The 144179-nt window shown below is 40.8% G+C and overlaps 2 protein-coding genes across 5 annotated transcripts in view; one reads left to right on the top strand and one right to left on the bottom strand.

Annotated features, from left to right (window-relative positions):
• The window catches only part of LOC146652434 (zinc finger BED domain-containing protein 5-like), a 3048-nt gene extending 535 nt beyond the window's left edge, over positions 1-2513 (bottom strand). The window contains exon 1 of the mRNA XM_085382702.1: positions 1668-2513. Within this exon, the coding sequence (XP_085238828.1) occupies positions 1668-2513 (846 nt within the window). The remainder of the gene's footprint in view (positions 1-1667) is intronic.
• Positions 2514-29933: 27420 nt separating this feature from the next.
• gphnb (gephyrin b) lies at positions 29934-142090 on the top strand. 4 transcript variants are annotated; one of them, XM_085382194.1, is made up of 25 exons: positions 29934-30062; positions 66049-66127; positions 77468-77525; positions 77670-77762; positions 84536-84630; positions 85233-85299; positions 97717-97989; positions 99258-99392; positions 116698-116739; positions 118579-118653; positions 122916-122972; positions 126025-126067; positions 126980-127117; positions 130528-130620; positions 133450-133505; positions 134042-134161; positions 135588-135646; positions 135963-136116; positions 137707-137828; positions 138006-138093; positions 138289-138362; positions 138497-138561; positions 138691-138794; positions 140189-140285; positions 140782-142090. In XM_085382194.1, the coding sequence occupies exons 1-25, from the start codon at positions 29999-30001 to the stop codon at positions 140913-140915; spliced, it is 2385 nt and encodes a 794-aa protein (XP_085238320.1). In that variant the 5' UTR covers positions 29934-29998; the 3' UTR covers positions 140916-142090. The 4 variants fall into 4 exon arrangements, with proteins under 4 accessions (XP_085238320.1, XP_085238319.1, XP_085238321.1 ...); XM_085382193.1 differs by having other exon boundaries at positions 138497-138564; XM_085382195.1 differs by lacking the exon at positions 116698-116739 and having other exon boundaries at positions 138497-138564.
• Positions 142091-144179: the final 2089 nt, after the last annotated feature.

Here is a 144179-nt window from a genome sequence, read left to right as displayed (position 1 = left end):
ATATGAAATGCCTATTTACCCCTTTTGATGAAATATTCACGCATGTCACTGTGTTTGAATGTCAGCTTATAGGTAACCTATTTTCTGCTTTCTCCTTGATCAACACTCATCAATAATTCACTCATGGCCCATTAGTTTTGCAAGAAATGCCAGAGAGCAACTTGTCAGGAATTAATTTCTTGTGTGTGCGTGCTGAAACATATGGCATAAGAGCAGCTCTCATTGAGAACATTAGAGGGGTTTCAGGGCTGAATAGTTGCACACTGCACAGTAAAGCAAACAGCTTGCAGTTAACCTTGAGATAATATTTACATCAATTCCAATTCACTGTCATATCAGACTGTCACGAGGGCTCCCTGCCCCCCACCCCCACCCCTCCCGCATATATTTCTTAGCAGATCTCCGTCAGGAACTGTTACGGTGTAGTACCATTCAGTGGTCCATTTCCCCTGAGAGCTGACAATGTGTTTTATGAAATAAGTTGAGAGATGGATACTAAAGTGAGGACCTCTGTCACAAAAGCACACAGTGTTGTCATCAACAAGGCTGTTCTTTTTCCAGCCCATTGCCTTAGCTGTAATTTGCACTCTCTAGCATTCTCCCCTCCTTCTGCCACCATTATTTCAGAGAATGTTTTAGAAATCACAGCCAGTTTCCCAGTCAGCGTTTACACATTTGTCATTGTGTGTCAGCAGGGCCTGGGGATTTTGCAGCATCAGTTGGCAAAAAGCAATTGTGAGCTTCAAGCTCTGGCGTAGAGGCTGACACACCTGGAATGAAAAGGCCTTGTGGGGAAAGGCGGTTCTGATGTTATTAGCCTGCGTCCTTCACTGTAGAGTCCAGTTATTTTACATGTTCCTCCTGTGAGCATGTCTCTTTTGGCTGCTTCTAGGCCATCTGAAGGCCAGAAACTCGCCTCTTTCTCCACGGTTCTCTGTCCTTTTATGTGTCTTACTGTATGTTATAACACACTTGTAACACGCCAGATTGCAGTAATTATTTCTGATTTGGCGGCTAAAACGAATGTATTTAGTGCACAGTTTTATATGATTATTAGTACCACTGGCCAAGGACCCAGTCAGGGAAAACCCAGCATCAGGTAATCAATATGTGATATTACACGAAGCCAAAAAGCTCAGGTTTCAGTCTGCTCTAAAACATAGACTGTATATCAGTGCTTCCCAAACATTTTCCAGCCACGTACCCCTTGAAACATGTCACCCTCAGCCGCATACCCCCTACTACGAACGATTCTTAATTAGTGTCTATAAATACATTGCAATATCGCATGCATAAAAATAAATACTGCACAGTCGATTATTTCTCACCACCAAATGAATTTATTGATATTTTTTAGTAATGACAGAGTTTTAATAACAAACTTTACTACTTAATACTAGCAGTGTATCAAAAGATTTATTAGAATTCACTTTTTTGTCGAGAGCATAAAGGCCATGAACTTTCATTAAACAGAACTTTATTTAATGTGATGGATGTGCTTGAGCAGAGGCACACAGCTCTTCAATGTTTGGCTCAATTTGGGAAAGGCTGAGTCTTAAATCGTTTTCCACACAAAGTCTTGCTCTGTATTTTGTTTTCATGTTTGTTAAAGCAGAAAATCCCCTTTCGCATAAGTATGTGGTGGCGAAAGGCATCAGAGTCTTGACAGCGCGTTTAGCCAGCGCGGGCTGTTCAGTGCGCAGCCCTATCCAGAAATCCGCCAGGTTCTTTTGAGCGTGTTCAACTTTTAGAGATCCATCTGTGGCGATTTCAATTAGGCTCTCCTGGTCAGACGGTGATAACGAAGTAGGCACGGCGGTGAACGGGTGACGTATCCAATCATTTGAGCCGCCCGTCTCTGGGAAGTATCGGCGTAACTGCACCTCCAGCTCCTCAAGGTGCACGTTACATTCGCGCTTTACACTTTTAGATAGTGTGAGATCATTAGAGCACAGAAAATCATGCAGCACAGGAAAGACTTCAGTGTTGTTTGTATCCAAGCAGTTCTTCCAAAGGTTTAACTTCTTTATCATGGCCTCAACTTTATCTTGAACATTGAATATAGTTGCAGAAACGCCTTGTAATCTGAGATTGAGCTCGTTCAGACGAGAAAATATATCACACAGATAAGCCAGGCACGTAAGGTACTCTTCATCATGCAAATGTTCAGACAGCTCAAAGGGATGGTTATTGAAGAAAACTTTAAGTTCATCCCTCAACTCACAGAAACGGGTCAGCACTTTCCCTCTAGATAGCCAGCGAATCTCTGTGTGGAGTAATAATGTCTCATGCTCGCTGCCCATCTCATTGCACAACGCAGCAAATAAGCGGGAGTTCAGCGGCCTGGCTTTCACAAAGTTAACCATTTTTACACTCGTGTCCAAAACATGTTTCAAACGGACAGGTATTCCCTTTGCAGCAAGAGCCTCTCGGTGGATGCTGCAGTGTACCCAGGAGGCATCTGGCACGACTGCTTGCACACGCGAAACCACACCTCCGTGTCTCCCAGTCATGGCCCGTGCGCATCAGTACAGATGCCAACACATCTGTCCCACACGAGTCCATGTGTGTTCATGAATGTGTCCAGCTTTTGAAAAATATCTGCGGCAGTTGTCCTTTGTTCCAGTGGTTTACAGAACAGCATGTCCTCCTTGATGGTTCCTTCATGAATGTAGCGCACATATACGAGAAGATGCGCCAGGCCAGCCACATCCGTGGACTCATCTAGCTGTATTGCATAAAATTCACTGTGGTGCATGCGCAGAAGTAGCTGCTGTAAAACATTTTCTGACATTGCATTGATGCGCCGTGAGACAGTATTGTTTGATGATGGAATGGACTGTATCGTCTTTTTTGCCTTTTCCCCCAACATTGTCCCTACCATATCTAAAGCAGCAGGGAGAATGAGGTCCTCCACAATAGTGTGGGGTTTGTTGTTTTTAGCCACTCTGTAACTGACCATGTAAGATGCTTGTAGTCTGTTTTTATTCATAAGATCTGGCACCTGAATGCAGGTTTTACTTGTTGAAAGTGATTTTAGCTGTCGCTCAAAATATTCCCTTGGTTTATTTTTCAAATGGGGATGATTTGTCTCTAAATGTCTGCGCAAAAGTGAAGGTTTCATTGAGTTCTGAGACAATACTTTTGCACAAATAACACACTGTGGCCGGGAAAATCCACCAATATTTATACACGTAAACCCCAGCGAAATATAATTGTCATCATATTTGCGCTTCTTTGATGAGGTTGTGTTACAGTCCGAGCTGTCATGCTTTCTCCCACTTTGACGCTCCGCATCAGACACTTCATCACTTTCCACATGGCTGGCTCCAGCTATGCTAGCCACTTGGCTAGTAACCACAGATACATCCCTGCTAGCATCCAAATCTGACGAACACATTGTTGTTGAACAATCACCTGTGCGGTCACTGGAAAATGCATCTTCAGACATGAGCTTATTGGTTGTTGTGGCCGGTGTCTCTGTGGTAGGGTCTTTTTTTCTTGTTAACCACTTGTCCATTTTCGCGCTGCACTGAATGCTTGGAGGCAACTTCAACTGTTAGGTGTCAGTCATTTGGGTCATTTGGGCAAATCACGCCCATGTATTTTGTCAGAGCTATTTTTTTGCTGAACACCAGAGGGTGGTATATAGTCATGTATTTAACAGTCAAATAAAACTTCATTAGCGCAAATTTCGGCTTTTAAAATTTTTGATCCCCACTCCAACCCCAACCCACGCGTACCACCTACAGCCACTTGCGTACCCCCGAGGGTACGCGTACGGTAGTTTGGGAACTACTGCTGTATATAAAAGATAGACATGGTTGCATTGATGTTACTCATTTGTTAGTGAAGTCGGTTGGCAAACAAGGGTTTGACTTGATTGAGAAACTGAGGAACACTGCATTCTCTGTCAGTTATAAGATAGCATCTCAAAGTCTCTCCCTTTATTTTCCTTTTTGACTCTAATGGGTTTCATGCTTCACGAAACAATCGTGCTTCACTTAATAAAACTTAAAACTAGCAATAAACTTTATCTGGAAAATGTGGAGTTACAAACTGAGGTAAATGAGTAGCAGGGAAATATATAGAAGCAAGAGTATAGTATATAACAGAAATTGTGACAAATCAGCCTTTCTTTCTTTTTGGTCAAAGTTGTTGAGAAAGAGCCTTAACTGAGTAAAATGACCTTGTTGCATTTAACTGGCAGCTAGGATAAGAGCTGGAGGGAATGCAGGGTTAAAGAAATTCCACATTGGCTTTACTTTTCAGACCCCATCTAGGTTCAAAATCCATCATTTTAAACTGTTTTTCCTCCTGCTCTCTGGTCTGGTTGACGTCAGCGAGAGGGGATTTCCATTGTGCTTTTTCTAACTTGGAAAAACTTAGCAGTACGCCTCTGCAAGTGTTGGAAGTTGCTTTTTTGATTGTGAGGGAAAGTTCAATTTCTTTGGATGTCCAAAAGGAGAAAACAAGACAGCCGTGGATGCAGTTTATTTTTTCGTACCAGTAGCAGCCAAAGACCAACATGTTTGTTTGTTCACGCCACTTAACTTGAGCTCAGTATGAATTTGGAGTTTTGGCTAGAGGAGCTGTTCCATTTATAAAAGGCAGTATTACGTATCTAAGCCGCAAGCTGTAAGCAACATGTGGCTAAAATATTATGCTTCTATTGATATTCGAACCAAAGGCCATAATCACAGTGTTAAATATAGTTAAGCTGCTCTTTATAATTCCACTAGCTTTTGCAAGCTGTTGGTGTTATAAGCAATGGTGCAGGAAGATACAGTACAGTTAAACTCTAAAATCTATTAACATTTTATTCGACAGTCACTTTTATATTTCCTGGCAGATTCCCAGTCCAACTGGCATTTCAGCTCATTTTCCTCACATACACCTTTTAACGGGAATACGTTTAGACACTGTTTTAATAAATTGACTTTGAAGACTAAAAGACTAAACACAGACAACCTGCTGTAATATTTGTTGCTTTCTTCATGTCTGTGATGTCTACTCTCATATTCTTGTTTGAATTAGGGCTTCACTGTACATCAGTTGATTTTCTTGCCATTTCCAATCAAGTATAAGAAATGGTTTTTGTTTCTTTGTTTTTATTTATTCGCAGGTTTGCAGTTTGTTTTTAGGTCTTTCAGATTGCAAGAGGAAAATGCTCAGTTATAGACTGTATATAAAAGGTGGAGGCAGATGGAGATTTCTGGACTCGTCACTTTGAAGCTTCAGCATGATCTTTTTGGCCCCATCACCATGTAGGCTTGAGTGTGCATTCTAGCCACTATCTGTGCTTTTCATATTATATTTTTTGTCCTTAATGTTTTGTTTTGGGGGGGTTTTAACACTTTTCCCATTCCTAGTGAACTCCACTGTCACTTGCCTGCAATCGGACTGCCCAGGAGCATATTTGCATTGGTTAAAAACCCCTTTCTGTAGGCTGTTCATAGGAAAATAACTCCATAAACGGAGATGGACGCAGTCCTAAAAATTAAGCAATAGACTGCACTGGTACACAGATATCTGCGATTTAGTTCTAAGTAACGGACTAATAAATTACTAGAATATCATTCACTGGATAATCACACAGGACTATACTATTCATGAGATAATGCAATTAAAAGCGCTCCAAAAGGAAGCGAAGGGGGAAATTAGCTATAAAGGCTAAAACCAGTTTGGTACCAAGCTACCAAGGTTTCATGGCTGGTACTGTGCATTTTTACATGAAATTCAATGTGAATTTACTCGCTTTTTAAGCCAGCTTAAAGCGCCTATTAAAGGAACAGCAGTTTTAGACACTTATATGTTGGCTCCATTTTTCACCCTAGAAGTTCCTGAAAAAAGGGAATGAACAGCCAATCAAAAAAATGTAAGAATAATTTTGAACTGTGAATCATGCAAGAAACTCTAATAGAGCCCAGTAATAACGATGTGGAAAATACTCATTGTGATGCAAAATAATCACTTTTAGAGTGTACCTGAGTCTTGAAACATAGCATTTTGTGTGCAGAATTTATTCTTTTGTTGAAGATTAAGAATAATAGTGCAAGTCTTGCTTTTCAAATTTCTCCTCCAACTTAATCAGCTACATAGTGACCTCATGTAAACTACAGCAGAGCTTTATATCACCCGAAAAACACACGTGTGGGACTGCACAGCTTAAATTAATCAAAGTGTAAAGGCTAATTTAATAATACATTTATGTACAAATGATGAATAATGCAATCAAGTATGAAACAGTCCAGTGGAGCAGTGTAAAATCACACATAGTGAGGACTCAAACACAAAGTGCAAATTTACTTTCCACCACTCGTAATAGGTTGATGTGACATTAACCCTAACCACCAGTGTCTTACTTTAACTGACCTTAACCTCAGTCCACAGCTATTAGTAATCTGTTCTTTCAAATAGAAACTCAATGAGCTTACTCCAACAGTAATCTGCTCATTTCGAGATTTTCCATCTTCTGTCAGAAAGTCGTGTCAGCCTTCCTGCCCTCGTTCAATATTTCCATGTATTTTGGCGCATTTCAAGTAAAAACACGAGACATGATCAATTTTGTCAGAAAGGAAGAAAATGAATGAATCTTATCCACAGCTGCAGCTGAAGCCGAATATAAGGGGAAGAAATCTGCTGCACCCTGGCAAGGCTGTACCAGTGTGAATACAGTATTTTTGAGAAAGCAATCAGAGCTGGGGTTTGGTTACATGAGTAGCATATACCTTGGAATAAGTTGAGGGATTTTTTTTTAAGTCTGTACGAACTTTAATTCATTAGTTAAGGAAGCATCTAAGAAGCACACTGTGAAGAAATGCAAATCACCAACTTGTGCATGCTTCTTCTTCTTCATGCAGCTTCTCGTCGGTGTTTGCCAGTAACTTCTGCCTTCCTCGAGTTGATCCTGGCCTTCCGGCTCTTTTCGCCATTCTCGTGTGACTTTCAAGAGATCATTCAGCGTCTGAAAACGCTCAAGGAGAGCAATGGGACATAAGAGGGACACGAGAACATGCAGGGCTTCACAGAGAGCTGTTCAGATGGGTGAGTACAATTGTCATGAAACTCCTGTCCTTGACCTCATGAGGTTTTCCATCGAGGTCAAGGGATGTAAAAGTGAAGAAGCAGGAGGAAATATATATAGGAGCAGCAGTATGGGATGTAACAGAGATTGTGACCGAAGACTCTTTCTTTCCTTCAATTCACTCAGTTAAGGAAATGACTTCATCGCATTTTCCTGGCAGCTAGGATAAGAACTGGGTGAATTTTTAAAATCTTTTTAGAAAGATGCTTCAATAATTCACGTAAACTGAACCATACTCAAAATCAGAAATGATGCTAACAAGTTATTTAATTCAATCACACTAATGACTCACGCTGATAAATATGAGCGACCAGGTGCCCCAGCAATAATGTGATATTTTGTTTCAGCTTTTGTGTCTGATATCTTCCAACATCTATAATGAAGTAATATTTTCACTGGGCTATCCACAGTTTTATTGCCTGCATGACACAACATACGGTAGTAAGAAAGCATGGGCCCAAGTACAAAAGATATGCTTTATGCTGTCCATCTTTGAAACACTGTAGTTTCACCCCAGCAAACCCAACATCTGTCACTGTGTGGTATAATTGCATTACCTTTACCTGTCCCATAGTCATCTCCACTGGTGTGTCACTGAAAGATTGCGCCCAGCTTCGTCCATGCCTCTCAGTCCTCAGATGCTCTCGGATGGTGTGAGGCCTGTCCACTCACTGATGTTGTCCTCTCCCCTCTCTTTTTCTATCTTTCCCTCTTTCTGCCTCCTTGCATTCTCCTTACTTATATACATGTATCTTTTTTTCCATGACTGCAGAAAAAAAGATCTTTGCATGGTCTGATCATTGTGTTTCTCTGACATGAACTTTGCATTAGTGATGTGGTCCTTGTAAAAAAAATACAGAGGATGTGGTGGAAACGTTTCATCTCTAATGCCTTTAGCTTTTTCTCTTGAACAGATGTTTCCGTAGCTTAGAGGAAGTGCATTTGACTGAGCTGACTGTGATGCTCTTGTCATTGGAAATATGTTTCAGTTTTGAAAACACTGATGTTGTCTTACTGAAAACTTCTGGCCTTGATCCCTTGTCTGAGTCTGTATTTACTGGTTGCTCTCTTACTTGTGTGCTGCGTCTGGGGCAGCTTACTCCTGGCGGAGTCCATCCTTCTCCAGGCTTAACAGCTGGTATCCTCACCCTTGGAAATGAATACATAGTTGTTGAGGTGACCCGGCAGCCCTTTCAGCCTAGCCCTTGCCTTCGTTAGGAGTTTCTTCGCTCAGTGCTGCGGTGTTAACGGCACCTTATCATGTTTTTTCAGCCAACCAGCTGAAGAGGTATACCTGGGTGTCCCACTTGCAGCCAGTATATGACAGATTTAAGCAGATTTAAGCAAAGTGGGAAAGTGTAAAATAGGTGCAGCAAATCACTGACACATGCAAATATACAGAAAATACAGTATATAAGGAAAAAACAGAGTTTGTACAAGCTTAAAAATTAACAACTGATATGACCAACTTTATTCTTCAACACAGCCTGAACTCTCTTAGACAAGCTTTCTTGTAATTTCTTTCACTACTCTTCAGGAATAGCTACCCCGGCTTCTTGAAGGTCATTAAAAGCTCTTCTTTGGACAACGACTGGCTTTTGTTACATTCTTTGTCAAGATGACCCCACACTATGACCCCATAACGTTGAGGTCCGGGCTCTGGGGAGGCCAGTCCATGCCTGCTACTGTTCCGTTTGTGTGTTTATCTATCCAGTTATGCTTTAACTACACTGCCAATGTCTTTGTGATCACTGTCATGCTAAAAAATGAAGGTGGTGCCAGTTTTGTACCATTGTTGTACCGCTCAAAAAAAAATTAAATTATTTTATACCCCTAAAACTGTTATCATTTGGTATTTTTCACAGATTTCTTTTCTTTATTTTTTTAATGGGAACAAATGATGTGTTTGGGTGACAGACAGCTAGTAACAAGGCATCTAAAGGTACAATTTAAAACTGGTTCTTTGCTCATTTGTCTGCTATATGTAGACACAACACTGCTGTCCACTGCTTTAGGTGCCATTTTATCCTTGAATGATTTATAGGTCAGTGTTGATTGGCTTAATTAACAAAAAAGCATTCTTCTAAAAGTATTCAGGTACAAGAATTGGACTGAAAATGAGAGAAAAAGCTCTCAATGTCCAAAGAAAACCTGTAACAGCACAGACACCTATTGTTCCAGATCACTTGTAAAAAATCTGAAAGTCTCCTCCGAAGCAAAATATAATGAAATGGGCGGTGGTTCAAGACTTTTGCACAGCATCCTACATTGCCCAGTGTAAATTGAGACATACATGTACCCCAACAATTGTAACAATTTTAAGTATCACAATGACAACTTTTATCAAAATCACCTTAATAAAAAGAATATTTATTTCACCACTAATTGGCACGTCACATCTACTGTCACTCTATTAATAACATTTCAAATAATTTGTATTTTACACTTAGTGCGCTACAGCCCTTTATGTAGTTTGATATCTGACAGATGAAAGAGTGCTTACTGGAGGTGGAGGCTTGATAATGGGGTGCCAAAACAACAGCATGACCCCAATTGTCAGCAACAAGACAAAACAGCTCATTTTTGACATTCGGGAGAGAAGTGAGAGCCACACTCCCATCAGTGAGACTGGAGCAGCCATTAAGGCGGTGAACAGCTTATACAGCTCCTACAGGGTGGGATTTCACAGCAGCCTGCTGTCTTGCTATTTTTCAAACAATACAGCTGTCAAGCGGACTGGATGAAGACTCAGTAGATTACAGAGCAATCTGTTCCACCTTGCTATCGCATGCAGGTCTAATTCATTACTGCCACTGGTAAAAAACAAACAAAAAAAAAACAAAAAACAGAGTAATCTGATCAAAAATAGAACTGATTATTTGTAGGATCAGTTGGAGCATGTTTAGTGGAGAAAATGGTATTTTGATTGTGCGCGTTGGGACGCGAACGTAATCGTAGGCATCTTGAGACAATAGTTCCCGATAACACTAATGAAGCTGCAGCTCGAAACCTAAAATAAATTGCCTTCTCCGCTCGTGTCTGAGGCTGGGAAACCCAAACATGAGAGAAAACAACCACATTTTATCAGCGAGTTTGTGCATGAGTGATTAGTTTTCCAACGGTAAGATTAGGCATGACTGTTGGTCCGTGATTCTTCCCATTTTGACATAAACTTTTCAAAGAGCAGAACACTGAGGCAGACCACAGACATGCCACAGCTTTAGAGTTAATTAGTGGCATGCATCTTACGTCCGTGGAGGACATTTACTCCGCCTACTTGTGGCTAAGGCGACACATTAATTGGGTCAATAAAAGACTTTGTGGTGGCAGGGTGCCACAACAAACACTTTCATGTCGATCAGTTGCCAAATAGTAGGGGGGGGGAAAGAGCCCATTTTCACAACTGGCACAGCACATGCACCTCTGCTGAACCCAGACTGAAACCGTTATCTCCCTCACTTTAGACTTTATCAGCAGTCACTGGCATAAGCTCCAAGTCCACTTTACAGGCTGGTGGCAAGATAAATGACTATTTCGACTACAAAAAAAGGCTTGTTTAATTCAACACCAGAGAAATAAACATGAAACTGAAGCGGTTATTAGTCACTTCACACGCATCCATAGACATATAGACACGTGCCTGCTCAATACATATTAATGTGCTCCACCCTCGACACGATCAGCGGCCAGAGGCATTAATATTCCCTCAGATTTCCATGCACACAGGCATTAAAATACTGTCATTAACATCATTACCGCCATGGAAATATATCAACAAGTCATGTTGAGTTAGTGTTAATGTGCCCACTGACGGGGCACGTGCTCCCCTCCGCCCGGCTGAAATGCCAGCATGCTGTTTTCTGCTCAGTCTGGCAGGAGGCCTGATCTGGCTGCCCACTCACGACCCTCAAACACTTGCTGTTGTCGTGGAAATGGATCTGCTTTACTGGTGCGCTAAGTTCTTCTTCTCTCTCTCTCTTTTCAAATTGGATTAATTGGAGTAATAGGAGGTTGTCTTACCCTTGCCGCCATGCTTTTTATCTCTCACTAATTGCTCTTTCCTTCACTGCCTCCTTCTGTCTCGCTACCTTCACATATTGTTTGTGTTTGGTGTGTCTTCCCTTTTCCTTTCTCACCACCGTCAACCTATTATACAAGCAACCGTCAAAGTCTTTGTTTATCCTCCCATGAATTTCTTTTATTCAAAAAAATTAATAAATTAATCAATAAAACATCCGCCGAGCCATTGTTTAAATCTGAATGACTGCTCATTTTGTGGTTGAATCCACATTTTTACATGCTGCTGTTCAACCTTTCTTGTTTTCATTTACCGAGTGCTACTCTCGTTCCCACTTTGTGCACACTAAGCTTTCACAGTGATGCATGACATGGTTCGCAGTAACACACACAGAACTGACAGAGAGCGCCGATTTTATCTTCACATAATCGAGAGTGCACACAAACAACTCAGACTTGTGCATGAGTCAAAACAATGCACGCCCAATGCTGTACGTTGGTCCACAGGATGAGAAGAAACTTGTTGCCATGGTGAACGCATGGATGTGTGACTCAGTGTTTGACAGTGGCATTTTCCTTCCACTAGTTTGTATGCACAGAGAACCAGCTGCTGACCTTATTGTGGTTATTGTGTGATTATAAGCTATTTGCATGAGCATTTATCACCTGGTGTCAGGAGTTTCTACTAAAATGATAAACGCAGCTGCCTAAATATCGTTTACTTTACCCGCAGATGTTTTTGCAAACTATATGTAACATCTTTCATGACAACAGAAGGTGCGCTTTCCAGCAGGTGTATCAAACATAGGGCCTTCAGGCCAGCCCGCTAAAACGTTCAAATGGGCACACTGAATAGCTTTGCAAAGTGTGACAGTTGCACAGGAGGGCCTCGTTTCTTTTTACTTTTCACTGCATTTTGCATCAGAATGCTTTGTGGTGCAAGAGATGAAGAGCGGATCATGTCATGACTGTGGTTGTCCAAACTATTTGATCAGAGTCAGAGGTCTGAATCATCTCTAGTTGTACAGCAATCTTTCTTGGCTTTCCATTTCACTACAAAGAAAGGTTGTGAAGCCAAGGGGCTGACTCTTTGAATTATTAAAGCAGTGTTTCATTGTAATGAAAGTTGACTGAATATTGAAAAACTAATACTGAGGCATGCCTCTGTTGTCTTCTTTTGCTTGAGACACCGCTTTGTAAATTCATGGTTCATTATTCAATTCAGTTTTAATTATATAGCACCAAAGCACAACAGTAGTCGCCTCAAGAAGCTTTACATTGTGAGGTGAAGGTCCAACAATAATACAGAAAAACACTAACAATCAGACGGCCCTGGCAAACCTAGCAAGCACCTGGCAAAAGTGGGAAAGAAAAACTCCCTTTTAACAGGAAGAAACTTACAGCAGAACCAGGCCAAAGGAAGGGCAGCCATATACCGCGACCTGTTGGGGATTAGGGGAGGCAGATAACTAATGATTAAATTATTTGTACAGCTATATATTGATCTGAAAGTATCTATTTTGACTATATCTGCACTTCTTTGACATTTACATATAAATATTTATATATAGGTTCTTATGCAGTGTTTTTCGTTCCGGTCCAACCCAGTTGAGATCAAACAGCTTTACAGAATCGAGTCACAACCTAAATTTAATAGCTAGGAAAGCATTTGTACTGTAGCTGTGACTCTAACATGCAAACATCTAGTGTATTTATGTCCAAGGACTCATCTAACAAAAGTCAGCAACTGCCAGGGATACTGTAAAGGCCAATAACTACTTTGACACACAAACCCATGTAAGATTACAAAGGTTGTTTTTATGCTTTAGCCTTTTTGTGTGTGTTACATGTAATGACTTAATTGGAGAGGTTAGAGGAGCTGATGTGCAGATTTTGTCACCTTTTGTTACCTCTCTGTTTCACTCTTTATGCTAAACTAAATAATTGGTTTCTGGCAACAGCTTCATTTTAACTGTCAGATTTGGCAGAAGTATCAACTTTTTCTCTTTCAACTAAGGCTGTTTCCACAAAATGTCAAACTCTGGCTTTAAATGTGAAGATATTCTGCTTTTCTGTGCCTCGTATCTTGGTCAGTTAAATATTGTTGAGTTGTAAAATATCATGCTGGGTCCTTGAGCGAGGTATTCTTTACAATTTTGTGACATTTTTATAGACCAAATAGTTAAGCAGTTCATTAAGAACATGAACTGCACATTAACCAGCAGTGAATTTGTAATCATTTTCTGCCCAGCTCACTTTATTCCTGCATTTCAGTGCGTGCATTAAGAAAATAAGAAAAATAGTAATATAACATTAATAGGGGAGATGGCCAATCCTTTCGCGCTTTTCTTAGTTCTAGCACAAGCCGTATAACCTTGATGTGACTTTTATGAGCACGGGTTCTATCATTAACCACACTGCTGCCATAATCAGGTTAAGGAGGAACTTCACTCTGCGTGTAGCCACTGGCAACAGTGGACAAAGTCCACACAGGAAGAGTTAAATGTTTGCATGTGCAGTATAACCTGCTGAGAGAGACAGGAGCCTAATGATCTAAAACCCGAGAATGATAAAACTCAAATTAGGTGTCACCACCACTCTCCCATTACTGCTTGGCCCTGTGTGCACTCTGTCTCTGGTTTATGTGGCTTCTGATGGGAGGCAGAAGAGAGGGAGGGTTTATGGCTTTAAAGCCCAAATAGGGCACTCTTTGCTTCTTTAACTCACACACACACACACACGCTTTCATTCTCACTCATGCCACAGAGTGTGGAACAAATTTATGTCCTGAGTATCTGACACTTTCTGATGGTTAAAAATGAGTTATACTTAATGACTTATAAGATTCTTGCCGGTCGGAGGCTCCATAAATTCTGTACTAGGCCGTGTCATACTGGCCACCCGAGCTTGCTCTTGCTTATTAATAGCAATTTACCCACCTTGTGTTTGATGCACTGCGGCTCTGGCTGGCCAGTCCACTGCAGGCCGCTCCCCTCCGTACTCCAGTCAAGGTTTAATCTCCCCCCTCTCGGGCATCTGCGGGCAGGTTTGAGGGCTACGCTGACACCTGCTGGCCACATACGGTACTTCTACAGCGAGTCGCCCTCGATCCCCATTAACCCGTGCAATGATCCTCACACTGGAGTGATGATAAAAATGTAACACAGCTAAAGCCGCACACCATGGTGGCTGTATTCATATGGTGATTTGACCATTAGCCTATGACTTTGAACAAATGGCAGCCCATTATTAAGTTGTGATGGGGGATGGCTAAGCCTTTAAGAGTGGCTTAAAATCTCCCTTAAGACATTAAATCACGTCCTACTTTCTCGCATTTTTCGAAAGAAAAAAAAACACCGTTGCCTTTAATGAATTATGAGACTGAGGCAGTCCACTGAGTAGTGTCCTACTCTGGTTATAATATATCTTGCTCACTCTCTTTTCAGCGGGCTGGGCATTCACTCACTCTAAATATGGAAAGTTTTATCAGGACTGAGTTCTTCTCTCTGTTCATGAGCAGAATAACTTACCCTTCTCTCCTCCTCTAGAACCCCTCTTTACTCAGCGCCTGCGCCAGTAGGCATATTGAAATTGATAGTTGGGAAGCAGCAATATCCGTGTGTGTGTGTGTGTGTGTGTGTGTGTGTGTGTGTGTGTGTGTGTGTGTGTGTGTGTGTGTGTGTGTGTGTGTGTGTGTGTGTGTGTGTGTGTGTGTGTGTTATATCTATTTGATTCCCTAACAGGTAATGTAAGTACCCAGGTAGTTCAGAGCTATTTCCCCCCTGGGACCTCTTCATCACAAATGTCTTTTGCGCTACCTCATCATCTCCCCGAGCACTGATTTTCTGTCTCTCCCTCGCTCTCTCTATCAACACACACTCCCTCCCACCAGGTAAATTAAGATTATTGGTTCTGAGGCGAAATAGTAATGTCTGCGTGTCATCGCGGGTGTTTTTAATAATATCAGCAGGATTATATTGACAGAGAGGATTATATTATTTTACATGGAAGATTAGAAATCCTCAGAGGGGATGTGGTATTGTAAATTGCTATTAACACTTAACGCCATCCCATCTTCCATTTAATTCACGTCTTCTTCCCAGCGTGCATTAGCATACTGTAATGGCTGGTGGTTTGCAGAAAATCCACCATCATCACTTTTTCAGTGGATACCGCTTGATAAACACACCGTCGTGGTTTTGATAGGATCAGAATCCACATGTTGACAATCAGGTGTGAACATCTGGCTTCTGTCTGGGGACAACAACCTCATGACACTCTTTTTCTGCGGCATAACCATTTTAATAGTGATTCTCAAAAAGAGCAAAATCCGTCTCTGTGTTGGTAAGACTGCTCTGCTGAAGTGATATAAACCCACAGGCAGATTTGCTTTAAAGAATATTAAAAGAGGTTCAACGCCAGATTAAATGACTTTCCAAGAAAGACACTTTTTTATCGCCCAGAGAACCTTCGCTGCTTTTGTTCCGACTCAGCTTTTTAGGTTTATGGAGACATAACGAGGTTCTGACAGACAATTCAGCTCATGTAATTGTTACTGTAAGGAAGTTGTCTAGTCGCTTGTCCTCTGCCAACTAAAAGGGTAAGGCTACGTGTGATCAGAATGCAAGTCAAGGCCTAGGCTGGTCTTTTTATGAAATATTAACACAAGGTGGTGCTCTTGTTCTCTGGAAAAGCCATTCCCAGCCCGATGCATGGCAAAAGGAGTCACTCCAGTTGAGGATTCAGCTATTTGACTAAGCACTTAGTAGCTAAATAAGAAATTAAGGTATATTTGTGGAAAATAAACATCACTTATTGGTCTAATTTCCATTCCTGCAACAATATTCTGCTTTTGCATATGCTGATCATGGTGTTCATGTCTAAGTTGTGATAAAATAGCTGATTTTATTTCAAATTTAAAGTTTCTATATCAATATTAGACGTTTTTTGTCATGTCCGCGAAGAAGCTGACCAAAAATTAAATGACTGCCACAAGCAAAAGGGGAATTACGGAATGCCGTGATTATGTTAGATAAACAATACAGTGCCAATAAAGCATGAGGTGAAATAAAGTGTTTGCTTTCTCTTCCATTAAGTGGGCAGGGCTCAGTTTTAGGACACAGTGCGCGATCTGTCTCAGCCGGCACAGCCCTCGTTAAATCGTTTAGAAAATTGAACAGGGCCGTTTTAATGTGATTAAGGCGCAAATTGAGCGCACTACCCACCTCCTCCTCATAGCTCCTCTGCCTCTGGACAATGCAAATGTCAGGCGTGTGTAGTAGGAGCACAGAAGGAGAGGAGATGTGGGTGGCGTGCAGAGCTGCCCCTGTGTCCTTAAAGACAAAGTAAAATTGAAATTTGCAGACGACAGGGCCGGGCATGTGTGGCTCAGCAAGGCTGTGCTGGCACACAGAGAACGTGAGGAATGGACATGTTGTTAAGTGCATGTGAGAGTTTGTTTGTTTGTTTGTTTGTTTGTTTGTTTGTTTGTTTGTTTGTTTGTTTGTTTGTTTTGTTGGGGGAGGGTGAAAAAACTAAAAGCGAAAGAATCTCATAGCCGTGACTAAAAAGACATCCCACCTCTCCCCTTGCTTCCCTCTTCCTTTTCTGTAGCACTCTGTGGTCTCCTGGCCGTTCCCAAGTCATTTCAATCTAAATGCAAATTTCATCAACCTCCCACTAAAAAGACTGATATTAGTATCAAAGCCAGTGCGTTATGCCTGTGTCGTGTGGACGTGTCACTCTCCATAGCATCTCCAGAGCGTAAACCTGACAATCTCCCTCTACTGCTGAGAGTGGATCTGTGCATTCTTTCTCTCTTTTCCTCACTGTTTATGCTCCCCTTCCCACTCAACAGCACACTCTCTGGCTATCATCTCGCCTTCCTGCCCAGTTTGATCACTCAGTTTTCCCTTAAATTCGTCCTCCCACATCCCCTTATGTTTGGCCTTGTCTAACCTTTCTTTGAGAAGCCCTTCAAATAGAACCTCATTAGTCTTCCATATGTTGTGTTTTGCCTCCCCGAGCCCTCTTGCCCCTACTCTGCACTAAGCAGCTCACTGGGACTCTGCACATGCTCTCAGCAGCTCTCTCCCCTCTCTCATTCTTTGAGAATATCCAGCCTCAGTTTTCTTCCTCTCTCTATTGTTTCTGTATTTGCAGTCAGGTGAGGCGAGGTGTGGCTGTAGGGATGGAGGGATGGATGAAGAGGTCTGTGGAGGGAGGGAGAGGATGGGTACACAGAGAGCAAGGGGTGTGGGGAGGCTGAGAGAGGAGGCAGAGCGCCCTGGGGAGGCTGCGCTCCAGGGATTGTTAACATGCAGGTTGCATATTTCTGAATTGCAGAGCAGCCTTATCTTGCCGAGCTGGGTCAGTGAAGCACTTCCCTCTCTCACTGAGTGCGCCGCATGCATATATGTGTGTGTGTGTGACTGTGTGTGCGCCCATGAATGCATGTCTGCATTTTGGAATGTGTGATTGCATGTGCACGTGCTTCGCTCATGTGCAAATTTGTATGCAGCTGTGCTGGAAACAGCAGCAAATGCGAAGCCCTGATGTGAAGGGATGCTCTGCTTCTCCCTCTCCCTCTCTCCCTTTCTCGCACTGCAGCAAGAAACACTCATCAAACTGCAACACGCATCTCACAGAAACCCTCAGATAAAGCAGTAGCAGCAGCAATATAGCCTGGGTTTCCTGTTAACACACAGACATGACACAGCGACAGCCAACAGCTTAACACTCTGCTCCCCAACTGGCTCTGCTCTCAGGTGGGCCACTGAGGTCTGCCAGATAAAAGCTTGCACTGCAGGGTATTAGGCGTTCTAGCCAGGGGGGTAGCTTTCTGTGTCGCTGCCGGCCCCCATTTAATACCTGTCTGACTGCCGGCCTGGTGTAAGTCAAGGATTTTGGCCTATGTGTCCTTGGGAGGTCAGGATCCGCTCAGGGCCATTTTGCATGCTGGGTCGACATCTTCAACATGTACGGGACTCCAAATGAGCCGTTCTGCTTAACATATTTGTCACGATCCCCTCCGTTTGTCACAGTGTAGCAGCAACTCTATTGTCACAGATATTGCTGTCGCCATTATCCAAGTAACACAGTGTCATTCAGAGGTCAGAGTTAACGCCGCAGGTTGTGTGTGAGAAGAGGATCATGTAACTGTAATGGTGGAGATGCCGTGACTACTACTGAATGTTCAATTAGTTCTGTCGCTCTTTTAAATGTGTTTTTAGTCCAAAATTGACAGACAGTGGGTAGCGAGAAGCCTGCACACAGTAAAGCCTTTTCAACCTTCAACACATCTATGCATTATAGACCAGTTTGTTTCCTAAAACCAGAGAGTCTTTATGAACCACCTCATATTATGCTCACCAGTGAACATGATGTGTTTACCCACTGAGGTCATGGTCCAATTAGAATTTATATCATTTTGTTTAATAAAAAAAAATATATCTAAAACTTCCACAGACTGGCTGTTGATTCATTCCTTTGACAGCATGAGGGCCAGCATGAGGGGCCCCTAAATGTCCATGTATATCCACGTAAATGCCTTCTATCCAGCTCCTTCCAATTCTTCCCGCAAAATACACTGTCCCCTTAGATTAATAATTCTGAGAATGATTTTCTGTGTTGTGTTGGGCATGACCAGCTCAATAGCTTTGTTTGATGCAGAAAATTTTGCCTAACATATATTTGAGGATGAAGACGACTGTATTTGACCATCTTTTCATGTAATTGTCTTGTTTGGAAGGCTATGAATAGGAGTTTCGTCATGTGGTTCATAATCAGAATCATTAAATTCAGAACTGATTTCAAGATGGTCTTCATCTCCTTATGCTTCCTCATCCTCTATGATCAAAGTGGAGTTCTAAAATGTATGTGTTTTTATTAGTATCTATAAAGATTTTTTTTTTTATCTTTCTTTATTTTTCGAGAGAGTGAGAACTGTGATCAAAATAATCTCCACCATTAGGATCATCTCTGTTTCTCTTCTCTATCACTGCTAGATGCCAGTAGTGCGACTCATTTAAACTATCGTAGTTGGTTGTCTGTTTGGTCCCACGGTATTTGAAAAATTCATATCTGCATGACATTAAAACTACCCATTACTGTTAAATGCAAGTATGCTTAGAGTATGCTGTAGAGTTTTTTATCGCATGGGAAGGCTAGACCAGATCAGCAGCAATGCCGCAACCCACCCCTGGGTCTCACACGGTGACTAAGTGGATGTGCATGTTATAGATTCAGGTTAAAATATGCTGCTTATAATAACCACACTTTGGATCTTAGCAACCAGCTTTGCTCTTGTTTTGGATGTGGCTCAAGGTTAAATAGAGCATGTACTTGTTGAGGATATACAGCATAGCATGTCTGTGCTAAAATACATGTGTGCCCTGGGTCCTTGAGAAGCAGTCTACCAGAGGCAAAGCTCACTGGTTTTTCCTCAGCTGGCCTCATTGTTGATCTCTGGCCCCTGCAAACGCATTAAAGCAATATTTGCCACATCCAGGCCAGTGTATTTTCTGAGAGGAGTCCTTTTCAGCCGCTGATATGGCTTAGCTTAAATCCCCTGGCCTTGTGACGACACACCAACGCAAATGGGCCAGACAGAGGAGGGTTCAGGATTTAGAAAGCCAAAGATGAGGAGGCTTCTAATTATGCTTCCTCTTCCCTGTCTCCTCAAATCATAAACAGCTCAGTCGTTAAATCACAAGCTTGAAATGATTTGGACTTCAGAGAAAAAAAAATCACATACTCGTTCAAATTCTAGATTATATTTATGGTTTCGTGTTGTTTGCGAAAACGGACCTTTTTGGGATTAAATATTGAAAAAGGTAGCATTTCCTCAATGTTGTGTGAAATGTTTGATGCTCTGTATTTCACCATTATACCCAGATTTGTAAAGATTTTACTTGTGAGCTGACAAATGTGAGACGTGTTTTTAATTGCTGTGTCACAAACAAGTGGACTATAGGCACAATCTTCAAAATGTTAGTGTTTGTGACCACGCTTTTACTCCTAAACTGATTTCCAGGCCTCAGTCTGAGTTTTAACCCTAAATATAGGATCAATAATAATAATAATGATAATAATAAGTTATTTTCTGCCCATTCAAATATATTGCGCCTTATACTCCTGTCATTATTCTCATACCTACATCTATTTTACTAACACAAATTCTCCACCTTCCTCTCTTCATTGTTTCCTTAAAAAAATTTTTTTTTGCATGCCTTCCCTTTCTGCATCATCTTCTGCATGGCTGCCTCATTTTTTTGACTGGCTTGGATGTGAGTCAGGGTTCCTGCGGTGAAATGGGAGACCATGCAGAGGTCACCGTGGGTGAGCGCCAAGACTCTACATGCAAGCCAGACAGGACGAGAGAAGCTGTGTGAAGAGAGTGTGCTGAATCCATTTTGGTGGTCATCTTTGAGGAGGAGGATGAAAGGTGGGGAGGGGGTACCTGGACCAGTGAAAGGGCTAACTGCTATGTTGCTTTGGTACCTAACAGATTGGCTGCTTAGCTTGTTGATTGACAAGCTAGCTGGCAGAACAAGGAGAGTCTGGGCTCACAGCTTTGCAGTACTGCCAGCAGGCATGGATGAGGCTCTGAGGTCCACCAAAGGCCGAGATGAGTAATAAGTCATGTAACTCTGGCTGCCATGAATTCTTCCTTCCCTGAAGCATCTTGACTTGGAAAAGAGGGAGAGGGAGGGGGATGTTTGGAGGAAAGAGGCAAAAGATGATGAGAGGTGTGGGGCAAGAGGAAGATTAGGGAATATCTACATTATGGGGAAAGGTATTTACATCCGTTTGGGGTGACATATGCTTCCATCTTTGTCCCCCACATGTGCATAAATGTGGACACACATACAGGAGTCTTTACATTCATGTGTGATGCTTGAGCTTGAGGAGAGAGCGCTGTGCAGGAAGTTGTCCAATCCGGTCCAGCTATGCCGCTGATCCCAGGCCGTTGACTCTGTTCCCAGGCCTTGTCAGGTCCAGCTTCTCTCCCTCTTTGGCCTCCTCTGAGTTTCTAAACCACCCCGAACCACAACACCCACGTTTAACTCTGTCACGGAGTTGACAACTTGGCCCCAACAGCTCGCTAACCACATTACCTGAACTCACCACAGTCATTATCCTGCACCGGGCCCACTGAAGCTTGAAAGTCATTCCAGGTTCTCTGCTAGCAGAGGTTAATAGGTGTGTATGGACGTGAGATTACATCCCAAAGGCTGCATGGCATCTGGCAAATCCCAGAAATCAATTCTTTCCAGGGAACAGCTTGGAAGAACGGTTACCAGAGGGTATTTTTTTCCTCTCTTTTCTTTATTATTCAGTTCACGTTTCCCAACTTGCACATCAGATTTAATGATAAAAGAACATTGCTGTGCATCTCAAGACATAAAAGCATCAACAGCACACCTATGAACTTAACCCTAAATGCCCTTAAAATGGCTCTTAACTTTTTATTTCAGATTTGATTATGGGTTAATGTTTCTCAGGCTGACATTAAAATGGTGCTGGTGAAACGGTTCACTTTGAAACACCTATGAAGCAAGTCAAAGACAAAACTTCAACAGATAGGCATTTCTACTGAGTAGTCATGTCATGAATCTTTGCTAAGTAAAAAATATTATAATCACTAGAAGGCCATTGATTTGTCAGAGTGGACAAAAAACAGACATTTCTACATGTGCATATAAAAGAATCCCCCACTCACCCTGCAGGTGGTCTTTGTCCTTCAAGCTTGGGTTCTCTCCTGAAAGCCTGGGATCTTGAGAGTCCTGCGCAGTATATCAGCTGTTCCTAGGACTGGAATCTTCTGGACAGAGATCTCAGACAGACCCATTCTCCCAATGTGGGAGTCTCCGCCCGAGCGTTTCATTTGTCCTTCATCCATCAGGGTCGCGGGAAGGCTTGAGCCTATCCCAGCTATCACAGGGTGAGAAGCGGGGTACACCCTGGACCACTTGCCCTCTGTCATGGGGCTACCACAGAGAAACAGACAACCATTCACTCTCACATTTTCAAAAGTCAACAACACTCTGCTGGCTTGATAATTGCAATTTCAAACCTCTTCTGGCATTAACATTAGAATAAAAATTGCGCGCTGGGAGTTTCATAGCATGGGTTTCCATGGCTGAGAACCTCCTCTAGGTGTAATGTGTAGGTGGCCGAATACTTTCATCCACATAGCTGGCATGGATCCAGCATTATTGAATTTTTTCCCCTGTCCCTTTCAAGGTTGTGTCCTTTTTAACACTAATTTTAGATACCCCACTGCAAGTCCTGTCCTGAACACCCTAATTTTGTATCTGCAATTTTATATGGACCTTAAATTTGCAAAGAGAGGAAACAGGAACCTCTCTGTCAAACTGACCTTACTGACATCACGATAATTGGAATTGGACCTTCTCTAGACCCAGAGACCAAAAAGACATTTTCAGTGGAGCGCCATTAGAATCATGCTCCTTGGGGTGATTTTGATACTCACAAGGGCATATACCATAAATTAGTCCCTGTCATGCACTGCCACCCAACTTACTAAATACACAGGCCATAACATTGTCTACATTTTGTGATTAGATGAGGACTTTTCAGAGCAAACTGAAAATACTACGCTGGCTGAAGGCCGTGTAATACTGCCCAAGGTGACCTATAAAGAGAGATCTGACAAATATAAATCAGGCGGTCAATGGTTTTAGTTATTGTGGTTAGAATCATGGAGGTTTCTGATCTACCACCTATAGGTGTGATTAACTGTCAGGGCAATGCATTAATTGAAATATACATGTGACAAATTAACATTAAACTTTAAATCAGACAGTTCTGCATGGTCCTAAATATGATTCAGTGACTGTGGCATAAAATAAAATAATATCCATAAAGGCAAAATCTATTTGAACTTCCTTCTATTAGTCAATTAAACATAAAGAAAATGAAAATTGTTGCCCTAATGCACAACCCAAATGAAACTGAGTGGTTGTGTATCGTCTGAGGTTCTGCTTTACATAAAGTCCTATATACTCTAGTGATGGGTCGTTCGCGAACGAAATGGCTCTTAGAGCCGGCTCTTTGACGTGAACGACGCGAGCCGGCTCCTTATCGCGAGCCGTCACGTGGAGTTTTTTTTTTTTTTCTTTCTCTCAGCCTCTCTCTCGCACTTTTTTTCCGCTTCACTCTGCACGCGAGCCTTGTGCTTTACGCTGGGCAGAGGGGGGAGGGGCGGTAGTTACACTCAGTAGCACAGGAACAGAGCCAGAGAGAGAGAAAGAGAGGCAGGGACAACAACATTAGAAAGGTATAGTAATCATCCACAACTATTTTCGGTTGCAGATGATAAAGGATTGAGAAAGTTTATTCATGCAGGCCCATATGACAGAGAATATGCATGTTCTTTTAGTTTTCATATTATAATTTATATTTAATTGTGTTGTGGTTTGCAGTGTTTTGTGTTCTTTTCACTTTAAATTTGTGAAAGGAAAAAGCTGAAAATTTAAATAGTTAAAACTTGAAATGTGAATAGTTGATTTTTGTATTATATGATTTATTTATTACATTTTATGTGGAGTGAATAAATAAAAGTATATTTACGGTGGCCCCTAGAGACAAAGCACATACAAACTTCAAATCACGTACGAACTCTGAAGCATGTACAAACTCCAAAACACGTAAAAACTCCAAAACACGTAAAAACTCCAAAACACGTACAAACTCCGAAGCACGTAAAAACTCAGAAGCATATAAAAGCTCAGAAGCACATAAAAACTCAAAACACGTACAAAAGACAACAGAAGTGCTCCAGGATGCTGGGCACAGTGTTGAGCCTTTGTTATCTTGTGGCTACACAAGCCAGCAAGTACCAACGACCGGATTTGGTGTGTGGTAATAACAGGTAAATGAACTTTTTTTTTAATTATTTGAATATATATATGAGTGCCTGTGTATAAATACACAAACAATACACACATGCTTTCAATTGTGATCTAGTAGCTCTGCTTTGGAAGTTCAGTTCATGCTAGAAATGTGTTTTGGAGTTTATACGTGTTTTGTCTCTAGGGGCCACCGCATATATTTATATATAAACATATATAAATAAAACCACTTGTTTTTACGTTAGTAATTCCTTTTGTGCATAATTTTATATTATTGTTAATAATAAATTAATTAAAGCAACAAAACAACCTGAAGAGCCGGTTCGGAGCCGAAAGAGCCGGCTCTTTTTAGTGAGCCGAACCGAAAGAGCCGGATCTCTAAAAAGAGCCGGAAATCCCATCACTAATATACTCCCAATTTGCTTGAGACTGCTAGTAACTGTCAAACCAAATGTGTCCAGGATGTGATTTGGAAAGCCAGGTTTTTGGCCACAAAGAGTATGGTTGCTTACACAAACATTACATCACACTCCAAAAAATGAAATTGGGTGATTGTTACATGTACAAGATTCAAACTTGTAATTTGAACTAAATAATTTCATATTTCTATGGTGAACATAATTAAATCATGTAGCATCTGCATGAAATTCAGCAACTTCATTTGTTGTTGAGATGACATGATGCAATCTAGTAAGAGTGGTTAGTTGCCTGGACTCACGAACTTCACAAGATCACATTAGATGTCAAACTGCAGGAAAATCGCTGAAGTTTTAAGAGGCAAGCAGCTACACCCACACCACGTGTATGCTATTGCTATTTATTGTGGTTTAGCCCAGCGGTCCCAACTTCCTCGGACCGGTACCGGTCCGTGATTCGTTTGGTACCGGGCCGCGAGAGTTGAGGCTCAGGTGTGAAATGTATGGTTTTCAGGGTTTTTATCGGTTTTCAGCGTTATTTTGTTATCGTTTTTGTCGTTAACTCGGTTTTCCTGGGTCTTTTCGTGTGTTATGAATAAATCTTCTTTTTTTCGGTACCGGTACTAGTTTTATTTTGTTGTATTTATCCACGACACCTTAAAGGCCGGTCTGTGAAAATATTGTCGGGCATAAACCGGTCCGTGGCGCAAAAAAGGTTGGGGACCGCTGGTTTAGCCTGTCAAGGACAAAAACGTACAGAAAATTCTGGATCAAGCCTTGTAATCATAGCTTTCCTAGTTTTGTTAAGCCTGGATTGACAGCTTTGTGGTGTGATGGGTTGTGCTGTTGCCTCACAGCAAGAAGGGCCTGGGTTCAAATCCACAATCTGGTTGGTTTGCTGTGTGTAATTAGAGTTAGTTTAAATGATGATTCTAAATTACCCATGAATGTAAGTGCAAATGGTTGTTTGTCTCTATGAAATCATCAACCTGCATGGTCATTAAGCAAGACTAGCAGTAACTGCCTTGATTAACAAAGTAGTTGTTCAAACAATAAGATTTCATTGCTTTTTCCTGAAGTTTTTAACTTGTGTCGAATCAATTAAAAGAAATTTTACTCTGCATACTTAAATAAATCACTTCAAGGCAATGTAAGTATATTACGTTGATCCAACGTAATGTGATTACATCAAACCACCAAATGCCAAATGTGTTGGTTTGACATGGTCAAAAATGGGTTATTGTACTTGGTTAAATCACGTGGAAATAGGTGCCATGATTAACTTGTGTTTATCCAACAACTGATTTTGTTTGAGTGCAGGCGTGTCACTACGAATAGAGATGGATGGGTGTATTACCTTCCTTTCCACACGGTGTAGCTGAGACAAAATGAAGGCCGGGTTAGCCAGAGATACTTCACAGAATAACACATTTTATGGTTGTATTTAAGTGGCTTCAGTTAAATCTGAAAATGGATTCTGCATACAAAACGGGATTTCTAGATACATGGTATTTTATTTATTTATTAACTCCGTCATGTAGCAGAGGTCCTTCCTTAAACTTCCAAAAGTCCAAGCTGACTGATTATCACACGGTGAACCCATTAACAAGCGTTTTGGGTTTTGTTTGGGGTTTTTTTTTTATTAGTATTCTGCTTTAAGGGCAGAAAATCTCTACGCTTAACTCCTTTGCATTAGGAGCCAATTATACAGCTGAAAAAAAATGACCCAGGGTAGTTTGGTGTCCAAGGTTGTTTGTGCTGACATTCTGCTTTTCAAATGCCAGTCTGTTAATTATGCAAATGGACCACAGGGCCTCTGTTCAACATATACATAGGCCCCCTTCATGTGTTCACAGTACCATATATCGTGTGAGTTATTAGAGTCAGCCGTCTCTTTTCCTAGATACAATAAAAACTGAAATATGAACAAGGCTCCTTCGGCTGCAGCGAGCCTCCCTTTCCAGTGTCCCTCTCAGACTTTCAGGCCCTCACTCTCCTCCCCTGTCCTCTTTTTCCTTGTGGTGCAGTTCTTTGCACAGCGATGCTATGCGACACCGGCCAGCTTTAGAGGAGGCGAGTCCACATTGCATTAATTCTGTGCAGAGCGAAATCCAGTATCAGATGTAATGGGTTTGAATCCAAAGCCCTGGAGCAATGTTCTGTGCTGCTGTAATGGTGGTGGGAGTAGGCAGAGATCCTGCACTCATCAGAATGGTGCCTAACACACACACAAACACACACTCACTCTCTCTTTCTCTCCCAATCTATCTCTCTCATTCTCATGTTTTCTCTCTTGTTCTTCCCATTTTCCAATCCTCCCTTAATTTCTCTCCCTTCACTGGAGCAGACCAGAGGTGTACACCACCCTGCCTCTTACTCGTCCCAACCTCCTTGCCATGTTGTTGCCTAATTACTGTCTCTAAACAAGGGTTTTGTCCCCAGCAGTCCTCAATTAAATGTCTGCTGCTCATTCGCAGATGGATAATTGTTTTGGGGGTTTTTTTTCCCTTCCTCGCTCTCTTCCCCTTTTTCAGCTCAGGCCACATTTAGTCAGGTATTCTGCAGAAGGCATCAGGGAATAATGCTAAAAAAGCCCGAAGGTAAGTTTCCCTTTTCTTGTTTACTTTTTTCCACCTCTTATTTTAATTAAGGAACAGCATCCCACCGTGAGCAGGGGAACATTTCCAAGACGACATATGATTGGTGCAGGGAGTTAGAGTCAAACTGCCTGCTCCAAAAAATGCAAGTGACATAAATCCATTAAGTCTTTCTTAAAAGAAAAAAAAAGAAGAAAGACTGAACTTTGACTAATCAAACACACATTTGGTTTTAACTGAAATATTTGACCTATATTAAATGATGAGGTACATCGCCATAAAGTGGTGTTTAACTTTGTGGAACCCTGTAAAACTTGCAGCTGCACGCTTTATCATGCATGTAACAACTTCAGCCTGCTGTTTTCTTTTTAGGAATGGGGGCAGGCTTGGGATCATTGGAGTGGAAGTAAAGCTTTACGGCTCTTTGGTGACAACATCCTGCATGTTTTATGGCATTGGAAGTATCTGTTACTTTTTCCAGCCATTTCACCAGTCCAGAGACTTTGGGGAAATTATGAAATCAAAATAACAAAGGGCATTTATGCAGAAATATGTCCTTGTTTGTCTCTGAGGTTGAGTAGGTTATCCTCTTTATGCTGTGTTTGCATTTACAACAGCTAAATTTGCTTTCTGTAGTTTTGTGGGAGATTCCCCTGCCAGAGTCCCCAGCAGCCTAAAGACAGAGTTTAAGTGCCTCTAATGCTGTAAAACACAAACACCCAGAACAGGCGGCTGTCCTCTGGCTGCACCCCTTTCTCTTCTTTCTATCTTGGGAAAACAAGGGGATTCCCTGCGCTCACCACAAAGATGAGGATGCATATGTTTACGGCTCTCTCTGTCTACCGAGGCTCTGCTTTTTATTGTGATGGATGGTGAGGCAAAAGGGGAGAGCGATGGCCCTTGCCTCTCCGTCACCTAGCCATGAACAGCGAGCAGCTCGACCGACAGTGAGGTAATTACACCATCATTATAACACGCACTTGTGCACAAGCATACTTATTTGCACACTACATAAACACAGTCCTCTACACACCAGATGGGGTCCCCAATGTCTTCAGCCTGATGACTCCCTCCCTCCCCTCCTCTGTACATCTCTCCTCTACTATCTTTTTTTCTCAGTTTCCCTCTCTATGCCAACTAGGGAATTCCAGCCTTCCAGGAAAGCTTGCCAGCTCTGGACCACAGAGTGTGTCTGCGAATATTTGTGTATGTGTGTGTGAGAGAGCAAGAGAAAGAGAGAGGCACCGTCTGTTTGCATTGTATGTGCACATATGCGCAGTTCATCTGGGCATGCTAATCCTCACTATTAACAATTGGTAAGTATTTAACACTGGTGTCTCATTGACAAGCTGACAGATGTGTAAGCTTTTGTGATGCTGTGCTGGAGGGAAGAATACCGGACATCTGTATTATCGCACTTTACCTCATAATATAAAGCACCTAGAGGCAACTACTGTTGTGATGTGGCGCTATATAAATAAAATTTCATTGAATTGAATCGAATTGAACATGTTTTTCAGCGTTTCTAAAAGAAAGTCAAAAAAAGCATTGACTCTTTCTTTTTTCCCCTCCCTTTTTTCTCTGTGTGTTGGTGTACTACGTTGTTTTGTCTGTGAATCTTGGGTGTGGCCTTCTCCAGACCCTCGCTTCATTCAGGTTCTCATCACCCTTCTGTAAATCGTACCACCTCTTTGATGTATTCATTTCAAAGAAGACTATTTCCAGTGCTTTGCATTTTGGGGTAAATAGTTTTGAATTTGTCTGTCAGTAATAATAAAATGATTGCACCCATTTTATTTGTATATTGTATATGTAAGGTTTTTGACTGTGTGCATTGTTTTTTTTTTGTTTTCTTGTTTTTTAAAGAAAAAGTACATGAAGATGCGTGGTATGTATTCCATGGCCTTAATAAATGTGAATTTAAAGAGAGAAAAAACAGGACCGGGAGCATTTAGCTCGGACAGGTTATGTAACTGGTATCCAACTGAGGTATGCAGTGCAAGGCAACAGTGCACAACAGGACATCAAACTTCCAGGGAAGATCAGGAAGGCGTTCAATAAGCCCTTGAATGTCTTGTTTCATGTCCTTGTCAGAGCACCCCTGATGCTTCGCTGTGTAACAGATGAGTAAGAAAAGAGTGGAAACTGTGCCATGCACTTGGTTGGGTCATTGGACAAGAATATGGCAACACTGATAAAAAACCTAGAGGAGCTGTCTCATTTCTTCCTCCTTTAGTGTGCTCATATACCTGTGCTGATGAATTATGATAGATTCCCCCCCCCCCCCCCCCCCCCCCAATGAGAATAATACACCATGGAAGCATGAGGCCAGTCCATAAATAGCAGCGGTGCTTTTTTGCCCGGGGATGTAGTTGCATTTTTACAGGTCAGACTGTGATCTCCTCTTAAGCCTTTGCATTGAGACACAGCCGCAACATCTCTAGAGTGTTGACCTTGCTGTTTGAGGGCCCCCCTTTAATCTAATAAAGCAGGTGGCATCTTAAAAAGGAAGAGCTGGACGGAGGAAGGGGCTTAATTGGGTTTTCAGATCGTAGAAAGGATGCTGTTATTAATCACGTTTTAGGGTCCATGAAGCCTTCCTAACTCCGAAGGATGCATGACATATAAACTGAGTGACGTCTGCAGACGTAACTACTGTTAATCAGTCTCCCTAAAAGCCTTCTCAGAAAATAATGGTCTCCATAAGAAATAATCTAGGATCCACACTACAACCGTGGCTGGCGGCCAGCAGAGTGATGTGTGCGGTTTAAACGGCCCCCGCATCCTGCCCGCTTATCTGTAGGTGTCCCGATGATCGCTCGGCGTTCTACTCCTCTCGTCTATTTATTTATTTATTTATTTATTTTGCTGTATCCCAGCCCTCCTCCAGAGCTTTCTCCTCCTCCTCTTCCTCCTCCTCCCCTCCCTCTCCCGACTAAGTTCGATGCGATCGGCTCTGGGCCCTGCCGTGAGTTCTCGGTGCGGGCGACAGCGCTGCTGAACATGGCGTCAGACGGGATGATTTTAACGAACCACGACCACCAAATCCGGGTCGGAGTCTTGACAGGTAAACGCAGAAATGTCCACCGCCCGTTTCATCTTTCGCTCATGTTTCTGTGAATTCATTTCCGCCGGCTGCCGGCCCGGTTCTTCATACGTGTCGGCTGGCTTTGCTTGGCGGCGGCGGCGGCTCTGAGTCTCTCGCTGATTTTTTTTTTCAGCCTCTTGAAGGCGACGCTGATTTAAAGCCGGGTCTTGGGGTTTTTTCCCCCCTCTCTCCTCTCTTACCGGTATGCATGACAACCAGTGCTAATGTGGTAAATGTGGGCTCTGCATTGGCGTGTGTAGATTTCTTGTCGAGCCGTTTTCCCTGCTGCTGCTGATGCTGAAGAAGAAGAAGCGCTCAGTTTGTGCATTGAATAATTCATGCCCCTATCTGCTTGTCAAAGCTGAGAATTACAGCTGACCGTGTGTTGTGTCGATACTGAAGATGCTCAGCCTCTATGTTGCATTACGGACACCCAACTGACCACAGCATTTTTTTAAGTGCTGCTCACGACAGTTGCTGAAGGTGGATGTGGTGGTGATGATGATGAGCGCATCTTTGGCCTATTTAGAGCAGTGGCTGATGTGAGAAATTCAGTGAAATGAGTGTTAGACGGCTCACTGGGGGTTATTTTGTGAATGACATTGCCGACCGAGAAGTTTGGGCTGTATGATAACAGCTCTGGCTCGGTTTGGTAGGGCTGAACACACCGGTGAATCCCGACATTCCTCTGAACGCAGAGCGATGACGGCGCGTCTCTCGCTTACCAACACTGGAAACGTTCTGCGTTTAGATGCGATGTGAGGCTATGAGACGGCGGATGGTGTTGGATCTGGTCGCCGCCGGCCTTCATTTTACCCATATCTGTCACGCGCGCGTGTGTGTGTGTTAGACTGCTGCTTTGTCATGTTTCAAATCGGTAAAGCATAAGGCGAGGCGAAAATCAGCAGTTGTGGTCATGATCGGAAAGTAAATGAAACAGATTTGCTTTTTTTAGTGATATGGAGCGAGGGAGGGAGGGATGGAGACGATATCGGTGCTGGTAGTGGGAGCATGATAAAGGCTGTGCAAAGGAATACCCCCCCTCCACCCCCCTCCAACCTTCCCCCCTCACCCCCTCCCTTTCCCTCTCTCTTCCTCTCCGTGTCCATGAGGCTGGATCGATCAATATTTCATGAAAAGCCGTGATCTCTCTCACACACATATGGTATTCCTCCGTATGGAAATCCAGTACGGAGGAGGTAGTAGGCGGTTTGCAGCGATGGAGGAATGACTGTGTAGACCCTCTGCTGAAATCTGCCAGGGAAACCCCCTCCATCACCAACAACAACACCACCACCACAACCACTCGTCTCCATCTCCATCCCTCCTCCTCCTCTCCCTCCTCTCCTAGCGCTGGAGGAAAGAGGCAACGCGCTGTCCGTGGTGCTGAAATCCAAGCGTCACTCACAAATCAGTGCGGTACTGACCCTACCACAGTAAATACTGCATGAGGTAGATACAGCCGGGAATGTAGCGGAGGATAAACGCATCCCAAGCCACTTTGATTTCTCTTCTTATCTACATCATCGTTTTTGGGCTGTATGATGGGGAGTTCCAAAGAGAAATAGTCATCGGCTGATGAGGATTTGGCATTAAAATTGGAAGTAAGCTTTTCTTGTGGATTCTGATTATGTTGGTGGCTGTTAGGTGGCTTATGTTCATCACCAACTGGAGGTCAAAGGATACTCATCCCTTTTTCATTTTTTTTAAACTGACATTAAGGCCCACGCCACATTAGAGTCTGTTAATTTCTGTGTGTGTCATCAGTCACTTAAATCCCCAACTGTATCCCCAGCAAACTGACAGATTGCCAGTTTGATCTTGCTGTGCAGTGTTGACAATTCCCGCATACATATGCCGATGTTGAGACGCACAGAGACACAACCGACAGCTTATTTGTCTTTTTGATGTATTTGTGTGTGCATATGGAAAAGGAAGGCTCGCACTGTCAGGTGAAACAAAGCATCAATGGCGTGAGGGGAAAATCCTGCAGGAAATGGTGCACAATGGCATTAAGTTCCCATGTTGTACCTGACCCCTGGTCTTTTAAGACTCTAATCATGCTAGGATTACTACAATAACCTCTGCGTGTTTTGTTTTGGGTGGGTTTTTTTTCTCCTTTTGGGGAATTTACTGAGAGATGATGTATTTTGACAGCAAAAAAAAAAAAACTCCCCTGCTGTGATGCCAGAAAGAAGCAAAGCATTCAGGTTGACTGAATCTCTCTTACAACTCAGAACCTTGTTGCTAAGCCTCAGTCTTCTACATCGACAGTGTTCATTCCGAGTCTGCTATGGTATGGGCCGTGTGTGTGAGCAGAATGCTAATGGAGTCTGGAGCGTTGCTCAATCTCCTTTTCTGCCAGGGTCAAAGGTCACCCGTCCACTCCTGCATTCAGTCACCAGGGAGCAGATGAGACCTTGGCTCATCCTCCTCCATCACTTAGCCCCACATCTCTTTAGACAGGTGACAGAGCCCAGGGGACATCTCTGTTTAGACCCTGGACACAGTGCAGGAGAGGTGAGCTGGCATCTCCAAGTGTGTGTGTGTGTGTGTATTAGAGAGAAAGAGAGAGAGGGGGGGGGGAGGTAATGTATGTATTTTGTTGAACGTTTGAAGAAGAGGTGGGGTTTATTTGTGAGGAGAGGGAGATAGAAAACTGGATAATTGGGGTGAACATGCTGTCACTTGTCAAAGATATCACATTGAAAATATGAGCTTTGTTAGGAGTGGATGAAAGCTTCTCACGCTGAGCTCAACCTTTGTGTGTGCTTGTTTTATTTTTTTGCGTCTACCTGTATGTAAGTGCTTGTGTGGTTGTGTATTTTTATGCATGATTGCTCAGTGGCTACTTTCGAACTGTCTGTGTTTCTTCCACTTTACCGTGAATTTTAATTGTCCTATGCCTCCCACCCTGGGCCTGCCTCAGGGTCTGAGCACTCATCTACGCACTCACTTCCTGTGAGTGTGTTCTTGTTTGTTGCATATGCATTTGCGTGCTCCATTCAAACACTCACATGTCATATATTTCTTGCTAAATTAGTGGTCTGACTTGGCATGATGTATATTATGCATTTACAAAATGTACTTTGTATAAAAATATGGCAAAAATTTTGACTATTCTATGACATCTTGCCTTCTGAGGTCCAGGTTCGCTCCAGTTTTTGTCTGAATTGTGTGTGTATGTGTGTGTCCTTTGCATGCACAGTATGTGCATTTGCATGTGACTCCGCTTTGCTCTTCATCTTTGTGTAGTAATACCAAGCTCTGGCTGGGAAACACAGCTTCCAAATCCCCCCAGCCCCAAATATAGCCTCTGTATGCATACCTCCCATGATCACGCACACTGAGAGAGTGTGTAAGAGAGAGACTGAGTGAGAAAGAGAGAGAGAGAGCAGCAAAAGGCATTCAGTGGCTTTTAATCTGTGCAAAGCTGGCACGTATGTGTGGGACCATACAGTATTATTACACGGCAGCGCCCCGTGCAAACGCCACGGATGCTCTTGGATGTGTGGCTTGATTCGCAGCCCACTGAAAACTCCATTGATGGTGGATGTTGTGTGTGGGTTAACGCTAGCCTTTCCTCAAAGAGACTTGGACACAACCTAACCACCAAGCTTCCGACGAAGAGCCGAGGCAGGAAAGCTCCACTGTGCGACAGTCAGCACATGTTTTTCCCTCTCCGATCTCCTTGTACCTCTTTCTCTGTCTTGTCTCTACCTCCCCACCCCACACATATATTTTTTTCTCTTTTTCTATCTTCCTTGGTTTTAAGAACTCAGAGAGGCTCAGGGACATGTGGGCATCTCTCCAAACTTACATGTCTATCAGAAAGACATGAACTGACAGCAGGCAAGCTTCCCAAAACAACCACATTTAGATCACGCTCTCCATTCCTCTCTTAAGTAGAACTAATTCTGTGAATCTCATCAGAATGAATGAATGAAGCATTCATTTGGAAAGGATGGTGGTCTTTTTTTTTTTAATCATATGAAGTCTGCATTTTATTGCTGAGTTAAAGACCCAACATGCTGTCCTAAAAATGAGACAGAACAACAGAAAAAAGAAGTAGGAGAGTAAAGTAATTATTTTTTGAACATATATGTATTTCCCCTGCTTATTGAACAGTGCCCCAAAAATTTCAACCACAAAAATTTTGCATTAGTTCCCTTCAGCCTTAATGTATTTTGCTCGTGTGCAAGTGTGCAGGCTCACGGGATTGCGGAGATGTAAGTGTACCTTCTTGTGTGTGTACTTGTCTGGCTGCAGATGGGATAATAACTATTTAATCAGCTTTTCCACGTAATTTAATCTCTGGAGTTTATCCCAAACTCACCTTAACAACTTAGGTGCTAAAGAGGCTCTCAAGAGTAACAGGAGTCAAGTCAGCAAGAGGTGGAGCAGCTTGCCAGCGTACCTTGACCAAAATGCTATCGGGTGTCACCAAACAACACGGGTGTGTGCCAAATAATGGAGCAATTTCCTCTTAGTGTCTATTTATGACTCAACAAAGCAAAGTGCAGTTTTTGGCATTGTGGCCATTCCCATCTTGGGCTTTTTTTTTAGAGCCAACAGTGACGGCATTTAGACAATATGGTCATTATTATTGCTGCATTAATTGGCAAGCTACAGGGAGGTTGGCAAACTGCATCCATAAATTGTAGGATTGAATCACACAGATACCTGATAATTAGTGTTAAATAACATATAAATAAAAATGTTGGCAAACCAAAACAAGGAACACATGTTCTGCATGGTCTGTTTTTACAATTAACTGCAAGCCCTGTAATTCATCTTTCATTAAGTGCAGCAGCAGCACTCCCAGTATGGCCTAGAGGTCCAGTTCCATGTCTGAATTAGGGGAGGTGAAGGGCAGCAATGCTAAGTTACTAATGAAATAGTAGAAATGAACTAAAGACAACAACACCGCAAACATGGTTGAGAGGTTCAGCTCAGTCATTCGGCAAACAGATATCGGCTACAGCTGCAATCAGAAGCTGTTTCTTATTTACGGCCTAATGAAATTAACATTAAATAAGGGAGAATTTATCAATAGATACCAAATCCATTTTTATACCAGGCTGTAAACTATTCATGTAGGCATATTTTATGCTCTAAAGCCATTTTAATATTGGAATCTATGGGGATTGACTTGGTTTTGGAGCCAAGTGGCGATTCCAGGAACTGCAATGTTTTTGGCACATACGTGTTGGTTTTATTTTTCATCCCCCAGGGGCTGTTGCTTTGTTGCAAACAAGCAAATGGACATTTTTTTTGCTGGTGGGAAGCCATTGTGGGATTACCTTATGGCTTCAAGCATTAAACAAACAAGAGCCAGGAGACTGATCAGTGTTGTCTGCAAATGTTAAATGAAATAGGATCTTAAAGAAAGGTTTTGGCTTCTTGTAGAGTGTGCATGTTCTCCTCTAGCCTGTGGATTTTCAGCAGGTGCTCAGGCTTCCTCCCACAGTCTGATGAGATGAAGGTTAGGTTAACCTAATCGGCCCGTAGGTGTAAAGGTGTGTGATCTGTGTTTGACTGGCAACCTATCCACAATGGACACCGATTGTCACTAAGGAAAGATGTAAAATGACAGTGCGTGGCGGTACTGGATGGATAAGTGATATGGGATATGTAGTTTAGCCTATTTTTATATGAAAAAAATGTGATATAAGACAGATTTAATTCGAAATTTGCATCCTTTTCAGTTAAACTCTTTGCTTTTTAATAACAGCACTATGTACTGAAAGAAGCAAATAACTGTTTACACACTTTTCTGGTTGTCTGTACAGTTAACAGCAGTACAATCTTTCAATCTGGAAGATGTTCTCAAACTCATTGTAGCTGTTGTAGTGTCGTGTTTTCTTCATTTGGCCAGTTATCCATAGGCAATGGCAAAAAATGCACAACTACACTACAAAGCAAGCTCAAAAAAGTCATTGCTAACTCCCTCGTGGCCACCAGCCTGTCATTGATCCCATTAGCATCACAAGATTATTATCATTCCTTCCCATTTTCCACTTCGCTGACGCTTAGACAGGCAAACGTAATATCCTGACAAAGCTGACATCATGACAGGATAACAAAAACACAAAATAAATGTTAACAGTCGGTTCTCTGGTGCTATAAAGATACGTGGTTTGAATGGGAATCAGTGAGCCCCAGGCGTGTGTCTACCCACTAGCATGATTTTATTCCTCCTTTTTCCTGTTTTGACCCTACTCTTTGTGTCTGCGTACGGTTGAATCATCTATGAGCTGTTACTGGAGTGATCCCTTGCAATGATATGTGGGCATCTGTTCAACAATATGCTAGTCTGAGAGGGATACACTTGGAACAGAAGCGCTAAATCGGGAGAAAAAAAAATGAGCATATACTTGTTCCTGCTGCTTATTTCTCATCTGATTCCAGTATTTTTAGATCATCTCTGAGCCAAATCTGAGGGATTTCTTTGTATTTATTTAGACTTTGGTGGTTGTTGCCTGCATCATCACTGATGCGTAGGCTTCCAGCAGGCTGTCAAACTGGAAATGTTCATCATGTTACAATCCCATAGGCATGGAAGGCAAAGTGGTGCCGTTGTTAAAACGCAGGCATGCACCTTAATGGTTCCTCTTTGGACTCTACATCTATCTGAGCCCTTTATTTGCATGTGGTCAGACAAGGATTTGTCTTTTGTATGGGTGCAGCTCATACTGTAGCAGTAGGTAATACACAGACTGACCCTTTTCTCACTCGTTCTCTCTCCCTCTCTCTCTCTCTCTCTCTCTCTCACTCGCTCGCTCTCTGCATCAAATACACATACACACACAGCTGTCACAGCGGACAGCAGTAAGGCAGGCAGACCACATGACCAGAATAGACAATACGGGATCAGGGACACGAACACAGAATGAGAATTAAGTCTTCACTGCAAAGGAATTATTTTCAGCATCTAGTAGTGGGGATTGCAGGGTGTGCTGGGCCGGGAGGGGGGTGACTCCCCTCTACTCTCCTGTCCTCTCCTCTCCATTGCACACACCCCTCACTCTCTCTGGCTTTCTCTCTTTCTCTGTCTCTGCTTTCATAGCCCATGGAAATGATTCTCCCTTACTCTAAATAGTCTTCAGTTGGAATTGCGAGTTAGAACAAGAGGCAGACTGTATTGGCGGGGTCTCCTCCGCTTATGTAGGCTCTTGTCAACTCTCCAGAGAAGAGCTCCGTCGGAGCTGCCTGGAAAGCCATTCCCAGACTAAACGCGTAGGTGTAGGAGAGTTGGTTGGTTCCCACTCCCTCTAGGCATAAAGCAGTGCTACAGTCTGTCATTCATTTGACGCGATAAGCAGTTTAGACAAGAAAAGGACATTTGTGCTTGGTATTTTTAGAATGAAGGATTTGGAATTGTTAGCTTTGTGATAGTCTGGCTACCTGTACATGGTGTACCTCTCCTCTTGCGCAGTGTGGGTTGGCATAGGTATTATCCCACCACCTGTGACCCTAGGCAGTTAAGAACATAGATGAATGGAGCTTTTTAGTCGAAGCACTTAACTTGAAATGATTGATGATAAACAGGAAAGACTATCCTGACTGACAGGATATCTCTATGGCATCTGTGTGATGTTTTCTTGCCAACACATGCATGTCACTCTCCTGTTCCACCACATCCCAAAGGTGCTCTGCCGACTGTGGGAGCCATTTGAGTGCATAGAACTCATAGAGATTTTTTGAGCTTTGTGACATGATGTATTATCCTGCTGGAAGGAGACATCACGAAGATGGTGATCACAGTGTTTGCATAAAGGGACGTGATCAGAAACAACAGCATTATGCCACCACCACCAGTTTGAATTGTTGTGACAAGGTTGAATGGCGCCATGCTTTCATGTTCTTTATACCAAATTCTGACTCTAACATCTGAATATGACTACAGAGATCGAGACAAGGCAACATTTCTCCAGTCTTCTGTTGTCCAGTTTTGTGAATCATAGCCTCATGATTTAGGTCCTTGTTCTTAGCTGACCAACCCAGTGTGGTCTGCTGCTGCTGTAGCCCATCTGCTTCAAAGTTCAGTGTGTTGCACATTCAGAAATACTCATCTTCATCTCTTGGTTCCAGCAAGTGTTTATTTGAGCTGCTTTGCCTTCCTACCAACTTGAAGCCATTCTCCTCTGACTCGACGATCAACCCTGAGAGCTGTCGCTCACTAGATATTTTCTCCTTTACAGAAGGTGTTTGGTAAACCTCGAAGAGTGTTGTGTGGGAAAATCCCAACAGATCAGCTATTTCTGATGATGCCACATTCAAAGTCACTTAAATCACCCTTCTACTCCGGTCTGATGTTCAGTTTGAACTTCAGCAGGTTGTCTTGACCATGTCTACATGCCTAAATCAATGAGCTGCTTCCACCTGATTGGCTGATTAGCTATTTCCATAAAAGAACAGGTGAACAGGTGTACCTGATAAAATTTATTATAATTAGTTCTTAGCTACAAATTTCTAAAAAGGCATCATAAGGTCATGAGCTATTACCAGCTCTCTTGACTGAAATTATTATGTTATTATTATCAATATGATAGACATTTGCATACAGTTGCTTTAGTAAGTATTCGCATTTCGTTTAAACCAATTAAAAACAATTCAAACTTTTTGCACCAGTGACAAAAAATAAACTGAAAACTCTGTTTTACAAAAGTATTCAGACTCATTGTCATGACACTTGAGAGTCAGGTGCATATTGCCTATGATTGCCCTTGAGATGACTCTAGACCTTGATTGGAGCTCAGCTGTGGCAAACGTAATTAATTAAATGTAATTTTTAAAGGCACGCCCCTTTCTATAAGGTGCCACAATTATACTGTACATCAGGACAAAAACAAGCCATGAAGTCAAAGGAACTCTCTGAGTGTCTATGAAATATGTAGCAAATTCAAAATTCAAATTCAAATTCAAATTTTATTTGTCACGTACACAGTCATACACAGTACGATATGTAGTGAAATGCTTGGACAACTGCTCGTGACCTAAAGAAAACAAAAAAGGAAAAGGCTATGAATAAGATAGGAAATAAATATGAAAAATTAAAAAGGGTAAATTTAACTAGGAAGGAATAGAATATAAATTAAGGTTAAAAATGAAATAACTGTACAACACAAATTAGAATGAAGGGTAAATTTAACTGGGAAGAATAAGATAAAGATAAATATATAAATTAAAGTTGAAAATAAAATAACTGTACAACAAAATACACAATACACAATATAGAACTATATAAGAATGTATGAAGAAATCTAAATCTAAATAAATATATACACAATAACAGCAGCTGTACAAGTATTAACCGGAAATGAAGAATATAGTGACCAGTGTTGTGCAAAACCAAAGTCCAGAAAGTCCAGTGTGTGTGTAAGAACTGTATGTGTGGGTCAGTACTGTGTGGTGGTGTGATTGAGAGACCGTATCGCCTGCGGGAAGAAGCTCCTCCTCAGTCTCTCTGTGTTGGTCTTCAGGGAGCGGAATCGCTTTCCTGACCTCAACAGAGAGAACAGTCTGTTGTTGGGATGGCTGAGGTCCTTCACGATCTTCCTGGCCTTGGTCCAGCACCGCCTGCTGTAGATTGAGTGCAGGTCAGGGAGCTCGGAGCGGATGGTGCGCTCAGCTGACCGCACAACCCTCTGTAGAGCTCGTCTGTCCTGCATGGTGCTGTTCCCGAACCAGGTTAAGATGTTTCCCGCCAGGATGCTCTCTATGGTGCACGAGTAAAAGTTCCTGAGCACCTTGGAGGGCAGTTGGAAGTCTCTCAAGCGTCTGAGGTGGTAGAGACGCTGTCGGGCCTTTTTCACCACGGTGTTGATGTGACAGGACCATGACAGGTCCTGCGTGATGTGAACTCCGAGGTATTTGAAGCTGTCCACTCTCTCCACTGGGCACTCGTTGATGACGGGGGTCTGGTAGTTCCTCTCCTGCTTAGTGCTGAAGTCCACTATCAGCTCCTTTGTCTTACTGACGTTTAGAAGGAGGTTGTTCCTCTGGCACCAGTTCTCCAGATTCCTAATCTCCTTCAGGTAGGCCGTCTCGTTGTTATCAGAGATCAGGCCCACCACGACGGTGTCGTCAGCAAACTTGATGATGGTGGTGGAGCTGGTAGTGGCCACACAGTCATATGTGTACAAAGAGTACAGCAGGGGGCTCAGAACACACCCCTGGGGGGCTCCAGTGCTGAGAGTGGTGGAGGCTGAGACATGTCCGCCCATCCTTACTGCCTGTGGTCTGCCAGTTAGGAAGTTGGAGATCCACAGACACATAGATGAGCTGAGTCCCAGATGCTCCAGCTTGGTGGTGAGTGTGGAGGGAATTATGGTGTTAAGCAGTGAGCAAAAGTCTAAAATCCACTTCGAAACGTCTGAGTGCTCACTCAGTGGCCTCAATAGGAAGAAGTTTGGGACCACTGGGACTGCAGCTGTCCAGCTAAACTGAGTAACTGAGCACAACCGAGACTGAACTCCTTTGCTCAGGCCGGTGTCTTTTCTCTGGGAGGTCACCACAAAGCTCATGGCCACTGAGTTCCAGGATTGATGTCCTCTGCAGAGGTAAGAGAAGCACCTGGCCTAAAATCCAACCATCTCAGGAGCACTCCATCAATTTTATGAAGGAGTATTTAGAGGAAAGCCACTCTTGACAGGCATTCCTCATCTCCTGTTTAGTGCAGACTTTTCCAGAAAAATGTGGTGGCACCATCATGCTATGTTGTTGCTTCTCATGGTCAAAGGCAGGGAAATCATAAATGAGAATGGAGGAATCGAGCCCAGTGTTTTTGCTATTGAACTTTTGAAGAAGTTATTTACCATTTGTTTTACTTCAGTGCAGTGTAAGAGTCACTACTGCATTTATGTAATTTAAGATCTATTGGTTTTTGTTCTCAGTACAAAAATTTGTGTATATTTAAATATTTTTCACCTATTTCACCTGAAATGGCTTGGATCAAAGTACAGAGTAAGTACTGCAATTACTCTACTTTTTCTGTCTTCTTTTCCAAGAGAAGTTTTGCACTTTGACAACAATGTAATTTGACCTTTGGAGCAAGAGAACAAATAAGGTTAATTGTTGTAAAAAACAAAACAAAAAAAACAACAACAACAGTAAAATAAATAACCCATTTACCATCAGGAGATATATCCCATGCCCTTTAAAATGATCAGAAGCAAAGTTATTGTTAAATAATTGTTTATTATATGTATTATATGTTTATATGTTTCCAAGAACGCTAAACTTTTGAGATGAAGGACACTTCTGGGCTGTCTACAGACAGCAAGGGGTGCCCCCCTCCTTTGCTCAGGTCCGTCTTCTGCGATGACCTGTGCGAGGAGAGAAGCTGCTGAGTGATGGAGATAGAGATGGAGATAAAAGATAGAGTGGTGGTTTTAACTGATGAGTTACTCTTAATGCTGGATCCTCTGTCTTGGCTTGAGCTGTTAATTAGGGCTGGAGGAAGCAAAAGATAAACGATGATGGAAAAAGAACGAAGGGGAAAAGCATCAGTGGCCTCCATGTGCTGAGATGCCACCATGCGACTTTATCATTCCTGATCTAACAGGCGTCTGAAACATATGCTTCCACCATGTTTTACTCTGAGGACAAGGTCAGATCGCCTGTATCTAAGATTTGTTGCAGACTGACTGGGTGCTGATGAGACAGGGAGCTCCTTGTTGAGAGCAGGGGCTAGGGTAACAATGCTAATAGTCTATAGGTAGGGCCTCATTTTCTTGAAACAAATGCTTTGGTTTCTGGATTGTCTCACCTGGTGTCTGCTTCAATGCAATACAACATTTCAGTTGGCCCAAAAGATCCATAAATATTCTCCAAAAGTTGATTCTGTTCATCTGGACGTAAATATTCTGTTTCTTTAATTTAAATAGCAGCTCAACTCCTTTTCCTAATGCGATCTAGTAGTTCTTCAGCCAGAGAGCGTCCTCCCCCACTGACACTAAACATACTGTAGCTAGAACCTGGATATAATTTAGATGTGTTGTACAGATTTGAAATATGTCTGACATAATCATGATGAAATCAGATTTGTCCCTCAAAATGCCGGCTGCTGGACACATCAATTATGCTGAGATCCTCACAGTAAACACCTTGCTTATATTTGGTGTCTGTTACTGTCTGAGCTGCCCACTACCTGCTTGATATACACTGCTGGTGTTTTCTGGTTGGATGCACACACAAATCACTATGTCTGTTATAATACTTGAATCTATTGTTACCATATTGGTTTAATTTTCTGATTTTCTGGGGCTCAATGCATGTTAATTTTGGTGATAAGACCGGAGGATAATTTCCTGGATTTTTTTTATTGATCGTAGTTAACGTCAGCAGAAACTGTATTATTATCAGCCTTTTTTATGTCATGTCATGGCAGACAAATTCATTCAAAGGCACACTACAACCAAGATCAGAGACAATATATAAATGGCACCAATTAAATAGTGTTGATTTTGGCTTGGAGAGTGCAGATTTTTAGTGCAGAAGCAGTGTTAGAATTTGGGGCATGGAAAGGTATAAGTTAGGACTGCACAATTAATTGAATTTTAATCTTGATGAAAATTTTGGCTTTGCACAGATAAGTGAATATGACTGACGTATACAGAAAATGCACGCGCCAACCGTAAAATGCCAAGCAAAAGTGTTCCCTAGTCTGGATGAGTAAGACTACATTAAGCGTAAGCTATACAACAGATAACAGACTGTGGAAACAAAAATTAAATGTCTAGCAAAGCAGAGTGCAAAGACTTGTCGCTAGAAGCTGATCATCATCCACTTTTTGGAAATACTTTTGATTTAAGACAATTGATGTTAACCAAGAGCAAATCATGGGCCGAGTGCTGTAGAGTTATGTGTACACTGCAACTCCTTGAACTCTAGTATAATGAATATATGAAGACCCAGGAAAGCATTTTGTCCAAGTCAGACATCCATGAAAGCGAGCCTGCACAGTATGTTTGCGTATCTGTCAATCTCATAAAGATGCACAGGAATTACTGAAATGTGATCACATTCCGTTTGGCCAAAGATATGTGTCTACTTAACACAGCAAGTAATGAAGGCTTCAGGAAAACGAAGACATGTTATCTCCTCTCGCAATTATTTTCCCAAATTGGCAATACCTGCAGTGTAAGCAAAACAGGGGAAGTGTAGACGAATCTCATAGCTGCTGCATAAGTTTTAGCCACTTCCGTTGTGCAGCAACAATATAAGGAGTGAAAGACTTCTAGGAGATACTCTTAGGTAGTTCCCCTTTTCATGCAAACATTTCATTTCTAAAATTTTCCAATATACTTATCAGCTAAATAACTTTAATGGCAAAATGCAAGACATGCTGCATGAGCCATGTAACAAAATGCCCCCACCCCCACCCCCGGACCACCATCAGTGACAGGAGTAATGCGCTGAGAGGGGGGCTTCTGAGATCTTCTATGTAGTGCAGCAGCTATTAAATTTGCTTCCCTGCAAGAAGAGACGGGGAACTTCATTTATGTCAACATCACTCAGGTTTCCAGTATTTCGAGATTTTGTTATTGTTTGCCAAACAGAGCAGGAGAGTGGGGTGCAGTTTGAAGAGGGATGAGGAATGAAACACAGGAGGCAAAACAGAGTAAGTCAAAGCAAAGTTATGACAAGTGAAAAAATAATTTTTCAAAACGGTAATATTTTTCTCCCAAAAGGTGTGCACGATTGAAAACCACAAGCCCTTTAATGTTCATTCAGACATGCAAATAAAAGAGGTTAGAAAGCATCAGTCAGCAGCACACAACATCAGCCATTCATAAGAACAAAAACACGAGTCAAGAAGGAGGAAAAGGACCTCTGGGAAGTGCTGTGGTGCTGTGTGACTTCTGGCTGTCACCCTTGGCAATGGCCCTTCCACTGCTTCTTGACTTTCTGCCAGCTTATCCATTGGCTCGTCACTTCTTCAGACCTCTTCCCTCCCACCATTATCCGTCCTTCCCGAGGCCACAAGACCAGCCATGTCGAGGTGAGACGTGCTGATTGATGTGTGTGACACATGCTTCTGGGAACCTCCGTCATCTGAATTGCTTCTATTTTAGAAACAACAAATGCAAAGGTGCCACACTGGGGGGGTTGTTGTTATTGTTTTGTTTCTTTTTCTTCTTTTGAAAATGTATTCTCACTAACCATCATGTTTGGTGGTCCCCATTATGAAGGTTTTCCCCTGCAGTGTTTGGTGTCGCTATGGAGACAATGCTGCAATTGCATTCATAATTGACAGCGATAATTTAAGTCACTGTCTTGCTTGCACATGTATGTTTGCGTCAGTTTCACAAATCGATTCTGAATCAGTGATGACTGACATTGAGTTTGAAGAAAGTCTGAGGATTTCAGAGATAAATATAACACATTCACCCTACGTTTTCTACTCTTATAACACATTTTATCCCAGACCGTTCCCCCTTTTTCTCACCTACTATATTTGTCCCTGTCTCCTCACCTCTCTTTCTATGTCCACCTTTATCATTTTTTTCCCTTTGCTGTCTGTCTACATTCGGCTCACTCCATCTTCCCCGGCAAAGCAGTATGAGGGGAGCATGTGCCTGTGAATAATGGAGGAGGCCAGCTTCCCCTAACAAGGTGTGTTTGATGGCCGGCCTCGTCCCAGTGTGTGTGTGGTCAAGGTGTTCTCCTATTCTCCTCCTCCATTATTCAGTGTCATGCCTTTTCCGTTTCTACCACAAAATCCTTTCAGATCATGGCACCTAGGAATCAAATGTTAAGAGACACCCACACGCCCGCATACTCACACACATCATAGCCATAAAATTTCAACACATGAACACAAAAGTCAATTTGATTGACAAGGCTTGACGGCTTTGTTGCCCTTTTGCATCATTTATGGTCTTGCAACAGGCATGACTGGTGATTTTTCAGTTTTGGCACGTGACACTGGACATTTAAAGATGTGAGTCAGGGAGTGTCTCACTCAGTTTCTTCAGTTTTGTTACATTAGCCCTCTTATTTTTACTTGTTTTGTCTTTTCTTACATTGGCAGCAGATTTCGAGAGATAAATAATTATCAATACTTGTGGCTTACCTTGAAATTCTGCCTAATGCAATAGAAAAACAGACATTCACTAATTCCAGTGTGGTGCTGCACTGTTGCTACTGAGATTTGCATAAGCACATCTACATGTTGTAGCAGTCTTCAGCCATTTGGGGACATTTAAAAAAAAACACAAGCTTCTTTTGTTTAAGTTTAATCTATATGTACTTTAGCTGCAGAGAGGATAAATGAAACCAAAACATAGGGGGTCAAAAACTGCAGCTTCTCTAGTGACCCTTTGGGTTCATGGAAATGTGTTTAATGTGCAAGGTAAATGAGACTGGAGGCCAGGAAATGCCTTCTAGAGTAACTATCTGGCAAGACAAACATGATTTTGAGAATTATATGTGCAAATGCAATAATTTTGTATGCATATCACAGTAGAGAATTACATGCCATCTAGCCCTTATAGTTCTTTAAGACATGGTGATAGTTTATTTAAAGGATTTGTGTAACCTTGTTTCACAGATAAATATAACTGAGTGGCATCTGCATTCAAATGGAAATGTATGCAGTGTTTTTAAATAATATGGCTCGAAACAACCATGTGTAATGTGTAGTATGGGACCTAGAACAGAGCCTTGGGGGACTCCATGACTAACCAGTCAGTCTAAAAGTCAAGCTAGTAAACTAGTAAGTCACTAGTGTAACTTAATTTCTGTGCTGTAAATCCTGGCTGGATTTCTTGTTATTATTAAACTATTCCTCTGCTAAGGATCACATATTTGATTTTCAACAATTTTTTTGAGAAGGTTGGAAATGGTTCTGTAATTGACTAAAACACCTGAATCAAGTATAGATTTTCTGAGACCCATGTCCACATATAATTTGCTAAACATGCAGTGGTGTAGTGGGTTGCCTGACAGCAAGAAGGTTCAAATCAACTCGCTGGATGGGGCCTTTCTGTTTGAAATTAATATGTTCTCCATGTGCCTGTGTAAGTTACCTTCAGGGACCTTGGCTTCCTCCCATGTAAAATGCATGCAAAGATGCATTTTGGGTTAACTGGTAATTCTAAGTCCTTAGAACTGAATCGTTGTGTATCTTGCTATCTAGCCTTGTATCAGAGTAGCAGCCTGTCCGGGCTGTACCCTGTCTCTTGCTCTGTGACAGCTGTGATTGGCTCGAGCCCCACCATAAACTGATCCATGAACTGGATAAGAGGAAGAAAATGGATGGATGATAGCATTTTCTGTCATAGCTGACAGCTATCCCAGCTAATTTCAATTCTTCTTAGCACAAATTAGCAGGCGTATGTGTCTGTGCAGTGCACCCATACGCTCATATTATACTATATAGCTGATAACTTGGCACTCCACCTTCTGGTATTGTCAATTGTCACCTGTGGCTTCAAAACAACAACATGGAGGTACCGCAAATGCACCATTCATAACAATTATACCACTAACAGCAAGTGAAGCAGCACTTATTGGATCCTGCTCCTCAAGTATGAAGATTTAATGCTGTTCTTTGTCATATATCAAAGTTAACTGAATATTTTTTTACAGTTAGTTGTGAAGAGATTACCTTAGTCTTTTTGTCAAAGTGGTGTACTTTATGATTATTTGCAAAATAGTAAATTTTTAAATTAATTATAACGTATGACCTTTACGAAGAGGTTTGTTAACAGCCTGGAAAAAAGGTCATCCTGTGGATATAAACTGAGGATATTGTTGTTTGTGGCCAGTGCCTGTGGGCAACCAAAGGCTCCAAAAGGACTAATAATACTAGGAATGTAATAAGGTAATTAAGGAGCATTGAAAAAAATCAGTAGCTGCAAATCCAGGGGGTAGAAAGATGAATGGGTGATTACCATCTACTGTCATTTATTTACATATCATCACATACATATGGATATCTTCATCAGCAATAGTGGGATTGATTGATTTGATAGGCTCCACCCCCCACACACAAAAAGCTGGATGGATGGATGAATGGATTTTATTTAAACACAGAATTATACACACAATCACACCAGTCCCAAAAACTCTCTGATCCTTAAGGATCTTCCCTCTTCAGTTGCCCCCACAGTGACATGTAGATGTATGTGTCTCAGTGGGATAAGTGATGAGATGTGTAAAATATGGCAAGTGGAGCACTCTATTAGGACGCTTCCCCCTTTGCCTCCAGGCTTCCCTTCTGCTCCACCATACAGAGAGGCTGGTAGAGTGAGTCGTCACAGGGGGTATGGTGATGTGGTGGTAGATCTAAGTTTGCATTGAGAGGTTTGGGTTTTAAAGAGCCAAGCCTGAGCCAAATACCCACTACTAAAGAAGAAGAGGAACAGGAACTCCTCCCTGCATCAACCTCAATTAGTCTGGAGAAGAAGTATCCAGCTGTAGTGTGTGTGTGTGTGTGTGTGTGTGTGTGTGTGTGTGTGTGTGCGTACATACATGTGTGAGCTCTGACAGTGGGAAGCTGCAATGTAATTGCTGACACTGTCCAGAGGATTGAATGTAATGAAGGTAGCTGCTTACAGGCTTCTTCATTAGTACAGCTGGGCCCGGGGCACTCCTCTTTCTGTGTGTGTGTGTGTGTGTGTGTGTGTGTGTGTGTGTGTGTGTGTGTGTGTGTGTGTGTGTGGGCATGTAAAACTCTGCATCCTGGGAAATAAGGGGAGTCAAATCATTTGCACACATTCATACTGATACACCCATGTATTACCACCCACTCACACATTAACAAACACATCAACAAGCACTGGCAACGTGTGGAATGTGTTCATCGTAACTTTCATCCACAGGACTTTATTTCCACTGTGAGTTTGCAACTTTAGGTACATTTTCTCAACAATGACGCCATTTCTGAATATATCACTTTTTGCATATCCTGTGAAAGATCTTTAATTCTTTGCAGCAATGCTGCACTGCATTTTTGAGCGCTTATACTGGATGTAGTCAGATTTAATGCACTGATAGATGTAGGCCTGCAACTAATGACCCTTATCCATACTCAGCTGATAATGTCTACATTTAATCAATGCACTGTTTGGTCTTTAAAAGATCACATAACAGCAAAAATCCCATAACAGTTTTCAGTTTGTTTTATTCAACCAACAGTCCATAGCCCAGAGATATTCATTTTTATGTAAATAAGTCACAGAATGAAAGCCACAATTTAGAATTGAGAAGCTAGAGCCAGCAAAAGCTTAGCAAATTTAGTTGCTGATTAATTTCCCTTCAATTGAATTGCTTATTCGACTAATCGTTTACGCACTTGAGGGATTTGCAAAACACTTTGCTTGTTCCTCTTCAGGCCTATGTGGATGTGGAAAGTGTAATTTGGGCTTGTTGAGGTGCTTCAAGTGTTTGGCATGTCCAACCACAAGGAGACTCTGGGAAACACTGGATGCCTTTGCTTACAGTGCTACTCCACAACCCTGAACTGAATAATACTTAGAAGGTTGATGCATGGATCTGTCAGTGGATGGGTGCATTAGAACAGCATCAGTTTCTGATTCATGCTTCTTTTCACTTTCTTTCAACACCTACCAGCTAAATAATGCAGGTGTCATTGTTTACTTTTAGGAAGTAGTAGCCACAAGTTTCCACACCTAAGAAGCCCATATTGTTTAAAGCTGCAGAGTGCAGTGCTCAGTACTCTTGGTTGCTGCAGAGTTTTACTTTGCTCTGTTCCACCGATTTCACGATGATTGTTGGCACAATGTCCTAAAGCCGCAGCTGTGCTGATCAGGCTTTTGTTTTGCCTTTTTAGAAGCGAGGCTGGCATGAAATGGGATTTGTGGACAGAGAGCGGAGACTGGTCATGGGGAGGGCAGCTGGTAGACCAGGCGATGATGAAGCTGCCATCTTTGCTACATGGGGACCCTGTGGAGATGCAGTTTAGATTAACTTTCCACTTAGTGAACAATGTGTCACTTACAATATGGACGACTCTTTTGCCCCAGAAATCGTCTTGACAGCTGCACCTCTTGGGACTTGTTTGTCCCAATCAGGATTGGAGTTGTGGTTGTGCATTTGTCCTGCCCATCAAATGATTCCCCTCTCAGCATGAATGTGACCATTTGCTCTGATCAGAAATGAGACACTGATTCTCAGTGGCTTTCTGTCAGTATAACCTTGACCTGTAACCCTTATTGCAGTACCATAACCGTTGGTCTGTTCCTCCCTCTGCCTTTGAGCTTCTCTACCTTCCTTCATATGAGTGAGACATATCGCAGAGGAGCAGGGAGAGCATTAAGCTTCCTCCTCTATGAAGACCAATCGATACCTGATCTGATTAGGCCTCAGCACATATGTACCACTACAAACCCTGAACGCCAACAGATTAAGAGCCCCATTGCTTATCTTAGCCAATAGCTATACATTTCAGAAGCTAACCGCTCTCCACCCTTCGATCTTTACTCATTTTAATTGACGTTTAATAAGTGAGGTGAGTGGGGTTTTTTTTTTTCCATGTTGTTGTTCCATGTTCAAACTGGGATGCGTAAATCTGTGGTTGTACTGCTGCAGCCTCGCATGAGCATCTTGGAAGGATAAAGGAGGAGGTGGGGGTGGAAGAAAGTGGAGGAGAGAGAAAGAGAGAGAGAAGGGAATTGGAGGCAGAGGGGTGGGGTGGGGGGTGGGGGGCTTCTAAAGGAGATATCAAAAATGTACAGCTATACCGATGCCAGTGTAAGCACTTCTATTGAAATCAATAGAGCTGCTCTCAAACTCATTTTGGCTTCTAACAAGAGAATGGTACCTGGCCGATTAATGGAGCAGTCATAGATATAACACACACAGCTCGGTATTTGTTTGCATTTTGTAATCCTCAAAATGACAATATCCATTATCTTTTAAATATGTTGTTTTCTGAATTCCGTAAATCAGCCAGCGAGTTGGTTCACAGAAATTGCACACACACACACAACAGAAAAATACTTTTGATCTAATTTTCCTATATTTAAAATTTTTTGGTAGCACACAAGGACTTTTGTGCTGATAGCCAGTTTAAATTTGAAATCGGCACATAATTTTGTTAATTCTGAGCAAAATCTGGATAATAAATGTTATTTTCACAATAGCCTCCCATCTGAGATGTGACTATTCCTTTAGATATGCTCCTGCACATCAAATGCAGGCGAAGTCTCTTAAATTAAACTGTTATGCATATCACATCAGTATTAATTTTGGGGTCTCCAGTACTTGGGCAAAGTAGGAACTGTCAAATAAATTTAGTCAACAGGTCATGCTGTTTATTGCTATCCCAAGTGGTAGCCACAAAGTGGTATTACGGATTATTAGGAAATAAAAAGGTAAGAGTTTTTCAGCACTGAGCTTATTTATAAATTAAGCTACATCTGTAAACTGTATATAAAAGATGAATATAACAACCGTAATAAAGCAATAGATCTTTCAGCCCAATTCTATTTTTTCTGCATAATCCATCATATAAAATGTAATCAAAAGAAAAAGCCTCTTTTTGAAACTAGTTTTATTAGTTTTAATCTTTTAACTTTACGCACGAAGCAAACATTAAATTATATGCAACATTCTCTGACTGGAAGAAATTTGTTTAACATTTAAACCTATTTTCTGCACATTCCAGCACATAAAATAAAATAGTTTTTTGTGTTTACACTCACTCTTTCAAATAAATGCACGTAAACCACAGCAGAAAATAAATAAAATCAAAGACTCAGCGGTCCTGTTGCTCTATTTTCACCTGTATAGCAGGAGTGGCATAGGCGGAGGTTTGCCCTGGTGCAGGTGTATCGTAGTGGTCAGTGGAAGGATCTGGGAGTTTGACATTCCCGTGGCGGCGTACTGTCGGTGCTTGCTCTGCTCGGAAGTTTAGGGGTTTTTTCGCTGTAAAAAGAAGTTTTCTTCCCACGCAGTGAACAGCGGACGCTAATGTTTTTGTCACTTTTTACGGAAACAAACTCAAAGTAAGGTCAGTACTTCCACGCTTTAAACGCTGCACGGTCATACTCTCTGCCGCACTCGTTATATTATCCATTGTTGATCTGCACGCAGCTGTTGCAACGAACGTGGCACTCGCTTACGTCACTGTCATGAGTCACTCGCAAACAGTGTTGGGTAAGTTACTTTAAAATAGTAACTTAGTTACATTACTAGTTACTTCTCTCAAAAGTAACTCAGTTACTTCAAGTTACTCGTTACTTTCAAAGTAACTAGTTACTAGGGAAAGTAACTTTGGTTTTACTCAGAATTCTCTTGTTAATGTGTTTCTTCCATAACTTTGCCAGTCTTCTAGCTTGCTTACTTGCCACAGTGCACTGTGCCACCTACCAATAGAAAGGAAAAAATAATGTGCACATTTCCACGAGAGAAAGCCCACGCCTGATTCTATCCTAGCCATTCTATCCTCGCTTTTTACATCCAACACAAAAACTGCAGTCGTGGTGCTTTCGATTGTACTCAGAACTCGGAAATTCTGCCTTCTGAATAGGAAGATGTAGGTAACACCAGACTGCAGATGAGCTGCATACAGGGCTGGACTGGGACAGAAAATTGGCCCGGGCATTTTGACTAGAGACCGGCCCACCATTATAGGAAAAATCATAAAGCCTTTGAATGAAAATAAACACTGTTGTGACAGTGATGTACACTGTTCTGATGGTATATATGTATCAATCTATCAATCGTTTGTTGTAAGATTCAGATAATTATTTTTTAAAAGCTAGACATTTTAAATGAGAATAAGACAGAAAAGTATTTCTTTGTGCCCCCCTTTCCCTGTTAATGCCCTACCTGGCCCCCCTGGCAACACTTTGCTAGATCCGCACCTGCACAGTTACCAGCTGTCAGCTACATAGAAAGGGATCCTGGTGTTATTTGTCTCTCAGAAACAGTTCATAACTTCCCTTCAACTCATTCATGTCACCTAAAAGGTAAACCTGTTTCTCCATCACAGCTCTTATGATTCAGTAAGGACATCTCCTGGTTTCATCTTCATGTTTCCCTCTCACCAGATAACCAAACCATATCATGACCAGCAGCTTTTTTGCAGCTGTGGCTCCAGCAAACATCAGCTGATACTAGAAATTAATATTAAATAAATTCTAACAACAGCTGATCAAGCTTAAACGTGCTGCTGTTGTTTAACGCGACCTCCGCTGGTTTCCTCTTTCTGGCGCAAAGTGAGCGATAAACAAACAAGAGAGAAAAGCCGATCAGCTGATCATTGATCAGTTTTCATGATTGAAGTAGAAACGGGAGAGGGAGGGGGGAGAATGAGAGAAGAAGAGGCAGCTGTGCAGCAAAGACACAGAATAACTCCAGCTTTGTGCCTTTTTCATTGTAGCTGAATTACGGCACAAACTGTTCCTTTTCACCTCAATAAGAAACGCGTAATATTTCCTCTGAATACCAGACGGGACGGTTGGCAACTCTAATAACTTATGAACAAAATAAAGTTCAACATCATTAACTTCATAGCACCCACCCAGCTGTATAGAAACTCCGTCATGCTAGCTAGCACGCAGTACAGAAAAAGTCAGAATAACAAAAATAAACTCCACCTAAACTTGGTTCATATCTGACCCAGAGAGACTGCAGGTCATAACTTCTTACCTGAAGTTCAGTTCACACTTGGACCGGCGGCCGCTTCGGGTCTCTTTTCCTTCTGCGTCCCTTTTCCTTCATCCACCTGCTGGCCTCCACCACTTGCTAATGTTACTGAATCTGTGGAAGCTCCGCGATAGCCACCACACGAAGTAACGAGTAACGACCCTATCTAAATCCCAGTAACGAGTAACGCGTTCCTGATTTTGGCATAATAACTAGTTACCGTGCTCGTTACCACAATAATAACGTAGTTACTGTAACGCGTTACTTAATAACGCGTTAGTCCCAACACTGCTCGCAAAGAATCACGGTTTTAGTAACGCAGTAACGCAGCGTGCTTACGGGAAAGTAACAGTAATCTAATTACCTTTTTTGCAATAGTAATCCCTTTTTTCTCATTACTTGAAAAAGTAATCGGATTACAGTAACACGTTACTTGTAATGCGTTACTGTAATACTTGTAACGCATTGCTGCCCATCTCTGCAGAGGATGCAATGCTGCCTGGTTGTGTAAGTAAGCTTGGTTAGTAAACACCTTCCAGTGTATGAGTGATGCACACCAACACACACATCTGCCTGTTAGTGTAGTAACTAACAAACTAATAAAGAACTAATAGTGTCATTCACCAAGACTGTAGCGCAGCCTTTTTTTCGACAGCCTGTATTGCACAGCAAGTCATATTATTTGTTCTGTTTGGCAGCTTTTGGAGCAATGGCGCAAGCTATGTCCGCTTTACAGTATCCAAATGGATGCGTTATGAAAAACAAAAAATCACCCACGGTGTAGATGACATGAAGGGAAAACTCATCCATAGAAAACAAAACCATGTGTGTACCAAGCTGTAAGCTTTTTAATGCCGTTAAGCTGGAAATTGTAAAAAAAATAAAATAAAAATTGGAGCCAGCCTTTCTTACTTGCGAACATTAAAAACTAAATCTAATCATTTTTCAGGAGGAAGTTAAAAAAATTTGGAATCAGAACCTCAAAAACATTCTTCTGCAGTGAGAGACTGAGAAAATTACATTTAGTGGATGTGGGCGTGTGTCATACTAGGTAGACAAAAACCCAAATTACCCACATTGTGAAATAGCGTTGGTGGCAAAATAGAATTCACTGTATACATACTTTATTTTTTAATTTCTTGTCAGCTACTATAGATAGTGTGTTTCCCTGCTTGAACCCCTGTGACTTGTGTACATCCAATGTGAAAATTACTGATTTCTTTTTTGCCCTCACCTATACTTCAAATGGCATATAGTAATAGTAATAGTAGTAATAGTAATAGGGCTATAGTAAAATAGGCCTATAGTAAAATGAATGTGTGAATGCTTGCTCTCGTGCATTCTACATACTAGCACTCGTGTTTATAAAATGCCCAGTGAACATTTAGCTTGTGTGTATGTGTGCATAAACAGCTGTTGGAAATGCCACAGAGAGCTGGCTTGCCGTGGGCTCTCTGCCATCGAAATGTCATGCTACATGGGGGAAAAGCTGTGATACCTCATCCCCCAACAGCCACACTCTCGCCCAACCTTCTTACTACATGCACACACGTGCACGCACTCCTGACTGGCTATATTGTAATGCAACGCCGAGCCACAGACACATTCATCACGCCTGTTGTCATTAGAAACAAGCCTCATTATACTCAGAGCCTGTGGTTTATGATTAATATTTGCAAGGGGTGTGGCAGATTGTCAAGCCCCTCCAATCCATTGATTTCATTGAACAAGAAAAACATAGATTGGGGAAGAAGATGGAGGCTGCTGAGGGGTAAGAGTGTGTGTGTGTGTGTGTGTGTGTGTGTGTGTGTGTGTGTGTGTGTGTGTGTGTGTGTGTGTGTGTGTGTGTGTGTGTGTGTGTGTGTGTGTGTGTGTGTGTGTGTGTGTGTGTGGGTGGGTGGGTGGGTGGGTGGGTGGAGGGTGAGCTGCAGGGGCATTCCAGCCATGGTGTGGGAAATAAGATGAAGGACAACGAAAGAGAAAGAAGGGTGACATAATCAAGGCCCCCGTACTCCTTGCTGCTGTAAATTGTCTCTGGAACTTTTCTACGCAGCTTCATTAGTGAGTGTCTTTTCAATATTTATGGCTATGTTAATAAAACATTAGTACCTGAGGCCTTTGTGGAGAGCTGCAGGTGGCTGCAGGTTTTTAGTAATATTTGGATCATAAAGAGAAGTTCAGGTAAGTGTGATGCAGAGTGACTGCAAGGAGCTCACCTGTGGTGGGACTAACATTTGGATGACTGTGGCAACTCTGATGGTGGGTAGTTTGCAATTCACTGCCTCACACCACCTGCTTTGACTGCTGGTACTTTTGTCATTCGATATTGTTTGTAGGTAGTGTTGTAGAGTAACCATAAACTGCATTAACGTGGACGCTGTTTTGGACGGGTTTTGTATCAAGCATTGAAGTGTTGAGTTGGGCATTTGGAGATGAATGCACACAAGCAAAGTATGAATATGGATAAGAAGCAGGGAACATTGTAAATGACAATGTTGCCACACTCTAATGCATACTTTCCTTTTTAATCACCTGTTTTTCTCTAAATGGGACCAAAATGTGCATAATGAACATCACAATGCATTAAAGAAGACTTCAAGCTAGCAATTGACACCATAAACTCATTAAGATGTTTATTCTGGTATTAAATAAAGTAAGAAGCTCAGTCATTTTCACATAGGCTTCTTTAAAGAAACTGCTGGAAAGAATCTAGGTTTCCTTTTGCAGTGCACTCTCAAAGGTTTCACTGTAAAACTAGATGTGGAAAAAAATTATAGTTTACTAAAATACAAATGAAAACTTTTCACAAACAGTAAAAGTAACTGAAATGATTTTGTTACTTTAAAAAAGTAACTAAAATCAAATCAAAAGGAGAGAGGAAATATCCTTAGTTTTAGTATTTATTAGTATGGTAACTTTTTATTAGAAAACTTGCCTGATGAGCCTTTGAAGGCGGTAATTTTTAAGACTGGATGAGAGTCAATTTTATTTCAACAAGTTCTGTGTTTTATTGTAATACCAGTGCTGATTTTCCTAAATCTTCCTAAATCTTGCCTCTGACATTTGCCCTCTAACACTGAAACTACTAAAAACGCATTGATAAAGGTAGGAGCCAGATTTACTAAGGTTTTTATGGCGTTAAACAAACTGCTGTCAGTATCTACAAAGACACTGAGAAGATTGTGTGTACGAAGCCGGGAGGTTGCGTTTTTGCAACTGAGCCTCTTGGATTAAAAAAAAAGGTATAGATTATATAGCCACCTAATTCAAAATTTGTTTAGTGAATTCAGAGGTGACCTCGAACCTTCACCCAAAGGGAGTCAGCTTACACCAGCAACAACAAAATTCTTCCAACTCTTTCATTTTTGGTGTTGGTCCTTTTCAGAATACTGTGGCTTCTGTAGCAGGAATTTCATGAGGTTCAAAGCTAAATGCCTGAAAAACAGAGAGACCAGAGCGAGGACGATGTTGTCTTTGGACCCTATCCTGAATATACTCAGGCCCCGGTTTGATATCAGGCACAGGAAGTCTTAAAAAGCGGTCTATTTTTTCATTTTGATGTTTTAGATGGTTTGATAGTTTGAAGGTGCTTTTTGTTTTTGGTCCGTTTAATAAACTAAACACATTTTTCCCTTAATAAAGTTTTATTACACTTAAACAGTGAAATATTAATTCAACTTGTAAACTTAAACTGAACCACAGACAGTGCAAACAGTTTTCACTCTGATTTCGTAGCTATGATCGAATATGGCTGTTTTTAGTCGTAGATCTACACAAATTCAGCTGCATGCACTGACAGCACGTGAGGGATAGATCACAGATGGGCAAACATCTGTAATCTATGATTGTTTATCCTTTTAATTAACATTGATAGATAGCATAGATAAATTGTGCTGGTACTGTCCACCAGTTGCAAAGTATAGAAATAAACGTTTGTCAATCAAACATTTCTGGTTCATTTTATCCCTTCAAGTGTTGTAAGTTGTCTTAATACATGAATGCTGCATAACGCTGTGTCAAAATATTGTTGCAGTTTACAGTTCTACATTGGAACCTGTCAATTAATGAAGCTTGTTTCCATTATAATGACTCTGTCAGGCAGACTGCCACATAGGCCTACTTTTAACGTGTACGTGTGACCTATATTTAAATGCTTTTCTGATTACAGTGAACAAGTCTGTCCTGTTAGTAATTACCCACAGCTGGCAGATTGGGCATGACATATGCATAAAACAGCAAAACCTTTGTAGATCACCGCAAAACTAACCCATTTGGGGTTTGCCCTCACAAGCCTTGTTTTGCCCTGTTTAGTAAATCTGGCTTTAAAAGCAGAGCTTGGTCCATTTGAATATTTAATATCCTAACAAATCTCTGAAATCTCAGCTATATAAAGTATTTTTACAATGGCACCAGCCTCTAGAGGCAGAGGCTCAAGTAAACAGTTAAACGTGAAGTAAAGGAATGAAACAAAATCAACCTGGCAATGACACGGCAAGTGCTAACACACATAATCAAGTATACTAAAACAATGCTAACACAACCTTGCAAAGCCAGAAGCATTTATGGCGAAACTAAAAGCTGAAATGTAAAAATAGAAAAAGAACTACAGAGGTGGAATATCATATGCCGCAGAAGAGAATGGGAAAAGAGAGAGCAATAAGATATCTGCTGCGCCTAGATATGAACCTAACAGCTAGATGTGAAGACCTGCAGAATAGACTGAGAGGCAATAATTTGAGAATATATTGTGTGCCTTAGGGGAGTGAGGAAAAAGATGTTAAGGAGTTTGCAAAGGAGCTGATACAATTCACAAATAGAGAGCTCACCGTTCACTAACAACCAAACTAAAAAACCCACCAGCAATCCTTAATTGTAATATGTGTGAACTACTTGGTCATACAAGCATGGACCTGAAAACTTGTCGAAGTAAATGTTCTTTGTAGACCATAACTACTCACTTTTTTAAAAAAGTCTCTGACCTTAAATGAGACGCCTGCGGTTCTTTAATATTGTTCTGGGTTCTTTTGTGACCTCCTGGATGAGTAGTCGTTGTCTTCTTCTTCGGGTAATTTTGGTCAGCCGTTCACTCCTGGGACGGTTCGCCACTGTTCCAAATTTTCTCCATTTGTGCATAATGGCTCTCACCGGGGCAGCACGGTGGTTAGCACTGTTGCCGCACAGGAAGAAGGTCCTGAGTTCAATTCCACCATCAGGCCGGGGTCTTTCTGTGTGGAGTTTGCATGTTCTCCCCGTGTTTGCGTGGGTTCCCTCCGGGTACTCCGGCTTCCTCCCACCGTCCAAAGACATGCAGCTTGTGGGGATAGGTTAATTGGATAATCCAAATTGCCACTAGGTGTGAATGTGCGAGTGAATGTGAGTGCGAATGGTTGTCTGTCCCTGTGTGTTAGCCCTGCGACAGACTGGCGACCTGTCCAGGGTGTACCCCGCCTCTCGCCCTATGACAGCTGGGATAGGCTCCAGCGCCCCCCGCGACCCTGAAAAGGATAAGCGGAAGCGAATGGATGGATGGATGGATGGATGGCTCTCACCGTGGTTCATTTAAGTCCCAAAGCCTTAGAAATGTCTTTGTAACCCTTTCCAGACACTTGGAAATCAGGAAGGGGGAAAACAATTTTTCACACCACTGTACATGCTGTTCACACATATAACACTAAACAAAGAACCCACCCAACAGTTATTACCTCATACCCAAGCTATCAATAAACAATTCCTGAGCACAGGAAAAATGGAGCCAATGCAGTAGTTTTCTTTTCCTTGATCAGGCAGATGCCAGGTTTTTTTTAAGGACTCCTCCAAACCTTTTTGACAATTTGATAAGGAAAAATTTGAAAAAACATTTAAGTGTTGATGTTGAGTCTCGTGATCAAATGTCATTCTGTCATGTTCAAAGAACAATTATATACTGACCCTGACTCTTGGCTTTCAAGTTACGAATATTCCCCACAGTCTTTGCCTATTTAGGCAGAAGAACGGAATAAATTGTGAGGCTAAAGAGAGACTGAAACTATAGATAGTCAGGCGTATCTGGGAGCACTCGGGGTTCTCTTCCCCCATTTTCCTTCTTCTTTTCTTGTACCTTTATATGTTCTATTCATCTCCATGTGTTTTATTTATTCCTCTGCATCTCTCTTCTCACACACTCCCATTACCAGTCTTTTCCCCGTCTTCCCATTTTACCGTACAACTCCCTTTCCTCTCCTTCTTCCTTTTTCTGTCCTCCCTCTTTGTTTTCAGAGTACTCCCACTGCTGCTCCCATCTGTCTTCTTTTCTGTGTTCACCTTCTTTTTTATCCAGTGTGAATTGCTCTGTTAATCCTCTCAGGGTTGGGCTCCAATTTACCCTCCCTCAACTTCACATGTCCATCCTACCACCTCTCCTCCTCCTCCTTTTTTTTTTTTTTTTTACTCAGGCTGGGATGGAGCTGCCTCATCTCCAGGGAGGCAGGCAGGGGGAGAGTTGCATGAGCCGGGCTGGGAATGGTCCCTCCCTGCATGCCTGGGACACAGCTGTGAAGAACAGAACTGTCTTCCTCTCTCCGTCCTTCTTTCTCTGCACATCTGGTGCGTAGGGGGGACTGGGCCATGCTGTGTTGTGTTGTTTTGTCCTTGGCGCGACACGGCTGCCGGATTTTGGCCGGGCCACTTTGTAGTAGGTTTGGATTTGAGATGCAAATCGGCCCATTGCTATGCCCACACGGATGAGCCAGGCTCCTTTGGTTATAGTAAGCAGTGGTTATTAAGCCAATGGATTAATTATTAGCCACAGTGCTAGCGTGGGCCCAGTGCCTTTTTGAGTTGTTTCCCTCTGTAGTTTTCTTCAGCGGCTGGCTCAGTAGTAGCAGGTGGAGTGTCGCACTAGTTGCATTATGTAACTCCACCCCAATTTAGATCTGACTTCAAATAAATGAAAATCAAGCTGCTGGTTGGCTCCTTTCCCCATGGATATAAATAGCATTTTCAAATCTTATCTAGAAACAGTGTTGTAGAGGGGAGAGGCTTTGAAATGCAGCCCGACGATTAGGATCCCATTGTTCCGCTCCACACCCCCTCCATTTTCCTGACTGCTTACAGTAAGCCTGAGGTTCTGTGTGCATGTGACTATATGCGTACTCTTGCACATGTGTATGCCTTGATCTTTAGCACGTGTGATTGAGATAGCAGGTAATGGCAAGATAGCATGTGCATCTGCATGGTGTCGTGGATTTGGGAGTTTGAGTAATTGGTGTGTGTGCGTGTGTGTGTTGCTGCTGGGTGTGTCTTTGATGATGGATGCTGTGCTTCTGCTGCTTACCCCACTGCTCCTCACAGAATTAACAAGGTTGCTAAGATACAGTGGGCTTATATTAGATTAGGTTATCTGCCGTTATTGCTGTTACTATATTTTACCCAGCACCGTGAAGCTTTTATTAATTTGGAAATTTACCCTGCCATGGAATGAAGATGCTGGTATTTGTGCACCATTGCTCCTCTCCTCTCCTGGCTAAGAAAGGGGTTGTAGTACTGAAAGCCCCCTAGTCAGATGTCTACCCCACCCTGTTACAATCTGGAGGCGGATCCAAACCTCTATTCATCATTAAGCCCATTTAATCCAAGGCCTGGGGCCCAGTGTTTCCATTTGATGGAGAACAAGCCAGTAAAATAGATGACAAGAGGTAGTGATATCACTTTGGTAGAGGCTTATTGGTGTGCAGAGGTGTTGTCCCTCCCACCGGTAGATGTCAGCCCAATCCAGTGTTTGACCCCCCAGAGTAGCTTCTCCGGGGCTGGAGGGCCACTTGCACTGCTGTTAGCAGATAAAGAAGAAAAAACAATAGAGGTGCCAAGTGGGCTGCTGAGAAAATGAGACGATACCCTACTATCCCAGCGCTAGTGAAATTGCAGATTTTTTTCACATGTACAGATGTAATGAGCAACTTATAGCCAGCTGGATTTCTGTGTCCTTCTTTCAAAGCAGCAGGGTATATAGTCTTACTCATGGCGGAAGTGTCACAATGGGACTGGAAGCAAACTTTATCCATTCTGCTCTGCACTGATTTGTAATCTAGCTAAGCCCCGTTGCTGATCCATATAAGAGCCTCCAAGGTTGTGCGTGTCAGTGTATAGGTGTGTTCTTACACCTTGAAAGTAGAGTGCAACATTTAATAGGCATCTAAACACATCTATACACCGGCACACTGTGTGTGTAAGCTATGTGATGGGTGTGGAAGGACCTGTTATAAGAGAAAACCCCATTAGTGTGGAATCCCAGGGAGATGATGAGAGTTGACTGTTTTATGTCCTGGAAATGATTAAGTGGAACAGGCTAGCGGTTTATGAAGCAGCAGTCTCTGCTAGCGGCTAACAGACTGACAGCACACAGACAGCTAGCTAGTCAAGCAACTTACTCTTTTACAGACGCTTCCTGCCTAGTTGCATGCTAGCATTACCTATATCACAGAGACACCTAACCTGGTCTGTTTGCTGACTTCATTGTCCGTTTCACCATCACTAATAGCATAGTTTTATTTTTGAGGCTGCAGCTGAGTCCGAGTTATAAACCAAAATAAACTAATTCTAAGTCGGTTATGGACTGATACTTATATAGTGCTATTTAACACATAAAGCACTTTTTTACTACTCATTCCCCTTCTTAACTTTCATCTATGCTTTGTTAGTGCTTAGTAACATTCAGTCAGGGATCAGTCCATCGACCTTCTGATTGGAAGGTGATCCACTCGATCACCTGAGCTACAGCCTCTTATCACTTCAGGTTTATACTAATCAAAGAATAGACTATAACTAATTAATGCAGTGCAATATTTGGAGATCCTACTCACAACTTGAAAACAACAATTCAGATGTTTTGTCTGTTGTTTTGCATGTTTGCTTATGCATAAGTCTTTTGCATCATCTTGTGACATCATCAAGAATGGCAAATGGCGGGCAGGCGGAGTGGACACCTAATTTTATGAATGCGATAACTCGAGAAGGAGGCAGCGTAGGAGGTTCAAACTAATACCACATCTCTGACGAGTTCGAAACTCAGTGACCTCAAGGTCAGAGGTCAAGTTTTCTGAAAATCTCGTGAACGCAATAACTGGAGATAACTTAGATTGTCTGGAATAACTTCACTGATGTGACAAATCTAGTCATGTTTTGTTTTGTGTGTGTGTGGGACTTGCTCAAATGGAAGATCGGGATTTGCAGTTTTGATGTGATTTTATTTTCAGTTATATTAATGTGCGCACAGATGTTTACCATAATCATCACCACTACATACAGCAGATGGCAATGAAAAGACACCTTTTACTGAGGCATAACTTATTATTAACATAAACAAAAATGAGCATTTTTTTGTAAATGACATTGTTTTTGTCACTCCTTAACAAATAAGCAATGTGTATTATTTCGACCCCGCAGTCTTAGTCCAGCTGAAAGTTTCTAACCCTCTGAAATATAAGAACAAGAACAGTCAGCAAGGTTTCTTGCAGGATCCTTAACATAGTTCTGTCATGTAACCTCTAGAAGGGAAGCCTCTTGGAAATGAGATGTACTTTCTAAAAAACTAAAAAGTTTCCATTTGCTCTTGTAGTCCATGTTGTAGTCTTAGTACTAAAGACTGGTCACGGTAGGGAAGACATTAGTTGCAAGAAAGCAAACAGTCAATAGGAAGAGCAAAAGAAGAAAAAAGACTTGTGAATGACATCTCAAAACCACTAGCTATTATTTAATTCTTTAACTTTTTATTTGCTTTTTTTTTTTTTAAATGGACTTTAAAGTATCAGCCCAGATGTTCGATGGCCAAACACACCTCAGTCAGCCAATGATTGCTTCTGGTTTTCTAGATTGATGTGTAGGCAAGATATCTATACTGTACCGGGCATTCTTCCACAGGTTTTATTGGCATTGTCTCCATTATTCCAAGGTCAAAGATACATAGCATCAAACTTTTGTCCTATGATGACATTTCTTTCCACTTCCTGATCAGTTCTCTTTTCTTTGTACTCTTGATGTGCTCTCCTGTGCTTTCCCGTGCACTAGCAGTTTACCCTTTAAGAATGTGCAGGAGCCCGTGTTTGCGTTAGGGTGTGATCTAGATCTCATGCGTGGTGCTGCCCTGCGTAATGCTTCTGAAGCACAGGCCTCCTGTTCCCCTCCCACTACTTTAGCCTGGGGACATCCGAGCTTGTGCACTCACACACATTCACAGGCAAATATAAGATGATAAGAGTCAATACCGACAGACACCCCAGAAAAAAAGAGATTAAATAGAAAATTGATCAGGATAACGGAGATACCTGTATGGATAAATGCAATACTTTTAGGGACGTTAAATCAGTACTCAAAATACTTGTTTTTCACTATTTATTTTTTAATCATTGAAACAATGCAATAGCAATGCACTATAACATTGGTTCAACTTTGTAAATAGTTACTTAGTGGTTCTCCTTTCTTAATATAATATGACTCAGACAAATAGACAGTGACATAAATGTAGAAAAACAATGTAAAAAACTGAACATTTATCCCTAGACTCAATATAAATAACATTGAAAAGAAGAGGACAGTTCAAGGGAAATGTTCGGTTGCACTTGTTATCATTGATGTCCAATATAAAAACTAAATGCATTTGCTCAGAACTGAAACTTTTCTCAAAAGATATGAGCCTGACCACAAAATAGCAGTCAAATAGAAGTCTGTCTGGGGTTTAGCCGTCTGTCTCCTGCTGGATGTCCAGTCATGTAGAAGCATTGACCTTTAGGTTGCAGTATGTACAGTATGCAGCATGGGGTATAGCACCCTCTGGGGTGGGACAGAGGTCACTGCATTGCGTCTTTACTGTCACCGGGAACAGAGTTGCACTTTCTCAGCTGCTCACTGATCAGGTATCATCGTCGTGCTTGTAGAGTTGGAAGTAAAACTCTGCATGTGCTTGCTCTGATGATTAAATCCCTGGTGGCTACTACACCGCATCAGGTGTGAGTAGAATGCAGGCGGGCAGTGAAGGCTTGAGCTGCAGATTCACCTGGAGAAAGGTGCATGGGTGGAGCTACACGGATGGGAGATAGCGATGTCATAAATTCTCACGCCCCTTTTTCCCCTTGCCTTCTCTCTCTCTCTTCCCCATCTACCCTCCCTCTTCCCCCTTCTCTTCCCCTGTCTTCAGCTCTTGCACAGGATCACATTAATATTCCTTTGAAGCCTGTTTCAACTGCAGCCAGATCTCCCTGTCCCTCTCTCACCCGCACTCCTTTCCCCTCCTCATTTTGTTCCCCTTTCTCTCCCTCCTGCTTTCTTTTTGTTTTCCGAGCTATTGTTTTCTAGGAGGGATCACTTTCCCACCATTTCTAACCGGTGCAGAAGGGAGGGGCAGTTTTATTACCCTCAGTCAGGAGTTCCCCTTGTTGCACAAATGCATGCACGCGCACATGGACGCACGCACATACACACTAAGGGGTGGTGGATGCCGATGCCTTTGACAGACCGTGTTGATTGGTTCAGAATGGTTGCTGCCTCTTGTAGGAGAGTGGAACGGCTATTTTTAGATCAAGGGGTAGCTGGGAGAGAAAGACTGAGGAGGGCTCTGTGTGTGCGCGTGTGCAAGAGTGTGTTTGTAAGGAATACTGCAGTCTTGAACGAAGTTTCGTCCTTATACACATACATACGCTCAACCTGATACACACATACACATCCTTGCACTTATGCAGCAGTCCCCCTGTAAAGCCAAGGTGGTGTGTATTCCATGTGCTATCATCCCCTTTTCTCTCCTCCCTCAGACTTTTTCTTTTGCTTCGCCACCACCCCTCTCCGACAATCTTTCTGTCTCTCTTGCTTCTGCCTTTCTTTCTCTCTTTCTGAGAAGGCTCAGTGTGCAAATGTCAGCACTTTCCTATTTATTTGCCAGAGCCTAGAGCAACGTCCTGCTCCCTCTGTTTACCTCCACAGCGCTGCCCCATCGGCACAGCTTTTTTCGCCATTGCCCTTCCCCCTCTTTCAATTTTTTTTTTCATCTTCTACATCTTCCCATTTTCTCTTCCCCAACTCAATCTTTTATTGCCCGCACTCAGATCACGCCATACTTTCCCATCTTTTTTATACAGCTTTGTTGCGTTCTCTTCATTTGAATTCCTCCCCTTTGCCATCTCAATTCCATTTTTTGCACCATTCTTGCTTCACCCATGTCCTTACCCTATCCCTCCGCCCCCACCCCCCCTCCCCCTCCCCACTCGCTCTTGTTCATGGATCATGGCACTTTCATTGGAGTAACATCATGACATTTCCAGTGTTGGCTACGACTAGTGCATCAAGTTTTTTGGCTTAAATCCACCGCCATCACCCCCTCCATTGACTCGTTTTGGATCTATTTTCAGATGCGAGTGCGTGTCTGCTCATGTTTGACCCATCGGATTACAAAACACCTTATCCCTCTCTCCATTATCTTGAAATGTCTCTTTCTGTCTCCTTTTGCTTTGTTACTCATTTTTCTTTCTCCACATATTCATTTTCCTCCCGTCGTACTCTATCCATCACTCTATCTGTCTATCATCACCGCGATGACTCATGTGGCTCACACCTGCTCTGCAGTCAAGGGGGGTTTGCGTGAAGGTGTGGCTTTCCATAGGCTCACCGATATCAAAAGCCTGCACAATGAAGGGTTTGGAAGGGTGTCACTATGTATTTTTCTCACACCCTGACCGTTTTTTTAATTTGCACTATGGTTTGGGTTGGAAGACAGGGTTCAGGCGACAATATAGCAGTTACACCAGACATGATTCTGATATACAGAAACACCTGCCTTATAATAGTCGCAGCTGACAAGTGTGGCTGCAACAAATATCAGCATCCTGTTGTCCCCGTTTTTGACAGGACGAAACCTGTGTGCTGGAGATTCTCTGTTTGCCAAGGCATAGGTGTGAAATGTAAGAATGAAAACAAAAACAGCAGAGATCCATTTAAAGGTGCGTGTGGAGGGATGTTTCCTGGATTTTCCTCCTCTGGTGTTTTTCATCTGTTCACAAGGAGAATCGTTTTGGTTTATTTCACTATTTTCCTTCATCTGGTAATCAGTTCAGTTTCCCACTGTGGATTCACAGGTAGGCACAGTTTGGAAAATTAGAGGAGTAAAAAATAGTAATTTTTCTTGCGTACTGCATTAGGAGGCAGACACAAGAATAAAAAGGTTTATGAACGTAAATTCTTGAGGTTTTCTTTTGCTTTTCCCTTGAAATTACTTGCATTTATGGCAAAGAAAAATCTTTTTCCTGGACTATGCATGTAATATAACATTAGAACTTGGAGCTAACCGCATTTTTTCTTCTTTCTATCGCTGCCTATCCAGTGAGTGACAGCTGTTTTCGAAACCTAGCAGAGGACCGCAGTGGGGTCAACCTCAAAGATCTCGTCCACGATCCCTCCCTGTGAGTACTGCCCTTTTCTAGACAAATGAACACACACACACACAAACACACAGATGAAAGTTGTTTTAAATCTACCACACACAAATGTGATGCACAGTCTCCTGCATGTGTGCGTCTTTGAGTGTAAGCCGCCTTCTTTTAGTGCAGGAGTGTAACTAAGAAGCTAAAAATATCTCTTCAGCTCAACATCAGTGTTGCCCCTCATGAAGAGAATTTCCCAGCATGCATGGCAACAACAAAAGCGCTTGCAGTTCTCTTATCTATAAGGATGAATTCTGGTAGCCGCAAGAAGTCATTATTTACTCAAAAGAAGTTGAAGGAGGGGAAATCAACAGTTGTTAAAAATGTCCCAGTACCACCGTGCTCATTTGGATCATTTATTTCTTAAATAAAGTCATTCATTCAGTCACAAGAGGATTAGTGAAGTCAGGCCGGGCTCACAGTTTAAGTTCATCCTAAAGGTGGGATTCAAAATGGTTGAGGTCAGAATTCTGCGTGAGCCAGTCAGGGAAAGCCGTAAAATTTCAAGCACACCATTGTCTTGTATTTCTTCCATTTAGTGATTTGAGAGTCTTTTTATACCCCTGCAAATATCACACATAGAAGTGCCATCTCATCCTGCGAATACAACACTAAAAAGTGTGACCCCCAACACCAGCCTCAGACACGCTTCTCTAGACATCCGAGCAATTTCTCATGTGACCGTAGACCTGCTGGAGCTACCCTGCTCCCTTGTCACTGTCTCACACTATTCAATATCACTGGAGTGTCACGAGGCCCCACCACCCCCCTGTTGTGGGACCCTGGACTGATCCATGCTTGTCATGTCCTTTACGGTATGTTTATTTTGAGCCTGATGTGTAATTCATGTGTCAACTCCGTGTGACACAAAGAGGGAGTGTGGGCAGCCCTATGCCATGTCATGTGCGTCACGCTCGACAGGGTGCCAGAAAGTGATTAGGGATTCATGACATGCTTGTTTGTACAGTGTTGTGCAGCAGGAGTAGAAATTTTAAGTTGCTTGTTTCATTTTGTTTGTGTATCTATCAGTGCATGCATGCTTTAAACCACGTGTGCGTGCATGTGCGTGTGTGTGGCTGCGTGCCTTACAATATACATATTTTCGAAAGATATTTTAGAGTTGACGGGTCAAGCAAAGCAACAACAGTGTTAAAAGATCCTTCAGTTTCCTTCTGGTATTGATGGAATTGCATTTATTTGCATTAACTCTTTAGCCCTTGGACGCCTACTAGGGGTAACCCTGTATCTCTTTTGTGACCTGAGCGGTTTTTATCATACTCCAGCCCTGCTTCCAGAACAAAATCACTCGATGTACATCAGAAGTTAATAAAGGCGATCTCTTCCTATACAGTTAACTGGGGGGGAAAAACATAATCTGTTTTAATGGTCATCAAACCACATCTTTATTGATGTATTTAGAGTCAAGACTTGTCGCTAAGGGTACTCAGCAGGTTGTCAGACGTCATCTTCATGAGGGTAAGAGTTAAAGACGGGCAACCCTGTTGATATTTGAATATAATAGGTGGATCTATTTTAATATGAGGGATGTAAAAGACTTACAGAGAACTCTTGGCTCGCTCGTTGTGAACTGGGATATGAGAAAATGCAATTGGCTGTTGACAGCTGATAAAAGGTTCTGTTGTGGCCAATAATTTTGTTATAGCCAGTTCATTGTGAGACTGTTGGCTACACGTATTTGATGTTTGTCTCCATGCTGGGCTCCCACTGACTTGAGGGACTCTCATGCTACTAAAGAGCACTTGAGACGAGTGTGTTTTATACCAGTTAACTGACAGAGATGACTAGTGGTAAACCAGCTGCTGTTAAGCATAAAACTGGAAATTGGAAGGCAATGTCAGCATTGGCATCTGTTCTCTCTGGTCTGTTGGGTCGTGGTGATGATTGACCTCCCCTGGCTTAAGAGTCTCCATGCCATGTTAATCCACACCGCACCACAAGTCAGCAGCTCCATCAGGTTGACCACCCAGAACGCCGTGCCCTCAATGTGCCACTGCTGCCATGACAAAGGCACATAGACAGAGATGAAAACAGAAAGAGTGGAGGGGAGCCAGCGAGGGAGAGAGTATTGCAGCACAGCAGGACACATAACATAAACTGTAATCACAGTGTCTTTCAGGCACGCAAATACACATTGGCACATGCAATCAATCAGTCTGCCCAGTTTGACATTCAGGGGTATCCAGAGGTGTGTGTCAGGGCGAGAGAAAAATGATGTGTGGCAAGTAACAGAGGGGGACAAATAAACGATACCTCGAGTCAGGGACACACAGATGAGGATGAGGTGGATGCGTGAACAAGCGGCTCTTTGTATGTGTCTTTTTGTACGCGTTCATACCAAAGTGTCAGCAAGTTTTCATTTGAGTAATTTAGCATAGCGTTAGTCGAGCCCAGCTGCAATCCCAGGCAATCAGCTGATCTCAGTGCAGTCTAATATCAGCTTAAGGTTCAGGTGATAGCTTTCTATTTTACTGGCACTTTTTTTTTCCTGAACACAGCTGCTGTGCATCTGCAGACTGCACTTCAACCTATCATGCTTTGTCTGACTTAAGGTTTAGGGGATGGTGTTGCTGCTTTCTGTATATATCCTTTCTGTAAGGACACTGAGATCCCTCTATCTAGCTGTCGATCTATATTGGTTTGTAATTTACGGAGGACAGATGTGGTCAGGACACTATAGCGGTCCTGACTGAAATATTTTTTTATCAATCCACTTTTTGTGAAAATCTCTGATGATACTATAATTCAAAATAACACTTTGATTGAAAGCCCATGCTGATGGGTGTTTTTCTTTGTTATTGTTTTGTTTATTTTTATTTTTTGTCATGCATTTTCCTCTTTTTTGCTTTTTGTTCTTTTTTGTAACTTACAAGTGTTAATGCTCTTTAGCCCTTCATCGCTCTACCTTTAATAAAGCTGCAGCATGTCAATTTATGAACATGAATCCCAGATATAATGATTGCAAAGCTATATAACCCAATAGATACATGGAAACTTAGGCTCCTTCTGGCTTATGTTAATTGGTTACTGCAGTTAACATTGCGTATTATCATCTGTTGCCAAGAAAATGTTACATCTATGACATTTGCTTCATGGGTCATTGTAGCTATTAGCATTTATGTTAAAGGTATGAAGGTATGTGTATGTGTCCCTCCCTTCATAACAGTTAATCTCGTGTCTTTCTGGTCTCTGCCTTCCAGTGACTCGTGTTGTAACGACCCTTTGTCAATTTTATAAATGATTATGGCTAAGAATAGCTAGAAGCCAATCAGATGCATGATAGTAGGCCTAATTTTATTGTCAGGAGATGGTCGTGGGACAAAGACGCAATTGTAAATCTGTGCTGCTAGAGATCCAGCACCAATAAACAGTCGAAGGCCAGACTTGTTGTTATTTCACATTAAAATGCTGACCATTTAAATGGAAGATTCCTGGTTTTTACCTGACTTGACACCTTTGTTAAATATCAACATGTTTACTTTACTTTTACCTATTTTTTTTTTACTCATTCTACATTTTAATATATACTTTATGAATATATATTTATACAGCAGTCACATAATAGTGTAAACCTCTCCTTGCTACTACCTCAGTTAATATTGTCAGTACTGTTGTTAACACTACTCCTACAACCATGAGCGCTGCTACTTCTGCAAGCATTATTATTATGTAGCAGTTGGAATTTTGACACTGTTGTATCACAATATAAGCAAGAAGTGAATTTATATGTATCCATACATACTACCTGCAGTATGTAGTTCTCTGTGTAACTCTCAAATACATACGAAGTAATTGTGCACATCAGTAAGAATTTAAATATACCTGCACTGCATCCTGAATGTTTTTATGGATTTTATGGATTACCTGGATAAATCTGCACCCGTGCTAATGGTTACTGCCACCATAAACAGTGGTACTTTTTTTTTTTCAAAAATGGGTGGTGTTGACTTTGAACCGGTGGGTTGGCATGGGTGACTTTCAGGAAAGGAACCAGAGGTTACCACAGAAGTGTTTTGGTTGCTTCATCTGTTGAGCTCATCAGTGGTTCACGGAAAGTTAAATGCTATTACACAATCACAACATAGATTTTCTTCCTTTTTAATTTTTTTTAATAATTATTTTTAATTAATGCACATTTTGTTGTATTTGTGCTTACATTTAAATTGAATTACTTCTGTGCTTCCTGCATAAATTTAGTAAATCTCTGCAGTACAACACTGCCTGCTGTTGTACGACATGTACTCGCAGCAGTATTTTGTTATACTTAATTTAATAAAATGGATTTGTTCTAGAAGTCTTATCATTTGTTCAGATGCAGTTGTGCACCCCTAACCAGTGCTGGGATGGGGTTTTTTTTTTCAAGAGAGTAAGACATAACTTTCTTATTTAAATGAGGCTTATAGGGTCTGTTGTGGCATTGTGTAAACGCATCTAAATGCTCCACACCAGCAAACTGCCAAAACGTCTGCTTTATAAAGATGTTCATTCTTTCTGATCATCAGTTAATTTAATTATCGTCACCTGGCTGCTTCTCACCCTCTAAATTCCTAGCTTAGTTTTCCACAGGATTGCATTAAGTTCTGTAAAATCATAAATCTGATAAAGAAGAATATGCATGTGGAGTGAATAATGTGTGGCTGTCTGTTCGTAACCATTATCAAATTAGCTGACAATAAAGCACTGTTGTACTTTAGAAGAAAAAAAAACAAGTGCAAAAAACAGCATTTACTTTCTTTATTGCTTTGCATACATTTTAACGGTCTGCTTTGCATATTTTGCCATCATATCGTGACCAGTTTTGACTGGAGGAAATAACATCAGTATTTCAACCATGTTTGCTATTGAAGTCAGACATTGAAGACCAACTTGAATACTTGAAATGAAAAAAAAAAGAAGCTGCACCTTTCTGAAGGTCTGGGCAGGTCAAAACAGACAACCTTATCACCACAGTGCCCTCAGCTGTGTGTCAATAAGGCTGCATTATTTTAATGATCTAAATCGTTATATACAGTCTCATTGTAGGGACTTGTCTGCCTTATGGGGGCAAAAAGCAACATCCTTGTTTAAATAGTTATATTTTAAGGAAAAGACATGTTTTGACATTAGGGTAAGGTTCAGTTAAGGCTCATGTAGTAGTAGCTACGGTTTAGGTTACAGTCAAGGTTGCAAACGTCTAACGTCATTGAAACTTGACTCGGTGTGCTGTTTCTGTGGCTCTTTGCATGTTGTTTATTGGCCATGAGTGGAGTCATGGGTGTGGAACTGGGCACTCAGAGCTCTCATCACAGTAGGACCTTGAAGAGGTTGGTTAGTCCACTCCTCCCCCTCCATCCCTTCATCGTTCCCTCTATCAGCGAACATGTTGAGCGGTGACCTCTTGAGAGCTTTCCTACATATGGATGAACCAACAACTTAGCTCTAATGGGCTCAGCTCCATGCTACTACCAGGAGTGTGGAGATGTCCAAGTCTCTCGTCTCCTCCCTGGGTGGAGTGTGAGTGTGTAAGAGAGCAAGAAAAGGAGTGAGAGAGATTGAGTGCCCTGTACAAAGAGCTTGTATTATTAATGAAATCACCCTGGCAGATGGGTCTCATCTTGGAAGTGTCCCACAACCACTGAGATTTGCAGCTGGCTCACATGCATACACACACATTTGCTTTTCCTCTCTCTTGTTAAGTGTGCCCCTGACGGTCTAGCCCTCTTCTTTCCTCTTTTTTTTCTTGCTCTTTTCACTCTGTGCCTCTCTTGCTTATTCTGTCTTCCTCTCTTTATCCTCTTCTCTGTGCTCTTCTTTTATTCATAGACAGATTTGGCCAATGCGTCCAGGCTTTCAGGCCAAAACTACTGCCATGCACACCCCCCGGTCTCTCTCTGCTTACCCCACTCTTCCCCCTGCTCCTTCCTCCACCCGCATCAGGATTTGTCCACACCTCAAACAAAAAGCTTTTTTTTTTCTTTTCTTTTTTTACCAGGCTGACTACCTCCATCCTGCAGTTTGAGGAAGAGCTTTATATGCCATAACCCCCTGCAGTAGAAAGAGACATAGATGGGTTTTGGAGATTAAAATGTTGCAAGCCCTTTCCCCTCTAATAGGCTTCTCTCAATTCAGAGCACACCCACCTAAAATACAGCCAAGCACTCTATCTGCAAAGAAGAAGCCAGTCATGCTGAAACTAACAATTTATTCATATACTCTCATATGTATAAATAACCATTTTACATCCTAGATGCATGATACTTCCATGTGCACAAATATGTATGTGTATTTTGCATGTTCACATACTGTAAGCAGCGTTATGTGAATGAACAAACCACTGTTTTGCATTTGTGGAAATAAGTGGGCAGTGGTAGGGTGATGATAGCAATCAAAGTAAATTCAACTACCTAGGTTCACACAGTGTTCATGTCATCGGATTTGCTGAGTTGCAGGGTTTCTTTGTTTTGTTTTGTACCAGCCATCAGTAAAAACTTGTGTACACTCCTGGTGTTTTCATTTTTATTAAAAAGAAAAAGAAGAAAAACATCAGTAGTCATCAGAGATAAGGAGCACCTCCTCAATTTCATCCTTTTGAAATATTTTTGTTAATTTAAACTTTGGTTGCCCCTAGGCATGTGTGCGGCCATATTTCTTACTTTTTTTCTCACAGGTAGGTGGTAGGTGGCTAACTAAGAAGATGATACCCCATTTTCTTAATCCCACCCACAAAGTATCATTCAAGTTAGTGGTGCACATCTGTGTTCTATGTCTATGTTTAAATAGTATACACATATTTGTGTGCAAACATGCACAGAAATATACACAGGTAGGTCTGGAAATTTTGTCTCCATATGCCACTGCAATAGATTTGAAAACATGCACTTGCAGCTTCAACTCGGGCATCACGTAATGCTTTGCCAGGCCTTTACTGCAGATCTCTTTTTCATTTAAACATTTAGTTAGATCCATAAATATTTAGACAATTGCAGTTTTTTGTGATTTTGCTTCTGCGCACCACCACAGGAGATTTTAAATCAAACAGTCAAGATGTGATTGAAGTGGAGACTTTCAGCTTTAATTCAAGGCATTTAACTGAAGTCTTGCATTAACTGTTGTATAGTTACAGACATGTTTATACCTGGAACCACGTTTTCTGTGGCTCAAATTGCATCGGAAAAACTAACATAATTTTAAATATAAAAATGTTTTTTAATACTTGGATGAAAATCCTTTCCAGTTTTTGACTGGATGAAGTATAGACCCCACAAACATTGCCAAATGCTGAGGTTCCTCCTATTAGATGCTCTGCTCGGCCTCTGCAGACACCTTCAGTTGTTTCTTATTTGTGGGCCCTTCTGCGTTCAGTTTTGTATTTAATAACCGAAAAGCTATTATTGGGTTGACATCAGATGACTGACTTGGACTCTGAAGAATATCCCCACTTAAAAACCCTTGGGTTGCAGTTTGTTTTGGGTCATTATCCATTTGCAGTGTAAAGCGCTTTTTGATAAGTGTTGCAGCATTAGGCTGAATCTGAGCAGAAGGTAAAGCTCTGTGCAAGAATTTGTCCTGCTGCTCCTATCAGCAGTAACATCATCAATAAAGACTAGTGGGCCGGGTCCACTGGCAGCTACACATACTCATTCTATAACATTGCTTCCACCTTGTATGACAGATAATGTGGTATGCTTCAGCTCATGAGCAGTTTCTCTTCTTCTCTGTAATTCTAAAGTTATAAGTTCATCTTGGTTTCATCTGGCAAAAGAAAGTTTTCCAGAACAGTGCGATCTCTTTTTGATGTTTCCCTGCGAAGTCTAATCTCGTTTTGTTAAGTGCAATCAGTGGTTTGCACATTGTTGTAAATGCTGTATTTCCATTAGCAAAGATTTTTGTGAACTTTTTGCTTTTTCTTATCACATTATGATACACCTTCCTCCTCAAGACAGTTATTAACTTGGTCGGATATTGTGATGGGGGTTTTAGAAAGTCAGTAGAGAAATGTCAATCATCCACTTTACTCATCCATGTTCTTTCAGATCTTTTGGTATTGTTAAGCTGGCCAGTGTATTCTTTCTGTATCCCTTAGCCGTAAAAGGCCAATGAAGTATTGTCGTCACCCCACCAGGGTGGTCATGCACTCTGTGTGGACATCCAAGCTTCTGAATCCAAAAACTGGAGAACGAAGCAATGTAGGAATTTCCAATTGATGCCACAGGTGCATCTGCTAAAAAATCTCAGACAAGTTGAAATCTCAGTCCCCTTGATCAAAGTCAGAGTTCATGTTTTTCTGAAAATCATGTGAATACGATAACTCGAGGAGGAAGTCGCCTGGGATTGTGAAATTGATACCACAGGTGCATCTGCAAAAAGTTTCGGACAAGTTGGAATTTCAGTGATATCGACCTCAAGGTCAAGGTCAGATGTCAAGTGTTTTGGATAATTTTATGAATGCAATAACTCGAGAACAAGGCAACATAGGATTTTGAAATTGATACTCGTGAGTGTATCTAATAGGAGGCAGCTGCAGTATTTTTAAAGAACCAGGTTGTGGTTCATTTGGTCTCTCTTAAAGTTTTTGCTTTTTCTCTGATGGGTATACTATATACTGATAGCATACAGTTAGCACATATTATTATAATGTAAGCAATATCCAGCTATCCATTCTTCCTATTATAAATAAAAGGCATCTACACACATCCATGTTGATGAACAGTTTCAGCGCACACACTAGAGTGCATCTCTGCAATTCTAGTGGAGGCGTGAACACCATTTGTCCCTCATTTGGTGTTTTCAGTGGGGTTGAGATCTGGCCTTATAGCATGTGAGTCACATTATGGTCCCCCTCATTAAACCGTTCAGTGACACCTCTTGTTCTATTAATCAGGGGCATTAAAGAGACCTCACCCGTTATATGACTGCCTGCTGCCCCCTTGGCCGGGTCATTCTTGAAAAAGAAACATTTAACCTCAGTTAGACTTTTACCTGAATAAATAAAGGCTCTGATAATAAAATAAAGTAAAAGTTTTTACTCAGAAGAACAGATTTGCAGTGACCTTTCCTTTGAAGGGGACAAGTCGTCACAAAAATCCCCCTCACAGCATAACAGAAGCACCGAATTGATAAAGTTGAGGTATTTCCTTTAATTTGTCTGTTTTTCATGAACATGTACCTACAGACAAATGCTCAAAAAAAACCATCTAGTCAACACAACATATTGTTGCTTTTGCAGACAACTGGTGTCCCCGATAGTTACCAAAAACAAAACACACACGCATGCATGCACCGGCACACACAAACTCTCACTCTCACGCACTCTCTCACATTGAACAACACAGCAACTGGAGGCTTCAGACAGGAGGGGTTGCCTAGGAAACGGTGGGAAGGAACCCTAGCTATTTGTGTTGAGCATATTTTCATTTGGGCTGAAACAGAGAGGCATAAAAACCCCAGGAGAGCGAGAGAGGTGATTTGTCCTGACAGCTCCTTTACTCTCCCGAGGTGTAACACAGACGCACGCACACGCACGCACAGACACATCAACAGGCAAGTGCGCGCGCATGAACACGTATACACACATGCGCGCTCACATGCACGCGCAGATACATACAGAGATGCCAAAACCCCCACCCCTTCCGAACACATCAAGAGAAGTAAATCAGTCGTGCCATCACAGGAATGTCAGCAGGGAAGTTGTGCGGTTGTGTGTCTGTGCATGAATGCACAAGTTAGTGGATGCTAAGTGGCCCTACATGTGCAGTGTTACATGCAAAAGTCATTCTTAAATGATTCTTCCCGACTTCTCTGCATCTTTTGTCAGAAGCAGCTTCCCTCTGAACCTCGTGCTTCATCTTCATGCATGCTTGCTGCAGTATTTCGGTGTTGTCTAGCGGTGGCTCGTCTCACTGCTGCTCCATCGCACAGCTTGAAAATGAAGCAGAGCCAATGGATTCAGCAAATTATATTTCCAGGGCGCACAATTTGTAACTCCGTGTGTGAAGAGTTAGGGTTCCCATGTGGATAAAAGTATCTGAAAGGCAGAAAAAAGAGTTTTAATGTTCAGAGTTAATGGGTGTTTGTCTAAGGGAGGGTATCATAGCGTTTAAGTGTCTGATGCGGAGGGGAGACATCATGCAGAAGTCTCCCAAAATAGTGCTGGTTAGAGAAAAAAAGAAAAGGTATTACATAAGGGGGTGTCTGTGTAGAGCCTTCACCTTGAGCCTGGGGTTGTTTTTTTCTTGCCTTGTTTTGGGGGGGTTTTCTTAGTGCGGTACTGAAACTAACCACTGGAGGTCACTATGGCTCGCTCTTAAACTGAAGCACGGCCCTGTCCTTGACAGAGCTCCTTCCTCACTGGGCCATCCTGTGGAAAATCCTTTCAGGAAGGGATGTTCAAGGGCATTCTCTCTCTGGACATTTTTGCTGCTGTAAAGCTGTGTCTCTCGCTCCTTCCTGCCTCTGTTTTCAGTCTCGTAGACTGTTTTCATCCCCTTCATTTCGCCCACATTTAAAATACATCCTGAGAGTCTCTGTCTTCTCTTCTGTATTTTCTCCATCAGTGTGTCCACAGCTGTGTGTTTTCTTGAATGTGTAATAAAGGTGTAGGCCTTATTCTAAAGGCCAGTGGTAGCTGAAGGACAGAGGATGAACCTATCTAAAAATATGCCACATTCTCATTTCTGCTTTTTTCAAGCAATACTTTCTGCTTTGCTGCTTTGGGAAATATATAAGAGATTGTGTAATATTAGTGTAATATTGTATAATAGCTTTAGCCTGCTGTTTTGCAAAGGCTTTTCACTTGTGTATGTAAATGATGGACAACATCCGCTTGAGTTTGCAGATTTCCTTTGTGAAGTTTCTTGTTGATTATAAACCAGGCGTCACAAAGAATGCAGTGGATATGCTGCACACTTACTTTCTTCACTTTCTTCGATCGCAAGGTAGACATTTTCTTCAGTATTTTAATCTAAATGGGACTGAAATTTACAAAGTGAACATCAGGAAGTATTAAAACAACACTGAATTAGTGATTAAGACCAGAAACTCATTAGGAAAATGTTTTTCTGTGTCAATAAATCAAATGAGAAGTAGGGTGATTTCCACATGGACTCCTATACCACTGGACTTTTTTCAGTGAACAGAGAATTCGCCTCCTGCTGGCCAGGCAGTTTCTCAATGGCTTCCCTTTTTGGACCTTGAAGCCAAGAATATTGTAATACAGACTTATGGTATATACTGAGTGCAAAGAATTATTTTTTACCTCACTCTGGTGAGAGGTGACCATGGATTACTGCTTTGTGATCAAATCATTTTTTCTACCTTTTACAGGTTGGGTGGTATGATCGCGGCCTACAAGATAGTACCTGATGAAATTGATGAAATTAAGGTAACTGCCATCTATTTAATGTATTCCTTTATTACAGGATATGTGTTTTTTGTTTGTTTGTTTGTTTTGCTTTGCTGTTTATCTGGATAGGTCGATCCCATGGTGAGCAGTAATTTGTACTCGCATGTGTGTTCTTTCTATCAGGAGACACTGGTGGACTGGTGCGACGAAAAGGAACTCAACCTCATTCTCACCACCGGAGGCACCGGCTTCGCCCCCAGAGACGTCACACCAGAGGTTAATTTACACATTTTTCATGAACACGTGTCATTCGAGTCATGCAATGGATTTACGCATAATACATAATGACGTACTGCACTATAGTATTCAGGTGCTTTAAACTCTTAATGCTGACTTTGGAGTAGCGAGCATGGGTGTCATGGCACAAGATCGTGGCTAAGCACTTCACTATGCATGCATCTTACTGAAGCTGTTTCTCAGTGTTATTATTTACTGCGTTCACACGCTGAATGAATAAGAAGTTCTCCCCATGTTTATGTCGGTTCTCTCTGGGTACTGTGGCTTCTTCTTGTAGTCCAAACACGTGCATGAAGTTAGATTAACCTGTAATTCTAAATTGTGCTTACGGGTGAATGTGAGCACGAATGATTGTCTGTCTCTTTGTGTTAGTCCTGCAATAGATTGGCGACCTGTCCAGGGTGTACCCTGCCTTTCGCTTTATGGCAGGCAGCTGGGATAAGCTTTAGTCCCTCGGCAGCCCTGAATTGGATAGAAAGCGGTAGAAGATGAATGGTTATCCTCTTGATTTAATAATCCATGCTTGTCTATGTTTACATTCAGGAACTGAGTTGCTGCCCTTTGTTTTCGTATCACTTCTCTCAGTAATGCAATGAGGGGGTCAGTGGTGCAGGTGCAGAAGAGGGCAAAGGCACACCAGAATGTTTTTTGCATTGGGAATTTAGTCTTGGTTTTAGAGCAATGACACGTGTGCTAACTCATGAAAATGCTTCACAAATCACATTTTATTGCTTGCAGTATTTCATAACTGTAAAATTAGGTTTAGGGTTGAGCTGAAATGCAGCTAGAAACATGTTACATAAGAATGAGCGAGGACAGCTCGAGTTGAAATATGGGCACTGTTTTCTCTAAGAGGTCGTGTAAGGCAAATAAGGTCATACTACTAAAACACAAGAATGATTGCAGTATATTGACACGTAACGGAGCTTTAGAGGGTAGCGGATTTAAAAGGCAGGTGTTTCTTTTTGCTGCACGTGCTATATTCAGAGAACTGCAGCATTTTTATACAGATCACATACGCGTGTTGCAGCACTGATAAACACACAGTGTAATTAGCCCCACAGTCAAATGGGAAATAAGAGGTAAGATTCTTCTTGACTCCCTTTGAAAAAATAAATAAACAAATGTGCTGTGCTGTTGATAACTCAGAGATAATGGGTGGCATGTGGCATTATGGCTGCACGGGGAGGGGTTTTTTTCTGCTTACTTGACAACATGAGGCCATAGCAGTTCCCAAATGTAAACACAATTAAGATTTCATTTTTGTGTCCAGAATCAGTCTTTAGTTAATTTTTAGTTAATGCCTCCATCAAAATGCAAAATACACAGTTTTTGTTTACTTCTTTTAAATCCACAAAATCAGTAATGGGGGAAATTCTCTGGTTGAAATTAGCCTGAACAACTTTATTTAGCAGTTACAGAAGCAACTGCGCTCACTAGACACTTCATTAGATACAGGTTGCTTATAACTGGTTGGACCCCCGATTGTCTCCATAACTGCTTTTTCATTAGCTGGGCCCACATCCTCATTTTAGGTTTGACAGCGTTTTAGTGGTAAAGGTGAATGGCTTGGACATGACTTGAGCAGCAGTTTGGGGAAGGCCTCGAAGGGGACTGGCGGCGGCTCCCGGGCCTGGCAGATCCCCATGTACTAAATAGAAGTGAAGAAGTTAACGAATTGAAAAGGGGAGGGAAGGTGGGGCATATAAACGAGAGTGAACAGAACTGGGGGAACCGATATAGATGAGAACCAGAGGGAGCGTGTTTGGAGGCGTGGTCCCGCTCCTTAAATTTTGATACATAATCTCCAAAATTTTTCATGTCACAGATTCACCAAGTTGATGGAAACATTCCTCACAGGTTTTGGTCCCTGTTTACATGATGGCATCACACAGTTTCTGCACATTTGTTGGTTGCACATCCCGTTTCAATATAGGAGATGGGTACACTATGATTATAAAGGAAAGGACATGGTCAACAGTAATACTTGAGTATATTGTGATGGTTAAACCATGCTTAGTGGGTAGTAAGGATCCCAAAGTATGACAAAATAATGTCCCCTACAACTAACAGCGTGAACTGTTGATACAAGGCAGGATGGTGCCATGCTTTCATGTTGTTTACGTCAAGTTCTGAGCCTACCATTCAAACGTCACAGCAGATATTAAGACGCATCAGACCAGACAATGTTTTTACAGTCTTCTGTTGTCCAATTTTGGTGAGCCTGTGTTTCAATTGTAGCCTCAGTTTCCCTTTCTTGGCTGTGTGGTCTTCTGCAGCACATGTTGTGCTTTCACAGATGCTCTTCTTCATAACGAGTGTTTATTTGAGTTACTTTTGCCTTTCTTTGAACTTTAAAAAGTCAAGCCATTCTCTTTGTCTTTTTCTTGAGGTTTATTTTTGAATATTGTAGCCTAGACAGCGGAGCACACAGGAAAGAGAAAGAGCAGAGGGAACAGCAAACAGGAAATGACCCAGAGAATTGAACGCGGGCCTCTTGGGTGACCGTTCAGCTGCCACCTGAGTCTAGCTGTTGTCCTCTGACTTTTGCCATCAACAAGTGATTTTTCTCCTGGAGAACTGTTGCTCACTGGACATTTTCTCTTTTTCAGACGATTCTCTGTAACCCCTAGAAATGGTTGTGTGAGAAACTCCCAGTTAGATCAGCAGTTTTGTAAATACTTAGACCAGCCCATCTGGCACCAACAACCATGTGACAAGTCACTTAAATCACCCTTCTTCCCCATTCTCATGCTCAGTTTGACCATGTCTACATTCTCAAATGAGTTGCTGCCCTGTGATTGGCTGATTGCTCTAGTGTTAACAAGCTTGGGGAACAAGTGTACAAAGTTGTGGTTGAGTGTATGTTGTCAGTACACAGTCAGAAAAGTGTTTGTTGTAGTTTTTGCTACAGCTATATATATATTTTTTTTAATTATTCATGAGTAGTCGTCGGTACTGTATCAAAAACATCTAGCTTGATTTCAGCCAACATGAAGTACAACGTTTTTAGTGTTATATTTTATTTGAATCCATATTCATGCACGTGTAAATAGAGCCTAGTGTGAAGGCTGTGCACAAAGTCTTTTGTCTTTGCATGCAGTCAGCAAACCTCTCAGTATCACACTCACCAACACAAACGCAGACAAGCAATCTGTGGTTCTCAGCAGTATCATTGGTCCTCATCAATCACGGGAGACAGCAGCAACCTTCCTGGAAAAGGAAATACGCATACACGCTGTAGTCACTGATAATACTTGCTATCTGATTCAACCCTGCATGCTGGAAACAGTCATATCTTTCTGTCTGTCTCTATGTTTGAAGGCTGTACATGACACATGTAACTGCTCTGACTTGCTTTTAGTTATAACAGAAGTAACAGTGACACTTTATTAACAAATTACCAGTAATTTCATTACTCTGTACCTGCTTTCAAATGCTTAAAAAGATGTGTAAGTGTGAATCTCACACTATAATAATCCCTGTCTCAGCTCTCTGAATGTTAATAAATCCTCATCTGATCAGCTTGCTCTTCATCTACATTTATCAGCATTAGCCGCCAAATCACTAGAGTAATATATATAATATATTCTTGGTCAATTCATGCATCTATCCATCAAGACAGTTAATGCTGAATGACTGTAAAGTCAAACCTGAACTGACTGGGCATTAATTGTTTTATTCACAATGTTTGTTTGCATTATGGAGAAGATGGTGTGTGAGTCTTACTTACTTTTTAAGGACATGAACAGAAGAAGTTTAACTGAGTTACTGTATATTTCATTGCTAGTACTCTGTCTTGTAGATGTGCTGCTAGTACAAGTCCTTTTTCTTTATGAAAACCATACATTACCAAGCATCTGCTTTTCTCTGCTTCAGTCTGCTTTTTTCTACCTTTTATGTTGTTTTTATGTCTTTTTACTGGCTTTGTTACCTCTGCCAAGCAGGATATGTTTTTGGTAGTTTTCATGTGTCATTCTTTCTGAAAACGTGATAGCCCGAAAAGTTTAGAACAAATTCTAATAAAACCTTGTTGACATGACCCCACTTGACACAATCTATTAAAATTTGCCTAACGCTAACCCATCAGGATGTTCAGGGTCAACTTCATGATTTATTGACAAAATCCCATAAAACTTTAAACTATTATTCTTAAAAATGTGGTGCGTATTGTCAATATATAGAAAGTACTGCATGAGGATTTAAAATGTCATGTCACATTTGACCTTTAACCCCTCATACAAGATTAATATTGTTGATCTGAATATCTTAAGCAATAATAATGCTATATAGACCAATTTTAAACTATCTTACTGCAATACGTTGTATTGACAACATATAGGTGTAGAGGTAGTAATATATAGGGGTTATAAAACATCCCATTATGTGATATGTTATATATGTTATGTGCACTACAGTAAAAATTTATAACTGTTTAAATACATAACAGTTTAAAAACATGATCAATGTTCCTTAACATGCTTTTAAACAAAAACTTGTGATCAAAACAAACATTTTTTAAAAAATCTGCTACTAAACAATGAAATGAATGCTACGGATTTACTGCATCCACATAAATGCACAACTTCTGTCAGGAATATTAAAATGGGTTTCAACAGTGCAAATAATAAAAACCTGCACTTTGCACTTGTTTTTACTTCACTACAAACATCTTAAAGTACAGTTAAAAAGAAGAAGAAAACAAATGCTTACAAAACCTTACGTACGGGTCGGTATTTATCCGGATGTATAGCTTTCTTTTAAGAAGGACGTGTTCAGTGTATGACTTTAACAAGGGCACATATTTTTTCTGAAGCTATTAATGTAAAAATCCCATTCTTACAAGATTTAAAACTAAATGACTTCTTACTTTTACATGAATACGTGCAAACCATCATCACTCGGCATTTAGATATTTGATACATTTGAAATCTTTTTCAGGTTCCTATTAAATAAGATTCCATCACATAACATTACGTTGTGAGTTCTTCAACCTGCACTTGCCATCATATACTGTCATCTCATACTGTCATCAAATGCATATCAATTAAAAAACAACAAAATCACATATTATTTTGTCTATAAGTGAAGAAAAACTTGTAAAATCTGGCAGAGTTCATCAAAAGCATGCCACAAAAATATTTGTGGAGTCGAACATCAGGCATACATCTCCGCCTTCTTGATTCTGCGTGATGTATTCGATGAAGTATGAGTCGAGCTTAACCCCTCACTGTCTCCATCCTTCCCTCTTGTTTCTCATTCACTCTTCCTCAGTTCCCTCCCACACTCTTTCCCTTCTCCTCATCCCTCTCCCTTCCCTCCCTCCCTCCCTTCCCTCTCCTCTCCTGAGTCCAAGCCTGAGATGCTCACCAGTGGCTCCTCTCCTTTGAAGTTCTTCCTCTCCCCTCTCCCTCGCTAATGGTGCGTTTGAAGTGTCACTCAACTCAAGGGCACCCAACACACACAGCTGGAGGACCAGGCATTTTTTTGCCATCTATCTGTCAGGAATGTGCTGCATCAACTTTGGTCCCATAAACATATCTGTGTACTAAAAAATGTAAATCAAATATTTTAATAAAGAGCTGTTTCCACCATATAGCCTTTAATCTGTCTGACTTGCGTATTATGGGCAACAACGAGATACTATTCATTTTTTATATATATTATTTTTTTTCCTATAGTCGTTTTTGCTTAGGCAGCAAAAGTCTGTACAAAAGTATTGAACCACCAATCATTTCTTGATATTTTGCAGACTTTTTAAGTGGTCTTGAGTAATAGTTCTCTGGGCTTTTTTTGAACATTGGTACCTGACCACTTTCAGGTACCACTGTCTAATTGTTTTATGCCACTTAACACTCACCTATGAATCATTTAAGTGTAAAAAAAAAAAAAGCACATAACTCAAGAGATGTAGCCATGTTGTGCTCACACATACCAGATAATGTGTCTTTAGGCACCCTGTTACTTGCAGCCTGTCAAAACATCATTTGTTCCGTTTGTTTAATTAAATCTGCAAAAACAAAAAAAACTTTACACAGTTTGATAAGCATAAAATAGCATTTTCACACCAACAAGCTGATTCCCAAGCAGCTGTTAAAGTTTTTGAGGAAACTGGATGAGTTCAGAAGCAAAGAAAGGATGGCAGGCCTAATAAACAACTACAACAGATGAACAGTATCTGAAAGTCATGATCTTAAGAAATGGGAAGAAAACCAGCAGGACATGAGAGATGCATCTGGCCCTTTGGCTGACATCATGGGAATACAGTTGGTTTCTATTGTTATTGATTTGTTTAGTTATATTTGCAATTTCTCGCATCAACACACAACAAGAGATCCACTTCAGAGGCTTCTGCTAAGAGCTGGGTTTAGACAAAGGTGCTGCCAGATTAGAGTATGCACACTGTGAATTCATTTGGCAATTGTCTGCTGTGCTCTTATATTGGTTAGGAGGTGAAAGGCTATTTAAGTCTGATAAGACTGGATTGGATGTTTGCCTTCTCGTGTGCAGCTCTGTCATGCTATGCTATGCCACTGATTAGAGTCAGTAGCAGCTAAACACTTTCAAGCATGCAGGTGTTTACCACCATCAGATCTTTACAGCATATAATATAATTCCAGTGTTTCCCCTAATGAATATTGCTCCAGTTTGCTCAGAGAAGGAACAGCAGCAATGTTTTTAGTTGACATGGCATGGCTCGCATGGTTGGCTGGACAATGATCACACTAACAACTCTCCTCCTGTCTCTCCAGGCCACTAAGGAGGTGATAGAGCGCGAGGCTCCAGGGATGTCTCTGGCAATGCTGATGGGATCCCTCAACGTCACACCACTAGGCATGCTTTCCAGGTCAGACGCATTTTTAGTACAGACAGCACAGCAGAATCACACACACCAGAGTTATTATAACACTGCATTTTCTAAGTAATTTTTATTTCATTTTGATTTTTCGGTTTTATTGTTTGAAAATCTTTAGTTTCAGTGTTAGTTTTAGTCTTTTTCATTATTAGTGTCTATGTTCTAGGACTTATGTCAGAGGAAACATTTAGGAATGTCAGTGAATATGTTACGACAAAACACATTTTATTTTCATTTCATTATTTAATTCTCTTATCACCCTAACATGAGGAAAGTTTTCCCTTCAAAGTGATTCCAAGTTCAGACTAAACTGCAGCTCAGCTAATGTTAAAATGTCCTGTGAATCTGACATTAAAATTACTGTATTTAGAAGTGTTCAAGGCAGGTAATTAGGCAGGTTTTTTTTAGTAGACCCTCTTTCCTCATGGTTAAGAAGACCATAACACTTTTTTATTTTTATCACTTGATTTAAGGAGATTTTGGTTTTACAGTGAAAGAAGAGCAGCACCCACATTTGTCACTATAATTGAGCGTATTTCTCACAGCACTTTGTTCCGCTGTATTCATTAAAACTTTCTCTTGTCTGTTTACAGACCTGTGTGTGGTATCCGAGGGAAGACACTTATTATTAACTTACCAGGAAGCAAGAAAGGTTCCCAGGTAGGAGACACCGCAAGCATCCATTACATGGATGTAAAAAAAACAAACACAAAAAAAAACAGACTCACCTGAAGTAAGAGAGGAACATTCATATTTATGTGGTTCAAATATATACTGTACATCACAATCTGTGTGAAAGCTTCCTAGAGTGAGACCGATACGGTTTTTAAAGCCAGTGCTGGCAGACGCAGAAACACCTTTAAAAGGTTTAGACACAAAAGGGGATGCCGAGTTGAGGGGTCCAAGTAGTCGGTGGTCTCTAGCTATTGAAGGCAACCAAGCAGGGTATGCAAACTTGAGAGGAGAATCACAGGCGGGCAGGGAAGCTGACAGTTTGCTGGCACACATATAGTCTAGCAGACAAAGAGAGCTGAATTACAAAAGTAAAAATCACAATAAGGACTAGGAAACAATAGAAGAGCCCACAGTTGATACTTGACAATTGAATTATTATACGTGAGAGCTGATTTCGGGGTGTGTGTGTGTGTGTGTGTGTGTGTGTGTGTGTGTGTGTGTGTGTGTGTGTGTGTGTGTGTGTGTGTGTGTGTGTGTGTGTGTGTGTGCGCGCGCGCACCTGTCTCTCTGTTTGTCTTCCTGTCAGGTCAGTATGAATGGCCTGTTTAAGGTCATGCCAAAGGAACTCAATCAGAGTCCGAAAGTCCGAAATTTTAACTGGGGATTTTTTTGTTTTGTTTTGTATTGTTTTTTAGCCTTTTAAGCCCTATGCTGGTATGTTTTGGACTGTTGTTCTACTGCCCAAGTGCTCTTGAGCTTGCCAGACATTCTCCTTTTCTAGTAGAGAGCAGAATTTACGATTGCATTAAATATGGAAAATCGTCCAGGTTGTCATCAAAGTAGCCCCACTTCCACCACCATGTTTGATTGCTGGTATGATGTTCTTTCTATCAAATGCTGTGTTAGTTTTACTCCAGATGTAATGGGACTCAAACCTTCCACAAAGTTCAACAAGAATATTTTCCCAAAAGTCTTGGGGATCATCAAAATGATTTTTGGCAAATCAGGAAATAAAAACAGGAAGGAGGCAAACACTTTTTCACGTTTCATTATTATTATTATTTTTTTTTACAGTATATACCCTGGTTTGGAGCAGGTTGTGTTCATTTTTACTTAAAAATGGGCTGCAAGCCTTCATTTACGCTATGCTTCTGTGCTATACAGATTCTCTGCTGAACACGTCTTTCATACATCCAAACTTTTAAGTCTTATTTTACCGACACCGCAGAATGAAGCACTCCTGCAAAGTCGCCGCAGCACAAACTGTAATACATCACTGTCACTGGAATTTGCATGCATTCTTTTTGTGATGCTGAAAATGCGTGAATATGTTTTTATGCTGATCCTAATGCCCTGCAAAGTCTTTTTTTCCACACTGTTGGAACTGTAGCATTTGTAGGCTAATATTTAATTTAAATTTGTTTTATCTGACCTGTAAAACCTAGTTGCTCCAGATCATTAGACCTGTTTGCATATGACATGTTTGCTTACTGCCAACCAACAAAACATATTGTAAAATATTTTAGTTAGTCCATGTAGAGTTAGAAATTTGGAGCTTAGTGAATTATTCTTGAACAGTTACTGTATCCAACTGTGTTTGTTTCAAATTTTAGGCAGACCTTTCTGTGCAAAATACCTCTTTTGAAACAAAGTAAAGAGCAGAGTTCATGGTAGTGCTTCTGGTTATTTATTGTTTTAGCTAGTTTGCTATGACCTGTTTGCCTGAACAGCATTAGCTTAATGTTGTAACACCTAAAGCTCATCTTATGTTGGATTCTGCACACTGTTGCATTTACTCATTACCCCTGTGCGTGTAAACACCAGGTGCACCATTTGTATATGGATTTGTTGTTGTATGGTGTAGTTGTGTGCCTCTGTCTGCTCGGTTTGAATGATTGATTACTTCTGTGCAGACTGATCTGCAGGTGGACTTTGGTGTTTGTGTTGTCATGGTAAGCCCACATTGATGTTTTAATGTTTCTATGTTTTGATTTGCTTTAATATAAAGGTTAGCGCATCTCTGGACAACATTACTTAAATGTCAAATGAGTGAAAATTGCAAATTGGGGACTCTATAAATTTTATCTCTGTGAGTAAGGCAAGGCAAGGCAAGTTTATTTGTATAGCACAATTCAACAACAAGGTGATTCAAAGTGCTTTACAGAGACATTAGAAACAAGAACAAATAAAAAGCATGATTTAAAATTGAATAAAACAAGCAAATAAACTAACTAACTAATTAACAAACAAACAAACAAACAAACAACAGTATATAAAATCAAAACAGATAAAATCAGTGTAGACTGAGTAGTGGGTGAGACTTCATGTATAGCTGGCATCGTCTGTGCAAACTACTGGTAACCGCAGCAATCTGCTACCGAACGAATCAATCACTAGAAGGCTTTTGGTCCAGCATTAGATACCTCTTTGTGATCAAATTCACTTAATGACTGCAATCAGACACACCGACTAGGCAACCTGTGCAAGTGCCTTGTGATTGAAGTGGTCACCCAGAGCTTGAGGATATTGCATACTCATGTCCTGGATGTCACAAGGATGTTACTGTTCTACTTTTAACTTAGTGTAAATGAGCCATTACACTGATTGCATTACTTCTAAGTTGATAAGCAGAATCTTTACAAAGAGCTTCTAAGCAATGACAGGCTCCAAACTCATTAGAACTCAGAAACTCATTAAACTAGTAGTAAATACAACTGCAATCACTTATACAAAAGTCAGAAAACCTGTGATCACTGAAAGATAATCGAATACACCTGTGATTACTAGTAGGTCTATTTGCGTGAACATGAAAATGTCCTTTGTATACCAGAACTGTCTGAACTTTAGTTCTGTGGGTTGCATTAGCATGGTTCCACACGGAAAATAATTTCTAGAAAAGTCTGATTTTTAGACCTTACAAAGGACGGAAAAGGATGTAGGTGACTTGGTGAACAGATAAAAAGCAGGGGAAACAGGACAACAACAGTATGAGCAGTAAAAAAAACAAGCCATGGCGACACGGTGCAACTCGCTTCCTCTCTCTTTACCTCAAAAATGTACGATTAAAAGTTGCTAAATAAAAAGAAACTAGATAAATATTGGGAGCACATTCTTTGTCCACATGAGATAAAATTGTTTGGTTTATATGGGATCCAGCATGTTTGGTGCAAACCAGGGCACCAAACATGTTCACCAGAAATGAACAGTGCCAACAGTGACGCAATGAACCATTTTGCCCTGGCTTGCAAAACGGTTTAATGAATTAATTTGTGGGTTTGAGTTTATAACTTGTGCATGTGATTTCATATATGTGCTCATATTTGTTTATTGCAATGTAAAACTCTACATACGCTTGTATTTATATATACATGAACAGTGTTGGGCAAGTTACTTTGAAAAAGTAATTAATTATAGTTACTAGTTACTTCTTCAAAAAAGTAACCGACTTAGTAACTGAGTTACAATATTCTAAAAGTAATTAATTACTTGAAAAGTAACTATTGCGTTACTTTAAAAAAAAACGTTGAACCCTCTGGGGTCCAGGGTATAATTGGCCATTTTTAACTACTTTTGATTTTCCCTCCACAGTTCACCTTTAAAAACTATTTACTTTGCCTTGTTTGGTATCATCCCATTTTTGGCACAACCTTACGTGTCTGAATTTACAGTTATGTTTTCATTTTGACATACTGTATTAACACAATTGATCTAAAATCACAAACATGTTTAATGAATCATATTTCATAACCTTAAATACAAATATAAATTTTCAATTTTAAAATCATATGCACAAGTTTTCCAAACAAAGTTATTTGCATCCATTTACCTTTTGAAATAACCATTTCAAACTATTTACAGAAAAATCAGCTGTTCTGCATTCAATAAGATGCCACACAAATTATTTGTGCCACTACAAAAACATAATTTCTGTCCACTATAAAGTGTACTTTTTTTATTGATCCCCGTGGGGAAATTCCTCTCTGCATTTAACCCATTCACCCAGTGAAGCAGTGGGCAGCCATTGGGTGCCCGGGGAGCAGTGTGTAGGGATGGTACCTTGCTCAGGGGTACTTCAGGGTAGCTGTTCAGGGGAATCAAACCCCCGACCTTCCGATTATGGAGCCACCACTCTACCCACTGAGCTATCCCTGCCCTATGGGAGAACATCACAGCCTGATACCTGCAGGTCTGACAGCAGCAGGTGTATCACTGCTCCTGTTTCTACCTGGAGACAGCAGTCACCTCATTGTTCTGACACACAACACAAAACTATCCACAACACTAAACACTAACTACACAAGACAACACATTAACTACACACCCCAAACACGCTAAATGTCACAAATCTCTCACATCTGAACACTTGCTCTCTCTCTTTTTCTGCTGTCTCTCTCTCTCTCTCTCGCCGTCACTCCTAAAACTTCCCCTGTTGTTTTTTTGGGGTTTTTTCTCTCATAAGCAGAGAGTGCTTGCTAGCGCTGTCCTTAGACAGTAAACGCGACTAAGCTATTGAGGAAAAAACACCGCTTATATATTGTTTATCATGACTCTGGTTTTACGTGGCCTATCAACACAATTTAAAAACTGGTAAATCATCATGTTGTTGCTTTGTCTTTAAGTGGTCATGTGATTGGCTTACCACGACTACTTTATTCTTCCTCAGTCAAACAGCAGCACTCATGCGATCGTTTTGCCCCCTTAGCTCCAGGTGTTGTGCTAGACAGTGATCGTGATTACCGTCCGCAGGAGCGCGCGCAGCTGCTTGAAGCTGTAGCGCCCAGATTACTTACAGCTACTACCGTGCAACTGATATAAGATGCGGTAAGCTGAACACATCTTCAACCTTCTGTTTGTTGAAAAATAGTAACGGACAGCATTTTGTTGTTAGTAACTGTAACGGCATTGTAACAATAGAAATAGTAATTAGTTAGATTACTCGTTACTGAAAAAAGTAACACCGTTAGTTGCTTGTAACGCCGTTATTCCCATCACTGTACATGAATTTGTTTTCACCTACTGCTGTCTCCTTCTCGACCTTCTTCACCCTCTCCGCCTTGCTCACCTGCACATCTATCTCTGTCTCGTTACACGCCCGCATCTCCTGATCGATTTTAGTATTTCTTTCAATCAATTACACCACCTCTCCCCATCTGCTGCCATATTAGTGTCTCCCTGAACAACCTCCAGTTAAAGTTAACGGTACAGGAAGCCCATTGCGGGCTTTTATTACAATGATCTCCTGTCATAAAGATAACAGGGATGTCCAGCTGAGCCAGCCGGACGAAGCCCCTTGTGTCCAACTGTCAGCTGCATACCTTTTAGCTCCTCATTTAGTCTCTTTGGCCTCATTTATGCTGCAGATATAATCCAAAGCATGTCCATTTGCAGCATTTACATATCAAGTTTTCAGCTAAATACTTTAGATCTTTCTTTTTTTTGTACAGTGAATTATTAATATGTGTTGTTGATGCTTTAATTCTGTCTCCACTGTAAAGACACTTTGAAATAATGGTGATGAGAACATGGTTTTACCCTCAGAGCCAGTAAGCTGGTAGTCTTCTATGGACTGTGTTCTGTAACTGCTTTTTATAAATACATTCTGACTAAAGTAGAAATACTTTTGATATGAAAATGACATGAAAGGATGCTCCAGTGATTTGCCAGTGGTACTTTTTTTTTATTATGTTTCAATAATCACAAGACATGAAAAAACAGAAGCAGCAAACGCGCATTTGTTGACGTGAAGCTTGGAAATCGGTATCTTCCATGATGCCGCTCAGTAGCATGCTACTTTTGGACTCTTGTGACAACCTTGTTATCCTTCCTTCTGGGTGCAGTATTAACATTTTTGCTTAGGTATCATAATTTAGGCAACAGTGTTTTTCTTCTCACATCTAGTCTAATAGAAGCTTTATATGTTAGATTCAAACTGTAATTGATAGGAAACTGATCATTACCATATAACTGCAGGTTGCTGTTGCTCTCTTCCCCCAAATTTCCATTCGTGTTGGAGTGTGGAGACATGTTATGTATTCTCAAACGGTGCTACTTAAGTGCTACATAAAAGAATAACTTAGCAAAAGTTACACTACAGTTGGAAAGTGAACAATTTTATTTCTTTCATTTCATGCTGACTTCATCATTAAAATATATGCTAATAATATTGTTGGTAACAATGTTTCAAACCATAGTGAGAAAGGCATTTCTGCACAGTGCAATGACATTTTTGTCCAGTGGGCGAATTTTGTTTTAGTTTCTTACTGAAAGCAAAACCTGCAGAGCTGATGCAAATTAATTTAGCTTTATATCATTTCAACATGGATTTACACCTTCTTATTGTAGCCATACACTGTTTAACATTTTCACCTCTCATTTCTGACAACTAAACATTTGAATTCCTTTTTGCTTTATCTATGCGTGTACAGTCATGAGCACAGCCCATGATAGAATAGTCTTTCTAGCTGAGGCCTTACATTTGACTCAAGAATATCTGGTCTAGAAGATGCTTTGTAGTCGACTCAATATCTGCAAGGTGTCCTAGTCCTGTAGCTGCAAAACAAGCCCAAATCATCACCACTCAACCACCGTGATTGACAGAATGTGGTGTTTGTGCTGATATGTTGTGTTTGGATTTTACCAAATGTGGTGCCAAACATTTCTACTTTTTCTAATCTGTCCAAAGGAAATTGTTCGAGTTGTGCACAAGATTTGACTTTGTTGAAATCTTGTGGTGTGTCCAGATGCGACTTTACAAATCTAAGCCATGCTGCATGTTCTTTGTAGAGATTTTCTCCATTAGCATTTAACATGCTAACTGAGGCTTTAGAGTCTGAGATGAAGGCATTTTGTTTTTTGCAGTCTCTTAGCATTACACAGTCTGTTTTTGGAGTAATTTTGCTACCACTGTCTTTCACTTCTGGGAAGATTGTGGCATTATATTAACACACACCTGAATGATCCAGACAACCAAACTGCCAAAACCTCTACATTTGCTGGTTATAAATTAATGCATGGAAAATATGCAAAAGCTTTATTTTTCACACAGTGTATGTATGCATATTTCGAAGACTGGGTGTGTCCACTGTCCTGTACAGAAGTAATTACATTGTTGAACAATGTAACAATGTAACATTGTTGAACAATGTAATCACTTAGTGATGATGGGAAGGAAGAATTTCCTTTTAAAAGGAAGACCCTTCGGCAGACCAGACCAGATGGGGTGCTATGTATCAAGTCTGGTTGAGTGATGAAGGGAAAGAGAAGTGAAAAATGTTGCATGGATGTTGAACTTTCAGCTATCAGCCCCCTCACCTGTGGAAACAGCTCCCAGTTGTGGTTCAAGAGGCAGATAATCTCTCTACTTTTTAGATTATGCTTCAAACTTAAATTTTTTAACAGATTTTAGAGATGGAGCTGGATTAGGTGGCCCTGTATCATCCCTTACTTATGTTACTATATGCTCAGGCTGCTGAGGTCCCATCATACATTAAGATTATTTTCTCACCTCCACAAGTTTCTGCCATTATGCATTTGCAAGCCACCACTGGCTCCCATAGTTTATGTTTTGTCTTTGACTACCCATGCACTTCTTTTTTCACTTTTCTTTCTTTCATTCATCAACCAGACTTGATAGATGGCTCTCCATTCAGTCCTGTCTTCTGAACGGTTCTTCCTTTATAAAAACGGGGTTCTTCCTGGCCACCATCACCAAGTTTTATAATAAATATTAATCATTTATAGGCATTATAATATTTACTTACAGGGGCTTAATTGTCTAATTTTTGAAGAGGTTTTTTCAAAATGATTTGGGGAAATTAAGACTTTTGCAAGGCAAGCTGTTCAAGCATCCATTTCTTGTTAAGTAAACATAATTTTACACAATTCAAAGTCTGCAAGTCCAACTCAGTGTTAAAGCAGAAAGAAATAGGCCATTTGGTTTGTTTGCATGTGTGAGGCTATGGACAGCTTTCCTTTTAGGTTTTGTGAAAGAGAAGTGGTAGCAAAAAAGTGCCTGCAAGTTTCCAGACTAAAAGAATAAAATTACAAGATACACATGGAGTGAGATTTTCAGCCTATTTTCAGGACGTGACTCAAAAGTCAGTCCCCTCTTTAGAGTACATTTTTTCTACTGCTTTGGAGAGCTTTGACCACAGTTGTGTTTAGGTTCTGTCCTGTTGCCCTTTTAGTCTCTGTTCATTACGTCTCATTTACGTAATGAACATTGCATTTCTGTTTAATTTAATTCAGTGCTGGCACTTACCGATAACGAAGATAACATCAAGATAATAGTCCATGAGATCTTTAAGATCTCTCTGAATCTCTCTCTCTCCTCTACCCCAAAACTCTTTATCTCTTGAGATCTCATCCACTCTCATCTCACTCACTACTTTTCTCTCTCCTTCCATCTTCCTGTCATCCTTTCTCACCCTTTCTCAGAACAGCAATGCCTTCCCCTCTTCCTCCATGCCTCTTTCTCTCTCCTGCTCGTGTTTCTGATCTGTTGGTAGGGATTCTGCTCTTTAGTGTTCTTGACAGTTACTCTCCTCCAGGACAAAACAGAGAATAAGAGCAGAAAAAAACCACTCCTAATGTAGCTAAACAAAAGAAAGAAAGAAAAAATTCCCAGCATGTATTAAATGTGCAAAACTGTAAAGGATGAATATATCCAGGCTCTTGACACAATCCTCACTCATTCTTTAGTGGAGTCCATCCTCTGTACATCTCAAACCCACCCAGTCCTTCTCTCTGCATCCTCCAGACATGCTCAGATGTAGGCTTCAAACTCAGCAGCGAGAGACATAAACAGCCTTCATTTTGCTGAGGGGTTTTGGAGGAAAATGCACGCGAGAGATGGGGATGTAGGGTGTAAAGGTTAGCTTGCGGCTACGCAACAGGACAGACTAGCTTTCATCTACTGTTTTCATTTATATTTAGATTTCTTCATACATTCTTATATAGTTCTATATTGTGTATTTTGTTGTACAGTTATTTTATTTTCAACTTTAATTTATATATTTATCTTTATCTTATTCTTCCCAGTTAAATTTACCCTTCATTCTAATTTGTGTTGTACAGTTATTTCATTTTTAACCTTAATTTATATTCTATTCCTTCCTAGTTAAATTTACCCTTTTTAATTTTTCATATTTATTTCCTATCTTATTCATAGCCTTTTCCTTTTTTGTTTTCTTTAGGTCACGAGCAGTTGTCCAAGCATTTCACTACATATCGTACTGTGTATGACTGTGTACGTGACAAATAAATTTGAATTTGTTTTGAGTCCTCCTGCCTGGCTTTTTTGATGTTTATGCACATTGGTGCTGAGAATGCTGTCTCAGTAATGCATGAATTGCAGTTTGGATTTATGAAATTTGAATTCAGTCAAGCTGAGGTTAGCATTGTCAGATTTAATGCGGATTCCGATATGTACACATTAAAACAGACAGTGGAGTGGAAGAGTTGCCCCGAAAGCCCATTCACGGGCAGTGTAAAGTGTGGGGGCGATTAATAATGTATCTTCTCCATGCTTGAAATACACAGGAAGATAAATAATTTCACAGATTAGCTCTTGTCTTGGGAGTGAAGAGAATGGAGCGTTTAGCCGACGAGCCCACAGGCACATTGACACACACATACATGGAGACATTGGAGAAGGAAACTGGGATGGATGCAGAGAGGAAGTACCAGAGCAAAAGCCAATAGACGTGTAGCCAGGGAGAGGAACTGTGATTTCCTCAAATGAAATCTTTGTGCCTCAAACAGGTCGCACCTCTGTGTGTCATATGGTCAGTAGTTTGCACCCTAAAATCTCACAAACTGTATATTACGGAAATGCGTTCCTCACATGTTTAAGGCATGTTTTCTCCAGGAGCCTTCTGTCTGCGGGAATGTCAATGCATCACTTCCTGCACGTCTGTCATAACTATGATAATACGTTGCTCCCACCTTTTACCTAAATAAACTTTTACTCTCAGTACTGAGTGAAAGCCTTGAATCATCACTCAATTATTTATTTACTGTTGGGAAAATGGGGACTACGGGCAGGGAATTATTAAAAGATATGTGAACATACATGGACAAACAAGCAAAAAGTGAGTTTGTATAATTGTAGTGAGTTTGAAAGTCAATATTTGGTTTGACCATATTGAACTCTCTTATGCAAGTGTTCTTCTAATTTCTTTAATTAGTCTTCAGGATTAGTTTTCCAGGCTTCTTGAAGGACATTCAAAGCTTTTTTTTATGGATGTCGGCTACCTTTTGGTTTTTTCTCTGTCAAGATGATCTGACACTGCTTCAATAATGTTGAGGTTTGGGCTCCAGTGAGACCAGTCGATGACTAATAGTGCTCCATTGCATCTTTTTTTATCCAGGTATGCTTTTACTGCGTTGGCAGTGTGTTTGGGATCATTGTCATGCTGAAAATTAAGATTTTGCAAATCAAATACTTTACAGATATTATTACATGATGGATTAAATTTTCAAATTTAGATTATTTACTGCATAAGACCTGTTGCCCCTAATATTCAGTCAGTTCTTGAGTAATTTGGCATAACTCAGCCTTTTTTCCATGTTTCCCTTCCTTAAGAATGGCTGACAGCTTCCATTGAGGCCATTTGTGATGAAGCTTCAGGGAACAGTAGATGGATCCACTGAAGGGCCAGATGCATCTCTCAGGTCCTGGGTCAGGCACTTCTTGGATATTTTTCGTAGTTCTTAAGACCGTGGCTTTAAGATGCAGATTCCAGTTTCTTCAAATTTTAAAGGACAGAACAGGGCCAATTTTTGACTAAAAGTTATTTGGGAATCACCTTGTTGGTGTCCGACTGTGATATATTCAGTAATAATTGGCTAAATATACAATTTGAAAAAGGTTATTGCTAAGTTGGTTCATTGCTGGGTCTTCTCTTGAGTTAGATGGTTGTTTTATGCTTGTATAAATCATAGGCCAGTGTTAAACGGCTTAAGAAACAAAAAAATGGTCATGGACTGGACTGAAATGAGTGAAAAAGTAACTAATGTTCAGCGAAAAACTGGGAGACCTTCAGCAAGTTTGGAGAACTATTTCTCAAGACCACTTTGTATGTATGGCACCTTGGAAGCAAAAACTAAAGAAATGTAGGATGGCTTGAGACTTTTAAACAATATTGTAATATTCAGATTACAGAATACATGGCCCAAAATGTAGTTTGTAACGTATTCTGTTAAGTTACTTAATGTGAGTAACATATTCTGAATACTTTGGGTTACTTTACATATTGTCATACTTTTTACAACTACATGAATGTACTATTGCTGTGTGATTTATTACTGTGACTGAAGGCTACTCGCCACCTAGCTAACGTTGTTAGCTGGTGTTAGCTGAGGTTAGTTCATAGACCGCAGACTGCTAGTTGCAAATAATCCTCTGCAGTTCTGAAAGCAATACCAACTAGATCTTTAAATCTTAATATAAAATGAGTAACAGTAGGGTGGACATTAGGTAAGGCTGCGCTTTTTGCAGTGATCTCGTATAGAAAACTATGTCTTTACCAGTATTATGTTTTCTTCTGTCTTCTTTCAGAACTGCACATGATTATTTACAGCTAGCAGGTTGTAATGCACCACATAACCCAGGTACCTACCACAACCAAAACAAGGAGGTTTTAGTAAGCTAACATTAGTTTTTAGAAAAGAACTTACTTCCAGATGTTTCTTTAGGTTGGAGGTGGAGTCTTTTGACGCTGAGAGCAGCTTGGTTGCTGGCAAACAGTTGCATTGAGTTTGCATTGCACGCTCAGATTTCCTGTCAGAGCCTTTATTTGCATATTTGTTTGGGTTTCCGACAATGCGTGGAATTACCAAAATTAGAGAGGGGATATGAAACAGGAAAAGACCGCAGTGTAATACATTTATTTCAACAAGGTAACAGTAACGGAATAAAGTTACTCATATTTTGTATTTTAAATACATATCACCGCTACATGTATTTCGTTACTCCCTAACACTGTTAATATTTAAGTTAATCTTTAACATTTTTATCATGTATTTTCTACATTAAAAGCCTCCAAGCCTAAGAACATCATGTTCACACTGTAATTTTGAGAATATTGGCAGTCCTGTATGACCTGGAAATGTTGCGTTTAACTAGCACTACTTCAATGTTGATTTAAAATTACAGGAAGAGAAAACGTAATCTAATTAGTGGGAAAAAAACAACATGGGTTTGAAAAACTGATACAGAAATGTGTGAAAGAGGTCAACTGTAAATCTGTTCTTTCACCGACAGAAAAGGTCCTTCGGGTTCAGGTCATAACACTCAAATGTGTTCAACCAACCTTCACTTTCTTCATGCTGGCAGCTATTAGATGAGATTGTGCCATGATTTAAACCCTCATTAGGACAACTGTGCTTAATCTGTTCCAGGAATGCTTCCAGTTCATCCTTCCAGCGCTGCCGCACGCCATCGACCTTCTTCGGGACGCAGTGGTGAAGGTAAAGGAGGCAGCAGACGAGCTGGAGGACTTGCCTTCACCACCACCGCCCCTCTCGCCACCTCCAAACAGTTCGCCACGCCGCCAGACAGAGGATAAAGGTGTGCAATGTGAGGAGGAAGATGAGGAAAAGAAGGACAGCGGTGTGGCGTCCACCGAGGACAGCTCCTCCTCCCACATAACCGCCGCATCCATTGCCGCCAAGGTACCAGGACAGAGAAGAGGAGAGGGGAGGCTTGGTTGTTCCATAAAAATGACATTTTTCTCAGATATGATTTCATCCATTTCATCGTCATTACGTGTTCACGTCATTCATAGAAGATAATGTTAAAGTAGTACTTTCAGCACCAGTAAATTGTTGAACATAATAACTGAATATAACAAAGCCTGTGCCAGTGAGATGTAATTATAAAAATTATGTAAATAGCAATTGCAAAGTATATTTTTCTGATCTTTCTTTGAAGTTGAGAGTTCAAATAGAAAACAGTTATGCACAATTGCTGCTCATCCAGGCAGATAAGATAGTGCCATGATATTTATTTTTTGCAGACACTCTATATGAACAATACTGGGCCATATTGCATCATCATTGAATTCACTTGTTTTCAGTCCCCTTGCCACAGGTGTGTAAAATAAAGCATCTAGCTATGTCTTTACAAGCCTTTGAGAAAGAATGGATCTTTCTAAAGATCTCTAAACCTCCTGTGGCATTAACATCAGCATTACAACACCAACTGTCCCTTCCCAGACGCCCTAACGCCCACTCACATCTTGTGTCAGTTGATCTCAATAAGTCACACGATTGGATGAGGCACAGTCTCACAATGGTTTCACCCGAAACCTCTGCTGATAATGACCCACACCCTTTTTCACACCTCGATGAGGTGCATGATCAATACTGGGTCAACAATCCTCTTAGGCGACAACTCATGCTAGCGCTTAAAAATTGGACTCTCCACCATTTAGTCTCAGAAATGAAGAAGCTTCTTGGATGAGACGTACAACGTAAAGAAGCTCCTCAGATAACTTTAACATATCATGGTGTTGTGACTGTCTGCCTTTGTGTTTGTGTGTGTGGGTTTGTGTATACTCTATGCATTCACATGTAACATCAAGTACGTCTCCATACTCCTCCAGTCTGCAGCCTGGACCCTGCTTAATGACTCCATTCTCAGTCTAACATCTCATCTCATTGTCCAGTCATAGATTGATCTTGGTAAGACTCCACCAAACAGCCACAATCAATGTTCTTTTTAAAAGGTCCAATTTTTCTCTAGCATTTTATTAAAAATGTTGAAAGACTTTGTCCTCACGGTCATGTTACATGTATATAGGTTTGTAGGAATTATTCATGCGCAGCTTTTTGAATTTTCAATGTCAGGATGTGTGCTATGGGTTCATGGTATGTGTGTGTATGTGCGTACGTGGTGTTTATATGCATGTGCGTTTGTGTTTGGGTGTATGTGATCTCAGATCCCAGATTCCATTATCTCGCGGGGTGTGCAGGTGTTGCCCAGGGACGCGGCCTCTCTCAGCACCACGCCCTCAGAGTCACCCCGTGCCCAGGCCACCTCCCGCCTCTCTACCGCTTCTTGTCCCACACCCAAAGTAAGTAAGCATACAGTACACCCAGTGGCACGCATCGGCATGTAATTACACTAGCAGGGAATCTAAAATGCTACGTTAACCATCAGCCGTATAAGGTTTGCAGCTCAGTTGTGAAGAGAACACATCTAGAAAAAAACAGACTTAAAGCAAGCGAGCGAACAATACCGGTAATCCTAAGCAAACTTGGAGGAACTTTACCAAAGCTGAGCTTTAGCTCTTGCTGCTCATGGAGTTATCATTCAGATAGAATTTTTGCTAGATAAGCTCAGCAGCTGTTTATAAAGCTGTTATATGAAACAGGATTGCTTTTCATGGAAAATGCAGCTATCTTTACAACCTATAGCTTAATTAACTTATTTAACAGTCACCCAAGCTCTGTTTAAAAGATCAAATGCTTTCTAGCACACGTTAATTCTGAGCCCGGTTCGTATAATCTATAAAAAATGTTTGGTAACCAACATAACTCTGGTTCTCTGAGAACCGAGTGAGGTATCTTACTGTGGGAAGTAAAACGGGGTCTGCTGGATTCTGCTGTGACTAGCTGCTGTCTGGCAACATGTGACTCTGTGGGAATTTGAAAAAGGTTGCATAGCAGCTAAATAAATCTGGTTTGTTCTTCGTTCTACATGTCTGGGTTTAAAATGCATCTTGAGGGTTCTCAAAGGACCACTTAGTGACATCACAGTAGCTGCATCCATCTTTGATATACAGTCCATGATTTTTTTGAACGTTAGTAGCAGCCAGTGAACATAGACAGAAATACACAAGAAGAAGAAAAATTGTGTACAATTTGATTCACAATATGTGCATGTAGAGGGGAAACTCGCTTGGAAAGAACGTTTTCGATGGTTCCTACATTGTTCAAAGCACTTTTCAAGGTTTCTTTGGTTAAGTACTTCCACTTTTTTATATTCAGGTTTTCCGCAAATTGTCTAATTTATTCTTAACGTTTAAGCCAAAATGACATACAGATATTAAAACTGGTATGAACACAGTAGTGACAGCTACTGAGCTTGAATGTCAGCAAGCTGCAGACATTGACTGAACTCTTGAAAAAGCTGGTAAGTAGATCTTGAATGTTTTTGTCAAGGTCAAGAGAAAACTCTAATGCTTTATGGTTGGTTCAGTTCCTAAAGCACCTCTAAATCTGATTGTAAATACTAATTGTAAATGTAATTCAACCCAAGCCCCAAATCAGATTGTGTACTTGGTTCTCACTGGGAGAGAAGTACAAGGACATGCACTTCCAGCAACACATATGCATGCTCACACAAACAAACAAAGGCCGCCCCTAGCCCATTTTTCCCTTCTGCTCAGCCCTACTGTTCGTCTCCCACAGCTCAGTTGTATTTGTCATGCCCTGACTCAAACATTTAATGCTTATAGACTTGTACAGGAATAGGAATACTGGACAAAACCAAGAGTTCATCATATTATTTCTTTTTAATATAGAGAGGAATATGTTTTCTTAAAATCTTTATTTTTTGCATCTTCCACAATTAAAATCTGATTATTAGTAAATGTGATGTTGTGTAAAATGATTATGTTGTGTAAACAGCGCACACACACTTCAATGACCGGTTTCAGTGTCACAGCATCATAAGTGTCTGTGTTTCTCTGTATGTTTTGTGTTTGCTTCTATGTGTTTTATATGTTTATGTGTGAGTGTGTTTATGGAGACAGCAGGTTGTGGTTTTTTTATGCTTGGATGCTAACAGTATTATTTAGCAGGTTTCACTGCAGTTTTATGCACTTGCTCTGGGCTTGCTTTAATGGGATACTTGAACATGTCGTCTATATGTATTCCCATTTTTTTTTCCCCTGGCATTGTCTCGTTGTGGCTATTTAACTGAACATTTGCACAATTCTTTGTGAAAAGACTGTTTTAACTGATCTCTCCTGCAGGTTTTTAAAATGCCAAATGGTGTCAAGTCTCTCTTTCTGTCTCTCTATTCTCTCTCTCTCACCTCATCTGTCAGTGTCGCGTCTCCGTGTGTCTCCCGGACAGCAGGCAGGTGCCATGGGAATAGATGAGTGGGGTTGCCATGGGAACAGAGGGATGGGATGTTAGCAAAGGAGGGAGGGCGGGTGCATAGATGGGTCATGCAACTGAGGAAGCAGCCATGAACAGTGCTCTCTCTTTCTGCTGTGCTGTGTTTGGGTGTACATGGAGTGGTGAAAGGTCAGACAGGCAATAAATCATTGCAAGTAATTTCTAACAGGCTTGTTAGATATGTAGATATTTAAAGATATTTGCAAGTATAAATAAGCAGCAAGATGTGAGGCAGTGAGAAGTTAGTCATGACATGGTGTAGTGAGTAAGGATTCTGTTAAATCTATTTGGTGAAAATGAATCTTGAAAATATTCATCCTCCCAAGAGGCCACTGAGCAAGGCACTGTAGGTCTGAGGTTAATAACTTTGAGAAGATGGTATGTGAATATCAGTTCTTTGGTGAAACACACTTCCTTGTCTCTGGGTTTTATTATTTTGTGTGTAAATATGAACACACTAGCGCTAAACTTAGAAATACAGTTTCTGATTCTCCTCTTTCTTTCGCTGACCCTAGAAAAGTTCCTAATGTTTTATCATTGCTTTATCATTCTTTTTTAACCTAAAAGGGCCCATAACTTACAAAATGAGTATTATGCTGTTATGAATAAAACTGAAAAACAATGATTGAAGCCGTAAGTCCATTAGGGAAATTGTTTTTCACTGTATTAAATCAGATGAGAGGGAGGGTAATTTACTTTGCTTTTCAGATATGCTTCAGATACGCTTATCACTTATGCACGGTCTATAGGTGTAATCCACACTTTACTCAGTTTTGTTGCGTTCCTCTCCAGATTTCCTCTTGCTCTGGTCCACAGCTTGTAGTGATCGCAGCCTATCCCGCTGATCACATTTAGAGAGCCAAGGTGTTTTTGACCTCGACTGAGCCACAGAGTGTGGAGCTGTAAATAATTGGACAGTGGGGAGCTTTAATGCTGCTGTTGGCTCCACTAATGCATCGAGGTAGCCCTCACCCCATTCCTTTCCCGCAACACCCAAGCACACGTGTGTCTCCACCTTTCTTTGCGAATGACCCCATTTGAGTTATCGCCAGCTTGTCATGATCACATTCCGGCCATATTACTCAGGGTTTGTGTGTACTGTGCATGCCTGGGAATGTGTGTTTTTGTGAATGGCAGATAACAGGCAGTTAATGGCTTTTCTAGGTACAGCTTTTAGCTTGTTTAGATTCTGACATGAGCTTTTACCCAGCGACAAGCTGCCATATGTTCTTTGAAATTCCCACATTGCAAGCGGCTGCTGACAGTATGTACACACTGTCCCTAGAGCCACAGCCAGAATGGCTCTGTTCACTGATGCATTTCATGTGCCACTGTGGGCTGTGTTAGTTTGTTAGCTAGGTCTTGTTGGCAAGGCTGTGTGGTTGCTTTAAGAAGAAAAGGTATGAAGTAGGTCTTAATCTTGTCACTGCCCGAGCTGCTGCTGCGTTTTCTATACATGCCAATCCGACACCTCAGCTCACAGAGCGAAACAGAAGCAAAAGGGCCACTTATTTTTTGCCAAATAGAAACGTGTATAAATCCACAGAGGTGGTGTGTTAGCACTTTAAGTTCAGGTCACATTTGTCAAGTTATGACACTATGCATGCAGTCTTATTTGTTTTTAAGGGGACAGCAAATGTGTTTGCAATAATGAAGTCACTTTTAAATGTGCACATCAACACCGTGTGTGTGAGTTTGGATCCTGCACGTATGGATTCGCTGCTAAGTATAAAGTCTGTGCGTAAGTGCAGCGTGTGGAACGAACTGATGGTCAGACCTGTGTGTCTGCTGCAGCACGGCAACTTGGAATGCACACAAACACTGCATGTAATAAATTTTGACTCGCATCCTCCAGACAGAAGGTGTCTGTGTTGCTCTCACACTCCCCACACAGCATACAGCCCAGGAGCAACTTTACAAACCATTCATGTAACCAGATTTCTGTCTCTGTCATACGGTTTCTTAGTTGCGCACACACGGAAAGATGCCACATGCACATGCACAAGATGTACGGAGAGTAGTTGTACCCTTCCACTCTTGTGAGCATTTAGTACAGTTACGTAATGGTGAGTTTGGATTAATGAACCATATGGGAGATAGGATGATTCAGAGGATGGCTGACAATGTGTGTGTGTGTGTGTGTGTTTTGCCAGTGTTTTCTGGGGTTGTGTCTCCTGTTCTTATTCTCACTTAAGTGGTTAGTTAGTTAGGCTTTTTATGTTCATTTGTATAAAGTTTGGGAGGTTTTTTTCTTGCTGTTATTTTGGTTTTTGTAAAGACATAGTCTCTTAAAATCCCTGGAGCTGTTGCTGTAACAAGTTGATATGTAAGTAGATTCTCTGTGTTTTATGCAGCAGTCACAGCAGGTTTCATTTCTGCATGAACATTTGGCTGAACTCAAAGTGTCTGAAATCATTTTTGTTTGATTTCTGGGTAGCATCACATTTGCTGCCAATATTGACTGGAAGCAATATCTGAAGCAATATCTAATGTAACCTTGATAATCCAGTATAATACTCCTCTCACTGATTCATCAGTCATCCAATAAAAGCGCTAAAATTCCCCAGTAAGGAAAGTATGAAGTGGTTAATGAGTATTTACTTCGTGGCTGCTCTTACTCCCATTTATTGATTACCTATCGGTAGATTGAGTTGAGTTGAGTTGTTCAAAACTCAGCACCAAAAACGAGGACGTAATATTTCATTTACATTGTGAGGTTGTTTTCTTGTTGGTAAAAGACTTTTATAATCACTGCCGTCTTTTGGCGCTATTGCCAGTAGTTCTTTATGGAATTGAATATTTTAGTATTGAATTAAAGTTTCACCTCCTTTTTAAAATAATACTCCTGCCTTAGAGTGGCTGCTGCCCTTACTGTACATCTACACTCCCCTTTCCATCAGACCTTTCGCCTTGATTGCCACGCATTTTCCAGAGCCAATATTATTTACCGTCAATATATTGTATACTGTTCCAAACATCCCATCAGCTTGTCAGATTTGAGCATTTATTTTTGATTAAAATATTCAATGCTCTCACTTTCAGATGGTGCCTTTGCACAGGTGCTGGCTGAGCACCTAGAGGACACTGCCTCATTCCACCCTGGTCCCATAGCATTTTTTTTTTTATTAGTGGTTTGATGTATGGCTTTGGAGCCAAAGCCAGGGCTTATGGAAATCACGTCCTCCTCTGCAATGTAGGACATGAGTCACTTTGCATCCCAAACCACTTCGGTAACCTTCACCGTGGATATTTGACATTCAGCTGACTGCTGCAGACCAACAGGGAATATTAATGTACACACGAATGCAATCAATTTAATTACAGTAAATTTAATTACCAGTTAACTGTTAGTTTGCCAATTGATCGTGGAAAATGGGAAAGCATCTTCATCGAAGATTCAGAGAGGCAAATTTATGAAAGAAATAATGGGTCATTCAAACCAACACGAGCCTTCTGCTCAACCTTCTCCAATTTGCATAAAAGCTTTATGGTGCAAAGTTTATACATATAAAATTATTGGTGTGAAATTTCAGCTTCATATATTAAATAATTTTCATGATCACAAAAACAAAAGAAATTACATTTTCATTCAACTTTCTTGTTGTATTGAGCAAATATGACAAGTTTTACAACAAAAATAAAATTCTCAGAGTGTCTGTCAAAATAGAGTATAAGTATGGATTTTCCAGACTCTAACTATAGCTCAGAAAATAATATAGTTAAATATGTGAGTAATATTCATTTTCAAGACCTGGGTCATTCGATTTTTACACCGTTTCCGCTCCATTATCTCTGATTTGTCCATAGCTGTCATTATCGTACCATCTAGAACAGTGTTATATTCAGATTATACCATCTATCAATATTTTTGTTTTTGTGGTACAACACAACTCGTCATATTAGCTTAAAATAGCACGAAATTTAAATGAAAGTGGGTTGGGTTTTTTTTTTTCATTTTTGTGTCCTAAAAATTTCATGTTAAAAAGTATTCGACGTGCTTTATTTTACAGTATGAGATTTTATGAGAAATCCAACTATATATCATTCAGACATTGTCACTAGTTGTCTTTTGCTGTGTTAGTGTGTACTGTAATAGGGAACTTTGCAGGAGTGCTGGATGTTTTTTGGTTTGTTTGTTTTTTCATATTTTAACTAGCCAATATTCAGACTTTTTTATGTATCTAAATCACAGATTCTGATTCATTTTGAAGCTAAGAAAGACCAGTGAAAATTTCAGCCTTTTATATTTAAGAGTTTTTGAGATATGCGTGTTCAAACATTGCAGCAGATTTCAGTGTGGGGAAAAAAAGAAGCCTGAAAGTGGGGTCGACGTGCCATTTTTATATATATATATATATATATATATATATATATATATATATATATATATATATATATATATATATATATATATATATAAGTATATATACTTTTTCTCTTGAAAAGTATTTGATATATGAAACTAAAATGATGGTCGAGCAGAAAATGTTCTAAAAATGAGCTGATTTGGGTTGGAATGAGTCTAATATTTATAAATTCATGTTTGATTAAAATTTTAAAATGACACATTTCTTATTTTTCTGACTTAATCATCAGCTGTTTGTTTGTTGCACTCATCTGAATTTTCCACACCTTTTTCCTTTTAGTGTAACTACTCTGATTTTGTTCTATTTTTGGGTAGCTCGGCTTTCAACAGTCTTGATAATCTGTCCCTTGCAAGAGTTTGACAGATGTCAAAATGCACGTTTTAACGTGATGTATAACATGAGCATGAAAAAAAGAATGCACATGCAGTTTGGCCTGGGCCTAGTCTGTACTCAGATCACAGCATCATCACTTGCAAATATGTAGTGACAGAGGATCACTGACAAACTGAAGTGATCTGTCAGCAGGACATGAATGATTTATGCCCTGGCTGTATGCGAATGCCCCATTATAGTGTCAGCTCAGCTGGCTCTATGCGTGACAGATCAATGATCTGTAAGCTTGTATGGCAGATTTCTCCTTCTGTAACCCTGAACAGGAGATATGACTCTTGACTGTCCAAAGGTAAGAGTTTGTGGTACAGTGTGGGTATGCAGGTGTTTCTCTGTGTGTCATCTACACTCAGTTTGGTACTGTGAAGATGAAGCCAGGTGTGTGTGTGCCTGGTTTTAGACCTTTAGCAGCAATAAGTTGAAGTAATTGTTTTCTGTGTGACTTTATCAGTCTCTCACATAATCTTGGCCCACTCTTCTTTACAACCTTGCTTTAGTTCATTCAGGTTTGTGCGTATTAGCTTATGCACAGCTCTGTTAAAGTCCTCATTTCAGTTGGTTTAGGGTCTGGACTTTGAGTGGGTCGTTGCAAAAACTTTATTCTGTACTTTTTCAGCCATTCTGCTGTTGATGTGCTGGTGCTGCCAATTTCACCCAGGTTTTAGCTGTTGAACAGATGGCCTCATATTGACTGTAGAATACGTTGGTATACAGAGGGGTTCATGCTCGACTCAATAAGTGCAAGGTGCCCAGTTCATCTGGCTGGAAAATGAGCCCAAACCACCATCCGCCGCTAATGTGCTGGATAGTCTCGTGGTTTGTTCAGATGCAATTTTGCAAAACTAAGCTGTGCTGGCATGTTTTTTTTTGTTGTTGTTGTTGTTGTTGTTTTTTTTGGGGGGGGGGGTGTTTATTTGCTTGTTTGTTTTTTTGAGAGAAGCATCTTTCTCCCAAAAACCCTTGCAAACAAGCCATAGTTGATCAGTCTTTTTCTAATTATGCCGTCATAGACTTTAACATTTAACAAGCTAACCAAGGCCTGTAGAGTCTGATATGTAGCCTTGGATTGTTTGTTTGGGGTTATTTTTGCATTTTTCTGAGCATTGCACAGTCTGACATTGACTTCAAGTGCATTTTGTTAGCAGCTTCTGACTTCTGCTTAACACCTTAATAACATATTGAAGCAGTAAAGCAATGCTTAGTACTCTACATGAGTGCAGAGAATCCTACATTATGAAAACATCTGTACCAGGCTGTAAGTGTGCTTCATTTTCTGTGCTGCAAAACTGAGCATTTTTAAAAAATGAGAATCTGTGTGTTTGTTGACGTTACAATGGGAGTCTCCTTCAAGTTGCACTGCAGTTTTTCGCATTTCTGCCTCGGCTTCATTTTTTAGTTCCCAGATATTGCCATTCGGTCATTAGCGCCTTTATCCAGTTCACGCAGTTACAAGATTCATTAAAAGGGTAATGTCAAAGAAAGTAAGAAAGAAAAAGCATAACTGAAAATGGCCTCAGTTCATTTTAATGTATGACAACTTAGAACAGAACGTGATTAAAACTGAAAGTAAAAGTGAAGTAAAAAAGTTAAAAATTCAGTTAAAGCCAGTTAAATGCGTATGGCTGTAGTTTTGTTTCAGATGAGGATAATATGCTGAGCATGCAGTTTGGTGACCTGTGACCTTTAAGTGAAGAGTTAGGATCAATAACGGTGCCACATAGATTAGAGATGGTATTAAAAACTGCCATTCACAAATCCCATATTCAGTGTGGCCTGTGGTGCTGCCCTGCGTGCAGCCTCGACTCTTTTATGGAAGTGGTTAATGCATGTGCAGCACGTCAAACCAGGACAGATTTTCCAATGGAGATGGTAAAGTACAGTACATTGTTATGAAGATCCTAATCAAATTTAATTGATAAAAGCACACATAGTACAGGTAAAATGTATTGATTGCTTTAATGCTCTTTTCTTTTACTCTACTACATTTGACTATTTACTGTTGGAGCGAAGGCGCAGTGTGACGTTCCGGCGCTTCTTTACAGCTCGCATCGTCGTTCTTTTAAGGTTTATTCCCCTGCACAAGTGATAGATAGGATTTTTTTATATGCCTTTGTGTTCTGCTGAAAGTTTTATTATGTTTGATTTAACTTGACAGTAGTGACCGCTTGTGTGTCTGCTGGTGTGTGTGTGTGTGTATGTGTCTTCGGCAAAGCGGCAATAGTGCTAGATATGTGTTATTGTCCTCCTCCATTGCAGTAAGGCTCATAAATGTGACTCCTCGTCTTCTGGCCTGCTGGAGGTGTGGAGGATTTATGATGGAGTGAGTGAGAAAGTAAGAAAGGCGAAAGGAGAGAGAAGGAGAGAAGAAAAGAGTGGGAGGGCGTGAAAGGGATAGATAGCTAATAACTTCGAGAGGACAGGGGACTGGGAGAGAGTAGGAGGTGGCGAAAGGGTGATGGAAGGAAATTAAAATGCACACAGAGTGAACAGTAAGGACAGTTCAGCTATTTTGGCCTGTGTCTTTTTGTCAGTCTTTATTCATCTGTCCATCCCAGAGGTTGAGTCCGGTAGCTCACCTCGTCTTAGCCTCAGCATTCTCCCCTCCCCCGGTTCACTCATCTCAAATCAGTGTGAATGTGACAGAAGGAGGCAGAATAAAGTTGAAAGATGCAAGAAAGAAAGATGATCGTGAAGAGGAGAAAGTCACATCTGTCACTTTCCCTCAACGGAAAGGCTCATGGGAAATACACACTCCCGCACACATAAACACGCACACACACAGACCTCAGTCATGCATGTACAATTTAGGACAGCACACATCACCGTATGTGCAGCTATATGCCCTCCTCCTCACTCTCCTCCTCCTCATTGTCTCTCTGGCTGTTGCATTTCCTCGCCACTCTCTCTGTCTTCTGCATCCTTCCTGCTCCTGCCTTCCCTTCTTATCGCGTTTTCTCTCTCTCACTCTCTTGCTCACCCTTCCTCACTCACCCTCTCACAGTTAGCGAGTGTGTAAAAGTGTGTGTTCGTGTGTGCATGTGCTGGGGAGCTCATTCTGTTTCGACTCCAGGCAGAAGATGGTAAGTAATGTCTTTCCTCCTGCATATCTGAGAGTGTTTACAGGTTTTGAGTGTGGAGGGTTGTGTGTGCGGAGGTCGCTTGTGTCCATGTTTAATAAGTGAAGGATTTTGTATTATTAGCTGAGTGGGCATGGGGGGTGGATATATTGCGTGTGCAGCGTTGTGTTTTGCAAATGTTATTTGTGCATGTGTGCTGCTGTTGATGAGGAAGCTGACGCCTGAAGGAGGTACAGTGTCAGGCCATGGATTAGTTAGGAGGTAGGAGGGTGAGTAATGTAGGATACTGTTGACTAGCTTAAACTAGCGGTGGGCTGCAGAGTGTGGATAAAGAGTAAGGGACTTATGTGCCTCATGTTTTGGTGGTGGTGTTACTGTCGTGTTGGACGGTGGCAGTTACATAAAAAGACAAAGAAAGGATGATGAGTATGAGTAAGCGACACAATATCTCATAGGGCTCTGCACTCCAGCAGTCAGTCAGTCACTTAAGAAGTAGATGACACTCCATCCACATTTCCCTTCCTCCCTCAGCTGCTGCTTTTATCCAAAGCACCTTACAATTTATGCAGAACAGGAATCAGAAAGCCCATGATGCCGATGCCTTTACTGTTATTCCTTGTCCCTGGAGTTATCATGTGCTTCCTTCCAGGCAATAACAGAGCAGCTTAGCTGGAGCACTACTGTAAATGGAAATGAGGGCAATATGGATGAAGAAGTGTGGAAGCAGCGCCTTCAGAAATCCATGATGGCTTTATACAGTTGACAAGGAGAAGCAGCAAGATACTGATGTAACTGTGGAGAATGATGCCACTAATAGCTAAATGTCAGGTACGGCAAAAATAATGGCTATTATGGAGGCTATGCTTTGTAGAGCCTGTGAGAACCTGTGGATAAAATAGAGCTCTGCCTCTTTGTGCTTGTTTGGACTAAGAGATGACCAAAAGAAAACCACACACAGCTTACATTAGGAAAAAAATGAATCCAGAAAATTGCATTTTGTTAAAAGATAAGTTGGACATTTTAAGCTTTTTGGCTTTCTTGCTTATAGATATGTTTTAAATTGATTGTTGGTGTATTTTTAGGTTGTCTAATAGTCGTTTGGTCACCAAAGGGTTGGGGCCAAACGTAAAGGGCTGTTGTTACCATAAAGAAATGATAGTTGTATATTGCTGAAGCAAAGAAACCACATTTCTTGAAATATTGAAAATTTTAAGTGACAGAATCCGTCATCCCTGTTTCCTTTTCAAATGAGTCCTTTACAAGACTGCTTTAGAAGTGTCTGTGTATTGAAACCAGACAAAACAATACTGGCTGCTGCACTGGATTTTCAGATTTATTGTTTTTATTTTAGAAAATACGCGAAAAAAGCTGGTTCACTTTGGAGACACTAAAATATTCACATCATACTGACAGTTTTTTGCTTTTGAGAAATGAGACCCTTAGACTCTTTGTCTACTCTTTCTCCCTTTTATAAACCTGCTTAATCCGGTCTTTATGTAGCCTTAAGGAAAGCAGAAACATGGATGTCAGAGTGTTCAGAAGAGACACAACAGCCTTCAGTAACTGGATGAAAAAGGTAGACTGATGTTATTTAGCTGTGAGGAGTGACTGCGCTGCAAAATGTCAGGTACAGAAGAGAAGGATGGCTGAGAAAGCTTAAAGGGAACCGACTGTATTGTAATAAGTGTGAGTGTTGAAAAGACCAGATGAAAGTAGCTATGGCCAAGAGGAAAGTGCTCTTTTGTCTCTGATTAATGTACACACAGTTGGCCCTCCCTGCCTTTATTTGGCTCCAGGAACCCATTGACCATTTGGGTCAAACTGCTGTAGGCTTTAAATCAAAATAAGTCGAATGTGCTTGTTCATGTGTGGAAAGAGCATGTGCGCACACGGTGGATTTTCCACTTTTGTTATTGAGATTATTAGATATTCAGGAGCGTATATTTTATATGTCAGCGTCATCCATTTAAAATATCATGTCTTCTACGCACATGCAGCGCAGACACGCATCTGCATGTGTGAAGTTTGCGTGCACCGTGTGCGATATTATATTTGTCTCGAGTTACTCACGCCCACTGACTCAGAGCGTTTGCCTTTAGGGCAGTCGAGGGAGAATAGAAAGCGTACAAGTGCAGTGAACAGCGGGACAGAACAAGAGCAGGAAGAGAAGACAGAAAGACAGACAGGAAAGGCATTAAGAAGAGTGGATGAGTTGTCTGACCAGCTGTACTGAGTGTGTTCCATCACCATGTGGGCTGGGAATGTGAAGCGGGGAAGACTGGTAAGCGATATAACACAGGCCTGTCAAATCAGCTGTGCTAATGCCACGCTCTCTGAAAATTCACTCAGTAGCTCATTAATTTCTAACATATGTAGACATGGCCATAGGAGCGCTGTGATGAATGACCGGGACAAGATAAAGATGCACACAGCGCATGCTCCGGGTCAGCCTGGCTACTAGTTGTTTGGCTTTTCCAGTGTGGACTCTTAGCCAATATTAGTTATTCTTGAGGGAGCTGTTGGAGAGCAGAGTTTGTTTTTTTGTTTTTCTTTAGTAACTCTGTTTTGAAACTGTAAGCAAAAAACTTGAAATTACTTTAAAGCAGTGACAGCAGGAAAGTTTAATTTGACAAGTAAAGAAAGCAGCTCATCATAAACCTGCACAATCAGCTGGTGATATCATTCAAAAAATGTTTACTTCAACCAAACTAAATCTATAATTCAGCTCACGTATGTGTAATCTAATCCCAGAAACTCTAAGTGTGTTACATTTTCTCTTCTTTCTTCTTCTTTTACTTTCATACTTTGAACTGTAAGTAAATTATAGACTGCATTTAAAAAAAAAAAGGTATCCAGCATGATGATGTCACCCATTAGTTTCTAGACTTCTGCTTGAGCTGTGAGTTATGAGGTAAACAGATTAGCAAGGTGCATCTGCTAGACCTAAATTAAATAACACATTCACACTCTTAGAAATTGAGCACAGAATGTTTGGATGGCCGCATTACTTTTAGACAATTGCATTAAAATGATGCAAAATCCAAAGGTCCAAAAAGGATCCAAAAGGCACCAACACTACAAACACAGTTATGAGGTTAAGAGGTACTCAGTGCATTGCAGTGCCGATGTATCAGTTAAAATATATGAACATGAAACAGCACTGATTGGGTGGCATTCTGATGCATGAATATTATTACTGTCCCTATTAATATGTTTGGAAATATTTGATGTTAACATTGTCTTTCACCTTGTTTTTCTATTAATACTAGTCATGCTAGCTTCACATTTACCTTTGTTGCAGAAATGAGGGAACCATTAACCCCAGCGAATATCACTGTGTGTAATATGAAGCACAGTGGGACATTTATAAACCCCATTTTCACATAGATGATTTTAAATGCATGTCTCCAAATCTGACCAAATAGCAACACAGAAATTTGTGAACTAGCTGCCCATTGATGGCTTTATTTAAAGTGCTGTGTATGATGGTTTCTGAAGAAATTAGTTTGCGTTTCACTATTAAAATTTTCCAAACAGAGGCTGTGCTGTAAAAAAAATTGATGAAAAGAAATTGTGTAAACAACGTTTTAATATAATATACTAGATTATTTTTTTTGTCTTCAGCGAGTGCAAAGACACATTGTTATTTGTCAAAAATTATTACCTAAGAGGTGTTATGATCATTGTTACATTTTGATTTTTGCACACGTGTGATGTGGTTTGTGAAGTGTTTTTGTATCTGAGAACAGTGTTAACATTTGGCTGATATCTCTGGGCCAAGAGTAATATCTTATCTTACAAGTCATTCCATCTCAAATGAGCTTGTTTGACAAAAATCTTTGAGCTTTAAAATTTGGACGTAGGTAATTATATCTGTAACATTTCATTTATCATGTATCAAATACTTTTCTAGATGTTTTACCACTGCAAATTTTGTTGTAAATACAAATAAATATAGCAAAACAACTGACAAGTAAAAAAAAAAAAAAAAAAAAAAGAGTAAAGAAAAAGGAGTTGGTAGCTCATTTCATGAGAGTAGCCGATTTGTTGTGTCCACATGATGTGATTGACACAATACGAGTAAGGATCAATCAAGAGATCGGCATGCTGCCTGGAACAAATGCTGCAAGAGAAGTAAACTATATGAAAATGCTACATTGTTGCGTTTTTAATGTCTGTTAGTATATTTTGACGTTAACCTTACAATCATGTAATAAAGTAGAGTATACGTTTTTTTTTTTATTGTTGTGCAATATATCTATATAATATTCAGAAATTGTCACTAGCTGTTTTTGGCAATATGATTCAATTTTATGGTAAGAAAGGCCAGTCCAAAGTTTAGACTTTTATCTTTAATAGATGTGAGATTTGTGCCTCAGATTTGTGTGATAAAAGCTGAAAAAATCTATCTTAAAATGTATTTGATGTATGAAGATAAAATTTAGTAGAAATCATTATTGGTCGATGGATGGATACCATAAAATTTTGAAGCAAATCAGAGATGGTCGAGCAGAAAGCCTTCGATGATTTGAGATGGAAAGAACCTAAAATAACAGTCTAATGACAACCTGACAGTATTATACTGGAAAGTATTTATTTTATAAAACACCTTAATTTATTTCATAGAAAAAAATTGTAGATCACAAGAGTTTAATTGCAAAGTAACATTCTGATGTTTGGAGATCTATCTGCTAGCATTGTGTTGCTGTACTTTAACAGGGAACTTTCTCACATCTTGTGGATGATTATGTAACCCAGTTTCATTACAAAACACTGTCATATTCTTGAGACCAACCCTCCATCACCACAATAAACTCAAAAAACAGCCCTCATCTAACAGTCTACACAACTGCTATCATATACATATAATTAGATTTTAATAGAACATGGTAGACTAAAATTCTGGGTTCGAAAAAAGAGAATCGATGTATTCAGTCTATGGTAGTGAATTGAGCCCTACCTCACCGCTACAGTATTTAGGAAAACCTTGTGTAGTTTACTTCTGAGTTTCAATTTGTAACCTCCTATGGTTTCCTGCCAGTGTCCATTATCTGAGCTGTGAGCCACATGAGGGCAACTGCTGTGAATGTAGAGCATTTCAATTAGGAAGGATGAGATGCTCCTCTCCTTCACAGTGCTGCTTTACAAAGGCTATTTATTATATAATCTGAAATGTTACTGATTCATGAGGAAAAGTCAGGAACTGTCTAATGACTTTGCTAATAATTCATACTGAGCTTTGCTTTCATGTTAGGCATTATTTGGGGACTAGATGTAATACTTCTAAATGGGTTTCCCAGTGATATGTCATAGCTGGAAGGCTCTTCGACCAGAAACAAACAGCCGACCCAGATGGCTGCGTTTATGTGCAGTTTTTGTTTGGGATATTTTGGCAAACTAGCACATGAATGAAAGGCTGTAGAGCAGTTGTCATAGACACAGGGATTGGCTTTCCGACTAGCACATGATCATCTTAATAAATCAAATTAATCTGATCTCTGAAATCTGATGAATCTAATGATTCAGTGTCTCTAAAGTAAGATAAACTGGATAGTCTACGAGCACCGTCCTGAAATATCACCCTAAAATAGGCTGAGACATAACTTCCTTCTAGCTTCATTAGGGGAGTTAATAAAAAATTTCATGTGCCTTTTGGCGAAGGGATTGTTATTAAAGTGTTGTACCACAGCTTGAATAAAAATACACCAATCATGGGTGACCCCAGTGGAGCAGTAACAGGTGATACCTGGGGATGGTAGAAATAAATTACACTGCCTCATTTATTCCCCATGTGCTTTTGGCTTACGGAGTCCTTTTAACAGTATGTCACATGTGATGTGAAACTGCAGTTGGAGGCATGTTGGATCCGTGACTGACATCTGTCTTGACTGTAGAACTGACATTTTTACTGTGTTGTGGTCAGGTTTGCATTCTTTTTCAGTTCAAATGGCACCTCTGGTGAATTCAGTTCTTCTACTACACGTGACGTAAAACCTTGTGTTCGCGTAGTGTATAGTCAACAGCAAATGAGTGTGTTATACATGCCCTATATCACACTGATATTTGCTTTTACACAAAGTGCCCTGGTCTAGGATGGTGACATACAAAATGATGGGATAATCTAGTTTTGCAACCATTTATTTGAACACATTTTCATCCCTGGTGTTGCAGAGACATGCGAAAGGTGTCCTCTGGCATTAGTGTGGCCATGTTAGGAGTGGCGTTTTAAATCTTTGAGTTTTGCAATTTATTTATTTTTTTCAGTCGCTAATTCATTTTCTTCACATGTGCTTTTTTACTATTGCTTTCACCCTCTGCTTGGTGAAAAACAGGAAATCATTATCAGCATTTATAATAGCCAGTTGATGAGAAATGTAAAAGAACAATGGAGATGGTAGAAACACTCTTTAACTGAATTATTAACGGTTATGTTGCATAGTCTGTCCACCAGAGGGCACTTTGCAAAGTCCATGGGGAAAGCAGTAAAGTCGGGTAGTAGTCTCACATTACAACCGACAACACAGCAAGTGCGAACCATTGCTGATGCTATCTGTGTGTTTTCGCTCCTTTAGCCCTTTGTTTGGCCTGCTAAAATGGCGCTTCGGCGGTCACGCCCCCTCCCGTGACATCACGCTCCAAAGCCCTATAAATGACTAATCACCGACATGCTGCGACAGCAAAACAATAAACAATAAATAGCATTGTCATATTCTCTTAGCAAGGATTGGGGAAATCTGTTTATGTTTTGTGTCTAAAAAGAAGATATATTGGATTTTCAAATGTCTGTATCAGTAATGATTTTAAAATTGTTCAGTTAGACTTAATTTGACAGACTGGGAGTGAGAAACCTGCCTGGGTATTCTTATAACATGCCCCAATGCTGAAGGACACCCTGTGTTTATCTGTGGTGCAAGTGGAACTTGGTGTTTCACAGATATGCATGGATGGATCTGCCACCGTGGGAATGGAAATAGGTTGGTCATTCAGATTTCTGAAAAGGGCTTAGCAGAAAGTAGCGAGAGCTTTGTGGATACATGTGGATTCTCTCTGGTCAATTTTAAAAACATGGCAATTCTGGAAAATGCATTGAGAGGCTAAGAAAATGTTACATTAATGTGTGATTTATTTATTTTTTTGTTCCTGTGAAACCTGTTCTCCTATTGTTCTGATGGGGAATGAATCCCCATGTAACTCCTACCTGCTGTCCTGACCTGTCCTGTCTTGTCCTTCATGCCCTTGGCTGCCATGGCCTACCTGAGACAGTCACACAGAGAGCTGTCATGCAGATGTCCTCCTGAAAGACAGAAGGCGCTGTCCGCTCCACCCGCCAGTCTCTGTGTGCCTCTGTGCCCCGCTCAACCCGGCTTTGGCTCTGTTAAACCTCTTCTCTTCTCCCCTCCTCTCTCTCGCGGCACCAGGCGCGGCTCCCCTCCTGTTCATCCACCCTAAGCATTGCTGAGGTACTCCTGCATGTGTTCTAAAGCATCGTTACGGTCATCATGGTGGCATCAGTTCCTACTCCTTCCCTCTCCAACAGCACCTCTAATTTCCTGCCTGGCATGACTGCTTCCTGCCTCCTTTCCTTTCCCTTGTGTGTATGCTGACTTGCCTGCTACACTCCTGCTGTCTCTCTGTGTTTTTTGACACACAACCCACAATCCTTTGTTTTTCTCCCTGTGTTTTTGTGCGTATTTGAGTCTTGTAGTGAAATGTTGTCTGATTCTCATACACATACTGTATCTAACCCTTTGCCTGGTTTCCATGCACACACAGCCTCCAGAATAAACAAACGTCCATCACTTGGCATATTACTCAAACGCGTTTCAACCTCACAAGTGAAGTTGAAAGTTGCTTGAATTATGTATTTGAATGAAAGTGATACTGGTTGCACAAACAAAGTATGTTTCTCTCCCTCTGTGTATACACTTCAGTTCTTTTTAAAGCGCCTCGCTGACACACATTCATCAGCGCGTAAAAGAGAAAAGGCCCGGTAAATATAAGCTTCGCAGCTTTGCTGTGCTTGGCACACTGGTCATGGCCCCAAGTGACTCTGATCAGTGAGTGATAAAGACATGACCTCTGTGCAGGGCGTCAAATGGTGCTGGCGCTGTCCACTGTGATATTGAAGCCCATTGATTAACTGTAATTGCACAGTAATGAAACTACAGATTTTGAATACGTGTTTAAAGATAAATTATCTAGCGAGCTAATGCACATTTCAATTTCAATTTTTTTTTCAGCACTAATGCATTAGAGGTAACTTTTTATCTTCAGTTTTATTTTGAAATGCAAAATCGGACATTAACTCAAAAGTAATTGTTGCCTATTTAGTGTGCTATGTATGCCATTAGTCTTAATCTTGCTTTAGACTTAGGCTGATCTTGTCATGTATGGAATGGGATGCATATAAGTAACAAGGTACTGCAGTACAGAAATGCCCAATGTGCAGTATATTTGAGGTAATTTAGAAATTTTTGCAGTGCTCCCAGCACAGGCCTACTCAGGTACTTTCCGTATCATTTAAAGTTGTATTTATGTGTAATTTCATATTTTTGGTGGCCATCTTAATCTCATCTTAAAAAATAAGATATATATGTCTTTTTATTTTATTGATTTTAATAGAACTTATGGTCTCAGGGTATAAAATTTAAATAATTACGCACTTAGAGGCATGTTTTCTAATATTTATTTGTAACTAAATGAGTTAAGGAATAAAAATAACTAATTAAATTAATAAAGCTTAATCTCTTTTTTTAAATGTACATCATTAAAACAAAACAAAGACACCGAGCGCGGCGTTGAGTAGGGCCAAGGGTCAAGCACTCGCTTGGGTTCACTTCTTTAACATTCACGTTAGTTCAAAAATGTATTTATGCTAGCAGAGCTCACCTGGAACTGTTGTCAGATCCACTGAACTGATTTTGTTTCTCATCCGTCATTCCTTATGTTGAGTTTTTTGGCAGTTTTCCAGTGACTTGTTTGCCACTTTTTTTTTTTTTATTTAAATTTGTCTGACTGCCGAATGTATGTCATTCAATGGCTTATTTCTGGCGTGTGTGTGTGTGTGTGTGTGTGTGTGTGTGTGTGTGTGTGTGTGTGTGTGTGTGTGTGTGTGTGTGTATTTGTTGCATTAGTATGCTAAATTAGCAGACTGTGTGTGCAGCTGTGTTTAAAACACTAGTATCTGATGTGTTGCAACAGTCCGAGTGGGAGTGTATGCCTGTCGTCTGTACGTGTGTGTGTATACGCATGCGTGTGTATGTTATGAAGGTGAGTGACTATCCTGTGGCTTCCCCCAGGCCTCACGGAGAGAATTCAGGGCTCACCTGGATGAGGTCATCACGCTCAAGTCAAGGTACTCTACCTTGGACCAGGTAAACCCGCTAACCTTCTAGCAACTTCTTCTCTACCGGCATGCAGGCCACTGGCATCCCACTGAGCACCTAACCACACTAGTGACATGCACAAGCATTCACGTACACAGACAGGAAGGCTGATGGAGGGACAGAGAGGCGCACGCTGTATTTTAGATTGCAATGGGCTTCACTTTGCTATAGCATGTACCTGCAGCACTGGAGCAGGTGAGAACTTGGCACTACTTTAGTAATAGACAGTATCTAACTGCTTATGTTAAGTTGAGAGACGGAGATATGAAACATCTAAATGCAAGAGATCACTGCAGGGTGAGACTGTTCCCGCCATCTCAATTGGTCAGCCTAAAACTTAACAAACTAACTTTTAAGTGTTTAAGTCTGCCGGTTTGCTCCAAACTGAATTGCATATAAAGTAGATTACTTGGAAATTACTTGCAAATAAGTAGAAAGCTTAATATTACCAGCTGCAAATGCAAAGGCCAGTCTATATTCTCTGCATGACCTGTGTGGACACAAATCAAATCATGTATAGCAGGTGTAAAAGGGATCTTGTTTAATGAACACAAACACACATAGGACACGTCCACATGTTGCATATTTCTACAGCAGAGGTGTCTGTTGCCTGAGCCATGCAGAGCTAGGTTCAGATTTAGAAGTGCAGTGGTGATACACATGGGCAAAAAGACAAAATGAAGTGTTTTCCAAAGTCAGATGTATTTGGACACTGATTTCCATCTGATTTTAGTCTATAAGTTGTCCTGTGTACCACCATCTTCAATAGTTTGCAACATTTCTTCTCCATGCCTCAATCTCAAGAACTCCACCAGCACTCATTCTCTTCCATTCATCCCCCCATCTGGTCATTTGTCAGGTTTGATGTGTGTGTCAGTGCCTGGTTTCTGCACAGGATGCAACGTATTTGTGTGTTTGTGCCTGATATGGATATGCCAGTGTGCTGCTGGATTCACAGAGGGATCACTGAACAGTAACTGACCTCCCCACGGGAAGCCATGAGTGCACTCTCCAGGAGGTTGAAGCCATCGCTCTGGATTGCCACAGTAGCATTTCCCCCTGCCCTCTACTACTCTGTCTCTATCATCCTGGCATTTTGTCCTCTGCTCCATCCCTCTCTCACTCCGTCACAAGGGGTGAGGCGGTTGAAGCCAGTTTACAGCAAGCCTCCATGCCCTGTCACAGCCTTCTCCTCCTTGCAGAGGATGTATTAATCTTCCCCTTTTTGCATAATTTGTCTGACAGCTCCTTTGTTTTTTTGCTGAGCTCAGCACCGCGGCAGTTGCATCCCATCATTTCCTGGAACATCTCCTTAGCCGGCTAGTTATTGGCCCCATCGATTTTTCCCCGGGCGGCTCACAGATGCCGGGCCACGTGTCTCGCTGACCTGGCCGTATTCGCTATTCTGTGTCCGTACACAGAACCGTCACCTGCTCCCCAGCCCATTGATCTTCCGGGCAGATCTCCATGACAACCCGTTGTCAGGCTGTTTCCGCGGTGACGGCAAGGTTGCCGTTTAGAGCGCTTAGTGTTTCTGGCACGAAAGCCGGTGGTTTTTCCATTTGCGTGTGTGTCTGCATTCCCTGCAACATGCCTAATGCTTCGTTGCAAACACTCACACATGAATGTGAAAACTGCCTGCTTTTTATTTCCTTTATTTTTGCTTATCCAGGGAGTTTTGAAACTGTTGTTCTTGCGTGTATGATGTGTGCCTGTTAAAATTTGCATCCCTCATACAAGCCCATTCTCTTCTCTCACTTGGTCGGTCTCTCACCAGTAACAGGGGATTGCAGCGAAGGGTAGATTAGAAATGAGTGCGAGAATGTTTGACAGTCTGCTTTTATGCCTTTCCTCTAAACGTCCAAAACATCCCAGTCTGCCTTTGTACTCATTCTCCATGTATCCTCCTCGCCTCTAACACATCCCCCTGTAGCTTTTTTCCCGTGTTCATCTCCATATGCAAACTGTCTTTCCCCTTGGCTCTCTGATGGTATGATCTTTTCTTCTGAGCTATTTTTTGCCATACTGAGGTTTTGTTTTCAACCTGTGTCAGCATTAGTGTCATCACTCCACATTGCATTGAGGTTTTTCCGCTATGTGCTAGCTAATGGTGACCGTATATTGCTGCAAGACAGACTAATGATCCATTACTACACGACAGAGTGTGAAACTGGGTTAGGTAGAAGAAGAAAACTTGATCTTTGTGGTTTATCTGTGTGTTTAAGGAGACCAGTTAGGCAGTAAGATTTTGATGTAATTGTTATGCTTTTTTTATTTTTTATTTTTTTATTTTAGATGTCCTAGTCCTAGTGTTCTTGGAATGGCACACCTTGTACAAAAAATGCCCTAGCTGTCAGTCGCTAGTTTTCATATGTGCTTTTCAATGTCTGCAAGTTTGATCTGTGCCTTGCTGTAGCTGTAATTAGCCCCCTTAATCCCCACCTTTGTCCTTTTTTGTTTTTTCATGCCTGCCTCTCTCTGTTTCTTTCTGTTTCTATCCCTGTCTCTATCACTCTCTCGCTTGCTCTCTCTCTTATATTTAGGGTTATATAAAAGAAATATAAGGGCTTTCGAGCTTCAGCACAAATTTGCTAGCATGAGCTGTTGCCATCATGGCATCCGCTGAAAAAAGCTTGTACCAACTAAGAGAAAGTGGTAAAATTGTAAATATGATGAGGCATTTTAAATCCAGAAATCAGATTCTTAAGCACTAATGTCAACAATTACAGTTGTTGTGTTACTGCTAGTCCTCAAAATATTAGGTAGTCCATCTGCGTGGTGACCTATCTGCTGCCAGCCTAAACTAAAACTTCGTTAGCATTTGCATCTGCTGAAAATTGTTCATAAATGTCAATATGGGTATACAGCTTACCAACATGGCAGTATGGGGGTTAAAATGCTGAAGGGGAAACTGGTGTTTCATTCACGTGTTCTGTCCGCCTAAACTGTGCCGTTGTACGGTTATAATCTAAGGCTATGCCCACACATGTTCAGGTATTTTTTAAGACAGGTTTTTTTTTCTTTTTTTCTTTTTTAATAATAAAAATCTACGTTAAATAAAAGATGTCAGTCGCCCTCAAAGTAATAGCCTTATTATAGCAATTTATTATACAGTTGTATTTGCTAATTTTTTTTATCTTTGTTTCATTTTGACTTTTTTTGTCTTCTTTTTTCAGTTTAGTTTCCCTTAGTCTACAGAGTGAATTTTCTTTTCAGTTATTTTGTTTGAAACTGTTTAGTTTTAGTTTAGTTTTTTATTAGTTTCAGTGTTAGTTTTAGTCAGTTTAATTATTATTGTATGGAGGGCACATGTCAGAGGGAAAATTGATGACAATTAGTATGTGTATTACTACAGAAACACATAACTTTTTTAAAGCGGTTGATCCATAGTGTGTCATAGAATTGTAGACCCATTATACATGTATATTATGTATTTTGAGACTCATCAGGCAAGTTGTAATAAACTATTTTACCAGTCTAATAAACACTACAACTAAGTATATCTCTACTACATTTTTAGTTAAAAAATTAACTAAAGTTTTTTTTTTAACTCAATTTTCGTTCATTTAGTTTAATTTGTTTTTCAAAAGTTAGTTAACTAAAATGTTTTCTCACATCTGATTTTAGCTTTTATTTTAGTGTTAGTTAATTGTGAAAACCTTGGTGGACATGGCTTCAATGGCTACATTAAATTTGCTGGACACAAAGTAGGAACACATGAGGGTTACTTATCCAAGCGGCATGCAGGACTGGGACTAGATTGAAAGGCAGAACTGGCTCTGCTCCAGCACTGCATCAGAGGTTTACGATACAGTGTAGTAAGTCAAGCTTTCCCAGTGAAAAAGAAAAAAATCTGCTCTGTTATCATTTTTTGTAACTGAACATTTTTAAAGCATCGCGGTTTAATATGTTATTATAACTTCTGATTGTTATAGAGCGCATCCATTATTTCCGGATCAGCATAATCACAACATGAACCTCAGCGAAAGTTTTCAGGAAGCCAAAAAGCCACTAGGTGTTCATTCTTTATGGCCCTGCTTTATGCCACCTTTCTCTTTAGCTCTTTTTCCTTCTTTCTCTCCTTTCTGCTCCTCTCCCCCCAGCTCCTGCTAGGGTTGCTTGTTGTAGTGGATGCCTGTCTGTCCGTTTGTCCGTCCGTCCGTCTGTGTGTCTTGTCTGTCTGTCTGTGGTGTTCTGGTTGCTGGGACAGATGCACTGATGCCTGTGATTCGATGCTTTATCTCCACTAGCTCCAGTGTAGGTTGGAGGGGCTTAAAGATGATCGCAGGAGGACCTTCAGCTCTCGAGTAACTATCCCGCCCCCGCCCCCTCTCCTCTTTCCCCTCTTCCCCTTCTCCCCCCCTCACCCTCCTCCGAGGAGCGCGCAAAACAAATGTCCTGCTCTTTGTACCTCCCCACCCCACCCCACCCCCCTACTCGCTTGCCTAGCTATCTCTCTAGCTCTCACTCCCTCTCTTTCTCTGTCTGTTGCCACTGGTCTGTTTCTTGTACTCAATCTGTCGCTCACTCTACATCACTCTTTGTCTAGCTGTTTTCTCTGTCCGGTCTGTTAGGGTTCCTCTTTTCTCAGTCTCCCACGCACACTTTCCTGTCTCTTATTGTTCGCTTTCTCTCTTTGTTTCTCTCGCTCTTCTTCCATCTGCTCATCTTTCTCTGTTTCTGTCTCTCCGGTTAACATGCTCTGCTTTCAGTAGCTATGTCTGGTGTGCTGGATGTCTGTTAAGTAGATGCCATCAGGCCGCTCTAATGGTCTTTATTGTTTTCGTTCTTTTCTTCCTCTTTTCCCTCTTTTCTGCTATGTCTCGGCTCTGTAGTTTAGTGAAGTCTGTCTAGTTTGTGCTTCCTGTTTTTGTTTGTTTCTTTCTGGGCTGTGGGACCACGTCACGCTGATCCTCATCCTTCCACCCCCACCCTCCCTGTCTATCTGTCTACCTGTCTCCTCTATCTCTCTGCCTGTCCATCCCTCCTTCTCCACCATCCCATCCACCTTTGCCTCACCTCCCATTTACCACCTTCTCACCTTGGCTGTTTGGTGCCCAGTGGTGTCACAGTATTAGGCATTGAGGGAGGGGAGGAGAAAGAGAGGGGTGGGTGGGTGAGTAGAGAGACTTTCACCTTCACCGTGGGTGTTTTGGTTCTCCATACACAGCACACTGCCCACACCCAACTTTTATGATAACCACGGGTCATAGAAGTTACTGAGTTTCAGAGGACTTTCAGAGCCCAGAGGGATTGAAAGACATGTTAGCGCAGACAGATAATGACTGCCAGAGTACAATCAGCTATGTCAGTTGACAAATCTGAATATTAAGGTTGAAAGACAGCCAGACTAACGAGCAGGCGAGAAGACAAAGGGAGAGCCAAAACCAAAGAAGTGGACAACATTGGCACAAATCCCATACTTTCACTCCAGTGTATCCAACCGGACCTCTATTTGTGTATGTGTCTAAAGAATAATTACTTTCTGATTATGTGCCAAACTAGCTTAACAAAGTGCCTCCTGTGATTCTTCTTCCCTTATTTATCGTTCCCTAAGGCTGAGTTTCCCAAAAGCATGCTTATTACTGCAAGCCAGCATCTTCCTTTTTAAAGGTGTGCTACAACATTTTAACATAAAAGCATCAAAGCGTTGCTTGATTTCCAGAAATACAGCTAAAAGAGACAGGAGGCTAGAGCAGTAGCATGTCCATGGATCAGTGCTGCTTGGCATCACATCTCTTTTCTTTCACTAGCAGCTAGTCTTGGACTAAATTACTAAATGTAAAGCAGAATAAAGGTACTTAAAATTGGGAACAAAACTGTGTTCCAGACACACACTACATTCCTTTTGGCATGTAATGTGTTTACAGTTGAGAAGTTTCATTGTTTTAACTCAAAATGTCAGCAAACATGACAATTTTCTAAAACGTTACTGTCTTGCACAAAAGAAGGCAGGAAGTATTGACAATTGATCGTCTTCTACCATTTTCTACCACTTCTCCTGATCCGGGTGGCAGGGGGCAACAGTCTAGACAGAGATGCCCAGACTTCCCTCTCCTGGTCACTGTCTCCATCCTCCATCAGCTCTTCCTGGAGGTCGCCAAAGATTTCGCAAGCCCTTTAGGAGACATTTTTACTGACGATTGGAAGTAAAACTTGAGAATCGTCCTAAAATTGTATTTGAGAAACAGGAAGCATTTTTTGTTTTATTTTTGGTTCAGTACTGATGTTGCCATCCAAATAATTTCCAACAGGTTGATTTCCTATAGCACAAAAACAATAACCAACCATAGACTGTAAATAAAAGATCTTTGAACAGATAATTGAAATAATGAGGCAGCTCCTCTAGTTGGAAAGAAAAGTCTGATTATCCTGAAGTCCATTGGACAATTACAGAGTTTACAGACTTTCGCGTTACATTATTATTAAATACAACATCATCTTCTTTTTATCTTTTATATAAAGTCTGTATAACAAAGTTTGATTGAAACGGTAATGTTTAAAATTCAAATTTCTCACCCATACTGTGCGCATTTACTATGTTGTATAGAGCAGGGGCACAGCAATAGCCTCCAAAATAAACTTCAAAAATCCAGAGAGGCCACTCAAGCAGGAAGACAGAAGTCAATGGGAAATGTAAATGCAATTATTGCTAATTTTGGCAACACTGATTATACATGAGGAAGTTAAGAGTTTTATAGGAAAATTACAAGCTCCACGTGCCTTCTCTCAACCATGGACAGCACCTGAGCTCCAGCCTCAGGTTGTTTTTGGGAAACTCAGCCCAGTTTTAACCCGCTCTGCTCTCCTCCCCACCTTGCCGTAGATCACGGGTAGCGTTCAAACGCAGCATCAGCAATTTCCAGAGAAATCTGAACCCTCTTGCGCCACATCTGAACAGCCACTATCGTAACTCAGCACTACATTTCCACTACATTTGGTGTTACACTGTAGCACAGTTAAAACATCTTGTGATACAATATTGTCACTCTGTATGTTGCTGCCTTTGTCCGTATATTCTTTAAAGTGCTTTAATTATAGTGTGACATGTCAGTGCATTTATCAGTGTGACAACCACCTGTGATATGATGATGTAGTGTACCGTAAGTGATCATAATGGTCATGGGGGAGATGTAACCATCTCCCAGCAGCAGGACAAAGTGCACAGTGTAGTGTGACGCAAGCTCTTGCCAGTGCTTCTGACTGTTGTATAAACAGCTTGTCATTTCAAGCATGTGAAAAGAGCAGCTTGGTTTATCTCAAATTACCACCACCTCTGCTCTCTCTCTCTCTCTTTCCTTTTCTCTTTCCTTTTGCCCTTTCTTGTCTTTCGTTCCCAATCACCCTCTCAATCCCCAGGTGCAGTCACGATGCAGCAGCAAAGAAAATATCCTAAGATCAAGTAAGCACCAACTTTCACGTTTCACATCTGCACGTCACAGACTGTGCCCTCTAACACTCAGATAGATTTTAAGTGTGTGTGTGTGTGTGTGGCTTCTGTGTTGCATTTACATGTCCCTGTGTGTTTGTGATGTTTTGCCAGAGGTTGTTAAGCCTCATGTTAAGCATCAGAATATGCTGTGGAAGCGTAAGTGTATGTTTAAAGGAGAGAAATTGGGTCAAGGGAAATCAAAGCACGGCGTCTATTCTTCGCTGTGAGGCAGAGCGAGGCAGAGAGAGATAAAGAGAGAAAGAAAGAGAGAGCAGATTACACATTAGTTACACCTTGCTTTGTTCCTTTTACCTTTGGAATTATTAGAGAGGTATTATTAGACCAACATGGCTGCTATCGAGCACCTCTGTCATCCAGCTGCGTTTCACAGGAACAAACAAACAGGACTGTTTTTTGCCAGTCCCTCCTCATGGCATTCAAATAGCACACATATGCCTACATGCAGCAAAAATAAGTCGTCTTAATCCAGTTTTCTTACCATGGTGTGAAGACATATTAGTTGATATATCCTTTTTTTATAATGATAATTTGTGCATTTTAACTGTATGTCATGTAGACTCTGGACTTAATAGCTGAAAATCCAGAGTGCGAGGTTCTGTTTGAGATTTTAAAATTGTTGTTCAGAGTTGTTCAGTTCCCTGCTTTTAGAGCCACGTAGATGCCTGCTGCCTTGGGAGTGAATCCCAGTAGAGTTCTCACTCTTCTCCTTCCTTATCTTCCAGTCTTCCTCTTTCAAAGTGTCTAAATAAAAATAAATACTTTTTCTCTTCTTTTTTTTTTAATTGTTCAAATTTAACATGGAGAATTAAACCTGATTTTGTGGATTTTATGACTACATCTGTATGTTTCACATCGTCTCAGGTCACAGTGCTGTGGACATCACCAAGGTGGCCCGGAGGCACCGTATGTCCCCCTTCCCCCTAACCTCCATGGACAAGGCCTTCATCACTGTGCTAGAGATGACTGCAGTCCTGGGCACTGAGATCATCAACTACAGGGGTGAGGAGGACAGATAGGTGGTTACCCTTTAAAGCCTGTAGCCATGCTGCTACAGAAAAGCTTCTAGTTTGTAAGTCTTTCCTTTTTTTGCATATCCAGCTCATATAGATGCTGGGATGTTGTGGTGGTACTCCTTTCTGATTGCTAAGTACACATGACAGCATTTAAACACCACCTGTTCACAACCAGACACCTCACTTAATCAGCAGTTCCTGTACGCAGGCCACGCTGTCAGTCACACAGACTCAGATTGTCTTTGCTACAAGGTCAAATGCATAACAAACAAATGACTTGCGTGTGTTGTTTGACTTCCCACAGCTTGTGAGACACTTTATACAGACAATGGATCCAATTTTTTGCTCACCTGATGCATTTGTTTGTTTATTCATTTATTAACATGTACCAGGTTGGAGTTTCGTTTTATTTCTCTGTAACCGACAGTGACATGCACGTGATTGTAGCTTTATTCCTTAGCCATAAGAGCGCTACTGTGTTTCCATCAGAGTACATTTCAGCTAAACAGAACTGAATTCTACAAAAGCAAAAATTATCAGAATTGTGGCCCCAATATTATGTCAAAAGAATAGTGAAACTAATGTTTTTGTTACTTGAGGCATTTGAAATTGAGATCACAACACATCAAGAGACAAATTGAGGCTGAAGCTAGCTTTTGCTTCATGGGTATATGGGTCTATATATAACTTTTGTGTAGCAAATAGCTAAAGCCAGTAATTTTCAAAGTTGATAGTATACCAGGATTATTTACAGCTCATTTCCGCTGCCCCCAAGTGGTCAAAATAGTAACAATTTTTAATGCAGTTGCAAAACTAATTCCTGTTTATATAATTCTCAGTGTCTGTCATGACATTTGTATGTACACATTACTGCTTGTGTGTTCATGTCGCTGTATGAGTTAACTGTAGCAGTATTTTTGCATTGTGTGCTTACAAGTCTAAACAGACATCCAGATTCTAAGGTACAAACTTGCAAGACAAGTTTAGCACCTGAGGGTCTTGTCATCCTTCTGGCAGAGTGGCTTAAGTGCCAGCGGAGGATGACACAGAGTCAAGCTGAGGGCTGGAGGGGAAAACACAGTCTTTAATTCATCTGTAGAAACCGTAGCAAAGACTGGCGGCAATAATGGCCTGCAGCGCACATGACTTCTAGATCAATGATGGTAGCAGGAGCGCTTTCGTTTTCCAGGTGTAAAGTGATGTTTCATGTTATGGAATAGGGGACTGGATTGCAGGATTTGCAAGAGCACAGCTGGGTGGCGGACAGTTGGGTAAGGAAGAGAGAATGGGGGGATTTGAGAGATGAAATATTTAGACAGTCAACAGCTGGAGCAGCTCCCCTGCTGGATTTAGAACAGTGTGTGTGTGTTTGCTAATGGATGTGTATTCTGCATTTTTTGCATATAGTGAGTATTGAATTAGAGGTGTCTAGCGCTGATTTTATTGTTATAATTGGTTACTACATATTTCTACGTAAGCTATTACTGGAGGAATAGTATAAATTAATACTAGATCCCTGTTTATCTTTCTTATTGTATCGTAGAGACATTTGCTGTGATTCAGTACTTAAATATGAAGTTCTTGACAGTTTAATATTTAATGCTAAACAGTCTAAAACACTTTAAAGGAATAGTTTGAAATGCTTACTCTCTTTCACGCCCGGAATTAGACAGAAATATTTATCTGCATGTGAATTATGAAGCCCTAACTATCTGGAGGTTAACTTAGCCCAGCAATTGAAACAGGGAGAAAAACAACATGCTCGGTTACACTTGGTTGGTTTTAAACACAGAGACCTTCAGATTTTTTACTTCAGAGCAGTTTTAGTTTAGTCCGCCCTTGTTTTCAGGCTAAACGCTGGGCTAACCTCACTGGCTTTAAATGTACTTTTCTGCAAAGGCATGAGAGTGAGTCATTTCATCGAGTTTTAGTTAAGGAAGTGAGCGCATTTGTCAAAACAACAAAACAAAAAATTCATTTAGTTCCTCCCTATTTTCCTGTCATAATAACCAGTGTTATTGTTCTTAAATAGGGCTATTTCTTAAGCAGAAATCGTAGACATTAAAAGATTTAATAAACCTGTTTTGTTTTTTGTGTTTTTTACTTTATTTTTCCGATACATATTAGCTCACACTACTTTTTAAATTACTGACGTAAACATTTGCATTTCAACTGAATGAGACATTATTTTAACCACATCTGCTTTTATAAGTTTAAACTGATACACTTCAACAGACGAGGTGGTGTGAGGTTCAGTCTTATTGGCCTCAGAAACGCTGGGAACTGCTGGCTTAGACTGGTGTCCAGAACGTCTTACAAAAAGAGGTTCTTCTTTTTGAAAAGCACCTTATCAAACGTGCACTTTTCTGCTGCAACAAGACATCACCTCTGTTCTATTATTAGTCACAGCTCAGCTTCAGCACATGGTTTTAACAAGCTTTTCAGTTCCAGCTTGTGTGTAAAAATACACCAATTTAAATACTGTTAATATAGAGAAAAGATGGGAGGATTTGGACACGAGCATGTGTGCCTTTATCCATGATGGAGATGCATTATGTACAGCAAGGTCAAGGTCAAGGTCAGATTTATTTATATAGCACATTTCCAACAGCCGATGCTGCACAAAGTGCTTAACAATAACAATAAAATTAAAAACTACAGTGTAATACAATAATAACAATAGAAACAATAAAATAGAAGAATTGAAACAATACAGCAGCTCAGTATTCCTGTCATCTGCATGTGTGTGGGTGTCTGTATGCACATGCATATTTTTTCCCCTTAAACTCGTTGATATCAAAGCTTAGATCTTCATATTAACACCCACATAATCACAGCATGAAGGCTCAGCTATATATAGGCACACAGCAGCTTAAGGTATTTTAGTGCCTGGATCTTTTTTTCTCCCTCCACCCACTCTCCCTTCTGACTTCTATGTCTTTCTTTCCTTCCTTTACTTTCTCTGAGCCATTGTCTCAGTGAAGAGGCTCTGTATTTCCTCCCTGACATTTTTTAAGTTGTCTGGCTGTTGGAAATGCTAAAGAAATGTGCACATGAACATTTGCAAGCCCCCACTTGCGGTGTGCAAATCGGTAAACTGAGGTAAAATAGCGCAGTGTGCAAGTACATGTCCGTGTGTGCAGGTCAGGCGGTGAGTCATGCAGAGAGATGCTGATGCGTGGTGTCACACTATGGCTCTCTTTAAAACATGCACACACACACACACACGCATATACACACCTCCAGCTCAAACATTTCTCTGTATCTTCATCAGATGCACTGTTTCACCCTCTATGCCTCTGTCTCTCTTTCTCTCTCTAACTTTTGCTCTCTCCTTCCACCAATCTTCAACCAGCCTCTCCACTCCACACTCATGTTTTTCCTCTTCTTCTACAGATGGGATGGGTCGAGTCCTGGCTCAGGACGTTTACGCCAAAGACAACCTGCCACCCTTCCCTGCTTCTGTCAAGGACGGTTATGCTGTGAGAGGTAGGTAACATCAATTACGGCGGGTGATGCTAATTGAATAATATCCTCTCATTCTTGTCTTTGCCACATTTTGTTGCCCATCCATCTGACATCCTTTCAGTATTTAGTACTTTGGATCTTATCCTCAGTTTATCAAAAATGTACATAAGTGTAAATGTTGCAAGGATTATACTGTTATTTATGATATATAGCCCTTGTTGTGTTCAAATGACACATCTTACCTAAAAATCAAACACATTTATGTTTATTTTTAGTTGTTTACGGGTCCTTTTTTACCTCTTGTTATTACCATGAGAGCAATGAGACAGTAGGCCTGCTTAACCAGGTGTTCGTAAGTGCAAACTTTGCATGGTTATATGTAATTATTAAATGGAAACCATTTATAAAATTACATTTTACAAAGTCACAAGAAAACATAAACACTAACTGAAACAATACTGTTACAAACCTTACCTAAAAGAAAATCCTAAATATTTAGGAAATGTCTGTAGTTTTTTATTTTTATTATTAAATTTATATACACGTTTGTGCCTCATTATCATTTTTATTATATATAACAAATATCAAAAATTATTGAAAATTACTACTAATTACTGACTAACTGAAACTAAATGGAAATAAAATATTCATTTAAAAATTAAAACTAAAGAAAAATTCAAAACTGTACTGATTATGCTTTGCCGATCTAGTTAAACAAAAGTAACATAAAGAAGTGGATCACTTCAAAAGCAGTGCATATACTTAAGAGTAGTGGTGTCAGCGTTAGTGGTGTCACCCCATGCTGCACAGCGTCAACGCATTAGCGCGGTTAGCTCGTTAATGCGTAATGTGGTTATGGCGTTAACGCGCTTTTAACGAGATTAACGTTGACAGCACTATTAAAAAGTTGATGGACTGAGACTGAAGCTAACGTGTTAACAAGCTAACCGCGCTAATGCATTGACACCGTACAGCCCCACGCACAGGGTGATCCGTGCTAACTTGCTAACGGAGATTTGCCGCATTAATGCGGTTATGCCGTTAAAAGGTCATTTTAACGAGATTAACGCTGACAGCACTATTAAAAAGTTGATGGACTGAAACTGAAGCAAGTACAAACCTGAAAAGATGTGCAACCTTTTGATACAATTAAATAGTGTAAATAGATTGCACATTATTTTGAGGAAATACTGTGCACTCACACGTCCTTCCTCACATGGCGGATTGTGATTGATTCCCGTTAGGCACTGCTGCAGAATTTTTTCAACTGATCCGAGCATATTTATAAGGTATAACAGAGACAAAGCTTTAATAGTGAAATCTGACAGTTGAAAAGACAATTATGAAATAAGAAAACTAATCAAGGTTACTTTTTGAATTCTACCTCACATTGACGCAGCTGTACGTGCCTGTCATGTCATCTTATTCGTAAAGTCACTGCTGTGTAACAGAGCAGTGATGCTGCAGAAGGACTAACTGTTTCTGTCCCAGTGAGATCACTGCAGGACACCGGAGCAGGAAAAAACTGCTTGTTGGACAATGTAAAGGCTTTTTCTGTCGCTGTGATTGAACGGTGATCCTTTCAATTATTGTACATAAACGAGGCTGTCCTCCACAGCTGCCAGGTGGCAAGAGATAATTCTCAAATGGTGGAGGATTTACCTTTGTTCAGACATCCAACTCTCAGAGTTTCATCCTTATGGCTGTTAGAACTCCTTTCTAGTGTTTTTCTAGGTGAGATTCAGAAGACGTTGGTTGAGATTTTCTGTCAGTATTTTAAATGAAGGGAGTCCTGTAAAGCACTGAGGGCTCTGTTAACCTGAAGAACAGGGTGACAACTCGCTGACTTCAGGCAGCTCAAAACCTCCTGTACATAACATCTGCTGTTGGTTCCTACTGAACGAGTAGGAGGAGAAGAATACCACAGATCTCTCAGGATTTTCTGCATCTGTCCTAAGGGCCTGTTGCCTGCTAAAGGATACGTGTGTTTTTTAGAAATTATAGTGCTTAAAATATGGGTCTGAAAAGAGTCTGTTGTCTAGAGCTTGAATTTTTCCTTTTACCAAAGTGTAGCTTCTGCCTTTTATTGTCACTTTAAGTAATAAAAAGCACCAAGAAGCTGACAAATTAGCCTTGGTTAACATCCAAAAAGTGATCAGGGAAGTCCTGGGTTCTGCTACGTGTGTAGTGTGAACAGGTAAAAATGCAGTAGATGTTAATACTAAGAACTGCATTGGTATGAAGCAGAGTTAGATGAGGAGAGATGCTCCATAAAAACCCATAGAAACTTATATTTCCATCATGGCTCTCAGGTTTTTCCCAAAAATGTGAAAAACCTCTTCATGTCAAAACAGATTTTTGATGTCATCAATGGGATTTTTTAAACTTTCTGCACTAAAGAGAATGGCAGATTCACCCGGCAAGGACATTTTTAATGTCAAAGGATGCAGTATATCCGTGTTCAAAGAGCATCTTGTGATGACTTTCGTTCCTCTTTCTGTGTGTTTGTTAATTGATAAAGAGGGATGCTAAAAATGATTCTTGATTTCTCAATTTTTGTGTTTGCTCTGGTCGGTCACAGTACTTGGCTGCAGTAACAATAAGGGTTGGGCTGTGCAAAGGCTATCAGACTGATTTTTGATTAAAACTGTAAAAATCTGCTTGCCCTGGTAGTACTGTTTGTGTCTATTTTGGAGATGTTTAATAAACTTTTCCCCCCAGATCTTGTTTTTATCATTTCCCACTGTATTTTACCAAAAGAAATGACTCAGCTCAATACACACTCCCACACACCCACAGGTTTTCGCCTGCACTCGTGCGTAATACTTTTTAATCTTTCTTTTATTCTAGCGGCTGACGGCCCAGGCGACCGCTTCATCATTGGAGAGTCCCAAGCTGGAGAGCAGGTTTGTGTCCACGCTGACACCTCTGCAAGCACACAAAGACACCCTCACTCACACAGTCGGTCTCACACAAACACCCACATAAGCTGGATATGAAAATAAAGTACTTCACTTTTGCCCTTCACCTTATGCCTTGACCAGCCTGTAATTGCACATCAGTGTGTTCCCTTAGCAGGTGATGAAAAGCCCTTCGCACCAAAGCATGGCCAGAAAGTCAAAGTGTAAACACATGAGATCACTGAGACAAAAGTAAGCCTGACATATTTTCGACAACCCCTCACATCTCCTCTCAAACAGCATCACCACACATTCAAGCATCTGTTTCCTGTTTGCCTTTATAAGCTCTTAAAATTGCAATTATGATGTACATAAAGTCAGTTTTCTGTTTTATTGTATAGATTACTTCAGTCACAAACAGTCCGTCATTTATTCCATAACACCTATGGGTTAAATGTTAACCCAGTGTTTGAAATTTGACATGATATTGTTTGTCCTTTCCTGTATCTTTGACTTATGTTTACCTTTCTGTGTTTGCACAGCCCACCCAGACAGTGATGCCTGGCCAAGTGATGAGGGTGACGACGGGTGCCCCTATACCCTGTGGGGCAGATGCTGTAGTCCAGGTGGAAGATACCGAGCTCCTCCGCGAATCAGAAGACGTGAGCGTGAAGTTTCATGCTAAATGAAGGACAGTCAGAATCAGAACGCTAAAAGGCCTTAGTATGCTCATTTCCAGCTTCATATTTTGAATCTAAAACTACTCAGTTTTCCATGATTCATAGTTTTAAAAAGTAATAATTATTATTATATACTGGCCTTTGATGCAGTGTCTGGGTTCATCTACTGTCTGAACAAGATTGTTAAGCGCATGTCTCTTTAAGGCCCGAGGCCTGCTTTCTTTTAATTGGTTGCCCCTCACCTGGCTATTGCAAGCAATGCCCACTACATGTAAGCACCAATTCCACACCACAGACACAGCTAAGGGCACACCTGGCCATAAAAGGAAATCCATCCCAAGCTGATGTTAGCTTGGTCAAGAGAAGAAAAACATTAGAAGCCAAACATCCATGGCGCCCTCAAGCCCAAGCTTTTGTCTCACTTCCTTTTTAACATGCCAGTATCTTTATTAAAAACTTCAGCTATGTTTATTATAACCATCCTATAAGGTTGTCTTTAACCCAAACCTGTGAAAGGTTTCATTTAATTCAGTTCAGTTTTATTCATATAGTGCCAAATTACAACAGCAGTAAACTCAAATCACTTTATGTTGTAAGGTAAAGACAAGAAAACCCTAACGATCAGCTGACCCCCATGACCTAGCACTTGGCGACAGTCGGAAGGAAAAACTCAATTTTAACAGGAAGAAAGCTCCAGGAGAACCATGCTCAGGCAGTCTGGTTCAGGCAGTGATCGGTTGGGATTCTCTCTGTGTACTGCAACTGCTTCCCAAATTCCAAATACATGAATGCTAGGTTAACTGTCTATGTGTTGGAGCTGCAAGAGACTGGTGACATGTCCACTATGTGCCCGTCACCCTGTGACATCTGGGATGGGCTCCAGTCATGGACAATTTCAAGCTCTCAAATTTGTGGGATAGCAGTTTGGGGATAGCCTCTTCCTGTTTCAACATGACTGCAGACCAAAGCAGTTCATAAAGACAGTAAACAAATTTGGTGTGGAAGAACTTTACTGGCCAGCACAGAGTCATGACCTCAACCCGACAGACCACCTTTGGGATCAATTAGAGCGGAGACTGTGAGCCAGGCCTTCTCATCTAACACTGTCTGACCTCACAAATGTGCATCTAGGAGGAATGGTCAAAAATTCCCATAAACAAACCTATGAAAAGCCCTCCCAGAAGAATTCAAACTTCTCATAGCTGCAAACAGCAGATCAGCATAATGTTAAACCTTATGGATTAGGAATGGGATGCCACTCAAGTTCATATATGTGTGAAGGGAAACAAGTGACTACTTTTGGCAATATAGTGTCTTTTATCCTAGAAATGGACAGAATACTGAAAGCATCATTTTCTTATCTGTCACTGACCCAGCCTGTTCAATGTGATAAATGTTTTTCCGGTAGGGGACGGAGGAGCTGGAGGTACGAATCCTAGTACAAGCTCGCCCAGGGCAGGACATCAGGTTAGTCCGTGACTGAGATGTTTGCTATGTATTATACTTATTAAATACTGTAAGGCTGGAAGACACTGTTGGGAGTTAACTTGAAAAAGATTAATGCAAGGTATAGTGCACCACTACTACTGCCGTTATTATAATTCTGTCTGTCTGCATGTTTTTGATTATTATTGTTCTTTATTTAACATTATAATAATGATGAAGACTGAAGGAAAACAGATGCTTAGAACACATTTCATGTCTTTACCAGAACATCTATGGTGAATGTAGCAGTACCCTTGTTCTTGCAGGCTTTAAATGTTTAGTGCCCATCTCTTCATAGGCCTATCGGTCACGACATCAAGCGTGGCGAGTGCGTGCTGGCCAAGGGCACCCATATGGGCCCATCTGAAATTGGCCTCCTGGCCACTGTTGGAGTTACAGAGGTGGAGGTCCAAAAATTCCCTGTGGTGGCCGTCATGTCCACAGGAAATGAGGTAAAGGTTAAGAAAATCTTAGTTTTTGTTGTGGTGAATTATGCCTCTCGACTTGGCTGCGAAAGGTACAACAGTATGCCTTTTTTTCCTAACAACACACCACGTTCATATTTATGCACAATCACCATTGTTTGCTTTGGCTGGCGACAACAGAACATCATTTAGAAGTGAATGTGCAGTCAGCTGTTTCACATGTGCTTTCAGTTGTGAAGAACGTGTTTATCTGTGTCCAGGTGGTTTCGTTTAAACAGTAGAGTCAGATTTGTGCATTTTCTGTGTGACTAATGCGCAGTTTAAATTTCATGGGGTGCATGAATATGCATAGCTCTCCATTTTCAGGGCCGTGCAGACCCATATTTAAACTTTATCACCTGTTTGTTAGCATATTTCACTCATCTGCCGTCTTATGAAGTAGAGGATTAGATGCAGCTACATTTTATTCATGAGCACTTATTTTGGTGGCAGTGGACAAAAAAAATCCATGATATCCTTTTAACATGTTGTGATTCAAAGATTTTAAGATACAACTAGACTTCTGTACCTCTTCAGTGTTCCAGTTTCAGATATTACAAAACCTAATCCATGACGGCAGACTTTGGCTAATTGAAGCTCTTTTCCAACCTGATCAGGTGATGTGCTATAAAGAGTGTCATGGTGCCACATGGAAGTAAGATGTGGTGGCACCGTCAGTTAAGCGTAGCGCTTTTAGAACATGAAGCTGAAAGACTGCATGAACCACATGCGTATGCCCGTGTTCATCTCATGGAAGGACTAAGAAAAGGAGAGGGGCAATGGAAAAGCAGTGACTCTAAGATATTGGCTGATATTAGCTTTTTCTGATATATCAGTGTCTGCATTGATAACAGCCAATAAATGAGCATTTAAAAAGTAATGAATATGATGAAAGACCAGGTTGACAACATGGTGACAGGTGGGTTTGTAATACAAGAAGAAGAGTCAGGTGGATCGTAAAAATAATCGTGCAATTAAAATGTTTATTTTTAAAAAGCATTTTCATATTATTTTTGTAAAGACTCTTACATAATTACACGCAGTAAATGTTAAGGAAATCTGTCTGTTGCAACATTGTGTATTTCAGACTTTTAAATGTGTCAGTCATGTTCTACTGTTTAGTCTTAAAATGTGACAAAATGGTGACAAGAGCACCTCACAAGTTCCCAGAGGCCAAGCTGACATCTTTAAAGTGCATTGGTTTAGATGACACTAACTTTAGCACGAACAACAGATGGGTGTTGCTAATTTGAAACTTCAGAAAGTGTTTTTTTCTCAGTTTTAAAGTATTATTTTATGCAGCATTTTTAACTCAAGGGTAATAGAACCAAAGCAGATTTATTCAGTACAGAGAGCATGTTAAATATAGTAACTACATGACTGGGTACAAAAATGAAAAAGTTTGCATAAGGATTATAATATTGTCTCATCTTCCAGCAGAATAATTATTTTTTTACTTACCAGACCTCATCGCAAATCAAAAAGATGCAGAATGATTTATTTAATGATTTTCACAACTAATAATAAAAGATTGCCATCAAATAGGAGTTTCTAACATGTGATTTGTTTGGGCGATAGCTTCTGAACCCAGAAGATGACCTCCATCCTGGAAAGATCAGGGACAGCAATCGCTCCACCCTGTTGGCCACAATTCAGGAACATGGCTACCCCACTATCAATCTGGGCATCGTGGGAGACAAGTATGCCGTCAGATCTTGCCTCTGCCACAGTTCCCTTTAGCTATGCTTTTGTCCTTTTAATAAGCCCTGTGTACTTATCCAAAGATAGGCCAGTTTTCTCATTTTCTGTGATTTCTCTGTCCTGGGTGTCGCGGGGGGCTTGACATTTGTATGTATATGTTTGTCTGTGCCCTGCAGCCCCGATGACCTTCTCAACGCTCTGAATGAAGGCATCAGCCGTGCTGATGTCATCATCACCTCAGGAGGAGTGTCTATGGGAGAGAAGGTACAGTGGCAGAAAGTCCAGTGGTAGAGTTGTGTTGTACTGACACCATGTGGTAGCTGATAGCCAGACAGCTGAGCTTCACAGTTCGTTTGAGTTCATTATTTTATGAAACACATTTTTTGGAGTACTTGTTCTTCATGTCTGTTGAGTATTCTTAAGGATTTTAATTTTCTTTCTTTCTAACATCATTTTTAGGACTACCTTAAGCAGGTGCTGGATATCGATCTTCATGCTCAGATCCATTTTGGTCGTGTGTTCATGAAACCAGGGTAAGAAAAAGAATCCGCTTCAAAAGTGCTTCACAAACAATACATACAAATGACATGCAGAAGGAGTCATGTGGTGTAAAATGACAGCCGGTGGAGAATTTAGAAATTATGTTTGTTTTTGTCTTTTTTTCCAGTCTCCCAACAACTTTTGCCACGTTGGACATAGATGGTGCTCGCAAACTAATCTTTGCCCTCCCAGGTAGTGTGTGAAGTTGAGAGAAAGAGTGATTCACTCCGCTGTTTGCGCAGAGATGTTACTCACATATTTCCCCCCCCCCCCTTGCTTTCTCTCCTCGCCCTCTTCTCTCTGTCCCCCCGTCTGTCCTAGGAAATCCCGTGTCTGCTGTTGTCACCTGTAATCTTTTTGTCATCCCTGCCTTGAGAAAGATGCAGGGTATTTTGGACCCCAGGCCCACCATCATCAAAGCGAGGGTAGGACACACAGGGCAACTGGGACATCCTGACTTCATCGCGTTCCCAAGTGCAAAAAGTGTCCTTTGCTCCTGTGAGGGATGATTCAAAGTCGCTGTTGTAACAAATAGGCTTTAAGAGTGTCGATGCAATCAGCTGCAACAGAGAGAATATATAATATATGGGGACATTTACAGTTATGTTTATACGTAAAAAAACAGGGTGTATTATTGCAGCCCGTTGCAGCCATGATTTGATATAATTTTCATCATCTGCTTGATACATATTTATGACCACAGTGTTTTGCTCTGATTTGACAGAGGAACCAATCACGGCCCACACTGACCCAAAGGCCTGCTCCCCGGTCATGAATATTCATAACTGTAGAGTGAGAAAATCATATCACGATAATACACAGTGAGCACACACAGCCTATGTCCCCAACTAACATCATGGAGTGAGCAATCTGGTCCCCTGCCATTATGGGTGCTATTCAGGGTGCAGTGTTACATCATTTGCTGTTATAAAGCAGTTAGAAATCAACTTGAACACATTACTGCCACTTAGGGGTGCAAATGATGGCCTTCGCCAGATGTAGCCAGACAATTTCCCAAAGCAGATGGCATCAGACACAGGTCAGATAATACTCTGAGAAAACCTTTCCTTTTGCCAGCAAACTTAGATAATCTTTGAACTAATGTATTTGCCCTGTTTTAAATGTGTTTGGCAGAATTTTACCCAACTTGCTTACATTTTGTGACAGTTCAGATCTGGATTTTTGCCATTAGAAGATTTGTGTGTGTACATGTGTGTTTAGCCTATAGACTGTATATAAAAGATGGCTGTAGCTCTGAAGATTACTGCACTCTGTTTTTTTTAGAAGAGGCCATATTTGGACGAGCCTGGTTTTTTCACTTCTGCTAGGCTTTAAATTATAGCTCTGTTGGAATTCACTTGGTATAGATATGCCATCTATTGTGTGGCATTCAAGACCGAGGAAGGTTGTTTATTATTCAACTTCTGGGACTTGGTTGAAAATTAAAAGACATGCTAAATAAACATGAAGTGTGACTGAGTCCAAAAGCTTGTCCAGACCAGAGTGCACAGGAAAGTCGGAAAGAAAGTCATGCATGTTTTAGATTGTGGCTTTCATCAGCATCTTTAGCATTTTGTAATCAGTGTACGTGAACATCTGAACTCAAGCAAGACTCCTGTTGTGACTTTTGTCTTTGTGGTTCCAGGTAACAGTAACATGAGAGCCAGATGGATTCCAAGAAATTGTCTGAAAGCAAATTTTGCATTTTTTTCTCCACTACATTGGGTGTATCCTCTTCAATTTCATACTTCAAGCACAGTGGTGATTAAAAAAGGGTGATGCAGCATTAGAATTTATGTTGTGTGTTTCTTCGCTCTAGTTGTCTTGTGATGTGAAGCTGGACCCTCGCCCTGAATACCACCGCTGCATTTTGACATGGCATCACCAGGAGCCTCTGCCGTGGGCACAGAGCACAGGTATAAAACCAGCATCTGTGGGGGGAAAATAACATTTGAGCACAATGATAAAATAACACTCATAGGTGTGGTTAGTTTTATAGTGATTTACAAAAATTGTGTTGTTTTTTTAAACATAAGTGCAATCATTTAAGAACACCTTAAATTATCAGGACTGACAAGACTGGCAGCAGTTTCTTAGACGAGTTTGAAGATCAGCATTTCGATTCCCAGTCATGTAAACGTGTGATCATTTTGGCCGTTTAGTATTCGTCAGAGTGGAAATAATAAAGAGACTTACCAGTGTTCACAATCTCTATATGGAACACGGAGCAGAAGTAGACATGATTCCATACTAGGCTCGCCTCGGGGTTTCTTTGATTTACTGCAGGTGAAACTACTTCAAATACATGGTTTCTGTAGTTTTTGAATACTAGCCAGTTTGGCAGTGGAAAAAATAAAAACTGCTCTTTTTAACAGCAATTATTGTTTCCCCTCATCATCTTTTCTGATGCAGGGAACCAGGTGAACAGCAGACTGATGAGCATGCGCAGTGCTAACGGGCTCCTGATGCTACCTCCGAAAACAGAGCAATACGTGGAGCTGCACAAGGGCGAGGTGGTCGACGTCATGGTCATCGGCCGGCTATGATGTCATAACGGAGGGACGGAGAAACGGCGTCACATAGCGAGGGAATGGGTGGTTCACGGTGCATGTCCACATATCATTGACTATTCTGTAATATGCAACGGCACAGCTAGTTTTTATTGATTTGGATAACGTTGAGGTATAGTCAACATCTTGATCACAACCTAGATACATATGAAAAAACTAATTTAAAAAGATTATAGTATTTCAAACAAAGAAAATATAACTTTTAATGAAAAAAATCTAATTATAAAAAGAGATTTATTCTGTAATATATTATTATGATTATTCTTATTATTATTATCATTATTCTTATTATTATCATTATTATATTAAGGCAACTTTGTTCCTTTCATTGCAATTGCTTTGTGTGTTCAATGCTAGACCTTATCTATAGCAGTAGCATTTTAATAGACAGCTGTAGGTGCCTGCCAGGACAAAAAAAAGAAAAAAAAAGAAAATTATTATTTTCTCATCTTTAGTGGGAAAAAAAAATACTCTGTTTTATGAAAATAAAGAAAACACAGAGGAAGGCTCCAGATTCCCCACGGTGCTCAGCTAAGAGGAAGAGGGGGGGCACATAAAGGCCACTTCCTCTTTGGAGTGCCCATCAAGGTGACACTTCTGTTTTTCTCTCATTAGTATGCATCATAATGGCTTCACAAAGAGCTTTGCTTGTTGTTTATCTTGTGAGTCTTGTTTATGTGCGCAGTGCCAAATGCCTGGGCAAGGAAGAGGCGGTGTCGGGGAGGGTGGGGAGGGGGGGGGGGGGGGGCACACCCCAGTCGGCCCAGGACCCTAAAGCTTCCTTATATTCATGGTGACCGGGTGTAAACTCCGTCCCAAACCCCACCACGAGCGAGCTGAACCTGGGAAAAATAATCTTTTATTTGATCAACTATTTAAGAAAAAAAAAATGAAAGAAAAGAAACAGCTTCTTTAAGTGCTGACAGCCTTTTTAACCAACTTCACAAAAAATGTACAGAAAAAAATAAGAATCATATTGTACAGATATATGTGACCAGCACTCCTAAGGAAATTATTAAGCAATGAGGAGACATTGAACAACGCTGTACTATAACATTTTCTGTAATGAAATGAAACTGATGAAAGAGACTACGAAAATAAAATCCTTGATCATTATGTAAAAAAAACAAGTTCTTGTTGGGTTTCCTTTTTTTTTTAAATAAAATATATCTAATGAAAAAGCAGTGAATTTCTTCATTGGGGCTAAAAGTAGCGTGAAGGTTAGAGGAGTGTATGAATGAATCAAGAGTTTACCAGCCTTAACAATCACTGATCATAACAAGAGGGACTCAGTGAATACAGTTATTAAATATGGATTTGACTAAATGTTCAAGAAAAATCACAATTTCTGTTTATTTTTTTGGTTTGTGACTTTTAACTTAAAGGGTCCAAAGAATTTCAGCTTTCCACTATTTTACAGTTTTTCTATCCCTTTATTTTTCTCATCCTCCTTAGGAGTAGCATGTAAAGTTGTTAAAACTAGGGTCTGTTTTTTAATACTGAACTAATGTGGTTTCATTTATATGACTTTGAATGGACATTGCTGTGCAAAAGTTTTGAGTCATTGCTCATTTCTTAAGATTTTACTTCCAAGGAGCCAGACTTCTTGTAGTGGTCTTGAGCAATAGTTCTTCAGGCTTTCTGAGGGGCTTTCAAAGTCTTTCTTCGGACACTGGCTGATTTTTCCTTCTTTAAGCTACTTAACTCTGACCTGTAAATCATTCAACAATATCACACCTAACTCGAGAGATGAACCAGTGTTGTGGCTACACATATCAGAAAACTTATCAAGGAACCAATTTTAAATTGTATCTTTAGGCACGTCGTTACTAGCAGCCTGTCACAAGAAAAGATTTATTTATTTCCATTTCTTTACTTGAATCTACAAAAAAATGACATAAAGAAGAGGAAAAAAATCTAACACAACCTAAGAGAAGCATGTAGACCTTCAGTGTATCCATCTGCAGTTCACTATCCATCTTGTCTTGAGGTCTTGTTTGATGCATAACTGGATAGTCAGTCATGGCTTGGTTTACCCAAAGCCCAGACCTCAAAATTATTGAAGCAGTGTGGGATCATCTCAACAGAGAAAAGAACAAAAGGCACCGAAATTCCAAAAGAGAGGTTTGAATGTCCTTCAAGAAGCCCGAAAAGCTATTCCTGAAGACTACTTAAAGAAATTATAAGAGAGTTTGCTGATCTGAGTGGATACTAATGGAAAAGGGGCTTAAGAGAGGCTGTGGTGAGAAATAAAAGTGATCATACCAAATATTGACTTTCAAGCTCATTAGAATTATACCAACTTGGTTTTGCCTCAATGCATTTCCATGTATGTTTGCGCATGTTTCAATAAATCACTGCATCTGTTTCCCATTTTCTTAGCATGTATAGAAAAAAATAGAGATGGCTTGAGATTTTTTTCACAGTTTAACGGTTTTTACACTGTTAATTTTTTTTTTATTTATTTTTGCGGTTACTTTTTTAGTACTTCTTTTACTCACTGCTCCTTAGATAAACATGAAAAAATCAGTTGCATTGGAAGAGCCTAGGAGGTTTTAACTGTCTATCTTTCTAGGGAAGCTAAGTATTTAAGAATTGGGAACTGGCAGAAGGGAGCCTAACAAGGAAAAGAGGTTAAGCACAAAAGTGTCAGAAAGGATTAACCAAATAGAAAGTACGGCTAGAAAAGGCAGCTCCTGGCTTCAGTGGAGATATTTCTTAGGCAGCTTGAGATTAGACAGTTTCTCTTCTTCTCAGCAAGGTAAAATGACAGTAGATCCAATTAGCTTGCAATGAATAATAGTACTGTGACAAGAACTTAGTTAAAGTCATCAGTGTGGATGTGTGTAAAATGTGTTGAATGTAAGAGGATAAGAGTGAAGATGACGGCAGGAATAATGGCGCTTTCTTCATACCCTCAAGTGCAATGACTGTGTTTATTCATTAGAAGATATACATAAGTGTCTAGTTTTTGTAAATACATTCAACTAAATTAGGCCATTTAGATTAAAAAAACAAATGAAAGGATTTATGATCAGTCAAAGCCTCTCTGAAGATACTAAGTTGTTGTTTGAACCTTTTGAAAAAGCTTATAGAAAGTAATATTATTATTAGGAGGAGAATAAGGCAGTCCTCCAAGTGTGATGCAGCTTCCTCTGTGATCTTCAGTCATAATTTTATACACGCTTCCTTAAAATTCACTGTGATATTTTGTGATCTGTGGATGTGCTGTCATTAATT

This window comes from Rhamphochromis longiceps, linkage group LG15 (assembly GCF_057381845.1).
Source record: "Rhamphochromis longiceps isolate RC_006_pf linkage group LG15, R_longiceps_female_GT1.1, whole genome shotgun sequence".
Lineage (NCBI taxonomy): Eukaryota > Metazoa > Chordata > Actinopteri > Cichliformes > Cichlidae > Rhamphochromis > Rhamphochromis longiceps.
The sequence above is the reverse complement of the archived record's forward strand: the minus strand, read 5'-3'. Positions and strand labels throughout refer to the sequence as shown.

Bases quoted from the DNA above. Each gene is read 5' to 3' on its own strand.
- gphnb (XM_085382193.1), top strand. From the start codon at position 29,999: ATGGCGTCAGACGGGATGATTTTAACGAACCACGACCACCAAATCCGG. The intron at 99,393-116,697 runs GTAAGTAAGCAT...TCGCGGCACCAG, and splicing joins CTTCTTGTCCCACACCCAAA to GCGCGGCTCCCCTCCTGTTC. The intron at 127,118-130,527 runs GTGAGGAGGACA...CTTCTTCTACAG, and splicing joins TGAGATCATCAACTACAGGG to ATGGGATGGGTCGAGTCCTG.